General features: G+C 39.9%; 1 protein-coding gene and 1 long non-coding RNA gene across 2 annotated transcripts; both read left to right on the top strand.

The window, feature by feature from the left end:
• The first annotated feature begins 27,334 nt into the window (after window positions 1-27,334).
• On the top strand, window positions 27,335-56,504 carry SDHAF3 (succinate dehydrogenase complex assembly factor 3). Its single transcript, XM_039711865.1, has 2 exons — window positions 27,335-27,652; window positions 55,711-56,504. The coding sequence occupies exons 1-2, from the start codon at window positions 27,350-27,352 to the stop codon at window positions 55,912-55,914; spliced, it is 507 nt and encodes a 168-aa protein (XP_039567799.1). The 5' UTR covers window positions 27,335-27,349; the 3' UTR covers window positions 55,915-56,504.
• A 7,795-nt stretch (window positions 56,505-64,299) lies between these two features.
• On the top strand, window positions 64,300-95,894 carry LOC120503396. Its single transcript, XR_005627734.1, has 3 exons — window positions 64,300-64,357; window positions 95,145-95,245; window positions 95,652-95,894. It is a non-coding gene; the product is annotated as an uncharacterized LOC120503396 (long non-coding RNA).
• The last annotated feature ends 43,974 nt before the right edge of the window (window positions 95,895-139,868 follow it).

Genomic DNA, 139,868 nt, shown 5'->3' with positions numbered 1-139,868 from the left:
GGCGGCGCTGGGGCCCCGACCGAGCGAGCCCCGCGGCGGGACGGGCGCTGCGCCCCGGCCGGTGCTCGCCGGCCGCCCCGCCCCGCCCCGCTCCCGGTCGGCAGTATCCCACCGGCTGAACCCTCCGTCCCCTCTCGCTCTGCAGCGCTTTGTTTCCGGCCAACGAGAGAAATATTTCGGATGAGCCTCTCAGAGTTTTGGATAAAATCTTGCAATTGTTCGCAGAAAATCTTTCACTTTCTGGATAAAATATTCTCTCTTGGGCACCGAGTTTTTGCTGGGAAACTTTATTTGCATGGAAATTGCTGGCAAAGAATGAAAGGAAATTTTTTCCCTTCCTTAAAAAAAAAAGCCCCAAACAGCCCTCCGCAGTGGAAACACAGATTAACTCTTGTTTTACAGCATCAGAAAATGGTGATTGCCATTCAACAACTTCTGCAACTGAGGACTTTCCTCATCTTAGGCTTAGGACTTATTTACCTATGGGGGATGTTTTCAGAATGGAAAGGCAAAGGGACTGAAAGTCCTTGTATTCTCACCCAAGGCAAAAAAAAAAATCTGCTGCAAAGTAAAAATGCTTGAAATGTTCAGTATGGGCAAAAGCTATTGAGGATCCAGTGGAGAGGGCCAGTGGACTGCCCAGAAGAATGTTCACAAGACAGCGAGAAAGGGAGAAATGCAGGAGAGGATTTTGGAAAGCAGCAGTTGCAAGCAGGGAAGGAGAAATAAACCTGATGGAAAACTCAAGGAAGGTCTAACTTGCATCTAAGACTTTTTGGTCACATTTCAGTAACTTTCTGAAGAGCCTTTGGCATTGGGCACAGCTGGTTCAGGGAGAGGAAAATGAGCATGTCTCCACATAGGCATGACATGCTCTGCTTTGGAGAACTGAAGTCACTCCTAAAGGAAAGGATGTCTGTGCTCACGTGAAGGTCACCATTTGTCTTTATGGAAGGATGCACATGTGAACTTGGGATCAAAGCCTGCGTGGTCCCTCAAACGCTGGTGCAGGCACTGTTATAGTCCTCCATCCAAAAGGGTCATCCATCCAAAAGGGTAATTTCCCATCCCTGGAACAGCCTTTTCTCTTCCAGTTTCTTATGCCCAAGAATCACTGGGCCTCCAGCTAATGAAGTGAACCTGTCACTTTGGCACTTCCATGGCTGATGGATTCACTGCCAGGCTTGGCCACAGACTAGGCTCTGCTGGCCTCGCTTGTCCAGCCTGTAAATTGCACAGCACATAAAAACCATGACATACAATATTAGGAATTAGAATTTGCTTTTTAGGGCAACCTGTTACTGTCTCTTTCAGTTGCCAAGGAGCTGACAGGAGAAGAGTACACTTGCACCTATTTCCCCCAAACTGCACCAGCGTGAGTGAAGAGGGGAGATAGGGCTTCCTGTTAAGGTCAGCTGTAGCAGGCTGAGCAAAATGCAGGGGACAAGATGATGTTAAGAAATTCCTGCCTGCATCCCCCCTTCCCTCCTTTCTCAGGGCATGCCTTCCAGGGTTGCTGAGCTGTTTCTTGATGCATCACAACCTTTCCAAGGCAGGGCATTGCCTCGCAGTCCCAGCTGAGTCATGACCTGCTCCTCCAGAAAGAGAAATATTTAGTGAACTCAACCATTTTTTATGTTTTGGAGCTCTGTCCACATAAGCTCATGGAGCAGATGGGGAACTCACATTATTTTTCCATTCATGGCTCTACATGGATGTGAGGCATCTCAACAAATATGGAGATGTGCCCTGGGCTGGGCAGGATGTTTCAGGAGAAGTCTGTCCTAGTCCTTTTTTCCCATTTCCAGCCCATATGCTTCCATTGCAATGTAACACTGGCCTCTTTCTAAGGCCATGGAGGCCAGCAGAGAACCATCATCAGAAACCCCAACTTCTCCCAACGGAGTTGTTCTTCTACCTGCCTGCTCCTCAGGTAGATGGACGTTGTTATTCCAAGAACTGTAGGTGCTTCAACTGATGTAAGGCCCAAGAATCAGTGGTTTCAAAGAAAGTCAAGACACAAGCCAGGTGAAGCCCTCTCTAGATCTACAGTTTGGGTCAGCAGTGAGAGCTGCAGAATCAAGGCTCCTTGTGCAGTTGCCCGGAGTTCCCATAACAGATGTTTGAGCATGGATCTGGAGCTGCATGGGCTGAGCTGCTGCTGGAGCTGCAGCTCTGATGCAGAGCATGAGCCAGCACCACTGGAGAGCTGAATGAAAAATCTCTCTTTGCCAGAAACACTACATAAAATATTTGCTCTAGCTGCTCTTTCTGCCCAGAGGTGGTGCCACAGGGAGGGCACAGCAGACATCTGGCACGGCAGACGGTGATGGCAGTGACATACTGGGAAGGGCCTCCAAGAGCAGAGGAGGAAAGGACCTCAGCTGTGGCCGCAGGAGGGGCAGGCATGAACGACTTCAGGAAATTCAGCATCCTGGATGAGTGGGCAGCTGGGCTGGATGACTGTAATGATCTTTTCAGGCCTTAAAATTTATTACTGTAGCTTTTAGCTCTGGGTAGCCAAAGGCAGCTGCTCCTCGAGGAAGAGGGTTGATTCATCTCCAGCACAGGCATTCACTCTGCTTATTCTCTCTCGCCTGTCACATCTCCTTCAGCTGTAACTCACTTGTCAGCCTCTCAGACAGGAGCAGGGTTGTTGCTGCCTCTCTGCAGGACTTCAGATGGGAGATAAATCCCTTTGCATCCCAATGCCACAGGAATGCTTTCCTACACCTCTGACATCCCTGTTAAAAGATGACTGCTCAAAGAATTCGAGGCACAGCTCTTCAGGCCCTTTGGTGTGCTTTCAGCAGGGCAGGGCAGGGTAGGGCTGCTGGCTAAGGGGCTCAGGGAAGGCTGCCTCCGGGCCCTTGTGGATTTTAACTTACAAGTCTCAGGAATTAAGCTTGCAATTTTCCTTTTGCTCTTTTTATAATGATCTAATATGTTGTTTTCCTACAGAGGTCAGCCAAACTTTTATAATTTAGACCTTGAAGGATTTGCAGATGATGGCAGCCTTAGAAAAAAATCTCAAAAACTCCTGCTTAGCTAATGTCTGTGCAATCAGCTCAAGTCAGGCAGTGTTAGACCATACACAAATCCATGAAGAAATTAACAACAGCAATTAAACGGCAGGAGCAGTGAATATGAGAAGGGACACTGAACAAGGGACAAGGACACCTTGCAGGTTAAAGATTAAAATGGCAAATGCACGTGTCTTGTCGTATGGTTCTGTCCCTAATACTTATGCCTTACATGGTCTGCCTGGCCTTACCTATTAAGTTTATCAATATGTACTCACCAATAGTAGATATTGATAGCAGTGAAATAGATCTAGGAAATTACTTAATAACATGCATCTGTCATAAAACCCATGTTGTGTTCAGATCTTCAGCTATAGCTTTGCCTTTTTAATAATGCTTCTAAAGTAAGTATATGCTTGGCTTTCTCCATGTAAATTCAGGGTAACATTATTTTATTTAATTTCATCCCATCTCCTGCCTTAGGTTTTATGTTCTTCACTGAAACATACACTACCATAATTCAAATTTGGTCTCCTAAAAGTTCCCTATGTGGTACAGGGGGACCTTCTTCTCTTTCATCTTTCACAATCCAGTCTGCAGCTGCCAGCAGCCCTGCAGGGAAGTTGGATGTCACTGGCTGTGTTGTCAGTGCTGTCTCTTCAAGGGGCTCTGTAAGGTCACCACCATATTTATAAGCATGGAGGAAAAGACTTTTCTTTTTCTGGTATTCATTTTTTCATCTTTGAATTACATCTTTGTCCTTGAAAGAGGGCCTGCTGCAAGAAACATCAAGATGCTCCGCTTTAAGATTCATTTTACATTCCTGTGAAGATCTTAATTTATTGGAAAAATGGAGGTTATTTTCTTCTTCAGCTAAGATTTATCACAATGTTCTCTAGTCAGTGACTGAAAAATAGCTCTTGGGGCTGTATAATTTGGGCTTCTACAAGCCTGCTCATTCTTGTATTTTTAAGAAAGTGCCTTGGTTTGGGAATGAGAAATAAGGTGGTTTTCTTCAGAGACAGATTTTGAATATGCAAGCACATATTTTGAGGAAAAGTATCACCTGGGTGGATACCTACAGAAGGAAAAGAATTTTCATTAAAGATATTTAAGTGAAAATGCATTTGGATTAGAAATAATACATGTTTTACAATTTTTCTTTCTTTCAAAGACCATAAATTAATTTTTGAAAAGAAGTCCAAAAGGTTATGGTTGCTTCTGCATGACTCATACTTTTTCACGAAGACGCCTCCTTTTCCAAGTGAGATCTTTGGATCAAGCAGAAGAAAGAATGATGGAGACATGACCAAACAAGGTTGTATGGCTTACGCTGTACAGGAAATCAGAGCAAATTATTGCTGTGTTCCCCTCTGGGCTTCAGATATTTTTGTCAGTTTCATAAAAAGTTCCACTTTTTCCTCCCATGCTGCCAAACAACATCGCATCACCCTGATTTCAGAATGATTCTGCATTAGAAATGGTGTGTGTGTGATGATGCCTGGCTTTGGGACTTTTCATCACGTGAAAGAACAGCAGTTAACCCTACAGCCCTTTACAACACAGTGTGCATGGCCTCATCTTCCTTTTCCCCTGATCTCCACGGGGAACCCACCTGACACAAACCACCACCATGATCCATGTCCTGCTAAACCAAGGGAAAGGGTCTCCACTGGCTTCAGTGGGATGGAAGCTTTGTGTGCCCATGTTTCCTCTCCAGGTTCAATACCTGGAACCTCAAAGCTGTAGATTCTGCCTTACCCTACTCATTTCAGCTCTTGTGCTTGGCTCTCAGCTGTCCTCTCTCCATCCCATTTTGCTGGAGGACTCCATTGTGATAGGATGGACATAAAATCTTTTCTTCCTCTGGCACTGTTACTGTATTTAGGCAGCTGAGAAAACCTTGTCATGCTTGCTGTTGCTCTCTGCCTCAGTGAACTTGCAGTCTAGACAAGGTAGGGATAGACTGAGAAAGCCATTGCCCTTAAGCCTGTCCTCAGCCTTTCTGCTGTGTTATACAAAAGATGACAATTATCCTCTCTGGCTTTGGAAAAGAAGCTAGATAAAATGCAGAGATTATGAAGGGAAGCAGTCATATTACAACAATTCTGGGCAACGAAATAATAGTTGTGGGTGGAGTGAAAGGATGGTACAGTGTCATCCAAATGCGCACTGCTGCCAGTGTGAGTCTTTCCAGCCACAGTCAAAGGAACTGTATGCAGCCCTTTGTTTGCTTTTGCACTGTGATATAAAAGGTGAAATCTTCCATAGACTGAAGTGACCAGGATGTCATTAGTGTTATTTTACATAGGACTTCAGGGGAGATGGCTTCAGGTGTTCGTGAACAGGATTTGGACTGAAGTTCTCTATCAAATCTAGTTCTTTTTTCGGTGAAGTAATTGGTGGTGTTGCAGCTTGAATGGAGCAGAGCTCTTTACTGAGGGCTTCACATTTAATCTTTTCTCACTAGGACTTCAGGAACTAATAGAGTGTTAACAAAAGAGTGAGAATCACATTTTTCTGCACATTTTGTTTTTATAATTGTAATATTATAGTGCTGTTTACTCAACCAATATAAACCCAGTGCTCTTGGCAAATACTTACAATGTGTGTGCTCTGAACTTATTCTTTGCAGAGCAGACTTTACACGCCACAGATGAAAACGCTTCTGCCTTTATTTAAATAGGAAATAAAAGGGATTGCATTACTCTACTTCTTTGCAAGCTGAAGGAAAAAAAAGGCATTGTCCTCTTTCAGAGTTCAGATTTCATTTTCTTCAAATGAAGTTGCAGTGGTTAGATTTACAAAACCTCTATTCTTTTTCTTTTTTCCACAGATCTGCAAATTTCCTATCTTTAAAGTATTTGCACAGAGTCAAAAAGGAAACAATAGAAACACAAATCTTCAAGCTGGCATGAAAAATGGTAAGAACAAGATTTGAACACTTCTTAATACCAGTGTAGCTATGAGATTACTTTAAATTTTTTTTTCTGAAAATTCTGTACTTTATTTATGAGGGCAAATCAGAGTGTAAAGTAGAGAAGACATTTCTAAAGATTTTCTTGGACTGTTTAAAGCTACATCTGAAGACATATAGACATATAATAGAAACACATAACCAACCTACTATTGTGTTTTACACTTTGGTATTTTTGCAAACTCCTGTAATTATGTCTTTTTAGTACATTAAAACAAACATCAAGGAAATAGAAAATATTTCTTCCACAGCTGTGTTTACAACCTTAAATGTGTTTTTTTTCCCTCAACCAGGCAACCAGTCTGAGATAAGAGGTTTCCCTGCTGTGTAACACAGCATAATCAGAAGCATACACAGCACCTACCTGGAGTATTCCAACACACAAGAGTAGTAAAATTAAAGAAATAGAATGGAAAAGTCAGTAGCTTTTTCCAGTGAGACACATTTGACACAGCAATGGACATACTTTTAAAATGTACATAAGATGTTGGAGAATTTCTTTGAGTGAAATCCTGCTCATACAAGGGGGTAAAAAAAGACATTCTTGAAGAAATCAAAATTTTAATAGAAAAATTTTAAAACAGATCTCCATCCTTCCATAATGTGAATAATGATTTTCCACTTTCTTTACTACTTTGGTGAGCATATTTTACATAAATGATAGCCTAATGATCTATTCCTAGTAAAATAAAAATATTTTGTCAAAATTGAAAATACCTGTTTTTTAGTTGAAATCAGCAGCACCTTCAGAGATTTCCAGGAGAGTTTTAATCTGCCTGAATATCTGTTGAGGAATGAAAATGAAATTTTTTTACTGCCATTTCTGTAGAAGAAAAAAGTTGCAAATTCACTGCAGAAAAGTGTCATTCCCTTGAAATTATCAATGTTGCTTTCTGATTTTCAGCCATTGCTAATATGATATAACTTTTCAAAATGTTCAGACATTTCAGGTAGGATTTTATTTCACTGGAAAGTTTTATGGGTATTTTAAAAACTTGCTTTGAATCATCACTCAATAATTATTCCAAATGCCATAGGAATCAGAAATTCTGACAAAATTTTTGGGTCACGTAAAATATACATTTTTCCTAACTGAAATGAAGTATTTTATTTCAACTTCAAGTGTTGCTTTCAGTTCTTTTGTTTTGTGTAAAGGAAATTAAAGAAATTTTGTAATCACAGAATGAAACTGTATAGTAAAACATCAACATGGACTTTTCAGGCTTCCATACTATTTTGTCTTTTTTTTTTTTCTCCTTAGTATGGGCAGCTGAAGATAAAAACTTCAAAAAAATCCAGTGATGAAATATTTCTGACTAATCAAATTTACAGTTTTTGTTAAAAAAAACCCACCTTGGCTGAAAAAAAGTGATTGGAACCTCCTTTGATGTTTAAATCAAGCACTGGCCAATGAAGCATAAGAGCAGACAGACACTTAGGAAAGGAGGGTCACGATGTTGACAAGATTAGGCAATCTCCTTGGTCTTGTTTGAAGGTTCTGCCCATGGACTTCGGGCATAATCTGGTCAGTAATCTTCATTAACATGGTATTTGCAGCTAGCCTTATTTTAACCACAAAAAATCCAGGTTTCAAGTCGAGGCCAGTACCTTCAGCTTCCATTGCTGACATGAAGAAGGATTGGATGTGTCTCAAGGTGGGATCATTCTCTCCTAGGAGAGACATTATGGGACAGCAGTGGGGATGAAGCCCTGAACTTCTACCAAGAATATAGATCGCACTCAAGTTTTCAGGATAAGGTGGATGCTAATGTAAGCTAACATAACCTGTCAGGAACACTTTCCAGATCACCTGTAATATAGTCTGAATATTTAGCACTGTATGGGCATATAATCCAGGACAATCACCAAGAACCAGCAAATAAGGATGGTTTTGTTCTGTGTGCACATATTCCATGAGTGTTTGACTCTTCAAATGTTTGACTCTTCAAACTCTCATTTAAACCCATCCTCTAGCATGAGTGCCACTCCAGGTGCTATGGACAGGTAGTGAATCACAGGCACAGGTGTAGTTTGGTTTCAGGGGAATCTGAAGTCAGAATACTCTAAACAGAAGTGACACAACCCTTCTTAATAATGAAGATAATAAAAACTCAGACACCATAGTCTAAGCAAATGTCATGGCACATTCATTATCATCAGCAAATAATTTCAAAAGTGTTTTGGAGCCAGGCTGTTCCCACTGGTGCCAGGGGAACTTAACCATGGCCTTCCCCAGAAGCCAAGTCAGGTCAGCACCCAGCTTCTACAAATTCTAGCTTATCGTCATGAGCTCAGTTTAGTCATTGAATAAGGCATGGATGAGAGCGACCAGATGAAATTTTGTGTCTACTGCAGCAGATGAAGCTGGCTGCTTGCTCTTGCAGCATGTTATTTCACCATTTACTATATTCTCCACAGCACCTGGCTTTAAATAGGACTTTGAGATATGTTTAGAAATAGTTTTGGTTATGAGAGAGCTTAGCTCTCAAAGTCTGTGTCACAAACTTAATAAGGTAAATGCAAGCTATTCCTTAAACTTGGGAGGTGTGTATTTAATTCATTCAGTTCACATCCCTGGTGGGCTGGCCTTGTCCAGCATCTCAGTAGCCATACTGCTGCTCACTCACTTCCCCAACCCAGAAGAAACAGGAAGAGCAAAAAGAGCAAGAGGACTCCCAAGATGATATAAAGGCAGTTTCATTGGTGAAGAAAAGAGCAAAAAACAGCAAGCAAAGCAAAGGCAACCACCCACCACCTCCTAAGGGCAGACCAACGACCAGACAGTTGCTGAATGTGACCAGCTTGGAAACCGGCTCTGCATCCCTCCTTCTTCTGCCTCAGGTTTTATTGCTGAGCGTGATCTCACAGGGTAAGAAGGTGGAGAGCTGCAAAACACTGATCCTTCCTGAAAGGATGTGTGAATTTATAATAACTTGTAACCATTAAAAAATAGATATAGGGATAGATTTGTCCTACCTGCAATGCCTAGAGAGTCCTTTCTTTAGGATGATATTTGAGTCATGGGATGCGAGTTTCCTTAAGGACGATAACCAGATAAGAAGTATTTTGTTTTTCTTTTTCTTTCAAAAGAAAAATGTTTACTTACACAAACAATGCAATGAACCTTTCTATTCCCTTTCAAAAGAAACCTGGAGTTGTAACTAGTTAAAAACCGCTTTCTGCAACACAAAGCACTCTTCTGCTCACTGAGATATTTATAGAGGAAATTAGCACAACTTCTTCATAAATCTGCTGGATTTAAAAGTGATGTGGCTGGCAAACATGGTTTCCCTTTTTAGCTTCTTGAGCATTTCTGTCATAACAAACATTGTCCCCCAGTTGTGGCACCCTTTCCTCTCACAAATGTTTGTGTGGTGCTGGAACACACACTCATATGATTCTCTTTCATTTCTGACACCGTTATGTCATTTTATGGATTTGCACTGACAGCATTTCATTTTGACATCATTATAGCATCTCAACTTTCACACTGAGCACACCAAGAGGCTTTTGTGATGATGCTATACTAAGAACAGTTAGAATAAATAGGTTATTAATATGATTACAAATAACCTTGCTAAGGATTAATTATTATGCATGAGCATGAACACGTTTTCTTGCTTAAATTTTCAGCTGCTGCAAAATTTCATATTTTCTATCTTTTACAACTGGTCAAGAGATTCAAGTTATAGGTAAAGCTACCTTGCAACTGAAGGATGCAGAGCCTGGTGGGTTCACAGACTGGTGTTATGGTTAGCAAAAGTGGGCACTGCACTCACCAGGAGTCAGGAGCCAGTTCATCATTTTGGTTCCTTGGAAGTCAGGTGCCTGAGCTGGGCAGCAAGGTGCCCAAGTGTCCCAATTCCCACCACAGACAGCAGGAGGAACCAAAGGGGGCTTGAGCTGTCAGTGTTAGACCAGCTTCTTAAGGTGTGATGGGCTTTTGTTGGGGCCATGGTGGTACCAACTGCAGAGGGAGGCTGGAGAAATGAAAGCTGTCTCTGCCCATGGCAGGCAGTTGGAACTAGGTAATCTTTAAGGTCCCTTCTAACCTAAAACATTCTATGTTTCTGTGATTCTGTGAATTAGCATCACTGCTTTAATTAAAAAAAAAAAATTAAACTTAGCAGAGTCTAGTTCTAGCCAAAGAAGTGGAAAAAAAAAGAAACTGGAGAAAGATGCCATGGCAGAAAGCAAACAAAAAAGGAAGAACCCCTAACCTCCAACACAACTGTTCTTATGTCTCTTAGTGCGGTGTCTTAGAGATTCATGGCTGTACAAGCTAGGGTGTGCAAAGGAAACCCAAGTAACAAGTCTAAGACAGATGCCTTTCTGTGGTTAGAGGGAATCCATGGTGGCAGAGGTGCTCTTGAAGGGACATTCATGTAGGCCAGCAGTGCAGCCACCCCCGGATCAGGCATCTCCCTGGGTGCCATGGCCAGTGTCCCTGGTTCCCTGAGTTGAGAAACACCTCTCATCCAGGTAGCTGGGCTTGCAAGGTGCAGATTAAGATGCAGACGGAAATGCAGATTGAGCAGGTGGGAGCCTGAGACAAACCTTCGGGATAACAAAGGCCAGGAAGAGTCCAGGTGAATGGACACTGAGAGACACTTCAGGAGCTGGGAACTGCTGACCTTTTGGACAACAAAGGAGATGAAGACAGATGAAGGCTCCTTTGTTGAGGGTCGTCCTTGGACACCAGCTCTGGGAGTTTCTGTGTACTGTGCTGTAAATAAATGGAACTAGACATCTGAGACTCTGCTATGAGAAAACAAGAGCCAAACTGGCAAGGAAACCTGGCCTGACTGTGTGAGTGCAGTGTGGAGCGAGTCAAGCGGGGCTCCTGTCTGCACACTGGAGCTGCCTTCTCTGAAGGACCTCTGCTCCCAGCAATCCCAGTCTCTCGTCTCAGGACTGTGACTGGCAGAGGGTCTCAGAATGGATGGTCAGACTGGGATCTGGCCATCTGGGATCTAAGGGTCGTTTCCTTAACACCTGAAGCCTGCTGCAAAACCTCCCCCTGTACCTGAGTGTTCCCAGACTTGGATTTACTCTAAGCAAGAAAAGATATGCAAACTCAAGCACAATAACATTGAAAGTTGTAGGATATTTAAATAGCCGCATAATCAAATACAGCAAAATTTAGATTTATCAAAATGTACGATATTCAGAAAGTCTTCATTCATCTCCCCTCTGGAAGTGTGTTCACACAGGCTCTAATTACATCATCAACTACTATTTTTTTAATAATAAATTGGAACATTTGTGTTGGCAACGATATCCAACGCATACTTAGGAAGTGAGATAGGTCAGTATTTTTACTGTCATTTTAAAATTAGTGATCTTCTTCACTAGTGCAACTAGTTTGGTACAACAAGTAGGATCAGTCATTTCTCCATGGTCTTTTGCAGGAGTGGGAATTTTCTAGTTTCTGTAGTATGTAAATGCCTTAACAACCTTGATAATGTTTTTCCTAAGGTGAAATGAGACAGTGAATAGCATTATCTCCACTGTTTTAGATGGAAAAATGAGACAGATGAGACTTACTGGAGTCCAGATTAAAGACAGCAATTTGAACTCCCATATCCATCTCGCCACTGTCTCCACCTCTGTGAGGATATCCTCAGGCAGACAGAAAAACAAGATCTATTTTCCTCTCCTTTACATTTTATCCTTTACATTTTTCTTCTCCTTTACACCTTCACACTGCAATGATATAGTCGGTTGCTAGGAAAAAAACTGTTCACCTGAAAGAAGAAAAATTTATGGTGTGTTTTTAGTCAGCTAAATCCTCAGATAAGTGTTCCAGCAAGCCCTGGCTGCATGGGATAGGGAACAGGACTGAGAGGAATCAGATGAGGAAGTAGTGAGCTGGGAACACAACTATTTAAGGCAGTGCTGCATATTTTTTATTTGATATTTATGGATCAGCTGATGTAGATCAAAAAAATTACCAGGGGGCAGTTCTAAATGATCTTACTCAAATGAGAAATCCCAGGTAAATGTGAAAGTCTGGAGGCACAGCACTGGGAGCTCAGCAGTCTGACACTGCTCTCAGTTGAGTAGTACAAAGTTTCTTCCATGTGCTTTGGAAAGTGAGCAGCCATAGCATGTATGTCATGACTATGGAGTGCTGTGTAGGAAATGGGTGATGTTTTGTCACAACACTTTTTTTTTTTTTTGGTAAGAGACTACTTTGAAATATTAATAAAGATGAGTTCTGCACCAAGGATAGCTTTAATTGCAAGTGAATTTATCTGTAAGACAGCAGGTGAGGCTCCTGTGATCCTTAAACATGTTCTGTCACTGTACAGCCGAGAGGGCACTGTTGTAGTTCATCCAAGTGCAAGAGTTTGGTGGTCCAGATAGTCCAAGGGGTCCTCATTTACAGGACCTCTGTATGTATACCATACATCTCATATCCAAGCTTGGAAACAGCCACAGTTTCCATCCATAATTGTGGGTGACCCACAGAATCACAGAATGAACTAGGTTGGAGAAGACCTTTGAGAGGATCAAGTCCAACCTATGACCAACACTATTTCATCAATTAACCATGGCACTGAGTGCCTCGTCCAGTCTTTTTATAACAAGTCCAGGGATGGTGACTACACCACTTTCCTTGGCAGAAGATTCCAGTGCCCAATTGCTCTTTCAGTGAAGAACTTTTTCCTGAAATCTAACCTAAACTTCTCCTGGTGCAGCTTTAGACTGTGTCTTCTTGTTCTTTCCAGTGGTTGCCTGGGAGAAGAGACTGACCCCCAGCTAAGTACAGCCACCTTCCAGGGAGTTGTAGAGAGTGAGAAGGTCACCCTGAGCCTCCTTTTTTCTAGCTGCCTCAGCTGTTCTTCACAGGGCTTGTGTTCCAAGCCCCTCACCAGCCTCGTTGCCTCCTCTGGACACGCTCAAGTGTCGCAATGTCCTTCCCAAACTGAGGGGCTCAGAACTGGACACAGCACTCAAGGTGTGGCCTCACCAGTGCCAAGTTGTTGACACAAGTACAGGGGAAGAATGACCTCCCTGCTCCTGCTGGCCACACTATTCCTGTCACAGGCCAGCATGCCACTGGCCTTCTTGGGCACTGGGGCACACTGCTGGCTCATGTTCAGCTGGCTGTCAACCAGTACCCAAAAAAGCCAGGTCTCTTTCTGCCTAGCCACTCTCCAGCCACTCTGTCCACCTTGGAAGTGTTCAGGTTTAAGCTGGATGGGGCATTGAGCAATCTGATTTAGTGAAAGATGTCCCTGCCTATGGCAGGGGGTTGGATGTAATGATCTTTAAAGGACCCTCTCAACCCAATCCAGTCACCTACCTCAGAAGTCTCCCAGTCCAGGAAGAGTTTTAGATGTTTCCATGATCAAGCAAGAGGATGAGCCACTCTAAGGGAGGAACAGTTTCTCTTGTGCCATCTCAAGTTATTCCTGAGCTAGTGGAGCCTGAGTGAAATGAAGCTTGTCCTTTCAAATCCAAGTCTGTGCCTTTCAGCTGCCTCACCCCAAGACAGATGTGCACCACCAGCCTGCAGAAAACCTGATTCATGGCTTCATCCATAGCCCATTGCCAAAAAGCAAAAGATTTCCGTTGACTTCACTCAGTTTCACACTGGCCCCTGGGACTCAAAACATGCTGCAAAACACCAGTTCTCTGCTGAATCTGTCAAGGGTCTCCTGTGTTGTTAGAGCCATCAGGGTTCCTGCCAGCAGGGAATTTGGCCCTCCGTGCTATTTCCAGCATGGATGTTGCAAGATGATGGTTAAATGATTTCTCTTGAGTTCTTACTGATAAAAAATATGTCAGACTTTTTGGAAAACCCTACCTCTTGTATCACTGCCAAGTGTTTCCTTCTCTATTGCTACCAAGTTTTGACTTCAAATGGAACTTTCTAATTACATCACAAATATTATATCATGAAAATTTGGAACCTGTTAACATAGTCCAGAATAAAATAACTGAAAAATAACAGACTACAGCCTCTCTTCATTACACTCTAAAGGTCTAAAAAGTTCTGAAGTATAAATTCTCAATCCTGTCTGAGTATTGAAGAACAGATGACCTCACAGCAGAATGAGCTGGTTGCCTAAAGAAGCTGGCTAATCCATGAGACATTATTTCTATCTTCTTCTGTTGGCATCTTTTGTAATAGTTTATTAACAATGATTTGTGTCCTATTGAGTAAGCTGTGTTTGTATAACACCATTGGCACTACATTAGCTGAAGCCAAGGGTATTCTGGCTAGTTAGTCACAGCTATCAAATGCTTGGAACTTAATTTTCACTCTTTTCTGGCTAAGAATTTTTAACAAATATTTTGCTGCAGGGTAGAGAAAATCCTAAATACTCAACAGTATTGTTTGCAGGACCAGACAGGCATTTGCAGCCAGATGAATATGTTTGATGTGCTTCTGCGGTGGAAACACAATGACATCTACTGGCCGATGAAGATGGCTGTCAGAGTGTCTGCTGGAGCAAAACAGCCCAGAGTCGACTCTGCAAGGAAAGGAGATGACATTCTTCTGAGAGGCAGGATGACAAATCAGAACAACACCCACAGACATCTCAAGAAATACAATAGAGATTGAAAAACAGAAAATATAAGGTATTTTATTTATGTACCACTCGTTTATTGTTAGCTGAAAAATAAACAAACAAACAAACGCAAATCCTCTGATGGTGCAAATTGTTTCTGTTGTCCTCAGTAGTGGCTTTCAGAGTTAAAAAAGTTAAAGCAACTTACACTGGGTGTAGCCAGCTAAAATTCACCAACAAGATCCAGAATGCACAAGTGCCTCCTCTCCTCTTGAAAAAGGGATACATGTAAGCAGGACTTTCTGATACCCTAAAATGACACAGTTCTGCATGGCATTGATATTAGTCCATTTTTTCTTCTAACATGATGCAATGTCTGTAAGTCTTGTGCAGAAGACTACATCTAATTGACCCCAAATGCATGGTGCTCCAGTGGTATGGTATTTGTCTTGCAAATAGTGCTGTTAAAAGGGAGGCAATCAAAACTTGTTTGTTTCTGAAACTGTGAATGCTAACAATAGCAATGAGAAGGAATTTCTACATCTCACACTTCTTATGTTCAAAATGTGTATAATTTTGAAATCCCTTGTCTTACATCAACTCTGCTCCTATAATTTTTAGTTGTGTTGCCTCAACAAGATGATGCAGTTCAGCAGAACCAGCACCTCTGAAAATCATCATGCTTGCTTTCTAAAATGGATAGGCTGTGCAATTTACTCAGTAAGTGCCACTGGGTTGGAAATGTTATACAGCCAGTATATCAGTGCAGCATCCAGAAGAGGAACTGTGTGGAAAAGAAGGCTTTGGCTTCCATTCATGGAATCAAATCAATCCAGAACTAAGGAATATGGCATAGACTAGATCCTGTCCATGGCTGTACAGGCTTCTAGGTGGTGACAAGAAAATTGAGGCTGTCCAAAATTAATGAATATTGTGCATGGAAGTAAGGGCAGGAAATATGAGCAATGCATTAAGTGCGGTCACTGCAACCCACGGAGACTTTAATACCGTTTCACATTGGGTTTAGCAGGAGTCAAGAATGTGCTTGAACTGGAGCAGCATCTTGTATAATGTGAGTGCTCCAAAGCTCTGTACAATTTTGCATGTCACTCCCTCACTTAGATTTCATCCTTTACAGAGGAGATGAGGGAATGTGAGCAAAGGGATTTGACCCTAATGTCACAACCCTACTGCTTGACAATGGGCCTTTCACAGTGCTGTTGCAAGGAAGAAAAGAAAAAGGGAGAAGGGAGATAGCACAACACAAACAAGCAAAAAATGGTTCAGTCTGTGATTATAACGGTCTAAAAGGGTCCTCCTCATAGCAATAAAAGAGAAATCTGTGATAAAAGTAATCTGACCATCAAAATATTGCAGGAAGTTCTGACCAGACCATATACATCAGATGATTCCTTCTGTACATTGCATAGCAATGGGACAACTGTGGGCTGGATTTCCCTCCTCAAATAATTTCAGAGCGTCAGAATTGGCATTTGATTCCTGACTGGCAGCATTCAGGACACAGTACAAAACAGGAATGTGTATATCTGTGAGGCTGCTTGTTTGCATATGTCATCCTGGATTTCGGTTCTGAAAGGCTACATTCTATCAAGACAAGAAAACATAAGCAAGAACAAGGAAATGTCTGCCATATTTTTCTGATATGTGTAACTTTTATAAACAGAGCTCTTATGGGATATGAATTGTCATGTTAAACACAGTGACACCTAACAGTGAGTAAAAAATAAATCAGATGCAGATTTCTGGCTGCGGTCCTATGTCACCACACCATCCATGACTTTTGCAAGTGGTCATGTATGTTAGTGGTTTTCACACTGCAGTAACTGGGATGCAGCCTGCACGGTGTGACACTCATGTCCCTGTTCAATGCTAATATAAACCCTCTGTCTTTCATGCTGGCAGGCGGGTGCACCATGTGTCCATGGGTGCATTCCACAATAATTCTGGGTAATAATTATTCCCAGAATAATTACTAGGGAATAATTATTACCCGAATAATAACTATGACTCTGTGGAGTCCCCCTAGTTATTGTCTTCCCTCATTTGATTTTAATTTACATTTCCTATGAACGTACTCACATAGAAATATTAAAAAATATTTGTTTAGATAACAAAGGGTGAGCTTAGGTTTTTTTTTTTTTTCTTCCTTCCAAACCCCAAAAATCTGCTGACTGTCTCAACCAGCCAAGAAGATGTTCACTGGTAACCTTCACTCCCCCTCCAAAAAGCATTGAACTGCCTGGGTTATTTCTTTAAAGAGAAACTGTGATGTCAAAATGGGACCTAAAGAGAGCAACTTTAAACACAATTCTTTTAACAAACCAAAGACTCCTGGAGACATTTCTATGTTTATAATTTCCAGTGGATACAGGGGATTTTCTTGAATCCTTTTTACAAATAAACATCTTCCACTCAGTCAATCATCCCAGACAGTGCAGCCTTATGCATTACGGATTTACGGAGTAAAAATTATGACAAATTAATGACTTAAACTTGAAACAAATCAGCTAATTTTGTTTACTTTGGAAGAGTGAGAAAATACAGAGGGCCAGCTAAATACTCGAAAAATATTTATGAAATCTTAGAAAGTAAATGTGGGAGGGTTAAGCACTCTGGTTAAAAACACAGATGGAATAACGTTTGTCCTTAGGTGTGCCAGATCACTGCCATTTCCACTTAAACAAAGTTAGGAGAAGACTTTTACATAATTTTCCTCATTCCTGTCTACAATACAGACATCTGTTTGCATATGTGGATACATAAATATGTACCTTCTCCATAAACATATGTAGAGATGAACCAGAGAACTTTGCATGCACAGAACAGCAGTCTCCATCTGCACAGTACACTTCAGGAGCGAACTGCATTATTCGTTTTGTGTGCTCACTTTGAGACACCCTGGAAGTTCCTGCTTTTTGGGAGTACAGAGTCCATGCCATCCTTGGGACACTTAATCCAGACTCCAGACGTGAAGAACACTGTTTCCAGCCTTAGAGTTTCATCTGTCAAGGCTAAAGACAAAACTCCTCTAGGACATGCAAAACTGGACACAGGAACACCCTGGGTGAGGGGTGAAGCCAAGAGAGGCAGGTGAGGATGCTGATGTTGAAGCTACTCTCATTTTGCCTTGATCCCTTGTTGGTCCTGGGTAAACCTCTTCATTTTCTTCAGCAAGGAGACACCCAGTGAGGAAGGAACAACTACTAGACAGTGAATAAGCCAACTTATTGGAATGGCTGAACAACATAACCACACTAATAATTCTTAGCAGTTTTTAGTCCTCATCTCCTTTAAAATACATTTTTTTTCATCCTGTGGCAACACTCAACTGCCTTTCTCTGGTCCTGCAGTGTGGCACAATGCTGAGATTTGGCTTACCACCATCTGGAGATGAGATGGATAGAATAAAAAACTTCCACTTTGCCAAATGACCAAATACAAAGAGTTGTCTTTGACCACTTCCCATCCTTCTCCACCCTAAAAAGACCAACCAGAAAATGGAACAGGATGTATATAAAATATCCTGAAGCTTGTAAGCATCTCCTCGTAGTAGGTGTTCATATGACTTTTGAATGTTTCAGCATATCTTTAGTTCTCTTTGATTCTTCTGAGGTTATATGGGTGGTTGCTGGCAGAATTACACAAATACAGTCTTCACAGCTCAGCAATCCTTGCATCCAGATTTGGAGCTCAATGTGGGTGGCATAGGAGTAGATGCCAATAAGAAGGCTAGGACAGTGTTGTTACTTTCCAAAGCTAAATGACTCAGTACAGAGCCTTTGCAAGCAGCAATTAAAGAACCAGAAGAATGTTTTGTAACTACTAAAGAGTAAGAGGAAAACCTCATTTTTTTGTAATGATGTTTTATTTTCACTCTTTAATGAATGTTTTAATCTTGCCTTAAGATATATTTCTGTTACTGAATGTCAACTAGAGACAATCGGTATCTTTCAAGTCTTTTGCTGCTAGGGCATTTCCACCTTTGCTGTGGGAACACCTTTCAGTTCATTTTAGGGTTAAGGCTTCAGATCTTAGTAGCTGCATGTTTCTGTTGTTGAGAAAACCTCTATATGATGTATAGAAAGCATTTACTAAAATCCTCATAGACTTTAGATTGATTTGTATGGGTAATATATCTGATGATGATGACAATGATGTATTGTCCAAAAGGTTTTAAATAAAAACTGACACATTGATAGAGTGGGGAATAATACAAAGTTGTCCAAACCTCAGAGACAATATCAACTATTGGCTGAAGCACTGAATTGAGACACAGGAAAGCCTTAAGTGGTTGTACCATCTCTGACGCTGTCTTACTGAAGGCTAGGTTGTCATGAGGACTCAGTTTCTCAAGTTTCCCATATATTGAATGGTGATGGGTACACTCAGACAATCTCAGTGTACCTGGAGGCGCATTTTGATAGGCAAGTGTGCAAAGCAATTGGTGAGTGTCAAGTACACATGAACAGGACACAGTTAATATTGTGGAAAGTACTGGGAAGGGTTACCAGAAAGAAAAAAAAGGCACATATTAATAGCCTTAAAAATCTGATTGCAAAGTAAGCCAGGAAAAATGGTTTTGTAATGTTATTTCAGAAAGTTACAGCAATAAAATTATGTGTGCACTTGTGTGTGTATGTCTGTGCGTGTGTGTGTGTATTTGTGTTCATGGAAATACATATGTGAGTTTGGAGGGGCATGTGGGTGCACATATATGTACATACATTTATATAAAAACAGGTATATGCACATATAGCGTGTGCTACTTGTGTGGCATATCTATTCCTTTGCTTGTACAGCAGCACATGTATCAGACAGACAATACTCGAGAAGGAATTGAAAGTATTTACTGACAGCAAGAGAAATGATTCATATTCTAGTAGCAGAAAAGTAATTTTTGATTTTGTTTTACTTTTTCTAAACCATCACTACTGTTAAGTATTTCTCAACTTGCTGTTTACCAAAATTCAATAGTCAGTTTGGTTAGCTGAAGAATTAAGCTTAGGATCAGTCTGCAATATACACATATTTCACAGGTTTCATATCCTCAGATTTCTCTGAATTGTTTGTAAAAAAAAAAAAAGATTTGAAAATCAAGAACCAAAAATTGCTTAGCAGTTCCACAGGGAGGGAGGAATTACTCCAAATTTACACTGTGAAATGTTCCAGTTATTGTCACGACTAAGTTTTCAAGACCATCATCATATCCCAGTGGATTTCCAAGCATATGAAGTGCAGCTCTCCTGGGAAGGTTGAAAAGAAGGGGTATTATCTGAAGACCTGTTAGACCAACTGACTTCAGACCTGCATGGATAATGATGCCTCTGGCTCTGGTGAGGTGTAACAATTTCCAAAACATGTTGGAGATGCCTGTGGATTTCAGAGCACTTTGAAATCCAGGTCTTTAATGAGAAGTTTTGCTCCCAGGGCATAACTTTGAAAGCAGGGTGCAGGAAGAAAATAAATGAGTCCCAGCAAAGCCCTCTGGAAGCTGAGAAGAGTACAGTTTTGCTATATGAAGCTGAACACAGAATGGGTACAATTCCTGTTCTTTTGAAGAATTTCTGAAGTGCTGATCTCATCAAGCACATCTTTTGATGTCAGCTTAATATTTTAAATAGACACTGTACCCTGGACCTCGATGGGATTCTCCAAGTTTTCAAGATGTCACAGCAATCATATGAATTTTAGAGCTCACAGAAAAATCATCTGTCCTACAGAATGTTGTTTTCACCATAAACTCCAGGAGTACATTGCTGCACCATTAAACAGTTTGCTTTCAAGGTTCATCGTAAAGGATTTTTAAATGTACATTATCTTTATACCCTACTAATGAATATAAAAAAATTATAACTTCTATATGATGGGAAAATAAAATTAGAGAATAAACAATGCTAGGACACTTTGTAATTGCTTTATCCCATCAGTGAAAAGTCTCCAGCTTTTTTCCTTTGTAGAGATTGTGACCATCCTACTGTCTAACACATTAGACTGAAAGAGTTCAAATTTTTTTTCTCTACATTTTGGTCTGTGCTTTCTATAGCACCTGGAGCTGCTATTGCTCCATAGCATACAAGAACAAGTTATCTTTTGACATCTCAGTTTAAAAGCAAATCTCAAAGAAGTAAAAAACCAAATGCCACTTCCACAAAGCAACAAGCACTTTGTGATCACTAACTTACTTGTTTTGAGTCTAAAAATTATTCCTGTGGCCCCTTGTAAATAACTTTTGTTTTGGTTTAGGAGAAGTGAAAAGCCATTATTCACAAAGCAACAGCAATAAACTCACTATTAAAAACCATATCTCACTGAGGCGATAATTTCAATACTAAGAAGTGCTACATGTCTTTTGATCACCACTGATTCTGCCTTCAGGTGGTTTGGGGAGGGGGTGGAGGGAGGAACTGATTAACAGTGATAGTGGTGTTGGATAAAAAGGGTTTAAGGAACCTTGAGTATTTATTTAAATACTTTTAAAATATTTTTTTCATGTGGTATCCTATAGTTCTATCCTGAAATCCCAACCATTAACACAAGATGTTATATCAAGAAACCGCATAGGAAAATCCTGACTATCAAGAAATGTAATTACAAATATTACCAGATCCAGTGAATAATAAACCTTGGATGAGTAGCCATCCAGATACACCCCCAGTTTGCAGTGTGGTGCTGAGTTTCAGGGCAGGGAACACAACAAAAGAGCACAAACAGTTTCAGAGCTACGCAGTTTCATGTTGGATTTGTTTTCCTGATTGATTACAACATCAGAAACTGGATAGAGACAAGAGATGCCTATCCAAGGTTGCACATCAAAGGTGATGCCAAATGTTTTAACGTGAGGCCAGTTAAGTATTCCAGAACTTGGCCTGTTGAATTGTCCTGGACAGACTGGATGCAGTCAGAAGGCTTTTAAAGCACTAGAGACCTGAGATGGAACATGTGCTTTGCTGATAGCATATTGTTTATGCCAAAATAATGAATGATGTTGGATTATGCATGCTTCATTTTAAACAGCAGACAATGATCTGGATTTGTGAAACAATAACAATGTTATAGCAAAGCCTTGAACCTGAAAACATGTAACCACTGAGCATGGTAAAAAGAGAAATCCAAACACTCTCAAAGGCTGTCAAAATTTATGTTTGGCTTTGACTTTTGTGGCTTTGCCCTGCTTTGTGCTCTGAGGTGTGCAGCACTGCCTGGACACTTGCAGCTGCACCTCCCATGGTCAGTGCAGTCAATGCCTTTGTTTCTCTCCCAGTGGGAAGGTATGAGCTCCCAGACCAGTAAGAACCACAGGGCTCATGCTTTATTTGTGACATGTAGTCTGCTATCTATATATCTTAAAAAAGCAAGAAAGGATTTCCAATTGATCTGTGGTTACTTCGTGGAGGGAGGGAGGGAGAAAGACAAAGCACAGTCTTCTTCCCAGTCCCCTTTGGCTCAGGACTAATGCCAAAACTGAAGCAGCCACACAGAGAGCAGAGGAAACTTAAAAAAACCTTAATTAGGGAAGAAAGCAAACTAAATAATACTATCATCTGTTTACTTAGAGCTGCAATGCTGCCAGAGAAACCTCACAGCTTGCATTTGTAAGCTATGCTATTCATATAAAACATATTTAAGGAAAACAGGAGACGGGACAACAAGCTTTCTTCTAACTTCATTTAAACATGTTTATGTTGCACTTTAAATTGCTCTTGGGTTAATGTGAAGCTGGGCTAAAAGTTTGGAAGTGATGTAGCCTAGGGAATAGCTTTATTCCCTGAGTTTAGGTTTCAGGGCCTGACAACATATGATCTGGAGCTCCCAGGACCCATGAACACTACTGTTCAGAAGGGGTTCGCTTTTGCTTCCCTCCTGATGCCTTGAGGCTGGGCTATGCTTTTGGAGTCACATATATGTGGTCCTTTCTGCAGCTTTTCAGAATATTAATTTTTAAAATTTGATCATATATGCACTTGTTCTGTTTCTACCCTCTGTTAAAAGCATCAGCATAAAAATTCTGTGCTCTATTTGTGTTATTCTGGAAGGAATTTTAATGGATTTGTGGCCTTAAGTTTTACAATGACTTACTAAGTAAAACAGGAAAACAAAGCCTTACCTATGAATGGTGCACACTTCATATTATATTTGAAATACCAAAATGTGTGCTTTCAATTGTATTTATTTCAGCATCAACATTCTGCTCTTAATTCACCTACTATGTGAATTAAGAGCAGAATATTGCATCTCTTACAAAATTTGAATGCAGTTAAACAGAACAGCACATGTGGCAGATTAACCAAGTGAACTAGTACTGTATTTACCAAAAAGATTGTTCACAAGAAGACACACAGCAATTCCAAATAAATGACATTTTTCAAATTCTGTTTGAATTTTCAAAAGTAGAAGAAATGTTTTGTAATACAGGCAATCTTTTGGATGTTTTATTTGAACGTTGAAAACAACAATAGCTTAAGGATGAAAAAGATTTCCGGCTCACGGTCTGACTTGGCACCATCTATAAAAGAGAGTGTAGGATTTTCCCCCTAAAACCATCTTGCCTGCCATTACATTGAGTTTTGATGCTCTTTAATCATTCTACCCAAAATTTTAATTTTGAATCAGTTCACTGAGTAGAACTCTTTTAGAAAATTTCCACTGAATACTAGATGTTTCTGAAATGAGATTAAAGAAAACCCTCACAAGGTTAATCACAATCTTCTCTTTTTCTTTCACAACACTTCCCTGAGACATGCTGCTGCCTGTGTGCTTTGAAATCCAGTGCTGGACTAGGGAGAGGAGATGGAGGTGGGGAGATGGTGAGCAGGAGGGTCCACGTGCAAGCCTGGCACTCCTCTGGGCTGATGTTGCCTACACTTGGCTTGCTGCAAAGCTCTGCTCTCACATATTCAAGCAGAAACTTGAAGAGTTTGGTAGCTAAATACTTTGAATATTTTAACACACTTGGCATCTTTCATGTCTGCAGGAGGCAAGCAGAGCTTCCTCAGGAACTGTCAAAAATTTGTTTTGAATGATATGGATCATGTGCTTCAGATGAAAGTACAAGAAATCCTGCAATGAATGAGCAGCTCAAGCATAAGCAGAACTTCCTTTTAATGTCCAAAAGCTATCAGCATGCCAAGCATGTAATTGACTGTAGTCCAAAAACAGCTGTCTCTCCCTTCCAAAATTGTCATGTGCTATATTTATTTCATCAGAAGTGTGCTCTATTTGTTTTCATCCTACTATCAGATGCATGTGTGAGTACCTGAAGACATCCAGATGAGCTGCACCAAATTACATTTATTATGGCATCTTTTTTCCTCACTGAAATGGAGCTTTTGGAAGAAAATCATCTGTCCTGCTCTCACTGCTATGCTCTGCTGACCAGGCTGGAGCATACCAAGAACAGGCTGCATGAAGAACCCCAAGCCAGACATGGACAGGCAGCTGCCTCTGCAGCCAGCAGCAAACACGTCTGGTATCATCATCAGCTCTTCCCCAAGCCCTGGGGAAAGAGCTGGTCCAGTTTTAGCAGCATCCACGCACAGTAGGTCGCATGTCCAACTTTTGGGTGGGTTTTGAAGCAGACAGTGCCATGCTAGGACTGATTTTGCTTCTATTGAATCGTGGACAAAACTCTAGTCCACTTTGACAGAGGCAGAAGCATCCTCAGAATCTCTAAGCAGACATGGCTTTTTCTAAGTAATTTATGAAAGTATTAATTTTCTGTTTATATTTTCTACAGAGAAGGGGTAATTCAGTGTCTTTTTAGTTTATAAGGCACATTGGAAGGTGCCATAGAATGTTTAGTGGACAACCTGTGCTGTCATAACAGATCTTTGGCTTGTTTTTTGAATCTGGCTTGGTCTGGAATAGCATGAAAAAAGAAACTGTCTTGAATATATTCAAATACTTAGAGAGTTTGTTAAAAACTTAATAATTCTGAAGTGAGAGACGCAATTTTATTGTGATCTGCACAGTGCAAAAAAGAAAACATGGAACAGGGCTATACTTTTTTTTTTTTTAATAGCAGGAAATGAGACTGTACTTTAACATTAATCCACAATTTAGAGAAAAGATTGCATATTATTCTGTGGGGTATATTTTAAATATGACAATACAATTTAGCTTCATCAGAAGTACCAACAGTTCTGGAAAGAAATACCACTTCATTGCATTCTATATTTAATCATTTATTTTGATTCATAAAAAGAACTTCTCTCAGGATGCTCTTGATAATTTAAAAAATTACAGCAATTATACCAGCTCAATAAATACTTCAGCTTCATCTTCTTTAGTCAACAAAGTACTGATAAAAGGAAAAAATAAACATGGAAGTGTTCCTCCAGTCATTCTATATTTGGAATTAGGACTGTAGCAAACAACATGGTCATCCTGACAGTTTCACAGCTCAGAAGGATGGCTAAGAAACCACTTTGCATCCATGCTTTACCACAGATTTCTTGTATATCCTTGAGAAAAGGCTCACACATGCACTAGCCATGCAAATAGAGATTTAATATATTGGCTAAACCACTCCACCTGCCTTTGTCTTGACCTGGTGCAGGGTCGACACTGCCTCCCCAGATCCAAGGGTACTATGATGGAGCATGGCACAAAGACACTCTGGTATCTTTGTAGGATCCACACCAGTTCTAGCAAAACAAACACTGACCCAGTGCTCTAAAGCCCAGTCAGACACAGAATAATCCATTATGGGTTGTCTAAATCACATGTACTACAGTACAGCCTTCTATGGACACTTGAGGAAGCAGTGGTTAATTGCCTCCACCTGCCCAAAAAGGAGTGGGATGAACACTCTCCTGAGGTGCCTCTTTCTTTGATGCAAACTATGAGGTGCTCTCAGGCTGTGGAGTACCAGGAGCAGGACAGATGCCCCAGTGCCCTGCACAGAAGCAGTGCTGCCTGGAAGCAGAGGCAGGCACCAACAAGAGGCAAGCAAAGGAGTTGTGCTCATGTGTTAACTAAAATTGTATCTGGATTCCAAGTGTGGCACAGACATTTTGAGTATTGATGACTGAGAAGTCATTATATGGAAATAATACCTCTAATATTGTATCATATCTGAATGAGTTTTCATGGTGAGTCCGTTTGTGCCTGTACACAAAGAATATGGCACTCAATTGCCTCTGCTGCTTCACAACATTGCCTGATGGTGCAGAGACCTCCGAGGACTTAGGCATATAAAAATTGTTATCTTAGACTGTTATCAGCAGCTTGATGAACTTACAGCTCTATCTTCTGCTCCATGGGGAATTCACTGATAAATCCTCACTCCTCTTGCAGCACCTAGGGAAGGTACAAGGATGAGGCTCAAGAGCTGCAGCTGAAGCAGCCTGGAGATGCAGAGATGCTGCAGGAATCCTCCTGGGCAGGAACTGCCTGCCCCACAGCATGGGCAAAAATGGCTTTTGGTCTCTGTGGACAGAAAGATGAGATGTAAGAAATGTTGAAGGTCACAGATCTGCCTGAGTTGGTATTTGAGCCTGGTGAGTATCTGAGAGGCAAAGTCAGTGTCCAGCAGAGGGCTTAAGCAGGCCATGGAAGAAGAAGACTCCTAAAAACCACACAGGGTGGATGTAGCAAGGAGGAAGCTCTCAATGTGCAACATTTGTACATACTCAATGTTGAAGGTCACAGATCTGCCTGAGTTGGTATTTGAGCCTGGTGAGTATCTGAGAGGCAAAGTCAGTGTCCAGCAGAGGGCTTAAGCAGGCCATGGAACAAGAGGACTCCTAAAAACCACACAGAGTGGATGTTGCAAGGACAAAGCTCTCAATGTGCAACATGAGTACGGTGGTCAAGATATAATAAAATATTTAAATAAGTTCTCTAAATGAATGCACCCTGAGGTGATTCAGAGGAGTTACATCAATGCCAATAAGTGATACAGCAAATTGGTTTTCTAACCTCAATCCTTTTAAACTGTGAACATATTGAAAGACATATGGTAACAAAATTATTTAGGTCCAGAAATCCTCCCTTTAAACTGTGAACATATTGAAAGACATATGGTAGACAAAATGCTTTAGGTCCAGAAATCCTCCTTCAAAGAAATGTCTGCAGAAAATACAGTTTGAAAATATAGCAAGACAAATCAGTTTGAGGATCAGGCCACCTCTGCCAGGGCCCGACTGCTCACTCTGACAGCATCACCATGAGAAGGACAGGAGACCGTTGTTGAGAATAGCTGAACCTATAAGCATTTGCTTTTATTTCAGTAACTTCGTGTTATTGGTAACTTCAGTTTTCCATCAATTAAGTGCTTAGGACAATAAATAAACACAAAGAAACAGTAGTCAGTAAAACAGTCTATACTTTGCTCTTTACTCTACTGCTCTCATATAATGACTTGGGCTTTCGATGAGGCAGTACATTTTTGTCATTTCCTACTATTTTAGTAAAGCTTAATGCTCCCTGGCCCTATGGAAATGTTTCCTTTTTGTTCTGAATCATGAGTAATTTCACTGGCTGGAAGGAGCTTAACACTCACCCGCAATGAGGCAGGACTTTTGCCACAGCTGCCACTGCCTGACTCTGCTTTTTCCATTGTATCTATGACTGCTGACATTTGAAGGTTTTTCCACATGGGTGAGTTGGATGTGATGTTAAGCTGCTGAAAAAGCTTTACGGAGAGCTAGGGAGTTGGAGTTTGAGCTGTAAGGGGAAGGCAGGAGAACGCAGGAGCTCGGTAGTGACAACGTGGTGGCACAAAGTCCCACGGGGCAGTAAGGCTTCTCGCCAAGACTCCTCTCGTCTCATAGTGAAAATGCAAGAAAATCACATTTAAGTGTATGAAGCTTGGGCTTAGTGGCATAATTACATTCTTACAAGTAGTATTTGCAACCCCATTGCTTGGTATCGCTCTAAACGCCACCGTCGAGACACAGGCTCCGAGTTTGCGGGCAGCGCGGCCCCACACGGCGCGCCGAGCCCCGCGGAGGAGGCGGCGCCGCCTGTACCGCCGCATCCTGCAGCTGCACCGCGCTCTGCCGCCCGCCCTGCGCGACCTGGGCGACCGCTACGTCAAGGAGGAGTTCCGGAGGCACAAGGCGGCCGGGCCCGCCGAGGCCCAGCGCTTCCTGCGGGAATGGGAGGCAAGTGCCCGGCGGCCCGCGGGGCTGGGACGCGGCCGGGAGCGGCGGGGCCCGGCGGGGCGCAGCGCAGGCCCCGGCAAGGTCAGCGGCGCCGGGCGGCCGCAGCTGTTCCGATGTTGGGCTCGGTGGTCTCAGAGGGCTTTTCCAGCCCAGCTGATCCCCTCTCCTCGGGCAGGCTCTCCTTACAGAGCTGCAGAGTGCCCTGTAACTCCATGTCTCTAGGCAGGTTATCTTTTATGGTTCTCAGTGCCTTGCCTCAGATGTGTGTGAGCATACTTATGCACACACAGGTATATGTAACAGAGTGACCTCAGTTATGTAATTAGCTATGTATAAATATATAAATAAAAATAAACGCACAATTATCTATATGATCTATAATAATGCATTGTATAAGTCTATATAAATATTTATAACTACATACATAACTAATTGTGTGATTATAATTAGTTAAATATAGGTGTAAATAGCTTCCTTGTGACTTGCATTTCATTTCTGAGTAACATTTTTTCAGTGTTTCCTAAGGAAATAAGTCTTATGTGAACATTGCTTCTCTGCTTAATGCCCTTCCCCTGAACTTCCTGCCTGGTTTCACCGAGGAGAGAAAAGCAGATCACTCGCGAGTGGTGAGGTTGTAACAAATTCCACAAGCAGCAGAGGAAGGAGACCCATAAGGTGCTTTCCCCACGTGCCTGGACCCCAGTAGATATCATCATAATAATAGGTCCCCAAGAAGTCCACATGCAGGTAAATGTATAGGCAATTCACAGAGGAGGAGCTTCAGTTAAAGCATGAGCACAGCTGCAAGAGACAGATGTATAGACAGGCTTCCCATTAATTTTCCTTGAACTCCTGGCTTGGTAGTACTTTTGAATCTCAAAACTGTTTTCCTTTTTATGTGAGGAAATTCTGTTCTGCTTTGCAGCGGAAGGTGGTTAGCAAAGGTAGCACCCATTGCCTCCCAGTTTACCAGAAGAAGGGTAGTGGGGGAGCACTCCCCCATCCCTTCTACCTGCAGTAGCTGAAATATTGTGGGTTCAAGTAACTGGGACATCAGGAATAAGCAGGGAGAAGACTGCCTGGTATTCTCTGCAGAGGAAAGGAATAAGTGTATTTTAATTGCCTCTTGCCAACTGATAGATCCTCAAATCAGAGAAATTTGTATCAACCTCTCAAATGCCTGATGCTATTGTAATTTTCAACTGCCGTTTACTTGATACTGCTGAAATGTTTCCGCATCACTGCTTTCAGTTTTAACATGAGCTAAAGAGACAAGTTACAGGTTACTATTTTCAGTGCTAAAATCTTCCTTAAAATAGTTTTAGAAAAGGAAGGAAATGTTTACATTGAAATATCTTTAGCCATTTTTAAAGTGAAGTATACAAGTAGTGAAAATGTTTCTCAGTTCTGAAATGTTTTAAAGGTAGATTATAGGGAAAATGGTGACAAAAATTAGACTTCAAGTAACAAGCTGAATTTTGAAACCTGACATTTAGTGCTATTAGCTATGATATGTTCAAGGAAAGGAAACTAATTTAATAACTGTTTTGAGTGTATGAATATAAAGAACTTTGCAAATATGTCTGTCTTTTAACAAGATGCTGGGAGATATTAGCACATAGTTAATGTGTCTCTTCTCATCTTTAATTTTTGTTTTGTTCTGGGGTCTTTTTCTCACCCAAATAATAATTTATTTTGAGTGCTAAATTTAAATCACACTTTCACATTTTTTGGCCTGTGAGACTTGCTTTGCATCTTATGTTATGCTGTGATTCCCAGCCCCATGAAGACTTGAATGAGGTAATTGAGGAAAGTGTACTGTGAACAAATTGAGGTTAGGTAACTCCGCTAATTAGTTCATATTGGAGTCAGTCCTCTGTCCTGGTTTTGGCTAAGATAGAGTTAATTTTCTTTGTGGTGGTTTGTTCAGTGCTGTGTTTTAGATTTAGTGTGAGAATAAAGTTGGTAGTGCACTGCTGTAGCTGTTCTTACGTGTGCTTACTCTAAATCAGGTGTTTTTCAGATGCCCATGCTCTGGCAGTGAGGAGATGCACAAGAAGCTGGGAGGGAGAATGTCCAGGACATCTGACCCAAAGTGGCCAAATAGATATTCCACACCATCCAACCTGTAGTATGTTCAGTAAATAAACTGGGGGAAATTGGCCATGAGGGGTTGATCACTGCTCAGGCGTGGGCAGGGCATCAGTCAGCAGGTGGTGAGTAGTTGTATTGTGCACCACTTGCTTCTCCTCTGTTTTATTCTTTGCACCCTTCCTGGGCAGCAGGACACTCTTTTGAAATAGGCTGGAAGCTCCAGGACAGTTCTTTCAGGACACACCAGCATAGCTGTGAAGTGCTTAGGTTCTTGCCTGAGAGTCACCCAGTTAGCCACGAGTGAAGCTGAGATAATGCTGCTGTTCATGTAGCCTATACCATCACTGTACTTCTTGCCTCTAATTTTATTAAACTAAACAAAAACCAATCAAACCAAACAAAAAAAAAATCCACCTAAACAAATCACTACAACATTATTACAAACTGGTTGTTTAAATTTCCTGTTAAGTGTCTTTTTTTTTTTTTGAAAAATACATGCTTACAGCTCTGATAATAGTATTTTGGCATGTTGTGTTTCCAACTTTTTTGTTCCCACTTCGCTTGTTCATTAGGCTAAGCATATACCTTGCTGTATGCACTTTGGTGTTCTCGGTATTCAGCTCCCATCTGGAAATGTTCTTTCCTCATGCCTTCTGTTGAAGGCATCTGGTACAGAGTGGCATGATGTCTCGTGTTACAGAAAATTACTATTCTTAATTTTATGTTAAAGTAATATATTTTGATGTATATTCATCAGAGGGTAAAGATTGTGGATATGATGATTGCAGTGATGTTTCTTGAGTCTGAGTGAGGATTTCAATATGAAGTGTAATCTTAATAAGTCATCTGAAATGCTTTTTGAATGAAAATTTCCAAGGATGTCTTATTTTAACATGGAACTACTTGACTGTTGCTAAAACTCTTCAGGCTCTCTTTGGGTAGTCAGACCTTCTGGGTCTGCCTGAAGTTTATAGCCTGTGGTGTGCTTTCTTGTCCTCCAATTTGATTCATATTAGCTGAACATTTAGAAAACAGGCATATTGAGGTTGTAGCCAGGTGGGAGTCAGCCTCTTGTCCCAGGCAGCTAGTGACCTGGTGAGAGAACATAGCCTCAGGCTGTGCCATGGGAAGGTTCAGGTTGGACATCAGAAGGAATTTCTTACCAAAAATGGTTGTTAAGAACAGACTGCCCAGGGAGGTGGTGTAGTCACTGTCCCTGAAGGTGTTCAGGACATGGCTCTTAGTTCAGGATGTGGCTCTTAGTGCTGTGTTTTAGTTGACAAGTTGTGTTTGATCAAAGGTTGGAGTCCATGACCTTAGAGGTCTTTTGCAGTCTGAGTGATTCTGTGATTGTGTCTCACAAATGGAGCAAATTTCCTTTATTTCTTATGAGACATAGTGGAAAACCTGTAGGGACATTTCTAAGATCAGCTTTAAAAATAAAGGAGGGGAGACAGGAGGTAAAAAGCTCTGAAATTATATGGCTGTAGTATATGAGTGGTTCATGTTGTTTTCCTGTAAAGGAGATGAGTAGGGCCCTCATCTTGTTTAGAATGCACAGGAATTGAGGGATTTAGTATTAGAGCCAACCATGTAGATGGCTAATGAAATTTTGTAGGAAACCTAAGCTGACCTTATTTGCATTTTTGAAATAGGGAAACTATCCATTGAATGTTCTTGGAGGAGTTTTTAAGTGGGTATGACCAATAGTAGGCTGCAAGTCCATATGTGCTTATGTAAAAGTAGAAGAATATAAATATTGTGGTATTGGATTGCTAGTTTGTGTCTGGAAACCTGCTGGAAAATATTAAAGTGGGATACAAAGAAAGTAAACTTTGTTGTTCAGGAATTATGCTTGTTCAGGTAGATTCAAATTAAGCATATAAATTATTAATATCTGTTCCTATCTATTTTCTAAATATTTAATATTTTAATTAAAATAATTGGTACTCGTTTACAGGAGACCGCTGATATAATTAGATTGATACTGATTATTACCTTGGAATGGTACTGAATTAATGTTGACAGGTATGATAAGTCAATTAGTTCAGCAGTCTTCTAAATCATGGTAGCTGATGAGAATGCTTACATAAGATAAGTAATATTAAAATAGTATTGATTACTTAATTTCAGATTGCAATAGGTGCAATATTCAGCTATATAATTTCAGTAACAATTTGTTTCACATTTAAGCATTAATTTTGAAAATGACCATTTTGTACATGGCTTTTTTAAAAAGCCTGACCCTGTAGATGAGAGGGCCTGGACTGTGTCTAGGACAGGCAGAATCATTCTGCAGAATTACACATCATTTTCTCAATTTAATAGATTGAATAAATTGCCTTTGAAATTCTTTGGTTACTCTTGACCCTGAAAATCTTTTTACAAGCTTTCAAGTGAACTGTCACGTAGCCTCTCAGGAATGACTAAATTTTTGAATCAGTGTATTTGATGCAATACAAATAATTGTCATTCATCCAATTTATTTCCAGTTGCCTGCGTCACTTGCAGCATTTACTTTGCTGGGATGATTGTGGGGTGCTGTCATATCTCAGAGAATATAGTAGTTCTGATATATCTTTTTCTGCTCATCAGCAGATACACTTGCAGAACTTTTTGCTTCTTAATTTTCTGGGCAAGTATAATCTTCCCTCCCCTTCTTGATTTATTTTTAAACTACTGGCACTCAAAAATATGTTGAAATGTTGAATGGAGAATTTGAAGAGCAGATAGTCCAAGAGGGTGGAAGAGGAGATTGTGGCCAGTACTGGAGCCAGACTGAAATGGGAATGGGATGTGTGGGTTGCCTTTTGTGCTGTCTTTCAGCAAATAATGTAGATAGTATGAAACAACTGCTGGCATTCTGAATTCTGCTCTCAGTTTCAGTGAAGTACATTACATAAGAGATGTTTTCTTTGCCTGACAGAGAAATAATTTTTTTTTTAAGTAAAATATGTATTTAAGTTTTTTGCAATTTTATTACTTTTATTTAAGTGAAATAGGATTTTAGAGTGGTATTTCAGTTTAACATTACTGGATACATTGGAATTAGCTTTTAGTGATTTTTATGGCTATCTGGATGAAAACCTTCTTATTAAGAGTAAATTCCTACTGAGTCCTATGTTTTTATCCCCCACTTAGGGTGTTCACTAGTTATTAATCTGTAAGAACTAAATTGGAGTCAATTTCCTCTATTTTCTTTTGTATTTCTCAAAAGGTAGGAAGGAATTTTGCACTTTTCTGAGAGCCAGGGAGTTGTGGCTGATAAACTGAAGAGCATGTGGGATTTGGGCATGAATGGCAACATGAAATCAGGCTGCTGCTCTGACCTGGCATTCCTGGTGGCCTGCTTAGCTGTAGGATTTGAAATCTACCTCTGATGAAATTTTGCTTGGGTGCACCCATGATTTGGTGAGTGTCCTGAATTAGTGTTTAAGTGCAATTGCAAAGGTTGACCTTTTGTTGTGAATCCCTGTTGTGAAATTTCATGCAAATAACGTCTTTTTTCATATTATGCCATCAGTTTTACCCTTTCAGTGCTCTTTCAGATTTGGGTTTAGAAGCAGGAGCTGGTGTCTGCTTGTCTTCCATAGAGAATCCAGGCAGTCTGGGAGCTTTCTGAAGTGGTTAGACTTGGGGTAGCCAGGTGGATACCCACTGCCTTGTGCATGATGCACATCTGTTGCAGGAAGGGGAGTTTGTTACTTCTCACCTGGAAAGCAGCATCATTGTCTTTCAGGTTCACCTGGCTGCTGCTGAGGCCAGTGATTTCTTATTGGGTTGGTTGTTTTTTTGTGGATTTTTTTTCCTTGTGTACATGCTGGTTTTAGACCTTTAGTGTATTTTCTAAATTAAAAATTTTATAAATTGTAGCATCAGTATTCTCAATGCTTCTGTCATGTTACTATGCCAATTATCTGTGTGCTATCATATCTATGATTGCATGTAGCTAGTCAGAGGGCTGTTTTTCTAACTGCTTATGTGCTAGTTGAAGTTTTTATTTACATCTGTTTTGACACAGCAGGAAATCATATTCAAGTCATAGGGGTGACATCCAATACTTGCTTGTGCCAGTCACCTCAGGTTTAATGCAAGTATAAATACATGATGTGCAAATAGGTTTATAAATTTCAGATAGTTTCGTAGCATGCCTTGGATATTTAAAATGTGGCGTGAATTGAATCCCTGATCTGAAGTTTCTTGGCAGAGCATAGCAATTTTATTAGTTCCAGCTTAGATTGAGAAGTTTAAATTGCTGTAGAAGAGGGATGCATCTCTAATGAGTTTTAGCAGTTTATTCCTTACATTGAATAGCACTGAGAGGCCATATGTCTCAGGGTTGAAGATGCTGTAGAAGTTTTGTGAATGTCTGCTCCATGAGCAGAAACCTGCACCTTCCTAATGAGTACAGGCTAGTGACAGGCAGTGTAAGAACGGGTCTCTAAATAAGAAAAGAGCCAGACACAGTAGAAGCAGAACCAGTAATGGAGAATTTACAGAATTGTCAGTTTAAAAGGTAATTCAGGTTTCCATCTAGTGGTGGTATAAAATTCTGTCCAAGCCATGTGAGACAGCATGTGCATAGCCATGTTCCTGGCATACTATTGTACTTGTGTATATGTGTGAAACTTAGGGAATCAAAAGCCTTTATTATGTATAAATTATATATGTAGTAGCACATAATTCTCAGGACCTCCAGATTTTTTTAAAGGCAGAGCTGCAATGACCAGCAGTCTGTTATTTTGTGCATTGAGATATCCAAATACTCTTATTTGCTGTGAATTAGGCTGATTCCTCTTTTTCATTATTCCATGACAGCCATTTAAAAAAGTTTAACTTAACACAGGTTACTGAAAGCAAATAGGTTTCTTAAAAGGTTTTCTTCAAGTTGTATGTGTGCAAGTATGAGTGTTGTTAGATTTCTTGCTTTCTCTTATATGTAAACAAAACAGAAGAAAAAGGAAACAGGAACAGATGGGTATTCTGATTCTTTTGTCCCAGTGTTTTACCCCTATTTTTAGTATTTAAAGTATTCTGCAGTAGAATTTAGAAAGCCTACCAGATTAGGTTTTGAGATGAAGGTTAACAGTTATTGAAAGATGGATCAAGCAGTATGATGCTGCAAAGATGTTTATTGACAAAAGGCACAGATAGTTACATTATTTTAGCTTCTGCATAACAAAACAATTTCCAATTGTTCTGTCTACGTGTGATTTAGTACAGGCCATAATGTATATGTTTTCTTTTGCACAGCAGGCTGTTCTGTTCTTTGAGAAGGGGACATGGTTTCTGCAGTTCCTTCTTCATGTATCTTTCTCAATTTCTGCAGTTCTTTTTCCCAGCTTTTTCTCGCAGCTCTTGCTGTACAATCTTCACCAATTCAGGGGTGTTGTTCATGTCCTTTAACTCATTCTGCTCTGCAGCACGAGGTATTGAGGTCTGAACTTTGTTGCGTTTTAAGACAATGTAGTGTCTTAAATACCACATGGGTCAAACAAACAAACAAACAGAGTATGAATTGCAGTTGCAGAGTTTTGAGGATTTCTGCTTGTTTGTATTTTATTGGCACCTTCCTTCTAGCATTTGTTTGGTACTTGTGTGAATATTGTCAGCGTGTAGTGTTTTGTAAGCATGGTAGGTTTTTTTACCGCCTTGTCAGTGCATTTCCACTATCAACACTGTAAACACTGCCAACTTTCTACAAGTGCTGTCAAGTACCATATTTTGTAATTACTGCAATAATATTATGAGTGCTGTAATTGCATATACTGTATAGATATGCCTTTCTGTCCTGTGTAGACAGAAAATTGATATTTTCTGCAAGGTAAAATGGTATCTGGAGCACATTAGAATAATTGTTTAGAAACTTTTTTTTTTTCTTCTTTCAGTGTAATGTGAGGTTGCACAAATAGCGTTATGGATATTGGAGGATTTTAAAGCCCCAGATTTTTTATATATAGAGCTATACTTAGGACATACTGATGTGTACCCATTGAAGAATGAAAGGGTTTTTTACACAGTTCACTGATATTAAAGTAATTTAATTGCATATTGTTTTTTGCAAGAAGTTGAACCTCAGATTTTGACCTCATAATCTTGTATTTAGTGGCATCTTTATCACCATTCATGTTGCTTTAGCTGTCTTTTGTAATGCTGAGAGCTTTGTCTGTTTTGAGGCTGAAGCTGACTGGATGTATGTACAGCCATACATCTTCTTAGAGATATCCTGCTTTTTGTGCAGCTCACTCCTGGGAATCCATCGAGCAGAAAATTCCTGTTGAAATATATTTTGTTTCTGTGTCTCAAAGCTGCTAATTTCGAACTATATTTTTGAAGGATATAATTTAGAAAATATATTTAAACATAGTATCTGATAAAATGTTTGAACTTCTAGCTTTTGAAGGTCATTTCCAGAAGTAATGTATAGTAATTAGGTATTTCTAATGAACAATTAGAATCCCTCCTAGAAGCACAGTCACTTTGTGTTGGATTTGAGGCTTATTGAAATGTGGGGGGGGGTCGAGTCCTGTTAATGTCCTGTTTTTTATTGTTTCAGGGATATTAGTGAGAGACAGAGCAGTCTAAGATGAAAGAGAGATGCACTTTTTTCCTTACTGCAGTAACTAGGTAAATCTGTGAAATTCCTTCTAAATTGATCTTGCACCCATGTTTCAAGGCTGGCTAACACGAGACACAATGATGCATCTTCTCTTTCTCCGTGGGAATTATTGAATGGTGTAAACTTGACTTATTAAACTATTTTTATACAACTTTATTGTATTTTTTCCTTCTTGCTGAACTATTCTATTCAGTAATTTAGAGGAAATGAACATTAGGTCACTGAAACATTATTTTTTTTCTGTTCTTTTTTTTTTTTTTTTCTTCCTGAACCAGAAGAAACGTGGTGGAAGGGTTTATGTCCCCATCACTGTTGCTTCTTTGGAGATATCATGGCTGGAGGTGTTGGGTGGTGTTGAAAGTATTGATATTTGCATGGAATAAGCCAGAGAAACTGGTTTATTTGTTTTTGTGGCCATCAAATACCATTTATTTATAACCAGTTTCTTGCTTCTTATGATTGCATAGTGAAAGCATGTGGTCTTTGTAGTAGAATTTGGATTCTAATAGGCAGTCTGTATTGAGGTAAGAATTTATATTACATTAACAATCCTTGAGACTTCATCACCTTCTGACTGAAGTCTGTAATGCCCTTATGTGTACTCTCATGGCTGATTTTTGACCTGATGAATCAAAAGTGTTGTTCATAAGTTTGCAGTTTTTAAAGTGCACACATGATGGCAGCAAATACTTAGCTAGAGAAGCCTTGTTCCTATGCTGGAAAAAAGAGGCTGCTGAATTTTCTAATACAAACTAGAATTCCTAGATTCAGTTATTGTTAAATTATTTATTGAAATATATATTGAGAATTGTTAACTGACTGCTGCAAATTCCCAGAAGGGTTTTCAATTAGAAAACTTTACTGGGCTTTCCACCTGGTTTAGTCATAATATTGTCATGATATGCTTTCTGGTTTGGATTTGCATTTGTAAACAGCACTCTTGGGCACGGGGTGTGACTCTTGTGGATGGTGCTGAGCAGGGCCAGGAGTTGGACTGATCCTTGTGGGTCCCTTCCAACTTGGCATATTCTTTGATTATAAAATCCAGATCAGCCGTGGTAGTCCCCAGGAGAGTAACCCAAGAGCAGATGGAGCCTCAATATGTAGATACAAAACTCTTTTAATTTTTTTTTATAATGGATCTATTGAATTTTAAAACTATTGTATTTTTGGAAGTGTACTGTAATAGGCCAAATGGAAATGTTTTTTCCACCAAGTAAAAAGTTTTATTGTTAGTAATGTCACATTTTAGATACTGGTTCAAAGTATGTTGGTATTGCATAGTACTGTTTAGAGTAGGAAGTTTTTTTTTAAAAATGAAAATATAGTATAAAATATTGCTTATTCCTGCTTTATTCCTGGATGCCAGTGAAGCATTTAAACTGAATCTCTTTCTCTTTTTTCTGCCCATTTCAAAATGGATATGGCATATGTCAGTCATCCACCATGATATTTTAAGCCAAAAAGTTACAGATTGCCACAGTTCCAATAATAAAACCTCGTGGAAGGTGTACAAACAGTGGAAGTGGTACAAACAGGCTGCTCTAAAATTAAGGATATTTTGGTTCATGTTCAGTTACTTGTTCTGTCTATGTACTTTATTTGAAGTAGTTTAAACTTGATTTTATGCTTAGAATTAATTTTAAGGTGTTCAGCAAATCATTATATTCTCTTGTTTTGTGGGCCTTTTAAATTCAGTTTATTGTTCACAGTGAAGTACCCTGGTGAGCTATTTAACATCCATTATTACAGTGAGTCATTTTAAGAATTTATTTAAGAGATCCATGATATGAAGGGTTTTAATTAAATAACAAATATGTCTTTTGTTCTTCAGTTCAGCTGCTGATTGAGAAGTGAAAAGAAATTTCATTGGTAGCACTAGCAATGTTGTTCTGGTTCATGGGCAGTTCAGTACCATCAGTGTAACTGAAAGGATTTACACTGTTGAGAAAAACATCATCATCCTGTTGATCAAGAAAGAAGTGAGAGTTACTTTGTAAATAATGTGAACTCTGATTTGTCTTTAAAAAAAAAAAATTATTATTTGTTTTACTGGTGAATCTGATTTTTGTGGAGTCCTTGTCTACCAGCAGATGCCACTCCTCAGCAGCAGAGTGTTTCCCAGACTTCACCAAATAGGAGAAAATAATTGTGGTAGACCTTTGCTTTTAGATATAAAACAATTAAATATTTATATTGCTATAAATATGCTATAAACAATTAAATATTTATATTTTACAATGGAACTGTTTAAAGGTTTGTTTCCTGCTGATGCATTAAACCCCAAGGCTGCAAAAATGGTAGTGTGTGAGGTAAGATGCCTTTGCTCTTCAAAGTATTTTAGTTGAACAGAGGATGACCCAGAAATCCTTTAGGGCTCAGGGAGCTTCACTACAGAAGGTGTAAAGGTGTCTGTGTTGGAATTGCTGAAAATATGTAACAAGAAAGACACAGAAGCTGAAGTCTCAGTGGCTTGCAATAGGCCAAGTCCTTGTAAAACCTTTAAGCATATGGAAAAACAGATGGCCCAGTTGTAAGTGTAATAAGGAACTGAGAAGTGAAAATAGACAAGGAAATCCTGGTAAGAATATTCTGTTTGTAATTTCCAAATTTTGGAAAGACATTGTCCTGTGATTATGTGTCCTGGGACATGAATAATGACGTACTGCTATCTCTAAACTTCAGCAGCTGGTGTTTTTAGCTGCTGGTGTTTTGGATGTAGGCAAGGCCTGTCTTGGCCTCTGTAGAGCAGTAGAAGACTATTCTGATAATTGGTAAATATGGTTGGACCACCAGACCCTGGATTGAGATGATGGGTGTCACCTTTCCAGCCTTGACTCCTTCCATCTGTCTGCCAGTAATGGAAATACTCCTGATGTAGCTAACAAGTTTTTGACCTTTCACACAGAACCACCTGTGTCTGTTTTCTTTTGTTCTAAAGGGTTTTGTTTTATATTCCTGGTGAGAGAGAATATGTTAAACATATATGTGTGTGTGTGTATATATATATACACACACACACACACACACACATATATTATGCCTCCTCAACTTCAAAAATTATGCAGATTTCTTTCTTGTGGTTGATGGGAAACCTGTGAAGATCTGGGGATGCCATTTGAGCCCTGGAGAAAAATCTGTGAAAAAAGCCATCAGTGCCAGTTTTATTGCATTCCCATGTTTGTTGGGAAAGTTCTCCTTTGTGTTCTGTAGTTTGGGTTTCATCAGCTCTTCCTTGGAAATTGTGTGTTCTGCATTTTGTTTTATTCCCATCACTTTTAGGAAAAAGTGTTTCTGACTTCATTTGATGTTAGAACAAACTTGCTTCTCCTAAGGATGTTTTCTGGAGCATTGATTACTGTCAATTATCCAGTGTTAAGAAACTTAAGTGTTTCACAGACTTAATTTTCTAGATGTTAACTATTTACAGCCTTTTGGATTTCTTTTTTTCTGTATTCATAGATCTGCAGCTCTGCAGTATACATGCATGGTGTATTTCAGGGGTTTGGCACCATCTGCTTCATTGAGTGTTTAATGGCTTTGACTTGATGCAAAGCATGTTGAAATCACAGGGTGATTTCAGTGGGTTCTTCTGAAACGGGAAGTGTGCTGGATAGTCCCTCAGTAGACAGTAGCTGTGGGTGAAGTTGAAGTTCCTTTCCAGCTCTTTTACTGAAGTATGAAGGTAAAGCCATTCATGTATCAGAGTGTTTGGTTAAGAGAAAGAGTTGGAATTTTGCAGTGAGAGAACTGGAACATGTTTGCATGCAAGCAAACCTTTGTATTAATTCTGCTTGAAGCGTTCCGAATGTTGTACTTTGCCATTCAGAGCCTTTGGAGCCTTCTCAGTAATGGGGTTTTGGAAGAAGTTATCCCAATACAAAAACTGCATAGCACAAAGGACAAGACAAAACCAAGCGGTATGAAATAAGCAGTATGAATAAGCAGTATGAAATACTGCTTGGGAATAGAGATAACACCTCTTGCAGTGTTTTCTGGGGAGTGTTTGGCCACAGCATTGTCGAGCTAAAGGTGGGTCTGTACTGCTGAGCTGATGTGCTTGGGCTGCTTTGCAGCTGGCAGTGGAACAGCCCATTTCCATGCTGTTAAACTCCTGTGCTCCAGAGCAGGGTGGCTGTGTCCAAACTGCCTGCTGGTTGCAATCTGTGCCAGCTCACTGGCTGAACTTGGGAGTTGTTTTGCATAAAGATGGTTATCCTTGATCAAAACCTGTGCCAGGGACTGTGGCATCAAGCTCCCAGGGTGGGTGGTTAAGTTCTGGTACCTTCTCAAAGTATTCCCTGGCACTGCAATAAGTTGTTATTGCAGACAGAGCGCTGTCTCCTCTGCTGTCAAGTGCAAGTGCTGCTTTTGTTCTGAATTCTCTCTGTCACACATTAGCAGATTCTCAACAGCTGTTGGGTTTATCTACCTTTCTCCAAATCAAGAGTTGTCATATCTGAAATCTGTGTGGAGATTGAGCTGTCTAAGAAACAAGCTCTGAGCTCTCGAGTGCTGTTCTGCTGCTGGTCTGGTGAAACAAGAGGAGACTCCCTAGGCCATAATGAAATTGCATGTCAGAGCTGGGCACTGTGTCGGCACAGTAGCACTTGTGAATGTTCAGCTCTAGTGGAAAGTATGTTCCTGGAAGGAAAAGAAAGTGAAAAACCCACCTTTGCTGTCTTTCTAACCAGGAGGGTTTGCCAGATGTGTGTCTCATTATTCTGCATCCTAGACCTGTAATATTCAGTACCATTCTATTATTTGAATACTAGCATCTTAGAAAATTTCATTTTTGATTCAATTCAAAGAGAGTGTTCACTGCTACTTCAGAGGCCTCTGGAGAACATAGTCCAGCTGCTGTTCATGGTTGTGTTTTGTGTTTGTAAGACAAGTAAGCACACACTTTCACTTTTTCATCATTCCCTTTTACTGGCCTGCTTCTGAAATGTCATGGGCCAGGTTTACACTCTCATGGGCCACAGAGATGAGACTGAGTTTGGGAAGATTGTTTGGTGTGGTGCCTCTGAGAGGGTGTTGAAGGAAAAGCTGCATGAAGAACAAGCTGCATGAGCCAGTTGACAAGCTGTTAACTTGTTTGGGTGGTGATGGGTATAGAGGAGCTCCCGAGTTCTCTGGAAAAACTAGAGCTACTATCATCTTACACAATACCTCAAGGGCAAGTAGGCAGAAAATAAAACTTGGGTGATGCCAATTTGTGTATTAGAGGATTTCTAATTATGCTTTGTTGCCACTGAGCCTCATTTGGTGAACTGTTAAGATGTACTGCTTGTAGATTTTGATGAGATTTTTTTTGAGTGCTGTTGCATCGTGTGTATTGTGTTTCCAGTAGAAAGGAGGTTTTGTTCTTCTTTTCACTTGCATATTGTACAAGTAAAGCTTCAATGACTTCGGTATAGTGAGGAAAATTATAAATACAGTCTGTTTCTTTTCTGAAAGATAGCTGCTAATAAAGTTTTATGTTGGTTATGAAAGAATAGAATGGAAACTAGCTTTTGTGTGTGTTAGTAAAAGCTTGTATACTAAAAGAGTTTGAATAAATCAGCTGATTATTGAATAATGTCATATTATATCACTGATTTTTTAAGTGTGTGAACTTGACTGTCTTAGTGAACTTCCTGGTTGATTTAGTTATTTTGAAACAGTTGCCTTGGGGGAAGAAGAGAACTGTTTGATGTAGTATGATATCTTCAGTACTGAAACATTTGAAAAAAATCTGAAATCTGATAGTCCTCAAAACATAATGTCAGATCTTAACAATAACCTGAGATTTGTAATTTAAATATTTTTATCTTGGGAGTAGTCATTAAAATACAGCTTGGACTAATCTTGGGTTTTTAATGAATGGAGTGATAAAGCAGAGGTAGGCTGGAAGACCTTTACTGGAAAGGCCATTTTAGATCGGGTTTGTTGTGACCTCATCCACTCCTTTACACAAGTCCTTTTGGATTGTGCTGGTAGAGGATGTGCAGAAAAGATTTGACTGAAAGTATTAATTATCAAATGTTACCTGAGAAGGCTCCCAAAATTTCTTAGGTTCAAGCAAAACTAACTACAATTCTAAAAGTCAGTTGTAACCTAAGTTGTATTCACAGCTGAATGGTACTGAAGTACAGGTGCTGACTCAGCACTCTGAAGGTCCATGGTCACTGACACACATTTGTATCCTTTGTGGCACTTTTAATTGCTTGGTTTCAGTCCCAGAGTAATAGAATCTGAAGCATTTTAAATCATACTGTGTTGGGTTTTGCCTAATAATTAGTTAAGTTTATATTGAAATGTAACTGTGTAGGTGTGATGTTAGCAGTCTGTTTGTGCTTCCACAATATGTTTCATATGCTTTAGTTTAGTTTATCTGTTTTTATACAGAGACACAAGTCAACCATATAGATTGCATATGTCATTGAAATGAGGATTAATGTGCTATATAGCGTGGAATGTAACTGTGATGGAACAACTTTCATGGTAATTAGCAAGAGCTTGGAAGCCTGTGTTATACTGCTGTGAATGCTGTCTACATCATTATTAATTTTTATTGTATTGTTTTTGATGGATTGTTTGTGTACTTATTTGCACAAATGCATACTTATAATGCATGGTAACAAGTATAAGAATAAATCAAGTGTATGAGTTTGTGTGTTTTTTTTTTTTTTTGAAAATTAATGCAATGGTGTCTAAAAGACAAAAATAAAGGTTTTAGTTTTTTTTTTTTTTTTTTTTTTTAATTAATGCAATGGTGTCTAAAAGACGTAGTTCCAGTCTTTCATGGCATTAGATTGATATCTAACTGTTTCATTTGAATTTATTTAGTAGTTTAGCAGAAAGCATGCAGCAGTGTGCAGTGGATTTAATTGTGAATGTGAAATACACTTTGAATTTGTTTTATTTGGCTTTGTATTTTTTTCTTCACTTTCAGATGTTCAATTCCATTGTGTGAGATTAAATTCTCATGATTCCTTGTCTCTATAGGGAGATTAAATTCTCTCTCTCCCTTTTTGTATAACTATTTAGCATATCCCATTTGTTGATTTAAGCTTTTGGTACAGTGATGTCCCTATCACTGAGTACTTACCAAGTTACCTGCCAAAGGTTTCCTTTTTTCTGAGTAATTGAACTATTTTGTTTTCATTTGTGGTTAGGTAGCTTGTAGGAGCATTGTTGAGGGAAGATAAATTCTGAAAAACATTTGAAATAGGTATGATAATTTTGACAGCAGCTGTAGCAGAACTTTCCCAGGGAAATTCTCTACCTACCTGATGAAATAAAGCATTAGCGAGAGGGTTCTGTAAAGGAAGATGTTTTGCAAAGTTGTTATTTGTAAATTCACTGCTGTAATGTATATAGCAAAGAGTTCAGTGCAGATGAGGAAATCCGCTTTATTTTTCTCATAAATATGATACAAATGATCCCATCGCTTTTCCCCAGTGCTGTATTGTTTCAGTGTTTTTGCCCATTGAGGCATTAAAAATTCATGTTAAAGCGTTATGCCTTGACACAGAGATGTTACATTTTGTTCCAGTTTTCTAGGGCAGCGGTCACTAGGCAGGCTAGTCCTTCACTATAGCAGCAGGTACACTTCAGGCTGACTTTGCAGTAGTGCTCCTGCCTGTACAGGGTCAGAGGTCCATGGGGAGCTTGCACTGTCTAGCCCATAGGGACATTTCCCAAGCAGCCCACAAGTGGCTTTTGGAAGAAGTGTTTATTCTGGTTAACCTGTGTCTTCTGTGATAGCAGTGATGCAAGTGCTGGGATGGCAGAGGAGTCCTTGCAATCTGATGCCTTTCTATGCGTGGTCACTGCTCCATGCTGTGACCTGCAGCAAATGTGTGCTGTGCTCCCCTGCTGTCTCATGGCACAGGTGAGGGGGAGAGCTTTCCCCTACACCACTAAACAGATGTAGTGCAACTGCTCTAGGCTCCCCTCTCAACCGGTGCCTTCACAAATTACTTTTTTTCAGAGGTACATGAAACATTCTGCAGGACAGCAAATCATGCTAATAATACTTACCCACCCCTTTAAGACTGAAATAAATCCCTGCTCACAAAGACCCCATGAAGTGCCCTTCAGTGTGATCCATGAGGTTCTGCTCTGCTTTTGGGCAGATGTACACAAGACTTTCTTTTCCATATTTGTATTGGCTAGCAAGTAAAATCCATTAAGAAATATAAACAATTCAAAAATAATTCAAGTTCTTATTGTTCACATAGCATTGCATCATTTTAAATATGTCCAGAGTAATTTTAAAGCCATGTAAATATAAGCTGAGATAATTCCTTAGTGTTGAAAAGTCCTGAAACGCAAATGAAACCTCTTGAATACCTTTGGTATTCTCTGACTAGTGGGAACCATATTTATTGCATCATCAGTGGATGGCAGGCAGAGATTTTTCTAAACTTATTTTTCTAATTTAAAACCCTTCCTGATCATCAGTAGGAAAAGAACTCAGCTCTTAATCCAGTGTAAGCAAACAGTACAGTGGTTTGGCATTGATGCTAATGATTGAAGTTATCATTGTGTTAGTGTGGAGAGAGCAGCTGAGCACATGTGGGTGCACCATACCAAAATGATTAAATAGTACCACTTAGAGAAGGGGTAGTTTATCATGGGAGTTTTGGACTACAAGTACAACTAGTATGTGACATTTCCCATTTGTGCTATCTTTGCCACAGGCAGGCTGCTTCTGCTCCAAATATTAATGCTTTTTTTACCTCTAAGTGAAGACTGTGGCACTTGGCTGTAGAAGCACCTGCAAGGGTGCCAGAGCACAGAACTGAGCTCGCCTGATCTTCATGTGGTGCATCCCTATTTCTGAAAGGTTTCCCTGATATTTTCATGGCTCTGGTATTTTCACATGCTTTTTAAAGTATTGAGGTAAATTAACTTCCATGCCAGTTCAACATATGCCTGTTTGCTTGGGATCAGACAGCCTGTTTTTGCACAGAAAAAAAGGAGAGGTTCTAGGTGGGTGGGAATTTCTAGGAATATATAGGCAGTCTGGATTTTTGTTGTGAAATCTTAGAGCTTTGTTAACTGAGTGTTCACTTAAAACTGAAGTACATACATAAGATGTTTGACATACTTGATTTCCATTCCTGTATTTTTCCTCTATCCTGATTTCCCTGTCATTTGCTAATTGAAAGCAAGCCCCCTTTAATAGCTGGAAAACCTCTGGCAATAGCAGGAAAAAAAAATAGAACAAGATATAGGTGAGTTGCTTTTGAAGTATCTGTTGTATAGAGATTACAGGAGAACGTGTTGAGGCTTGAGTTTGATATGTATTTGATCTCCCCAAGAACAGTACAGAATATTTGATGGATATTTTTTCAGAAGTACTTTCAGATTAGCTGTCTCTACAGTACTTTATTGAATTGAAAAGTTGTTTAGCAGATGACTGAATTTTCCTTTTTCATTTTCTGCTTAATCCCTCCAGTCTTTGATGGTGTGGCCATCACTTGCTGTATTGTGACAGACACTAAAAATCCTCTTAAATGCCAGAGCTGTTGGATAAACGGATAGTGACTTGCAGGTGATTGCAGAAGGTTTTTGGTATCTCAGATTGGAGGGCTCTCATGTAGCCAATGAAGATTCATGCTCCCTTTTAGCAGCTCTTGGCTGTACTGACGACACATTTGTTCTCTTCAGTTAACTTCTGTGGCTAGTTCTGAAGTAATTAAGAAATTATATAAAAATCTGCAAGTTAAAAACCATTGGTAAGATACATAAATTTGTAGGCTTTAGAGGTTTTTTACCTTAAGAAACTGCTGAAAAAATAAGCCCAGGTTTAGAATGAGGACTTTTAGTTTCTCTGAGCATCTTTGTCTGCAGTTGCACCAGAGGACTCTCTGGCTACATACATTAAGGAACTTTTTGTTGTAATTTTGAGAGCAATAAAACTAAAGATGAAGGAAATGCTGTGATTTATTCTGTTGCTTGGAGGATGTGGAAGACTTTCTAAACAATGTATGTTATTAATATCATTTGACAGATGCAGATGTATGTGTGTACAAAGCATTTGTCTGGTCTAAGACTTGAATGCCATTTAACATATTTTGCTGCAGCAACAAGAACTTAAAGAAATTGCACTGGCTCTAGCACAGAGAGTAATAAGTTAACCTTTTTTGCCTTTTATTAAGTACTGTGAAGTAGATGTTAATTGCAGTACAAGCTTTCTTTCCATAGAGTGAATTTACAAATATAAACCAGTGTGTTTGTTGTTATAAGGAAGATGTCAATTACATCAATTTGCATTTCTTTTCATAGAGATGTCCTATTGCTGCTGTTTAAAAGTGAGAAGGACTGAATTGCAGCTAGATGATTGTGGCTAAATAGACTGATTTATTTTTACAGAGTAGAACTTCCAGAAGTTCTAGACTAAATGTTATACTTAGATAAGTAACACCCTTATAAGAATTCACCTGTGTTTGCCACTGGCCGTATTTTTTTCATTTTTTAAATCATGAGTCTGCCTGTGTGTAGGCTTTCTTTTATTGATGGCCAGTCTCCTCAGCAGTGCTCTGGGAAGAGCACACCTCAGAATGTTTGTGTCTTGTTGAAAAAGCAGGTAGATAAAATTTCCATGACTCCTTGTTTGTCTGTTTTAAATGCCTCTACAGGCACTGAGGTAGGGCTTGTCTCTGTCCCCTGTTACTGGAGGGACCATGGTAATACTGGCCAAAGAAATCAGCCTCTGATTCAGTGCTTTCTGACACCAAATTTGCTTTGCTAAATTAGTATTTCATGTATTGTGTTGGAACAGGTAACATTGACTATGTTCATTTAAAACTGGACTATGTTCATTTCTGTCTATTTGTCCCGAGGGGTGAATGTGACTTCTACACTAATGACCTTTTTTATGTTTTTAAAATATTGCCCATGACTTTTTAGTTAATTCATTCAAGCACATATTTCTTCTACAGGACCATTAAAGTAAAAAATTCAGTGCACCCTCAGCAGCAGGGTTATTTGTGGTGCCATGGAAATCAATACAAAATGCCTATTAGTGGATTAATTTTTTGTTTATACTTGAGGTTTTCTTTGTTGCTGTATTAATTTAAGGTTTTATTTCTAATGAGCATGTAGAAATGTGTACAATGGACAAATAAGAATACCAAATTTCTTTTGGATATATATGTATACTTCAAATGCATCATTAGGTATAAATTGAATAGAAGAACGTGCAGGGAAATCTTTGAAATGTAATCATCTAGGATATATAATCTTTTGCATGTTCTTAGTATCTAGCAGTCTGGCAACTAATGTGGTTGTCTTGGAAACAGGCCTTATTTTCCTTTTGTGAATATCTAGATGTGAAATCATCTTCCTTAAAATATATATAAATAATACTTCTGAAAGAAATAACTGCAGATTTAAGATGCTTGTCCTCTTTTTAAAGAATTGATACAGAAGCCTGTAAGTGATGTTTGCATTGTGAGCTTTAATTATAGTTGTGTGCTTTTGTTGATAAAACACTCTTTAGTGGTTTTTTGGGTAAAATGCCTGTACTTAGTGTTGATATTTGTCTGGGAATTATCTGCAGTGAAACACTTTGCCAAGATTTCCTAGCTTAATGTTTAAATAGAAATATTACAGTGTAACTGATGCATTAGAAATGAAATCCCTAAAACCTATACTGATACTGTGATACTGTGATACTGTGACTGATACTGTGACTTCCAGTCTTTCCCTTGCCTTGTTTTAAATTAACAGCATGTGTTAAATCCTTGGGTATTCCGTGAGATTATAGCATAATATTTGCCAGATAAAACATTGCTTTTTTATTAGCCAGAGAGCTGCCTGGCTATGCACGCCATAAAATGTCAAAGTAAAATAGAAACTGAGTCAAGAAATGGTCATCTTTCAAATTATTGGGTTTTTCTTAGGATTTGTATGAAAATTGGAAATAATGTTCTTGAAATTTAATTTTTCTGGTCTGTAGCTTATTTGTCCTTATTTGTCAGCAGTCTGATAGTTTGGTATTAGTAACAGTGTATTTTCATCCTGATTTTTACAGATGAAGGTCCAGAGAGAATAATTGTCCATGTTTTGTTCTTAAATTGTTAAGTTTAATACGTTTTCTAATGGAGGTTTTAATATATTTCTCTTCCAAGTATTTTTGCCTCCAATACCAATTTAAAAGGCTTTAAAATTCAGATATGTACATCAGAGAAGAATTTTTTTAAACCTCTCATAAAATAATTTTTTTTTCAGTAAAACTCACACTTTGAATGATACAACCTGTCCCTGGATAGAGAACCATGGCAAGGTCTTGTTTAACCATTGGATCCCAGTTGCATGACCACTTCTTTCCTCCTACCTCCCATTTCTTCCTCCTGCTTCACTTCTTGTGATGCACCCACATTTCAGATTGATCTCTTTTTTCCAGAATTTAATTGACCATTTTATTTTTGCTTAAATGTTCAGCTGTGTTCCAAATTTTGTAACTTCCTTATTCCCTAGAATAAGATCAGGCTTTCTTTGTAAGGCCTGAGATGAAGGTTATTGAATTAAGTAGAGAGAATCTTAAAGATTTAAAGACTATGGTTGGTACCAGATGATGCAAAAAGCTTTTTGTGACCTGTATTTTGCTTCCGATGTACAATAGTGGCATAAGTATTCTGCACTCAGAAAGAAAGAAATAATCACAGCTTGTTTTTCCACAAATGGTACTGGGTTCCATTTTGGATGCAATAGCATTTATATATGCTTACCTTGATGGCCAGGCCATAAACTTCCCACCTCAGATTATGATCTCATAAATCTTACATTAAAAAAGGACATTAAAATAACATGTTATTTAAGCTACAAAGAAAGCTGATTTAGTCCTTGAGCTTTTTTCATATTCCTCTAAATAAATGTCATTTCTTCGAGTTTAACAATATTAGTTAACTGTGTTCAGAAAAAGCAGTCCATTTTATACCTTCCTGATCAAATAATAATTCTTCATGCTGATTACTAAGTATTACATAATTATATTCCCTGGCTCCATTTTAGCTGAACCTTTTTTCATTCTTTGCTCCCAAACTGCAAACAAGCAAGCAACTGAAAAAAACCCCAAACCCAACCAAACCTCTTATGGTAACAATTCTGTATAGTTACAGTATGTGCATCATTGTGTAAACGTGATCAGTTCCCTGAAACTGATTGATAATCACATACTAGCATCCTTCTTGAATATCCTGGGAAAACCTGATATTGTTAAAAGTTCTTATGGCTGTTCCTTTCAGATTAACTTTTAGTCAACTTTGATGTTTTCTTGTTCCTGTTCTTTATGATACAGAGATGTTGTCCTGGAGAAATCTGTTTTACCTCTGTGCATTGTAAGACATAGTCTTTCATCCCCAGAAATGAAATTATGCATAATTCAAAGTTAGTTCTAAAGATAAAGAGGAAGTACAGTTTTTTCCTCTCATGTGTTTCACTTCAGGATGTTGCCAAGTCTGATATCAGCAGCATTAGGAAAAGATAAAACAAACTTCAGGGGAAGGATTGCAGAGTCATTCAAGGAGAAATGGTATTTTTGTTGCCTTTTGTAATTAAAAAAGCACGAAACAAAATAATGAATAATGAACATTTTCCTTTTACCATAAGCAAGGAAGTTGATTAGATAGTCATTTCCAGCTACAGACAGAGAGATTTGTAGTAGCTTTCTCAGTGGTGGGAAGCACATCTCTGGAGGACAATTATCCAGTCATCACAGCATGTTTAAGACAGAAATTTCTGTCTCCAGTGCCCAGCACAAAGACAAGCCACATCTCTAGCTTCACTTAGGCATGTGATATTTCGGTGTAGGCAGTTCAATTGCAAGTGCATGACTTGGCTTGAAATGATCTCTGCACGTCTTTCCATCTAATAATGGACTGAAATACAAAATAGCTTGTCCAAGCTTCACTTTACACAGCTTGTTTTGGAGCTTGTCATGAATTACAGTAGCATGTTGCTATTTCTTTCTTGTATGTGCTTGGTGTGTTGTTACGCAAATGGTGGATGCTGAGGTGATTCAAATGCCACAAGAAAAAGTTGCTTTTTCACTTTCTGTCAAGACTTGCAGTAGGAGCTGGACATCTTTATTCCCTATAGGTTCTCTGCTGTGCTAGGTACTTCAGAGTGAAAATCTTGATTCTTCATTCTGTTGACCTTTTCCCAGCAATTACTGTTTTAATTATTCACATAAGAAACTCTTCTAATGCTGCCATATGTCAGTAATTGGTATCATTCAAATACCATTTGATAGGTATTTTCAAAAGCAGAGGGAAGGTTTACTCAGAACTCTTTGTAGTATATTGATTTTTCTTTTTTCATGTGTTAATGGTGTGACAAAACCAAAACCTTTACAAAACCAAAAGTGATTTGATACTTAAATTTTGAAATTGACAATACTTTGCTCCTGTTAGAGGATGTGGAACATTACATAGGTGTTTATTCACATCAGTTAATTAATTTGTCAGTAATTGTATTTTATGCAATTTTAAAAATGTTTAGGGCTATTTTTAATAGTCTTGTGTAATATAGATATTTGTTGTGGGTTAATGCGTATGTGAGTGCATGAAAATGTTCACTGAGCTTAAATGTGGTGGAATTTTCCTGAGTTTGTTACTGCATTTCTAACTATACTTCTGGCTTCAGGTAAAATATATGAAGAAGGTACTCTGGATTTTCATGGGGTGTAGCCCCCATTTAAAAATCACATCTGTAATACTGTATCTTTTTCTGATTCTCAGTTTAACATCAAAACAGTTTTACAGTAAAAAATATAGTAAGTAATTTGCAGAATTCTATCTGAATGAATATGAAATAATTAATTCAACATATCTCTGCACAAGAATAAGAGCAGGGTGCTCCTTGCTGTGCTGTTCATTCACAGCTGTTTCTTCATGCTGCCACCCTTCGCAGCATGTGTTTGATTTTGCTCTGAGTAGCAGCAGAAACACTTGAAATGCTGCAATTTGAAATTACCTTCCAGGGAGAGATGACAGTGGCCTGTCAGGCCATGCTGCCTTTTCTCTCTCTCTCTCTCTCTTGTTTTTTTTTTTTTTAACGTCAACCTGAATAAAATAAATTTAAAATAAACTGATAGCATTTTTCTACTGCCTGACTGTGCCCTCTTTAACACATCTCAGAGTAGCATTTTCTGATCTGGCCACAGTAACATTTTTTTATCAGTGCTGTCATTAATTTGGCTGCAAGTGGAGATAGCCTTTTTGGAATGGATGAATACTTCAGCTTCATGCTTCAACTGCTTAAAGGAGATAAAAATTTTAGAACTTTTTTAAAGAGAAAATCTGACTAGAAAGTGAATTGTACAGGTAGTTAATGTGAACAGACATCTCTTACTGAGATTTTTGGAGCAGTTGTCTAAAATGCGGCATTGTACATGTTTAGGAGGATGCCAGAGAAAATAAAAATTAGATTGTTGTGCTTTCCAGTGAAAATGAACAAATGGGCTCTTAGCTCATTTAATTTTATAATTAAATAATAAATGTTTATCAGCACTTTGTATTAGCATATGAGATAAATGTGTGTATTGGCATATGAGATAAATGTGGACTATATCTGGTAGGAGTCTGTATATCTGGCAGTCAGGGAAGTAGGGCTTTTGGTTGTGTGTTTTTTGCTTTTATTTTTCTATTTAATCCTTTCTCAACTTGGAAAACAAGATGGCTGACACTCTTTCTGTAGTGTGTGGTATTTTAAACCTCAAATGTCACCCATCCCCTTGCCTTTTTTATGAATTTGTGCATTCTATGAATGTCTGTGAGTCAGGGAACAGAGGGGAACTCTGTATTTGCTTCAGTTAGTGAATTGAAACAAAAAGCCCCTAAGGTTATTGATTATAGCAAATACCTAAATACCTGGGTTTTTGGATAAATAATTTGGAGGTTCAGGCATTTACCTATAGAGGATTTTAAGAGGGCCTGATGCTTGGGTTCAGCATGCATGTGATCTGAGGCAGAACCATGACCTGTGTGTGAGGAGTGCATCAGACCTTTCGGGGAGGGATCTGCCCCACACTGGTGGTACAGAGGGGTTTGGGCTGTCTCTGTGGTTGCACACACTGATGGCAGTGCAGTGACATGGCCACTCTGCACCTTGGGCTGTTCCTTGGGCCGTCTTTAAGGTGAGCAGGGTCTCTGTGATATGGATGGGCAGCAGGCTGGGAATAATAAATAATAATAATTAATACCAAATTAGTAATAATAATTAATACAGAATAAATCAGCCATCTTCTGATGGTAAATAGTCAGGAGAGGTGGTTGTAACTTGATTCCGATCCTCTGTTTCTGGTGGCAGCTGCATACAAGGCGGAAGGGCTGTTGCCATTGAGCAAGTGGTTTGGGTTTTGCTTGCTTTTTTCATGTAAAAGCCCAGAAAGTTTAGAGCTGGTACAGGCAGAGGATCATTGTAGTAAGAGCTCCTTCCAAAGAAACAATTTACCAACCTGAAAACCACCAGAGGGAAGAGTTCCTGTGTCCCTCTGCCATCCCTCTGTATGTTGAGCTTGGCTCTGTGAGGCTGCAGGAATACTTCTGTCCCATTTTTTGTCTTCTGTCTCTGTTTTTGTGAGCACGGTGTGACCCATAATTAAAATAAGATGCCCTTGAAAAATCTGCTAAGGATTTGTGTCATGATTGACAACAAAGGAGTTTTGTTATATTTGGAAGATGCAGTTAAATATAACATAAAATGAAAGGCAGAAGTGAAGTCATTTTCCTTGTTTGAGGAAGCTAAGCAAGAGTTGAGGTGGTTTCAGTTCTGCTGGTAAGGAAGATGACACTGGAAAATAGTTAAATTCTGAATTTATTAAGTTCTAATGAAAACTAGACCTTATATGACTGTATGGCTCCTTATTACCTGACAGTGACTGTGATCATTGTATTTTATGATTAAAGTTATATTATTGAAAGAGCAAATGTTAGCTTCTCCACCCCTTTTTTTTTCATTATGCTTTTAAACCTGTTACAAACTTCGGAGTTCAGCACATTAAGTTCATGTGCTGTTAGGAAAATGGCACATTTTCTAGATAGAAACTGAATCTTAAATTACTGTGTACCATCAAATTATGCAGTACCTCTCCACAAATCACTGATCACATAATAATAGTATTAATTTCTGAGGAAACAGTAATGTATTAAACAGTTAAATATTCCAGGCTTTGTTTGTTCCTTATCTGGTAACACCGGCAGAAAAAATGAGATATGCCACATAGTTCATCTTATTTTCAGCATTTCTGTAAAGGCTGAAACATATTTTATTTGATGCATCACTGACTTTTGGTAAAATGAGGTGAGAAAGCTCCATTTTCTATCAGGAGCCAACCAGAGCCCAGTATGTTTCCACTGTCCAGTATTGAATTTCTGTTCACATTGCAGATCGATGTGAAACTGCAACCACTGAGGCTTTGTGGCATGTACAAAACATTCCTTCATCTAGAAAATTAGTGGGGAAAAAGAGCCAGCAGTGATGTCCAGATCAGGAGCCCACTGAGTGCTGTGAAGCAGAACGCCAGGTGTAAGGAATAGGGCGTGTACAGTCCATGACCATATGTCTGGGTGCAGAGCACCTGTGAGAGTGGGAATTGCAGCTTTATTGAGGACCACCACTTCTGAGATCTGGGTTCTGTAATGCTTGAGATGAGATACTGTGGTGTTAGACCAAAAAAAAAAATTGCAGACTGTTTGCCAGTAATTAATTTGATATTTTTGGAAAACACTGAACAGTTTGTGAATTTGTAACTGTTTCTTAAATGGACTTGAGTTATTTCTAGGTACCAGAGCTCATGCCTGCAGCAATGGCTGCATGCTGCTCCCAGGTTGTTGTTATTAGCAGTGGGGAGGGCTTTGCTCGCTCTGTGGGACCTGCACTGCTGGGACACTGCATGGAGGGGTTCTTGAGGTTTGAGGTTTGTATGTTCAGACATCTCTTGATAAGATGTGAAGAGTATTGCATTGCTTGCTTTCAGTATTGTTTCTGAATTATGTGCTGTGAATGTTGTTTGGTATAATGAAAGTGATGTGGGGTTGGTTTGTTTGTTTGAGTGGGTTTTTTGGTTGTTGTTTTGGTATTTTTTTATGTGGGTGTGTTAGTTTTTGTTGGTGATAAGATGTGAAGAGTATTGCATTGCTTGCTTTCAGTATTGTTTCTGAATTATGTGTTAGTTTTTGTTGGTGTGTTTTTGGTTTTTTTTTTTTTTTTTTTCTCTAGTCCAGAGTCATTACTGACTGGATTGTTTTGTGCAGAAATGAGAAGATAGAATAAAGTAGAATGAGGTGGAATGGTTGATGTGTAACTGCCGGTGTGTTACTGGTCTGCTGGGTAGCTTCAGAGATCACATTTGTCTATCTGTCTCGATAAGAAATGCTGTAAATTGCAAAGTTGAAGATTAACCCATTACAATTTTTTATCTTATCATTACAATGTGATTGTTCAATCATCGGGAAAAAACCTATTTAGTTTCTTTTAAACCCTGCAGCAGCTCTACCATGAGGCAATACCACTGAGGTGTAGGTTTACCATGGGAATTAACTGTGGTGTCACTGTTTCTGAATGCCTGTTTAATTTAAAAACAGGAGAGGTGATGTTGGGAAGAACCTTGAAGAATAAGTTTGATTCAGAGTCTGTACAAATAAAAATTTACTTTTGTTTGCCCCAGTTTGTTTTAGTTGTCCATTTTCTTTAAATAGCCATGACTTAAGCTTTGCAACAGGGCTGGTAAGATCCTGCTGACTTCAGTGAGGCTTGACATGGTCCATTAACAATCTAATGTATTTATGTTAGTAAATGGTGTCATTTTGAAATTTATCACAGGCTCATGAATATCTTTCTTTCTTCTTGTCCACTTCTCTGGAATTATTAGACATACAGTTGAAGTAGTGGCGTTAGTTACCTTGCTGGTAATTGGATTAACAATTCAGTATGCAGTGCCAAAGTTTCTTTTAGCTGAAAATTTGGAATAATGCTTTTCTGGATGTATCAGTTTATGAAGTGTATCCTATTGATATCCTGCTATATAGGAAAGATTATTTTAATATTTATATTAGATCTATAATTAAATTTTGTTTTGTTTTCAAGAGTAGTATATGATAGGGAATTAATCTGTACATATATGCATTTTAAACTAGCTACAGAAAATGACTGTAGATATTAGAAATGCTTGAGTAAGTTTTCTTTCTTATAAAAAGTGTTAATTTTTTTAGTCATTTTTTGTTGATTAATAGCCTGTTGTAGGAGATTGTGTAAGAGTATGCTGTTACAATATAATGCTATTTAAAAAGTAGACCTGAATCTTGCTTTTGTCAGTTTTGTGACCATTATATTTCTTTCTCATTAGAACTATGCAGCACTGATCCAGCAACAAATTAAAGAGGACAAACAAAACTTGAGAGAAAAGGCTGTATATGGAATTCAGCTCACAGAAGAAAAACTTAATGACTTCCGTGATGAACAGATTGGGCAGCTGAAGGAACTGATGGACGAGGCTACCAAACCTCAAAAAAAAATCACCATTTCTAAAGACTCAGAATACAAAACCTAAAAGAGTAAAATAATTATTTTAATGCATATGGAAGCATTTTGAAACTGCTTTTTCGAGTTGTACTTGAATGTGGTTTCTGTGAGATAATGGATGCTGCTGATGCTATAACTTGTCTGAAGTGGATGTGTTTGGCTTTCTGTGCAAGAACCAAATGGAAAAATGGAATAATCACACTTTAATGTTAATTGCATTATTTTTTCTTCTTTTTGTTTTTTCTTCCTAATGGATATTGAAGACTGAAAGAATTTGGGGAGAGTAAATTGACATTTTTAAAATATGGAGTTGTTAGTTTTGGGGTTATTTTGTAATCTTGGCACCTACGGGGCAAAACATCTTTCTGTTTGCTTATCATCCTCTTCCTTAATGGAAAAGATGCTATTAACATTTGTTTTCTGGTGAGGATTCAGTAGACAAAGGAATGGTACTAGAGTGGGTTTGTTTTCAGGGGAAGAAATGAGTGGTATTAGAAAAGCATACTGCTGGTGAAATTGGAAGTTGGTTTTTGTCTTGAGCTTTATTGTGAAATGGTCTTTAAAATAAAAGATGTAGCTCATTATTAAATTTACCTTGAATCACTCTTATGCAGAAAATTCTGTGTTTTTTTCAAAGCTAAATTCACATTATTGTTAGTATCTAAAATTTTTAAAAACCTTTCATGAGTTGGTTGTGCTGTAGTTTAAATTCAAAGGTTCTTGAAAAACTTGGGATCCTATATTATGCAATATTTTGTACAGACCAGAATTGGTAAATTACTCAATCACAGAAATTATCCTGTTGATAATACTGTATGACCAATATTCGTAATTAGAAATAATTAAGTCTTCAGTAAGATAACGTGTGCTTGTTGTAACATATGCTTGTTGTGTGCATGTTGGAACTAAAAGGAAAGGGGGTTTTATCTGTTAAGAAAAACAGATAAAACCTTTTGCCATTTTGTGCAAAAGACAGCTTTAATTTCATCTTCCAAACCTAGTTTTATATTATTAGTTTTGTTCTATTTCTGGATCTTTCTCTGTCTGTTACTCACAGCACGTTTAAGACAACAAAATTTCTTTGCTCTTGGGGAATAACAGCTTTGACAAGGAAGCACATTTCCATCTGTCTCAATTTGTAACAACATGCTGTTTGCCAAAGCTGCACTCCAGGATCCTAACGGAGTGGGGAGCAGCCTCTTTCTTTCTCCTGTACCTCTCTTCCCAGTTCTTTGATGAGATTGTAGGCTGCAGGTTGCTCATTTCTATTAAAAGTTCCCTTGCAGGATTGCTGTATGAGGAACGTGTGGTTGCTTTGCTGCATCTTCCTCTGGCACCCACCGCCTTTGTTGTGTGTGCAGCAGGAACATGCTGTAGCCTCAGGCACCCAGTGCAAACAGGATTGGAGGGCAGAGATGACATCCAGGCTGCAGGGTTGTTCACAGGTACTGGTTCTGGTGCTTCAGGGGCATGGTTGGAGAGGATGGCAGCTCCCTCCTGGCCTGCTCCATACCTACGATGCCCCAGCATCAAAGTGGGAAGCAAATGGCATGTGCATACAGGAAGCTTGAAAATTGTCTCTGATACTGCCATTTGCACATTCCTGAAGTCTTGTTCTTTTTACAGTTTAAAGGCTGTAAAAATCTTATCCAGCTCTGGAGTTTAGGGCATAAAGATTTATTCTGTTGCACTTCTGTCAAATGTAATCAGTACTTCCATCACTAAATCTATTTGGTTTTCATACCAAAAGTAGTTTTTGGGTGTTGACAACAGAGTTTGTTTCCAGCCCTTGATTGGTAGTAGACCTGTGCCTGCTTTCCAGTCAATATCCAAGTTGCTTCCAATTTATTTCAAATATTGCAGTTTAAAGCACCATTATTGTTATCAATGCATTTAATGGAACTTGTTAGTTCAATGAAGCTAGGTAAAATACTTGTTCTGCATCTGTCTACTCATGTATGCATCTAGATTTTTAGAGGCTAAATTAGTTAATAATGAAAAATTACTATTTGGTATGAAAAACTTCAGCTTATAATGAGACCTAAAGGGAGTTGGAGGTGAGGGTAAACATCTTTACTTCCACAATCCCTTTGCTAGTGAATCCAACAATTTTTTTCTTTCATTCCCAACAGTAGTTTGTATTTGGTACAATATTTGAATTCTTGTTTAAAACAGCTCTCACAAAAGCCAAAATTTTGTTACAGGAATGAAGCATCTTTCAAGACTGCTGACTTTAAGACAGCAGTGCTAACAGTAAGGTGTTCTCTGGTCTTACTGGGCTTATGTGAGTGGTGGGGCCACACAGAAGCTTCATGATGCCAACACTGCCATGCACGAATAAAACTGTTTGACTTACAGGTGTGGTTAATGACAGTTGAGGAAAACAATGAGTTGGAGGGAAGTGAAGTTTTAAGTAGCTGGAAAAGGCACGAGTTGAAGTCTTATCAACAAGTAAAGAATTTTCAGTAATCTCTCTCATTAAAAACTACCTGTTTTGATATGCAAAGTTACACATCTTAAAAAGAACAAATAAAATATCTTTCTTTCAGTTTTTTGTTACGCCTATGATTTGGGTTTATGCCTTTTTAAACTGACTGCCTGGCAGGAGATATTAGGACATATTTATTTCTTAAAAGTAAATTAATAATGTAACATCTTGAAGGTAGGATTTATGAAGAAGTTTTATTCCTTAACTATTTGGACTTTTAATATTTTTGAATTATTAGTGGACATTCTATTTCTTCTTGAATATGTATTTGTGAGACACAACGCACGGATGAGTCAGTGGCCAAATTTTCATTGGCTTCTAGGTAAAAATATTGGACAATTAATGAAAGAAACATGATTTCCCTGCCTGTCATAATCTATTTTATCTTCTACTTTCTGTAGCTAAAGTAATAGCAGAGGGAAGGCTGAATCTTCCAGCAGACTGATTTACCCAAGTGGGACCACAGAGGATCTATGTAGCTTTGATGTAGTGTGAAAGCTGAATCACTGAAAAACAGCTCACATTCTAGGGCAAAATAAGTCTCTGTGTGTTATCCTGCTTAACTGTTGATTTTCATACCTCTTGGAAGAATTTCAGGGTAAATCCGTCCTGTTAGATGGCGTAGATGCAGGAGGGTATAGATGCAGCAGCTCAGGTGTTACTGGGCTTGTTTGATAAACAGGAGTGCCTGATCCATCTCCTACTGCTGTCCTGGTGCTGGACCAGGCTGGGTGTGCCCACCTCATAGTGAGCAATGGTTGTACGAGTTTGAAAACAAACCAGTGGGAGATTCCAAGGCAGAACTACAGTTTAATAGGAAAATTAAAATAAAGGCAATAGTACAGAAACACTGGCTTAAACTGACAGTCAGAATACAACCTGATACCCTGTGTGTCAGGGTGGTGGGAACAGTCTGATGAAATGGTGGCTACAGTCCTGTTGGAGTGATGGATGTGTCTTTGCAAAATGGTGATCCTGTAGAACAATCTGGTCTTTATCTCTTGAGGTCCAGGAGTGGGTATCGTGCTCTTGTTCACTGGGAATCCAGTGGTAGTGCCACTGTGGTGTTCCAAGCCTCAGATTATATCCAGGTAGGAATGTCTGGTTCCTCCCCTGGGTGGGACATCTCACAGTGGGATGCTATAATTTTATGAGTCATGCAGATATAATTTTATGAGTCATGAGACTGGACGGCCCATTAGCAGAGATAGCCCCCCAGAGGGAGTTATCAGGGATGAGTCATGGAAAAGTTAAAGAATACTGCCCCACCTATTTTAGCAGTTTATGAAGATGGTAATGGAATGCATACTTTTGGTTACATCTCACATTGTAATCTAAGACAATGGTGTGTGGAGGGGTCTTCCCTGTGGAGCCATCTTCTATTTGCTGGGTGCCCCAACAAAGGTGAGGAAAGGAAGGAATCTGACTCCATGTTCTTAGAAGGCTAATTTATTATTTTATGCTATTACATTATATTAAGGAATGCTATACTAAAACTATACTAAAGAATACCAAAAGGATACAGACAGAAATCTAGAAAGATACTAATGAAAAACTTGTGACTCCTTTCAGAGTCCTGACACAGCTTGACAGTGATTGGTCATTAAGTTAAAACAATTCGCATGAAACCCATGAAACAACCACCTGTTGGTAAACAATGTCCAAACACATTCCACAGCAGCAAAACACAGGAGAAGCAAATAAAATAATTATTGTTTTCATTTTTCTCTGAGGCTTCTCAGCTTCCCAGGAGAAAAATCCTGGGCAAGGAGATTTTTCCAGAAAATATGATGGTAACAGAGCCACATCAGGAATTTGGCTTCAAAGACTGACACAAATTAAAAAGTGTTAGAAGTGATAACATTTGCACTTGTAAATGATCTGGTTTTATTCATAGAGGTTATGCACCACCTGCTGCAAAACCACTGGTTTTGGTAGGAGCTGTTTCAGTGGCCACAGCTCTGCTCTGGGAACAGCTTTGACAATGCTGAGTCCTTCCAGCTTTTCCAATGCTCTGTCTACCAGGTAGGCTACATGTAGATCACAGAACCAAATTTTATTTAGATGCAACCTTTACGTATGTATATACAAAGTATTCTTTGTTCATTGAAGTTGAGAGCTATAAGTGAGTGCATAAATTCAGTGCATAAGAACTAAATGGTTTTGCTACTTTTAACAGTGTGTTATGAGGAAATGTCAGGTATTTCAACAAGCTCATTTACAGGATACATGATCCTGCACAACTGATATGTGTGTCTGGGGAGTTCAGTGTTTAATCTCCGTAACCATTTCAAAGCTAGTACTTGAAGTATAAACAAGGAAGAATCCTTTTTTTAATAAAATGAAGTTTAGTTACTGAGTATTTATCAACTTGTTTTAAGTGCTTATTACGACTGTAAAGTCCTTAATAAGTTGTTTGTTGAAACACCATCACTTGGAACACAACTTCTATCAGTGATGAGCGTTCTGGTTTATGCCAGTTACGTTCCTTGAGGGTTGAAGTGAAATTTGTGTTAAACAAATGAGCACATTTACCAGTTTTCCCCCCCAAAGGTTCCTATTTCTGGTTTGGGCTGGAGAAAACACAAGTACAGAATCTGAAACAATGATATGTGTTTATCCTGTGAGATTAATAGCAAAACAAATAAAACATGCAGAGGAATCTGATGTCAGATGGAAATTCCCCTGTTGGGGTTGTATCAAAGGCAGAATTTCACTTTGCTTTGCTGTGGTGGAATAATGTACAGAATCTGTAGCACAGAAAGCCTGCCAGAGCAGACTACTTGAGTACATATTAAAAATATTATGCTGTTATCAATGAAGCCAACTTTGATTATAATCCAGTAAATTAAAATAAATTTTCAAAGCTGAAAAAAAACCTCTAGTTAATCAAATAGTTAAAACTGATTTGAGAACTCCATCCTATTCAATTTATAATGTGAGCACATACTACTAAGTAGTGGGAAAATGGACTTGTCCTAAGTATGATGGTAAGCTTAAGATGGTCTTGTACAGTGCTCCCAGAACTTACACTCAGGTACAGTAAAAAGGAAAATGCATTTGTGGCTTTTCTTTACAAATTATGAAACTGAACTACACTGCTTTGTTTTTTCCTTCTGAGTTAAATTACACCATTCCTGTCCAGTTCAGCTGTTCCAAATTAACATTGTCAGTTGAAAGATCAGCTTGGAAAAGAAATTAAGGGCATTTTTATGTGCAGTAAGGTTTGTTTAGGTGCATCTGTATTTCAGCCTGCTTTTGTCCTTCCAGTCACAAAATCACTTCAGTTGGAAGTGACTCACAAGGATCATCAAGTCCAACTCCCCATACAGGACAGCCACAAAAATCACACCATGTGCCCAAGAGTGTTGTTCAAATGCTTGTTGAACTCTGTCAGGCTTTGTGCTGTGACCACTTCCCTGCAGAGCCTGTTCCAGTGCCCAGCCACCTTCTGAGTGAAGATCCTTTTTCTAATACCCAGCCTAAACCTCCCTGGAACAGTTTCATGCCAATCCCTTAGGTCCTCTCACTGGTCACCAGAGAGAGTGGCCAGCACAGCACCAGTCATGCTGTTGGTTGCTGATTTCACTTGGGGGAACTTAGCTCAGACTGAGAGAGGGGAAATCAACACCTCTCCACAAACAACTCGGATGCCTAATGGTGTGTCACAGACACGTTGCTGTGGTGTGGACAGGAGTGTGGCACACACATCTGCACATCCCGCAGTAGTGGAATGGTCAGAGGAAGACCAGCACTGCTTAGTGTTAACATTTTCCCTTCTCCATTGCTTTCTTTGTTGTAGGCAGTTTGTGTTACAGCAGTGTACTTTACTGCATACAAGTCCTACAGAGGTAAATCCAGTACTTCCTACCTGCCCTTCCCAAGCCCCTGCCTCACACCCCAGATCTCAGGAAAGCTTTTGGGTCTAATTTGGCCTATGTTACTCGCCCCAGTTGCCTGCTTTTAAAACTGCAATGAACAAGTAAGTTAGAAAATATTTTAACCTCATCCCACTCTCCCAAGCATCAGGTGAGACTATAGGATTGGAATTGTAAAACCGTAAAATTGTAAAATTCTCATTGTTGCTATGGAGACTGGAGTTTATGCAGCAGTGACTTGTTCTGTTTTCTCTCTCCTTTATCTTAGGCCAAAAAAACCCAAACAAACAACAAAACAAAGAGAAAAGGAACATGAAAATATCACGGACAAAACCTCTGGGACATGAGATTACAATTTGAATGACCTCTCAGCAGTATTGCAAAGAAAAACAAAGCTGACAGGAATAAGGAAGAAAAGGTCTTTGTGGGTCAAGACAGTTTCTTTCGGCAGAAAAGGAACTAGGAGGAAGTTAGAAAAGGAGCTAGGATCACAGTGAACATAAGAGCAACCACTGGTTGCTGATTCTTTGGAGGATCCAGTGTTCCCTATCCAGAGCCACTGCTCCAGCCCTGCAGTTCATGAAGCCTGGTCATGGTCTGATGCTAAGAGACCAACGTAACACTTTTAAACAGTGAAACATACCCACATTTTATCTGCAATATGCATCTTTCAACAACAGGGATATGGAACCTGGGACTTTACCTCCTCCTAAAAGGCTGTGGATGTGGTCTTCCCTTGCTGGTCCATCACCTGAAGGAAAATCTGCTGTAGCAACTGTATGGCAGCATAGTAAGGAATGAACATGTACCTGTTCCTTGAGAGCACGTGATCAGTAAGAGAGAGAACTGGCAAGGGGATCTGGGGAACTGTTTTAATTCAAGAGTGTCTTCAAGTGCTAAGTGCAAGTTAGGAAACTGATTCTAGCTTGAAGACAGCTCTTGCCTGGTTGGACTTGATGATCTTGGAGGTCTTTTCTAACCTTAATGATTCTATGATTCTGTTCTTTATTTTGCTTAGTTTAATTAATTTCTTGATTCCCGTAAGAACTACTTGATGAGTTAAAATTTGGAGCTATTTTTTTTCAAGTTCAGAAATAAATACAGAAACTTAACATCAGTATAAAAAGTTCCTATAAGTAACTAAGACATGAGAAATTTGAAAATGCCTGGGCTATATTCCACAAAACAATGAAAAAGGCTTAGAAAATGAATAATGTTATTAATCACTCCTGAACAAAATATGTGTAATGAGATACCTGTGAAGCTCTTCATATCACATAAACCTTATGTATGCTTTATAATCACTTCTGGGTCTCATCTTTATCACAAAACCCCTTCTATTATAACTAACTGATCACTGTGTAATTAGTGATGGAATAGTAATTTATAAGAACAAAAGTTTGTTCCCTGCACAAAGGTAGCTGGGGAAAAGCAATAAACATGAAATATCAATATGGAATTAAATAGCTGTTTTCCAGTAGCTGCAATCCTTAACAGCTTGTTCCTGTAGCATGGATGTTTCAGAAATATGAAGCATGATATCGAGCCATGATTAGGTTAAGCCATACCCTGTCTTTCATTTGGCTACCCTCTAAATCAGGTAAACACTGGGTGTCACATCCTATGGTGTATTTGTGCTGGTGGGAGCCAGGGAATGTCCTCCTATGGACATTCCCCACGGTCCCCACTCCTGCCTCCTTCCCAGGCAGTGTGACCAGCTTCAGGGGACACAGGGCTGCCACCTTCATCCTCTGATGGGCTCTTCTGACACAGCCCAGCAAACCTGACATTATGCTGCCCATTGCTCTCCGCAGGCTGAGTTTTGGACTGCAAAGTCCACACTTCTTCCCTGTGTAACACACCAGCAAAGCATCCGTGGGCTGAGGTGGTGTGCCCACAGCGAACCTTTACCTTCCCTTGTGGGGAAACAAAATGGAAGAAACTGAAAATTGGATCAAACCAAATCTGGTCCCAGCTCCGTTTGTTCTTACTGTGTTTTTTCCAGTCCCAAGGAGGCATTTCTTGACCAGAACTGTTTGCTTTTCAGCTGAGAAAATTGAAAGCCTGGCTGGGAAAAAGGACTTCTTATCTCTTCCCCTTTGCAGGTAAGAAAGTCTGCTCGAGGTTTGCAAACTTGGCTAAGATTATTGAAATGGATGCTATTTTACTGAAACATCAGAAGCTTTGGGGAGCTCAGGACCCACTGCAATGGCCTCTGTGCAAATGAACAGAACTTCTGTTGTCACTCCAAGGGATCTGTGTGGATTTCCTGAATTAAATGTAACATACCACAGAGAGGATTAGGAGAGAACCTTTGCACCATCTGTCGTGGACTGCAAGTGAGCCTTTCTAGAAATTTCTGAGATGCTTTGGTGTGGACAGGCTGCTTAGATGTGTTTTTTAGCCGCAGGTCACTGCATAGCACCTGGAACACCATTTTTTAAGAGTATGGCCTTCAAATTCCATGTCTTTAAATAAAAAGTGGACTTTTATATAAACATTTGCAATAGGCTCCAAAACAGGCTGCTTGTTGTATTTTTATTTTTAGAAATGATTCTCACTTCCTGTGCTGAGTACCAAGTATGCAGCAACATCTGCTGCATAAAAACCACATCTGCTCAGCAGGGGGAGAGGGGGCAGCCACAGAGGTCATTTTTGGAGGGTGTGGTGAGGGATGGGGGTGAGCAGATGTGAGAGGCTGTGGAGGGTGTGAAGCAGCTCTTGGTACAGCTGCTCTCTGAGCCTCATGCATACCACTGCCCTGCCCTGTGCCATCCCTGGTCAGCCTCACTCAACGTGGAGAAGAAGGCTTCCCAAGCCCCAGAAATGTCTCAGCCATAAATATGAAGGGTTTTTTCTACTCTTTCTGACATTCTGCCCAGATTGCATGCTGTGAAAATTCAGAGCTGTCATGGAGACTTGACATGCTGGTAAGCACCATGTCTGAGCAAGATTTTTAGTGTATTTTCTTCCCAACAGGTGGGACAGGCAGATCCTCCTAGACTTTGGACCATTCCTAGGCCTTTGGTGTGCACCGTGCTTCCATGGTGCTTGGGAGCAGCCTATTAAACAATTTATAGTACTTGGCATATCTCTATGAAATATTTATAGAGGCACTATATTCCAGTGAATTTTATTGCTGGCTCATGCAATTCAGATGATAAAAATGCCCTTTCTAATCCTCAGAAAATAAATCCATCAGCACTGTAGGAATAAGATTTACACATGGCAGTGTCACTGACTAACTGGAATCCAGAGCAAGGACATGCACCATTCCTCCAGTAAGCCCCAGATACAGGGGAGAGGGTGGCAAGGTTCACCTGTGTCCATGGAGCCAGGCTCCTGCTGCTTGTGTTAGAGAAGGAGATTTGTCAGCATCTTGGCCTGAGAACCAGCCTGAGTTTCCAGTCAGAGCAGCACAGATTGTGATTAAGGAGCAGCATTGCTCATTGCTCACCCTCACAGAGCTGGTGTAGAAAATACCTAAGGCTGCAGACAAATTCACAGTCTCAGGTCCTCTGCTGGGAGATAGAAATTACAATGATCCATAATCTCTGTCTAGAGGCATGAACAGTATTTCATTTGGTTAAGGGGAACCTTCCCATTCCCTGAGCACATGCATAAATACTGGTGCAGAATAAAACTCACCATGAATGAGTTTTCATCAAAAGCAGAAGTGAGTGATGAAATTGTGTTCAGTATAATGGTGATTTTCCACTGCAGGACAGACTCCAAGGTATGCAAGACAGAAAAGCTTGAATAAAGTCTTCCTTTTCCATGGGGATTTTATTCTAGTTCTTTCTTTGTCCTCCTTTTTTTTCCTTCTTAAAAGTAACTTGTCTCACCAGAGTCTCTGGCCCTGGCAGCCCCATCCCACAAGAAAAGGAGGCGATGGCAGGTCAGTCTCCTTCCTGCTGCTCAGCCCTGCTCCCAGGACACAGCTCTGGGGCACAGCTGACTTTGGGGAGACACTAGAGTAAGAGAGACAGGAGCCAAGAGTAGCAAGATTTGTTTTATATTTTCTCCTTTTTTTCCCCAGAGTTTTTTTAATTTCAGAGTAAAAGTGGAATAAGGGATTAGATAAAGAAGTACTGAATCCAAGAGGGCTTGGATTAGTGGCAATGAAGATAAAAATGGCTGGAAAAGTAAAACGCATACTTTGTCACAGGACTTCCACGCCCACTTTGAGGACAGCAGGCTGCTAGATCCAGCAGAGACCATGATACTCCAGGCCACTGAGTTATCAGGGAGCAAAGCTGTCTTTTGGCAGGAAAGCCTCCTTCTGTGTTTCCATTGTTCTGCTTTGGAGTGTAGGTTCAGCCTTGGTGAAACCACTCAATGGCAGAACTGGTTTTCTGCATCTCAAACTTGCAGTCTGGGAAACATCACCATTTCTGCCTCTCCATACTCATCTGAGTTTTCTCAGCTGTTAGCAGGATGAACTCCTAAGTGATATTTCTGGTAAGAAGGCTGTTTAGAAACATACGTGCAATAATTTCAGGACCATCCTTATTTTAATGTAGCCTTGTATGAGTTTGTCTTCAAATCCTTTGGATGGCTAATTCCTCGTTGCACATGATGATTCATCATGAAAATAATAATCACTTTACTGGCTGCATAGCGTTTAATCTTTCAGCAAATAAAGAAGTGATTGAAACTTGTTCTTATCACACCAGAACAAGTTTGTTCAGAAGAAGAAAATAATTATGTTATTTTTGTACAAATTGGTATAATGAGCTGTCTCTGTGCTATTATCTCTGAGCATTAACTGGCTCTATTATGCAGGATAATACTCTGAATAATTATTACTTATCCGCGTGTACATACACTGAATAATAAAATAATTAGACCTTTTAAAACAGAGGATAGAAAAGATTCCATTTACTGTAATTCTGACTTTCTGATTATAAGGTTGGAATAAAAAATGTGATATTTTATCAGTGTGTCAAGCCACTAAATGCTGGATTTGTAGAAATCAGTGCAGGCTTTTGCGTAAGTCAGTCTAGACTGAGCAGAGATTTACATAAGGATGTGAAGGATCTGGGCTGTTGAAATCCAGGGATGGATGAAGCTGCTGAGTACAGCAAGCTCTTTGTAAGAGCATTGCTCCTGCTGTGTGCAATGGTGCTTTAGTGCAGAGCCTGTCCCATGGGAGCCTGCACATCTGGAGAGCAGGAGGAGACACACACAGTCTGCACATCTGGAGAGCAGGAGGAGCTGGGCTCCTGCAGCTGTGGAGGCTCATCTCTTCTCTGGCTGGGGGCTGCTCCTTTCCCTCCCAGCTGGCCAAATTCTTCATGAGGTAGAGTGAGCACAGTCTGCCTGGCAGCTCAGGCTGTTGTTTTGTGCAGAGCTGACCCAGCCAATGCATCTCAAAAAAGTTGTCTGAGCTTTTGGGCAGTATGAGCAGACTGGATTCTCCTGAATTAATGCACTTCTTTGGAATATTACATAGGGAGCTGTCACATGCTCAGACTACCAGAGCCTCTCCTCTGTCTGATGGGGCAGATTCTGCTTCACGTGTGTGCTGGGAAGACAAAAGTGATTATGTTAAAAATGGTGGTGTCTTACTGTACAAAAACATAAAATGCTCCAGCCCTGGGTGTTATTTTTTTGGGTTTTTTTTTTTTTTTTGGGCATATCTGAAAGACACATGTCCTTCAGAAATGGAATCATAGAATCATAGAGTAGTTTAGGTTGGAAAAGACCTTAAAGACCGTGTCTGTAAGTACCACATCTGTACATCCATTAAATACCCACAGGGATGGTGACTCCACCACTTCCCTGGTCAGGCTGTTCCAGTGTTTAACACTTTCCCTGAAGAAATTTTTCATAATATCTCATCTAAATCTCTCTTGGCAGAACCTGAGGCCATTTCCTCTCATCCTGTTGCTTGTTACTTGAGAGAAGAGATTGACCTCCATCTCACTACAACCTTCTTTGAAATTGTTGTAGAGAGCAACAAGGTGTCCCCAAGGACATCCCTGCTCTCCCCAGGAGAGGGATGGGGAGCCTGGATGCAAGCCCTGATGGCTGCCAGAAGGGAGCAGGATCTTTAGGCAGACCTCTCCTGCCCCAAAAGGCTCTTCAGAGCCAGGAGACAATCAAACATACACTGAGGGATTAGCTTTTAATGTGATTGCAAAAGCAGACAGATCCCAGGGATAATCAAAACCTTCTTTTTGTACTGGTCTAAATGAAATGAAATTAATGGGAGATGGCTGCTGCAGAGCACAGTGTTGAAATGTTATGGTGGGGAGATGCGTGGTGCTTTGAGCTTCACATTTTTGGATGCTGCTTGTTATTTTCCAAAGTTGCATTTCTGTCTATCATGCACCCAATTCTCTTGCCTTCTCTCACAGTGCATGAGCAGGCTGGCCTTGCCAGGCTGGTTGTGTGCTCATTCTTGGCCTGGGATTCAATTTGCTTCATTTGCCATCTCAAGAGCATGACCTTCTGACTGGCACAGTGATCCTGAGGAATGCCAGCGGGTGTTAACCATTTCCTCATGGCTAACTATTTAAGGGGAATTTTCTTGGCTGCTTGTTTCTTCAGGACACCTCAGGAATAACTGAACTGTGTCAGATAATGAAGAGAAACCAATTCATCTCCTACTCTCTTGCAAATCCCAGACATTGGGTTAATCACAAAAATGATTAGGAATTCGAAACAGACTGGTGGAACATTTTAATTCTGTTTGTTGAGAGCTGTAAACATAATTGATTTACATTTCTCTGCAATAAGTTAATTTGAGAGAGAGTGCTCCCATTGTGAATAATATCAGATTCAAGGCTGTATGGCTTACAAATCTCAGTGGCTCCACTGGAGAAAATACAGATCACTCCTTGCTGCAAAGGATGAAAAGGATAAAGACTAATGACTGGTAAATGTTGGCTTCCTGTAAACAGAAAATTACCAAATCTGATAAATGCAATACATTAGCACAGTTACACAAGAAGGAACATGCTCTCCATTATCCCTGATAAGTTAATGGATCAGTGCTGAAATTCAAAAAAAGAAATTAAAGAGAATCTTTGGATGCAAAGTCTCCAATATCCAGAGTAGTTTTGAATTAAAAAAAAAAAAATGTTTCCTGGAAATACTACAATTAACTGAAGGTATGATGTATGAGACATTTTTCCATCACAAAATGTAGATTGGCTGGAGATGAAGATCCCTACAGATATCCCTACAGATGAAGATCCCTACATCCCTTGAGATAGAATCCTTTGCTGTAATTGTGGTGAGTCAGACAGAGGGAGAGAGTGGGCTGAACATGGAAATGCAGCAGACCCAGATTCAAGGTCCTGCTGATGCTGCAAATGTTAATCTTAACTGGTTTGTCTAAAGACTATCTAATGTGTATTTTTTTTCCAGCTTTTCTCTTTCCAGGAAAAAACTTTGTATTTTCTGTATGCAATCAGACCTTAGGAGATTTTTTTTTTTGTCTGAGTGAAAGACAATTCTTATATCCTGGAGAGGTCTGTGGTCCTCCTAAGCAGGCAGGAGAAACACAGACAGTGTGAAAAATTCCTTGCATACTATTGTTACCTCTTGTTTCTACAACAAAGTGAAACAATTCAGAAATTAGAAAGGCTCAGTATTCACTTTAATCAAAAAGTCACTAAAAATTCCACAACTAGTAAAAAAAACAAAACAAAACCCAAGCCCTGCAACAAATGGAGACAAAAGCGGCTCAGTATTCACTTTAATCAAAAAGTCACTAAAAATTCCACAACTAGTAAAGAAAAAAACAAAACCCAAGCCCTGCCACAAATGGAGACAAAAGTCCCCTTACCAGCATGATGAAGGTAATTGGATGAAAAGAGCAAGAAAGAAGGCCTTAGTCACAGTGAAACAAAATTTAGTTAAATAATGCCTTAAAGCATTTCAGTAAATATTAGTAACTGCCAATATGGAAAAAGTTTCCTTCTGACACAGCCTAATCATAGTGACAGGCAAAATAATTCCCCTTCTTGGTGTGATTAATGCAGGTCAAGGTTTGCTGTGTGTTTTTGCAAGCATGGCTTGCATTAATCACACAGATGTAGCAAGTGCCTCTGCCCTTGCCAACACTCATTTTCACAGCTCCTTGCTGCTGGCACAGCTTCCTCCAGCAAGGGCTGGAGCACTGAGCCTTGCTCACCTGTCCAGGTGAACTCCTTCAGAGCAGGATGCTTGGGCTCCCAAGCCTGTCTGGTTAGAGAAGAAACTTTGTTGTCACCTCTTGGTAAAACATATGAGGAAGGCTCTTTTCAGCAGCAAAATTTGAAAATATTTGTAATGTTTGATACCAGCTTCTTGCAGGTAGTGCTTCAAAACCAGCTCTATACAGAGTTCTATTTGAACTCTGAAAAGGTTAGGATTACTAGGGATATATAACATATGCATGTTATGTATCCCTAGTAATCTTAACCCTTTTAGAGTTCAAATTTACATCCAAGTCCCTTTGCTAGCAACTGAACTAAAAAAAAAAAGAAATAAAATTATAAGATTATCATGGAGGTGCAATTAACTATCACTGTAAACCTGAGTCTTTCTGGTCTCTGAAAAGAAAGAAAATAATAATTTTCAAATGGATCTAAAAATTCTGCTGCCACACTAGAAAACACAGGCTGGATATTTTCTGCCCCATCCAGTGAATTTTAGCGATGTCATTGTGGATGCTACTGTGCTGTCAGGATGTGAAGGACAGAAGGTACTGGGACAGGTGCCTCAAGAGTGGGCAAGTGTCTTACCTCCTTCTCCTCTGCCAAAGCTCCAGTGAGAAGGATGCTAAGATTTCCAAATGTCAGTCTTTCCAGACATAGAAAACACCATTTACTTAGGTCAGGGATCCTGGCCAAGACACCCAGAAACACCCAAATGTGGGCTGTCATGAGAGGTGAATGAATATTAGAAGTCTGCTGGGAAATGCAGTTAACATTAATGAAGTGCTAACATTTTGTTAATTTACAAAAGGAGCAGAAGAGGACCTTGTGCTGTGAAATTGACACAAACACCCAAAGATATACCTAAAGTCAGTAGTGTCTGACTATTAATCACAGAGTTAAATGGGGTGCAGGTTTTAGTGGCAAGGACTTGTTCAATATTGTCCTGAGACAGACACAGAGCCTATCCTTTCCCATTTCTTAGCAATTTCCTCTGATTTGTTTTGAAACCTGAGTTTCTCAGAGAGATAAGAATGCTTGTCTCAAACTATTATAGATTTCCAGGATCCAGTCTGGCTCAAATTAGCTAGAGGAGGTTCTCCATAGGTGCAGGCATAAGTGGGTTATATTTCATCCTGTTTTTCTTGCTGTGAGCTTAATGGCACGTGGTCTTTATGAAACATTCCCTGGTCTTTAAAAGCATGGTGTTTTCCCTATTTCAATTTCATTTTGCAAATCTGCTTTATTCATGAAATGTATGACAATGGCACATATGTTCTGAATAGGTCCCTGGTAACCTCTATTTAAGATGAGGAACACAGATTTGACCTAATTTCCATTGTGAAACCTTGTTATACTCTTGAAAAACACGATCCTGATTTTGAAATGATTGCCTCACTTAGAAACAGGTTTACAGTTCTTTGCTTTGTTTTACAGCCCCAAGCTCCCCTTGTTATTTCATATATGAGCAAGCTTTTGTTGCACCTGCTGGCTCTTGGAGCACACTGCACAGGAAGATGCTGGCTCAAGGATGCTGGTTTGCATCCTTGTCTGCACTGGAGTGCGGCAGAAGTGTCCTGGTTCATGGATGGGCTCACTAAACCTCACGTTGCCTTCCCTGGGAATAAGCAGATTCATCTTGCTACAGAGATGGGTCCAGAACAACTCATTCATCAGTGCTTTCTGATGGGACAATATTTCATTGACAGAAAAGAAAAACATTTTTTAAATGGTCCTTCACAAGATGAGCTGTTGCCCCAGGCTATTTGTCATAGTGATTCATTGCAATTTCATTTCTTTTGGGAAGTGTTCTCACTGCTGCTCTAGGCCACTGTGTACCCATATCTGTCAGCTTGGGTGGAGTGACTTGCTCTGTGGGGAACTTGGTGTTGGTAGGATCCTGAGATGTATAAAAATGTGGAATTATTGATTAATTTCCTCCCCAAATTTCACATTAATTTCTCAGACAGGTGAATGCACGTGTTGTGCTTTGTTAATCAGTTTCTTATAAATATTCAAGTTTCTCATGGCTGAAACCACTGTGTTGATTCATGCTTGGTTCAAGAGCAGCTCTGAAGGATGCTGGCTGTCATAACACTAAGAATTTCAACATATGCCTCAGAAATTCTGGAAATCTGTTAGTAGCTGTCATATTTGTGGTTACTCTAGCTCTTTAATATCCATTGGCATATGTCCTCGCTAAACCAGCTGTAAATCCCACAAAGAATTTGGAAAAAAAAAGATTAAATACCTGTCCTGTCCTCTTCTCTATTCTTTCATCATTAAATTACGCTGTGTAAACTCAGCCTTGAAGATCAGCTTGCACAGAGAGGTGCTGGGGGACAGCCGTGTCGTGGGACTGAAGGTGTGCCAGAGAAGCTGCTGGCAGCGCCAGCGCGAGCACCCAGAGCTTGGAGGGAGCCTTGCACAGACAGAAGAAGCCCCATGTCCAAGCTCACCATGTCACTGCTTCTGTGGCTCAGCCAGCTCACGGGGGGGGCTCCCACAAAACACAGAGTTCCGTGGATTAATGTGGCTTGGGTGTATGTGGGAATGCCCAAGCACTTCCCCTGCAAGGGGAGAATTTAACGCTGTCATTATTGTCACACCTAGTGGCCATAGAGGTCCCAAGAGGGCTGTGCAACTCAGGTTCCAGGCACAGGTCCCTCTCCTGGTAGTCTGGTGGAAAGCAGGATCAGAGTGACTCACACATGGTGTGGTCAGAGTCCTTGTGACACTGCTGGTGTGCTTTTCTTCTCCTTGACCTGACACACCAAGGCTGCAAGCTTGCCACACTGCATTTTGTAGCTGTGGGTATCAGTGGGTGAAAGGGGGAAGTCTACTGGGCATTCAGGGTGATGCAGATGCAGTGAGGTGAGAGATCCTGTGGTGTACCTGGGTCTGGAGAAAAGGGGTATCATTACTCTAAAATCAGTACCATGAATAAAGATGAAAGATAAATGTACACAGAGGAACTTGTTCATAGCAGAGTCTGATACTGAGGGACCTCTCTGTCAGCAAGGAATTCCTTCTTTATATCTAGTGTAAACCATCTCTCTTTCAGTTTGAAGCCATTCCCTCTTGTCCCATCACTACATGCCCTTGCAAAAGTCCGTCTCCAGCTTTTTTATAAGCCATCTTTAAGCACTGGAATGTTCCCCAAAACCTTCTCTTCTCCAGGCTGAACATCTCCAGCTCTCTGAGTCTCCTTGACAGGAGATCAGCCGTGTGATCAACCTGGTGGCCTCCCCTGGACTCCTTCCAACATGTCCATGTCTTTCTGGTTCGGGCAGCCCCAGGTCTGGGTGCAGTACTCCAGGTGGGGTCTCATAAGAGCAGAGTAGAGGGGCAGGTTTGTGAAAAGTCCAAGTGCAGAAGCAGAGCACAGGCTAAAGGCTGCTGGTTTGCAGAGGAGAATCGTGCAGGTTGTGAACTGGGGGTATTTGAAGCCTTATGGAAATAACTTCATACTTTCCCAAGCATCAAAGATTATTATGTAGGGTTTAACAATGAGGGAGAAAGGAAGTTAAAAAGAGCTAAAGGACAGACCCACCCACTATTTTAAAGGTAACACAAAACTCTTTACAGTGTTCATTACATAGTCAGGTTTGACATTTCTGATGTGGTGTTCTGATGAGCAGGACTGGGCTGAAATGAACGAGTCAGGTCTGATTTGGACTGTGGTAGAACCAGGGTTTAGCTCAGTTTTCCCCATCTCTTTTAACTTGTTCCTGAATTTTGCACTTTAAATGTTTTCTGATTTGTTATAGAATAGTTTATAAGCATTCTGCTGAAGAATCTGACGTTTATTGCAAAATTCCTGTGTTTTTCACAAAAAAAAAAGCATAAAGCCAACTGAACTTGCACAAAAAGCCTTCAAAAATGGTAACTCCCCTGTTAATGAAGCTCCTAAGGAAGTGAAGCTGCACAAAAGAGTGAGGTTGCTGATGGTAGTGGAGATACTCATGGTTTTTCTGCCATTGCTTGTGGCTTGAAAATACTGCAGTTACTGTAATGTGGATTTATGGAATTGTATGAGGCTTGCCTGGTGGGAACAACTTACTGAGCTACCAGGCAAGTTTGGGTCTCCCCTTATAATCCAGATATACAAGGATTTTGGAAGGAATGCTATTATTGTGGTGGAATGCTTCTTTTTTTAAGAAATAGCATCATAGAAACATTCAGATAATTTATTTCTGCTCCCTCTTTTTCTGACCACAATTACTTCAGTGCAAACTTTGGTTACCAGGATTTAACAACGCCATGTAGCAGGAGGTGTAAAAATCCCAGCCTAGAGAAACAAAGGCAGAAGGAGCCTTGAAGTGATTTTGGTTTCTGTACTCATCTCCTGTGGCTGGAAAAGTGGGGCCCAGAAAAAGGATACTGGATTTTGGCCATGACTTATTTCTTTCAATCTTCACTCAGGGTGGATCAGCCTTTCACTGGAGGGATACCAGTTGTGGACACTCTGGTTTATATTCTTACATCATGGCAAGGAATATACAAAAAAATATGTGGAGTGGTTATGTAATCACTTCACTTGGATATGCCAGTACACTGATTTTATAGTATCTTCCTAATTATCCTCAAGATCATATATACTTCTTTTTTTTTGTTTATTTATTTTTAATTTTTTTTTTAAATAAGGATATCGTTTCTTGGGATTTTTATTGAAAATATGTGGAGTGGTTATGTAATCACTTCACTTGGATATGCCAGTACACTGATTTTATAGTATCTTCCTAATTATCCTCAAGATCATATATACTTCTTTTTTTTTGTTTATTTATTTTTAATTTTTTTTAAAATAAGGATATCGCTTCTTGGGATTTTTATTATTACAGTGAGCTTTTACTGCCAGGAGATTTTAGTTTGGTGATACATCCCTCTTATCAAGTGTACTATGGCAGCAGTTCTATCCAGACCTCCTACACAGTGAGCCACAGCCACTGGTGAAAGAAAAGAGTGTTTCAGTATATTTAGTGTTACTTTGAGATAGTGTCTTGGGGTGGATGCTGTTAATGTGGTCCACAGCCTTTACACATATAAATTTGTGTTCTGGATTTCATCTGATTCTGGGGAGACAGTCGCTATCACTGAGTATCAGAGTTCCATCAGACTTAAAACTACAATTCTTCATATTTTCAAGCTTCCCAAGCAAGGTACTACTTCATCTACTCAACTTAACACATACGCACATTCAACTTTCTAGTACTTTGTATTTTAAATAATTTAACAACATAAATTTCACTTTGACTTTTAGAAAGAATATTCCTAGGCATGTTTGGATCTGTAATTTTGGCTATCAAACCCCAGAACAAAGGGGAAGAGGTTTTCTGCAGAAGAATTTTTACATATCTATCCATACTATATATTCCAGAGATTTCACAGCTGCATAACTTCCAAGGGGAAAAGGGAGACCTCAAATCACCAAATTTAAGATCACAGAGGACATTTATATTCTCCTATGAAATGTGCAGGGGAACCACAGTTCCTGTGTGTGCTTTAATAAGACTCCGTTTGTACTACAGTTACCTATTGTACCAATTTTCTGTCTTTAAGTTTGAGTGCTGCTCAAGTATAGAGTTTGCATTATTTTCAACATAAAAGTTATAAAACTCCCTGCAATTCTTAATATGAAATTGACTCTTACAATCCTTTGAAAAATAGTGTTTGACAAAGCACATATTGTTTCTACATATTTTACAATGTGTCAAAAGGAAAATGTCCCTTGCCACTTAAAGAAAAGTCTGTCATTTTTCTCCCTACAAGATGATCAAATAATTCACCACATCTATGATCACAAGAAATGTACATTGTAAAGGGGAGAATCTGTCTGGAAAAAAACAAGAGTTAATGTGAGCCAACAGCCCACCTCACACCTCTGCAGCAAAGGCAATTCTCTGGGGGACTTGAGGACTCTGCCTTTAGAGTTTGAAAATACCTGGTATATTATCAGAGAAGTATTTTTGGTACATTTCTTCTATGACATGCTGGGAAAGTCAATTAGCCCTACTGGTTGATCAGTGCAGTGCCAGCTCATGTGTTTAATTCATGCTGGGTGTAGAGAAGGTGTCGCTACAGCAGTTAGAAGATTAATCTGCCTTAAACTTAAATGCAGTAGAAATATCACCCTGAGAGCACAGACAAGCCAAAGCAAGGTCTGGAAGAGATGCCAGCTGAGGCCAGGATTGCATCCTCAGGGAATTTCTTGGACCCACAGGCTGAGAGGCCCCCACAGCTGCTGTGGTGCCCACATGGTGGGGCATGAGCCCCTTCCCCCATGGCTGCAGCACCCACAGTGATGCCCAGGGATGGAGCTGTCCCAGTCCTGGACAGGGAGGTGGGATGAGCACTGGGCTTCCAGAGAGGCTCCATAGCTCCTGGTCCCCAGAGAGCCCCAACACCCAAAGTCTGTTCAGTCTTGTACATCTCATTTTCTGCATTTTTTTCTTGCCTTTAAAAAGAAATCGTTGTAGAGCAGCTATGATTCATGAGTAGATATTTATAAATTCATGTGGGTAAATATTTGGTTCTCTTCAGCTCTGTGGAAAACAATTAGATGATGAACAGATTGTGACTAAGTACAATTAATAGTGCCAGAGTGTGCCTTCACAGGGGAATAAATACAACAATTAGTGTCTTATTTTATCAATTGTATAGGTTTGTTTCTAATTATAATGGCATTCACAGAGCAGGCTAATACAATACATCAGCTGAATAGAAAACACTACTCATCTCAAATACCAGGACTGTGTAACTTGGGAAGAATAAAACTTACTACAAAGCAGAAACTTTTTCTGGACTGATGTAAGCTCAGAGGCCATCTCTGTTTTTTAGAAAATTGAGGACAGTTGATCGAGGGTACTTGGGATCCAAGCCTGAGCTCCAACCCAAACACCGATAACCACGAGCTCGAGTGACTGGGCTGTGCTGGGAGTCAGGAGGTGCACAACAGAGCCCTGCACCCTAGGATGCACTGCAGGGCTTTCCCACTGCCGCTGGCTGTGCCTTTTCCTGCTGTGCCACAGGAGGGAGATCAGCTTCCTCTGGGCTGTCTGTCAGAGCAGGTGCTGGGAGTCAGGGACAGCAGGTTAGGATGCAGGAAAGGAAAGCTGCTGTGTTAGCTGCTGCAGGTGCTCAGTGTCCTCAGGTGCCCCTGTGAGGTGCAGAGCACCAGACACCCAGGTAGAGAATGCCTTACAGCTGCAATGGGCTCCATTTGGCTAAGTGCTATATCTAATTTTAAATTGCAACATCACACTTCATATGGCAGAGCTTCTGTTGACTGCAGCTGCTCAGCTCTGGTGAGCCTGAGCAGATAAATTTTGGAGTGAGAGAAGGGATATCCTTGTCATGTACAGTCTCTAGTCAAATCCCATGGGAAAAGTTGTCTCAGTTCTCAGAAGGGCAAACCAGCTGTCAGGAATGACCATATTGTTTTCATTACAATTTCTGCCCTCCTTCTGCCTGTAAAAATGTTGCAACCTTTTAGATGAAATGGCCAGCTAAGATTCTGATGGCTGATGCCAGACTGTTGCAATGGAGGGCTCTGCAGGGCTCTGGATAACCTCTAAGGCAGGGTCCCACCTGCTACATCAATTGGTATGGAGAGGAACTTTGGTGGATAATCGGTCACATGTTGGTCACATAATCCCATGTTAGCTCTTGATGTCAGTAAATTTCCTTGCATTATTGGAAATAAGGGCTGTCTTGGTTCCTTTTTTATGGAGACAGAAAACGTGGTAATTTCTGATTCTCCATGGCTCTCTGGCACTGTCAGCAGCACACGTTGTTGCATTACTCAGTCTCAAATCGATCCCTTCTTTAATTGCTCTTGCACTTTCCTGTGCATTGTTATAGCACTTAAGAATTACTTCAAAGGTGCTATTGTTTTTCTAAAACGTATCTTATTGTTAAAAAGATCTGAGGTGTTCTATGCAAATGCTGCCATTCATCTTTTACTTTTAGCTGGATTGTTTTGAGCAAGGTTAGCTAGAACTTTAATAACTTAGCTACTGTTCACGTGTAGATAAAACCAAAATTTTAGGGGACAGCAGGTGATTTAATTGAAGAGCATAGCAACAAACAGACCACCAGCAGCAAAGGCAGTGTCCCTGCCACATGTCCTGCCAGCTGCCTTGGGATGGTGTTGTGAGGGAAGGATGTGCCATTGGCAAAGGAATACAAGTCATGTGCCCTGTCTGTACTCACTCAACATACTCACATCTGGAATACAGAAAGGGATCTAAAGGGACCTAAACCCCCTCCTACCCTTGCTCTTGCCCTGAAACCAGCCTCTTGTGGGGATATAGGGCAAAACCAAGGCAGAATTACATGGGCCTGATGCTCTCCATTTGCCTCTCTCTCACACGTGGTGATGATTCATCTCTTCTCAGAGACTGAAAGTTGAAGGAACACAGACTCAGAAAAAATACCAGGTGTGATGTGAGACAATAGCAGAAAACTTAAAACAAAGAAAGAAAGTTCCAGAACTTCCACCAGAAGTAGAAAAAATATATGTATACATTTATATGTATTTATGTGTATTTTCTATATACTGTAATGATTCAATGTGCAGCACCCAGTAATGACTTATTTTTGGACGTAACAAAAACCCACCTTGAATTGTATTAAAGTCTATTGTACCAAAAGTGATATTCAGACTGAAAGCTGTTGCTCAACCAGAAAGGACCTTCTGTAATTTAAATTAGTCTCAATATGCTTGAAAAAGCATATAAAAAGACTCACATTATTTTCTTAAAGGCACACAAAACTTCAGCTGATTTAGTTTAAGAAATGCAAACTTTTTTCTAAGGCTAATTTTCATGGAGGCAGGCTTCTGTAACTCTCTTCCTTCCTCCAAATAAACTTTTACAAATCTTCAGATTGGCTATTTGCCTCTGTATTTTCTGAAATCATTATTCATGTCTTCCTTATGAAGACTTACAGAAGTTTTAAAGCAGTGCATTGCTGGAACATAAATTGATAGAAGGCTTTAAACTTGAGATGAAATCTTAATAAATGGCTAAGTTCTTTTATTTGCTACAATAAAGCCATTTTCAGCTGCTTTCTTGAGGTTGTATGCATACTACCAATGCTCTCATCTTAAACTTTTTTGTCTGTATCACCTTGGAAGAGAATTGCTTCAGCTCTTGTTTACCAGAATTTTCTTTTAATCTCCTTAGATTGTCTTCCCTCTCATTGATTCTAGTGTGTTGATTAGATTTATAATGACTATAACTAGTGAACAGACTCAGATCAGACTTAATGTTTGCAGAAAGCACAAACCAATCCAGAAGACTGTCACAAGCTGGTGTTCTTATCTCCTCCTGCTGGCCCCCAGAACAAAACACAAGCAATCCTTCTCTTCACTTTAAGCAAAGCAATTCATCAGTAAACCGCAAGCAGATTCTTTATTAAACTTCATCCACAAAAGGGAACAAGCCCCCACAGTTTTCATTCTGTCTGGCCTCCTCAAAGATCAATGTGGTAGTTGCACATTTCCATCGGCTCAGATAGTAGTAGAGCTAATTCACACTAGTAGAGACATAAAAACGAAAATAAAATAAGGACAGATGAATTCTGAATTTTTTCCTGAGCCTTTTTTTTTGCTGGTATAACCCTACACCAAACACAGTGAATGCTTTGCCTATCTATAACAGCAATTCCCATCAGCACCTGGTGAACAGGTCTTTCTTCTGCCAGAGGTGATTTTGTGCTGTTGACCCAATGTAGCTAGACATGAAATTTTTAGTTGCAGTATTTTGCCTTCCCAGGGACTATAGAAGTGAGCACTATAAACCCATTAGCTTTTGCTGAACTGCTCTCTTCTATTGTCAAACGGACTTGGGCACCCAAGATCGGTTCTACTCCCCCACAAACAACTATTATGCCAACATAAATTCATTTGACTTCACTGAAGCTCCTGCCCTCACACAGCAGAGAGAGATCAGACTGGACCAACTGTCTTTAGCAATGTTTTTCTCTGTTGCTGGATAGATAGCATGTCCAAACTTTAATTTAATAAAATGAATGTATCTAGCATAAACCAGATGGACTAAGGTTTGTTGAAAAAATGGTTAGGTTATTTTTAAGGACACTGATTCACGGTCTTCCAGAAAATAATATCATTTAACAGATCTATTCTTGTTGAATAAGCAGTAGAGAAACTGAGAAGGTCAATTTACCTAATGTTGTTTTTGTTTTAGAGGTTATTTTGCTGGGTATGGAGATACATTATGCAAAAAGTGAACCTTTTATTACTTTTTTTTAGAATCACAGAATCATGTAGATTGGATGGGACGCCATCTTCTCTAAGCCTCTGCTCCTAGCAAGATCAAGGTTAGGGTGTTCAGTCTGTCCTCAGGTGCTTACAAGGATGAAGATTCCACAACTTCTGGACACCTGTTCCTTCTCTTGACCACTGTTGTGGTGAAACCTTTTGTCTTGAATGAAGTTGGCCTTTCCCTTTCTTCAGTTTGAGCTTGTTTCCTCTTTTACTGTGCAGGTCTGAGAACAGTACAAATTCATCTTCTGTATGATTTCCCCTTAAACAGCTGAAGAGAGCAGCAAAATCTCTATTTAGAATTCCCTTTTGAAGCAGACTCGGATCTCTCAGTGTTTATGTGTGTGTCCCAGGATGGTTTGGTGGTTTGGGTGGCCATAAATCCCAGGCACATGGTGTGATTCTTGGTGTGTCCTGTGCAGGGCCAGGAGTTGGATTCAAGGAATGGGGCTCTTCCAACTCTGCATGTCCTGTGATTCTTTCTCCAATATGTCAATGTCTTTTACCATGGATCACCAAACTGCTTAATTGTTTAAAAGAATTTTCTCTTTTTTAATTTTATTGCCCCCCACCCCAGCCCACATTTCTGAAAATTATGAATTAAAACCAAGTGCTGCATTTCTAAAGCTCTTCCAGCCACTAGCTACAGACAGCCACTACTCTGCTGCAACTGAGATGATGCTTCTGGAGCTTTAGGGGCTCTGAACCTAAGTGTATTGGGATTTTGTGGCAAGGTTTTTGTAGTGAGGGGGCTACAGGGCTGGCTTCTGTGAGAACTTCCCACAAGCTTCCCCCATGTTCAACAGAGCCAATCCCTGGAAGCTCCAGATGGACTTTCTGCTGACCAAAGCCAAGCCCATCAGTGATGGTAATAATGCCTGGTGATAACATATTTCAGAAAGAAAAACATTATTTCACAGAGGTAACTGTGGTCAGAGAAGAGTGGAGTGATAACATGTGAGAGGAACAGCCCTGTTGACACCAAGGTTAGCGTCAGGAGGCAGAGGAGGTGCTCCAGGTGCTGGAGCTGAGATTCCCCTGTATCCTGTGGCAAAGACCTTGGTGAGGCAGCTGCACCCCTGCAGCCCATGGAGACCCATGCTGGAGCTGATATCCAGTGCTGGAGCAGGCTCTTGGCAGGGACATGGAGACCTATGGAGGCAGGAGCCTGCAGACCCATGGACAGAGAAGCCATGGTAGGACTCTCTTCTCCCTCCTTGCTGGGATGCAGGGAGGTTGTCCCCAGTTCATGAGACCAAAGGAGAATTTTTTTGTCTTGCTAGTTACTGGTGCATCCTGTCCGGTGTTCTTGGCCAGGCTCTCAGGGGCTGGGACTTGGCTCATTCATGGGATTCCTCTTTAAAGGCTCCTCTTAGGAGCATCTCCAGCATTACACAGATCTCTGGGGCTGTGCAAGCCCACACTTGGATTTTGGCAATACAAGCCAGGGCAGACGAGGAGAGGCTGGGATGTTTTGGGACACCCCAGCTTTAGCCCACATCACGTCGCTTTGGCTTTGGCTTATAAGCCTGGCTGTGAGCAAAAATACTTCTGGCAATTAGGATTAGGAAGGCAAAATGAGGTCTTCCCACAGCAGCGAGCTTCCCAAAGCAGCTGCTGCATGGATGTTATTCTGTTCCTTGCCTATTATTAATATTCATCTTGCTTTTCAGATCTAATATTGATTAAACCTTCAGAGGTAAACAAATGAGGCAGCTTCCTTACAGTAAAAGCTAGAGAAAGGCAAGATTGGCATCCCAATTGGCATCTGTATGCTGTTTGCCTCTGTTTGAATATGATCTCTGAGCACTGGCAACATTATTCGAATCTAATAACCAAGCTATTTTAGAGTCGTGATATTCTAACAGTTCCATCCATCTCGAAGACAGGCATTTCGAAGGACTCCATTTGGTGGGTTGGCAAAGCTGCATCTGTACAGAATAAGAAGACTGCAGATATGACATATTACATTATCTCTTTTTCTCTGCTAAGGCAGTTTCAGTCCATCATATGAAAATTGTATACGTGAGCGAAGACCAAGGCACTAGATTAATAGAAATTATTTCAATCATAACACTGCCCCTATCAGGTAACTAGCACATTTACACAGGTATTTTTCATCTCTCATCATTTTGTCTTTTTTTTCCCAGCAAAGTGCCAAACCCTGCAGGCTTTGCTTGGCATCACAGGCATTCTGCAATGAAAAACTAAAGAAAGACAAGCCAACACAAAATGAGAGCTGTAATATTCACAGCAGGAAAGAACTAAAGAATATGTTCAGCTTTCCTCAATATTAGTTCAGCTACAGCAGGTGTGTTTTAGTCCCATGGTCCTGATCCCTCCTTCTTTACTCAGACAGCTTTATTGTTTTTGTGAACTGGAATCTTGAACTCCATCTGCTCTACTCAGCAGTAGAGACACATAGTAATAAAAGTGAGAGGGTGAAATGCCTGCCATGCGGGAGTGCTGCGTTTTGTGTCAGCCTGATCAAAAGCAAACTCCTTCTCTAAAACATATCTTAATTACTTATTAAATTACTTTAAAGGGCTTTTGTGAAACAAAAACTGACAGAGGAGTATCAGCTTTTAGAAGCACTTAGAAACCCATGCACTGCATAAATGCTTTCAACACATATACATACACATATATGTATACACATATATGTATAGACAGATAGATAGATAGATATAAATAGAGCTTTGAATATCACCATTTTTCCCACTCTAGGATCCTCACTATAAGAAAATCCAGATTTTGCCCACAAGACATTCAGGTATTATGGAGAGAGTTCTGCAAAAAGATTTGGGCAGCTGCACAAGTTGACCTTCTCTTTCATGGTGCTTCAGTGGCTTGAGTCCTTGCATCCTCTCTGAGGCAGAGCACCAGGCTAGGTCCCATTCCCAGTGGAGCACTGTGCTGGGAGGGATGCAGGCTGCAAGCCAGGGAGCATGGATGGCTTTTCCACAAAGTGCAGTCACCACCATGGGCAGTGCACAGCAGAGCTGATGGCAGAAGAGTTTGCAGAAAGAGTGTTGTGCTCAGGTGATTGAAAGTTTTATCATGATGTGTCCAAATGGCTTTAAGTTACGTTGGCATCCTTAGCTGGTGTTCTCTGTGTGATTTGCTGTATAACTGGAATAGAAGATGTGTCCAAATGGCTTTAAGTTACGTTGGCATCCTTAGCTGGTGATTTGCTGTATAACTGGAATAGAGCTGTGTTATAGAATTGATCTAAATACTTGTTCCAAAGCATCTTCTAGGGATGTCTCAGAAAACAGAGCAGAAAGCCTGGCTCAAAGTGTTCTGAGCAGGTCACTGCATCAGTCCCTCCTACATGAGCAAGGAGATATGGCTAAATAATCCTCCATGTTTCAGTTTAGAAAGAAAATAAAAATAAATAGGAAAGAGGCAAGAAACAATCCTTTCTAACAGAAGAGGATGACTGTTTATGTTTGTTTTCATTAAGCACTCTATTAACCAAAAATGGAAATTCAGATAGGTTAAACTGCAAATTCAGCTGGTATTTCTCACGTTGTGTCATCTAGAAAGAAAGAACTAAAAGTACAAAAAGGTAGACAAACCCAAAGTGTTTTGAATTATGTTAAAAACAAAAACAAAAAAAAGGAAGTTATTTACTTTGTACTTAATGAAGCAATCACTGGAAAAGAAAAAGCTTCTTTGGCTAATGTCTCAGCTGGGATTCTTGTAAGTGGCATTATCCCTCTTCAACCTCGCTGTTGTTTGTTTTAGAACTTTTTGATTAACAAAAAATGCATCTTTCATAAAGAAAGACACCATCTCTATGCTGGTAATATATTTTGCCATGCACTGTATAACACTCCCCTGTTGTTAATAATAAAAATTGGTACAGATTATAAGGTCAACAATGCATATCCTTTTACTGTAAAAGGTAATGGTTTCATCTCTTGCAGGGAGCGCTCTGTGTGGGACACAGAGTCTTTGGCACTCTTTGGAGCAAATTTAAGTTGTACAATAAGATAAAATACCAGTTTGGCCAGGACTTTTACATCACTTTTAGATGCTGTGGCTCACAAAGAGGCAAACAGTAATGTTGAAGTGAAAGCAGTGTTTTGGAAAAATGTTTTCTTCACAAGTCAGTAAAACTTTCAATTTCAGACCTATTTAAGTTTTAAATGTGTTTCTGAATTAATATAAAATTATACATTAAAATATGAGCAGAAGTGCTATAAAAGTCAGAGCATTTATTTAATCATTGTCAAATAAGGCCATTTGATTTTTTTTCTTCCTAATATATCTAAATTAAATTTGAAAATTCCACCTTAAAATTGAAAAAAATCAGTTTGAGGTTGAACAAACTGTTTCTTCAATCTAGACATGCATTATAGAGAAAGGGAGGAAGCTGCCTCTTACAAGACATAAAAATAAATTATTCATGCAGCCTAAATATGATGTATCTATTATTTAATATCACCCTGTTGTTTCAGTTTCACATTACTCACACAACAAAAATGCAGAAAAAACCAAATTCCTTGAAGGACAATATAAGTTCATCACATTTGATCTCATAACTAATGTAATTGTCTAATAAACTGGTGTGCCATAGATCTGTAAAGGAGGGTATGAGTAATTAGAAGTGCCGTGTGATAAATCAGGAGAGTTCTTCCCTGCAGTCCTGAAGAAGCAGCACTTTAGACTTGGTGAAGCTGTGAGCTGCTCTCACTGATACTCCTGCTGTCAGTCCAAGACAGTTCTGTTGACAGGTGGCATTGATTTTTCTAAAATGCCAGCAGGCTGACTCCTGAGTGCTTTGGCTTTGTTCTCCCACAAAATGCAACCCACAGAACAGGTCAGGAGAAGGCACTCCAAAACTGAGGAATGTGATGAGTGCTGAGGGAGTTTTGCTCTAGGGAAAATTCCTCAGAACTTGCAGAAGAGGCAGTGCTTGTGGGGAGAAGCTCAAAAAGATAATAAACTGTTTCTATTCTGATTTCTATAGAGAGTCAAAAGAAAGAGAAATTTTAAGTAAAGGTCTGCTGAGATTTGCTCTCCTCTGACTTACAAATTGGAGAGAACAACCTGTATCCTTCTCAGAACCTGGTTCCCAGTGGAAATACGTACTAATAGAAGAGTAATGGGTTGTCGTGTTCCCTGCCAATCTCTGTCTTTAATCCATAGATTTCTCATTATCTCACTCTCTTCTCTTTCCACCATTGCATTCAATCCACTGCAAGTACTTTCCTGCCTGGAAGCCAGGCATACATGGAGCAGAAATGCCTTGACTACATATTTTATGAGGGTCCTTAATCACACGTGTGGAAAATGTTTATTTTATAAGTGCAGAATTGTCCCCTGGGGATGTTTTGCTGCACAAATGAGCCTAATGAGCATTAGAAGAGCAGTTTTGTTCTGGAAAGTGGTAGGTTTATTCTTCCTTAATTTTTTAATTACAACCCCTGACCTGAATGACTAGCATGAAACTGTAAACAGATCAGGATTGCAAGCAACATGCCTTTTTAATCAGTGCCACTGAGGGGAATATAGCAATGTGTATCCCTCATGCTGCTCAGGGGTGACGCAGGGTGAACAATCGCTCTGCTGAGTGTCAACACTGACCTTCTGCTGCTCCCCTGGGAGTCCCTGTCTGCTCTGCTCTTTGCCAAGGCTCACATGCATCTCCCTGACACAAATCCCGTGTAATAGGGACACTGCAATGGGGTACGTGTAAATAAATGGATTTTGCCTCCCCGAGGAAGGGAGCATCACACAGACACATATCCAGACACAGCTCACGGGTTTCTCATCAGGTGAGATCTGTGATCAGTTGTCAGCACAGATATACAGAGATAGGAAAAGATAAAACTACAAAATGTGTTCTTGTGGTTGTACTTAACAAGGAAAACTCATCTCATCAGGCTGTGCCCATTGCCAAAGGTAGTGACTGGTCCTTCCTTATCTGTTTTCCTTCCTGTTATTCCCTCTAACTGATCACAGGAATAGTATCTTATACCACCATAAAAGACTATATAGTTATTTCATCCTGCTCTTTAAGGTTACTTGATTAGTAAGGCTATAGCATACTTTACTTTTTGCTGGATGATACAAAAAACTGATCAGCACCCAAAAAATTTCGATTTTTCTCCTCAGACCTGTAAGTCATTTCTGAGCAGACAGATGGGTTGCACCCACAGGTACCAATAGGGTGACTCCCCTGAAACATCCCCAAATCTCCTGGCAAGCATCAGCGCTGGCAGATTGATTCCTTTGTCCAGGCACCACTGTCCTTTTCGCTTGAGATCTCAGAGCAAATATCAGGCTGCTTTTCATCACTAATCTCTTGAAAAGATCCCTACAGCTTTATATTACTGCTCCTGCTTATGCTGAGAGCATGTCAGCAATGGCCATGCCTTCATATATGGATCTATTATCTGGTATATGTACCTATATCTGTTTTCTGTATATCTATTTTCATCACTCAAAAAAAAATTAAGGGAGAAGAATTTTTTTTTTTAAAGTTAGTCTTGGTTTTCATGTTACATTTTTTTAAATAGAAATATAGCAAGTGAACCTGAAGCATTAAAAAACGGGAGCCCAAATAACCTCTGATTATGTATGCATGTAAATCTATGTGTATCTCCATTTTATATGTAGGTACGTACACAGGGATAGAATCATCTATTTGGAGCTGTTGTCCTTTTGCATTTTTTGTGCTAAGGATGTGGAAATGCTGAGACAAAAGTGAGGAAGTGAGTGTGTTCAGATGGGGGCCAGAGGCTTGGCTTTCAAAGCAATTGAATCTCTTCTGTCAGTGAAAGCACAGCAGCAGTCAGAGCCCATGACAGAACACGAGTACACATATTCTGCAAAAACAGTCATTATCCAGAAAACATCAGATTTCTGCAGAGTAAATCCATAAAAAAAGAGTTCTGAAAATGGAAAGGGGGATCCAAACATAATTCTGATTTTTCTGGTGTCTTGAGAGTCCTTTTTACTGTGTATTTCAGAAAACAGCCCATTTTATCCTAGTAGGAGAGTATGTTACCTGGTGCTGACTTAGCTCAGTGCTGTTTGCAGAATAGATGCCTTTTTGTTTGGCAGTCACTGAGTATACAGAGAACACAGAGAATGGTTTAAATTGTGCCAGCTGTTAACAACACAAGAGTAATGTATCTGCTTTTTGTCCTAGCAGAACAAACCCCTAACCCCCAGTGGTTCAAGGGGCTCTTACTTTCTCTTTTACTTCTGTCCCATTTCCTTTCATAATCAAAACATCACTACATTAGATGTCATAGGTGAAAAAAGTCTGAATTTTTCAGGAAAAAAAAAGCTTAGTTTTCAAACTAAATTAACTTTACAGAAGATTGTGGAAGGGTGGTTGCTGTCTTGCTAAATCTATGTACACATCCCCTTCACAGAAGGGAAGTGCATCGTATGTCCATAAAATTTGTTTGTAGTTATTATATTCTTAACTAATATAGAGTAAGGAAAGCACGTGTTTTCCCTGAGGGAAAAAAAAAAAGAAATCTAGTTTTCACAACATGAAAGAGCTCCTTTTTTTTGGTCAGAGGCCATAGCTTATAACAGCTCAATCACCTTTTACTGTGCAGTTCTCTGGCATGTGGGTCCAGCTGGGCCCCAATATGCAGGAAGGTGGTGACTCTTAATATCAGAGACATTACAGCTGGAATACTATAGGCTGTACATATTAAGAAGAAAGAGCAGATAGTTTTTGGAGAACATTTGCTCCCTCAGCAGTACTTTTTGTGTCTTTTCATTTCTAATACTTGAAAATCCTCATAGAAATGTATTAAGAGTTCCATGTCATAAGTGCCTGTTATCTTGCTTATACTTAAATGATAGTAGGAACTTCCAGTATTTCTAACACCTTCCCTGCTGTGAAGCAGTTAATTTTGACATTTTGTTGAAGATGTGTCAACGCCTTTGATGACTTTTTATTTAGTGGAGCAGTGGCATTACTTCCCTACGTAGTACCAAAAAGTGTGAATCTCAGGATGAGACACATTTAACACAGCAGGAACTCTTGATGGGATACTGGTTGGAAAACATTTTAACATTTTCTCTATCATCTTGTGACTTAATTGTGTGGCAAATGCACACTCAGTCTGTAACTTTGTTCCACTGTAGTGTGTTTTGAGAAGACCCATTATGAAAATGCCTTTCAAGTTATAAAAGATTGAAACAGTCTTGTCTTCTCCCAGCTAGTGAGATCAGTAGATCTCTACCTGGCTATTTAAAGTGGTTTTGTGTTTCAGAGATTTGCATGTCCAGCTTCTTTGGTGGCTTCTTTTAGAGCCTTTTCCAGAAAAAAGCTGTGGTTTGGAGGAGGGGTTTGCAAAGAGCTCATGTCTGCCATGTGCTGTGTTTTTAGTGGGCAGAAAGGAACACTATAAATTACACTTTTTCACAACTACTAGGGGCTTATACCTAACATGTGTGCCAGTTGACCTTGCTATTTAAAGTGGTTTTGTGTTTCAGAGATTTGCATGTCCAGCTTCTTTGGTGGCTGGACTAACTACTAGGGGCTTATACCTAACATATGTGCCAGTTGTTGTTCTTCCAAGGTTGCCTGAGGTTGATTCAAATTCAGTGTTCACTCTGTATTCAGTATTCTGTTATGTTTCAATGAAAAATATTTGTATCAGCAGTGGGAAAAATAATAACAAACCCTGAAACTTCAGCTACTAGGTGTGTGCTTCAGTGTTCTCACTGAAACACTTAAAGGACATTCAGAACAATATTTGCATTTGTACATATCAAAGGATGGACAACCACTGTTGCCATGAAACTGTCTGCTATCCTGCAGGAATCCCTTCAGAAAGGAGCTCCAGAGCAAGATTTGAAAGCCAAGAGTTCTGTACAGTGAGTCTTCTTTTGACTTTGGTCTGAACTACAGGCTGATCACCAGACAGTGTACCAGAAAAGGGACGAGTGGCCAAGGGGAGAGTTGGAGGAAAAACAATGAAGAACACGATGAAAGCTATGCTAATGTCTTCTCTGTCTTTCTTAATATGGGCTGGGAGCTACATTAAACAAAAAAGAAAAAACACAGAATTGCAGAATCACAGAAATTCTGAGTTGGAAGGGACCCCCAAGAATAATTGAGTCCAACTCCTGGTCTAATAAACTTTACTGGGACTCCGATAGGTCCCTTAGGTGAATGAATAGGGAGCAGCCCACAAAACAGTGTGACTAGGATGCATCTTCCCAATTACACTGAAATTCAGGAAATTTTAACACAGTACTAACAGACTGAAATCTCCTAATGATGATACACCGTAAAGATTGGCATAGAATCAGATCCATTTCTGTGTTTGTGGATATCTGTTGGAACAGATATACAGATACTGTTGTTACAACAATTTTGTTTGCTGTTACTATTTCCATGTAAAAATGGAAGCATTTATCCTATTTCATCTTTGAGTGAATCTGAGCATCTCATAACCTTCAGTCCTGGTACACTGAAGACTTTATCACAAGGAGCAGATCTCTAAACAGCATTCAAGGACACGGATTGGGGTCAATAAGATGCTTTTCTGCTTAATAACTTGCTTAACCTACTTTTCATGTTATGCTTCTCTGATGAGCTACTGCATTCCTTCAATGACACCCTTCTGCCTGTATCTGTTTTCCAGAGCTCACCCATGTTTCATTTCTAGCCATTGTATTCATTTGGAGCAGCTGGATGCTAGGCACTGCAGCGTGCTCTGCTTGTGAATGGCAGGGCAGGCACTGAACGCTCGAACACTGCTCCGAGCAAACACAATGAGTTTTTAGATGGTTTGGGCATTTTGGCTCTAAGATGTGTATTTAATAAAAAGCTGCACAGGACCGAGTTTATATCTTTTCCATTATTAATGTCCACTAGAGGAATACTGCCTGAAGAAGGCTTATTGCACAAACAATTTGCCCCTGGTATGCACAGCATTTGGAAGTCCCTCAAGCGACAGAGGAAAATGCAAGTAAAGTCTTGGCTTTAAGCTCTTATTTTTGTTTGTTCATACTGAAGTAACGTGTGGTGGGATAAGTTGCTTTGTTCCTAAACAACAGTTTTAAGGCGGAAAATTTATTTATTTATTTATTTATTTATTTGTTTGTTTATTATTTTAATTTTATTTTGGGATTGCTGGTTTGGTCATTATTTTTTCCTTTTCTTGTATTTTTTTGTTGTTTTGAGAGACACAGATCTCCTTGAGTTGAGAATCAAAGAGATTAATGGCTGAAAAAGATAACCCCAAGTAGTGAAAAGTATATGTTAATACTCCAGTTTCACAAATGTCAATGGCAGCGGCCTGCCCAGGGCCATGCAGAGTAGGCTGAGGCAGGAGCAGCTCTTGGTGTTAGATTCCAGGCAAGTCCTCGCAAGGCATATGCTGGTTATTGTCAGTTTGATGGGCCACATTGCCATCTGGGGCTGTCTCCCCAGGATAAAATCTTGCAAATCCTGCTGTCAAAGAGGATTATCAAGGTGTGTCTCTCACTACTTCTTCTTCTGTGTTTATTCATGCACAGAATGCAGGTTTTCTTCAAAACTTGGTGTTTGTGCTCCAAGGAAGCAAGAAGAAAACAAGGCTGTGTGTGCTTCGCAGAAAAACCTCTGAAACTGGAAAGGAAGCTCACCCTACAGTGCACCAAAGCTGTTTCCATGCATGGTGATACATCCATTTTCTCTTGCACAGGACATGGAGTCTTGTCTCTACAGACAATGCAACGTCTCTGGCACATGGGTTAGCAAGAGCATTTGCAATTCAAGCTAAAATCTCTAAAGTGTGTTCCTTAAGGATAGAGTGCATTGTTGCTTCATTAAGTTATTAAGAGTTGTGAACTATTATTTAGTTTCTAAATAATTGTGAAACTTCCACAAACCAGAAAGGTCACATTTCCTGCAGCTCCCATTAATTTCTTTTCAAAGTGTTCACATTCTGCAGGTCTGAAATCCATGTAATTTTCAATTATATATTTCGGGAGTCTAAGTTTAGGTGTTAATTTCAATCTCATACTGCACAAAAGACAAATCTATCCCTCAAAATCCCTGGCTGGCAGTCAGATGATTCCTCTTCCTCTAAAGTAATTTTCTTACACAGTGTTAGAAAAGGTCCTTCTCTTCTGACCAAAGTTCTATAAAAAGGGCAAGCTCAAATGTAAGGCACTTCTTTCTCTTATATCAAAGTCAATGAGACAAGAGAAGATATCATTCATCAGTGTTCTGGGTGAAAGAAGATTGTCTTTGCTAGTTTGAGCTTGGGCATCTTGAAACCTCTGGAAGAAATTCCAATTTATATATTGTACCTTCTGCACATATGAAGAAGCATGCAAGCTACTAAAAGTAATTCAGAAAATATTGTTAGCAAGTCCACAGAAGCTGTTATTAGCAGGATCTTGTACAGGCAGTGTGGATATAAGATTTCAGCTTAGTTTCTGGGCCTCAAAATCCTTTACAAGCACTAATCTCTTAATCAGTATTTCCAACAACATTATCTGCCCAATACATTAATATGGCTTTATCTTACTCTGAAAGACTTTTGTAAAGAAATATCAGGTCTCAGTCTTGTCTATTCAAGCTTTGGCAGCAACAAACTGCTAATATTATTAGTACATTCTTATAAATTTTAATAAAGTGACCAACCTGTGTTCTCTGTATAGCACATGAAATTACAGATGAAACTGGATTAATTCTGGTCTGGTGTTACCATCTGCTGCATTGAAAACTTAAATTTCCATAAGCAGTCCAGCTCTTCTTATTCAGTAAACACTGAGTATTTTTAAGACCTGGCATTTAAGTAACACAATCCTCTAATCAGGCACTCATGGGAAGACATAGAAGGTTCAAAGTTTCCAGGAAGCTTTATATCTGACCCAGAGATCATCTCAGATTGTTATTTCAAGACAAGATGCTGAAACTTTCCACACATCTGGTGCAATTTGGTCATTTTTGTTTACTACCTCAATCAGACATACTATTCCATTAATTCATGTAGATTCTCCAGATATCAAGTCACTGAATAGGAGCAAAGCATTTTATTAATTATAGCTATGTGACACTTTTTGTTGATGCAGTGGCTGGTCAAAAGATATAAAAAAGTGCAAAATCATCAAGGACTGAATACAAACCCCGTGATTTTCAAAAATAACTGAAGATTCAACTAAAATAATATTGATTACCTGTAGCAAAAGAAAATACATTTCTTGTTAGTTAATCTTCGTGAGTAGCAGAGCCTAGGGGAGAGAAGCATTGCCCACAGCAGAATGTAATTAAGTTAAGGACCACTAAAGCAAATTAGATATGCAGGGGATCATCCAAAAAATGCTGATCAATGTCACTCTAGAACATTCCTCTACTGTCTTTGAAAGGTCATGATCATCAGGGCAGGGTTCTGATGATAAGGAGAAGGCAAATGTAACATCCATTTTCAAGTAGGTCCTAAAAGGGATTTATAGGCCAGTCAGCTTGACCTCAGGCCCTTGAGAGGTGAGTCCAGGCACAGGACAGACAAGAAGATAATTTGGACATCAAACATTGATTTACCAAGGACATATCATCCCTGACCAATCTAATTGCCTTGGGCTCTGGATGAGGGTAGAGTAGTGGATGCTGTTTATCTTCACCTCTAGAACATTTTGGACACGGTTTTCCACAATATGACCAAGGCCAAGCTGGTGAAATAAGGCCTGGATAAGTGAATGAATAATTCAGTGGAAAATTGGTAGGACTGCCAGTCTCAAAGGGTGGTGTTCAGCAGGCAGATTAGTGACTAGTGGCATCTTTCAGGGAGAGACACCTGGGCTGCAGTGGTTTAGGATATTTACTGGTGGTTTGGATGAGAGCATGGAGAGTGATCTCAGCAACTCAGTGGGCAAGCTGCCCCAGGGAAGCTTTGTGCCTGGCAGCAGGAACGCAGCTACACACCGGGCTGTCTTGGCAAAAGCATGGTCAGCAGGTGCAGGAAAGTGGATCTTCCTCTCTCCTCCACCCAGTGAGACCACACTTGGAGCACTGGGTGCAGACTAGGGCTCCCCACTAAGAGAAAGACATTGCCACACTGGAGAGAGTCAAGTGAAAGACACCAGGACAGGGGAAGGGCTACAGTCCATGAAGGGTAAGGAGAAGTGGGGAAGCTCCCAGCCTTTGTAAAGGCTTGCTGCTTTTCAGCTGCCCTCTTGGAAAAGACATGGAAGAGGGACCAGTCTCTTCCCAGAGGTGCATGTGACAGAGCCAGGAGCAGCAGATTCATGTTGCAGCAAGGGTAGTTCTAGTTAGGAAAGTGTTTTTCCAGTAGGAAAAATTAAAAATTGCTGTGAGGGTGGTCACACACTGGAACAGGTGCCCAGAGACACATCTGAGCAGGCATGGAGGTATCTGAGCATGCTTGGAGGTATCTTGCCTGGACACTGCCCTGAACAATCTGATCAAACTCTAAATTTGACAGAAGGGCAGAAGGTTTTGAGCAGAAGGTTGGACCAGGTAATCTTCAGAGATTCCTCTCAAAGGACAGCATTCTGGATTTTACATGCAGCAGCTCCTCAGGTATCCTTCAGGTGTCTAGACAGGCAACACTGAGTGGAGTCATCAAAAGAAGGCTCTTGGCCAGGCTTGAAAAGTAGGACACAATAGTGATCATGTGGATGATTATGTTTAGATTTATTGTAAATACTGTATCTAAATATTGTTAGAGATCAAAACTCTATCATATATGACAATAGATTATAGTATAATAGGCAATGATCCCTCCTGTTGGGTCAACAAGCTTCAGTGAGATCTCCTTGCTTTCTAAACTTCTCAGAGAAGTCTAGGTGTGGCTAGGTTCACTTAGCCTCAGATTTAGTCTACAGCCTATGCCAAAAGGGTTATAATGTAAGTAGGTTTGGCTAGAAGCATACAGGATTACAATCTTCAACCTTGCAGAATTCACAATTGCAAAGAACCTATGTAGCTACTTTAGGATTTTATCTCCATATTTGATTGGATTGATTAATTTTGCACTTCTGCTTAGCCATTCAAAAGTGAGTGTTCCCTGTCTTCAATCTGGATGTATCCTGCAACTTCCTAAGAACAGTCTGCCCAGATGTCCCAGTCTCCAGCACTAGTCTGTAGCCTTGGGCATGCTGGTGTGCACCGGGGTCAGTCACGAGCATTTCAGCTCCCCCATCTCTGGAACATGTTAATTATGTGAGCATTCAGGCAGCTCATCCTGCAATACCACTAGAGTTCTTACCTTAGGACAAAAACTTTGTCCATAAGAGACTGTGGAAAGGGAGGGGGGTGTGTATGTTTATGTGAGGGGATGTGTGTGTTTGTGTGTGGGTGTGGGTGTGTGTGTGATGCACCTGACTATCTACTCTGCAGAGCTCAGGGTCTCTCCTGTAACCAGATGGTGCCACATGCTTCAGAGGCAGGAGGGAAGCAGTGACAAAGGCAGGGCTTGAGCAGAGATTTCATCTTCCCTCCTTTTTTCCTAGGGGAAGCAACCCTGAAGAAGGATGGAAAATCAAATTGGAGCTGCTTAGCCAAGCATCAGAGCTCAGGAGAGGGATGGAGAGGCCTGGCATAGGTGGAATGGGTGAGTGGGTAGGGGAGCAGGAGGCAGGGAGGGCAGCCTGGCAACTGGCCTGGATCTCAGCAGCTGCTGTAGGAGAGCTGGGCACAGCTGGCTCCAGAAGAGCCCTGTGGATAGTTGGAGTTGCTCACACCTAGTGCATAATGCATGCAGACCACCCCGAATGAATTGTCACAGTTACACAGCAGCAGGGATTTTAATTCTTTTGGGCTATCTAATACTGCAGTTTGAAAGCCAAAAAAGTTTAGGCTTCTTTTCAAAAGCATTTCACAAGGCCAAAAGACTGAGAACACATACCGCTGAAAATTATTATGGACATTTCCATGGCTGGTTGGGTGAATCTGTGGGAGTTACTTGTCCATTACTTCCTCTCATACTTTGTGTTTATATTCTGGGTTTCTTCCACCAGGTATTTGTCCAACTGCTGTGATGTTTCCAGGTTAACCTTACTGAGAAAGAAAACTTCTCCTCTTCTTCACCATCACCATCACTGCAAGGATGCATGGGCCCTTTGGACCTGAGAATCTGAAGACCTGGTGTCTGGTCCTAGCCTGTCACTGCTGACTGGGGTGATTATATCTTGTGCAAAACACATGTCAGAGATTTCTGCCTGCAGTGCTGACCTGTACTGAATAGAGAAAATAAAGACGAAGGCAAGAGTATGTCAGGTGGAAGCATTTCTCTGTGCATGTGGGGACATTACTGGGGGCTGGGGACAAGTCACCCTGTGTAAAAAGTGATGTGGAGATGTGCAGTGGTGCTTGCCTCTGACTGTCCAGAGCGACAGCTCCTGTAAGAGCCTGGATGGAGTGACCTCCTGTAAGAGCAGTGGCATGAGACAGGAACAGCCCCTGGCATGCTTCTGTGGAACTTAGATAAAATCAAATAATAGGACTTTTTGGGAGACATGGGAAGGGAGTGGGGGAAGTGTGCTCCTTGTTTGGGATGCTAGATAGCTTGGTAAAACAGCAGGGACAATAAGAATTGCTAGAAAACACAAAGGGATAAAGTTTCTGGCAGATGCTTCTTCCTCTGCTTGCCATGGAGTTAGTTTATTATTAATACTTTGGGCCTTTCTGTTCAATTAAACATTAACTAGAGCTCAAGGCATGCAGCCTCTAAGCATGCACGCAAAGCAGGAGCCTTGCAGAGTCAGAGGGCAGAGCTGCTGCTGAGGGTAGGGCCACAGAGGGCAGAGATGCTCTAAGGAATAATGCAGCCTCATCCCTTTGGAAACAGCATCCAGACTGATGGGGATGGATGTCAGCATGGTAGATGTTCTTAACCCCTAAGATAACTAAAACTGAGGAATCTGTGGACAATTTCCTAGGGAAATTGCCAGCATTCCAGAACATGGCATTAAAAGATGATCTCAAAATCCTTATAAGTGTGCTGAAACAAAAACACTCTTCTGCAGAGAAATAGTATTTTTAGAAAACAATTCCTACACTAAAAAGAAATTGTTATTTTTACAAAGAGATGCTTCATATTGTGGATGTCTGAAAGTCTAGATACTATTTCTGAAGTATGTCTGAAAAGCTGTCAAATAAAATTTGAAGAAATTGGATCCAGTGACTGACCTTTGGTGAAAGGCAATGAAGGAATATCAGGTGCCTGAAACAGACACAGAATTTTCCTGATGAAAATACATATTTGCATGTAAAAAACACTACAAATGTTTATTAAGCATAAACACCTTTGATTACTCGGCAAATAAGCAGTATCAATATCTAGACAGATCATACACACATTCTTTAAAGTACTAAAAGCACAGGGGAAATACAAAAAAGCCTTAAGGCTATGTGTCTGCATGGCTGTGTAAAGAAACAAAAGCCATGTAAAAATAAAGAAGGATCTGTGCAGAGGAACCAAATCCTAGAGAAAAGAGAAAATGTATACCCTTCTGCTTTATTTAACTTTCAGACAGAAACTCAGGGGCTCACAGAGATACATCCATAATTCACAACTCATGAGGATAGTTCAGGAAAGTTTTTGTCTGTTCCTTGAGCAGGAAATGCAATGATGCCAGTATGGGTTTACAAATAAGTTGATCAGAGCCACTTCCTGACTTCCAGTCTGTTTTACATGAACATAGTTTTTACAACTTTCTGAAGAATATTGGCTCTTTTGAGAGACTCTGTTCTGCGATTTTGTATTCTACTCAAAGCAATTCTTGAATGAATAGATTAAAGCAGCAGCACTGGAAGGCTGCTCAGAAAAAGCCCTTGAACATATCTTTCTGTTTACTTTTGCTATTGTTAGATGATAATATTTAATTTTTTCCAATATCTGTACAAGTTATTTTTACTATGTTTGCATTAAACACCTTTAGTGTTAGCTGCGGTTAGTATTTTACTATAGTCTGGGCTGCCTGAATGATCAGTGGAGAAGGAAGAAAATAGCACTGTAAAAAGTGCAGAAACAACTTATAGGTTAATGATGCAACGCTAGACAAAAAAATTCAAAATGAGCATGCTTAATATTTTTCTGGCCAAAATTTATTTTAGCTGGACCAACATGAAAAATCAATCTTGGCAGAAATACCCAAGGTCAAAGGTTCCCCAATTTAAAGGCAGACATTGCGTGACTGAAAATTGTATTCATCTTTTGTCTATGCAATGCTACCTCTGCTGTCCTTAAGCAAAACAAAAACTAGGTAAATAAACAGAATTTTGAGAGGCTAATTCTATCTCAGGGAGGACTTTTTTATCTCTTAATGAAGTAGTTCATTATTTCTCACTAGCAAAATCCCTTAAGACTTCATATGAGAAATACACATCCAATACTCATAACTCTCAGAGTGTGCATGATACATACAGGCTAGGAAACTTGCTTTGCCTCTTTATCATTTGCAGTCAAGGGTCAATTTTTCTTCTTAAAAAAAAAAAAAGGAGGTAAAAGAGAATGGAAAGAAAAAAATTCAAGAAGATGAAAGTAATAATTTTTTTTGCCAGCTTTTCCCCTTTTTCTGTCTTTACAAAATTGAAGGTTTACAGCTATTCCTATTCTCCAGTGGCATTCATTGGGACAGATTTCAATACTTGTTATGGTAAAAACAGTCAAAGAGGGATTGGGCCATATTCAGAGGAAAAAAAAAGAACTACTGTGGACACATAGACAAATCCAAAAATCAAACGTCTTAAATATAGTTTCACATTAAAAGACCTGAGATTTTTCAATATATTAATTGCATTTGATTTCCTTACTTTTACCATAAAGTTTATCCCTGAGGTTCACAGTCAACCATTAGTATTCTATTTGTTAATCAAGTGTAAACAACCTGAGGTTTCATGTGTCTCCTTTTTCTGATCTAACAGTGAAACATGTTCTTTGCCTAAGATAACAGCTGCTAAAATACTGGTAATTCCACATTGTGAGAGACTGTTCAGACAGGTTTCCCACCATGATCCAACTCTTCCCTAGTAACAAAATCAAATTCTAGAATTGAAGTGATTATGAGAGTCAAAATCCTCTGCAATCGGAGTGATGTGTAGATTACACAATAAAACATTTACTTGGTTTCTTTCTCTGGCAGCCTTCAAGTGTTCCTCAAAACCCATCATTTGGACAAACATTGGGGTTGCTTTGTTTGGCTTTTTGTGGTTTTTTTTGACAGATCCCCTTCTAGATGACTGTTGGCCAAGCCACTTAGAGCAAGCAGGAGTGATCCCACTGAAGGGCCACAGAGATAACTAAGGGACTGGTGCCTCTCTCCTGTGAGGAGAGGCTCACAGCCTGCAGAAGAGATGGCTCAGAGGGATCTTATCAGTGATTATAAATGTCTGATAAGAGGGTGCAAGGAAGATGAAGCTGTGGTGCTCAGTGACAGGCCAAGAAGGGAACAAACTGAAATTTCATTTACACCTAAACCCCCTCCTTTTTCCCTGTAATAAGGCTGGGTGAAGATCTCCTTTCTTGGAGATACACAAAACCCTACTAGATACAGGTCTGAGAAATCTTCTACAGCCAGCACTGCTTTGACTCAAACATCTTGGGATGACATTATAAAGTTTGCAGTGATCTCAAACAGCAAGAAAATGCAACAAATCTCAAACTTAATTTCCTCTAGGTACACAGCATGTTGTCCAAACTTTGCCAGACATGGAGGGGAAGACTTAGGAGGAGCAGCAGGGGTCAATTAATTTGTTCAGCCTGGAAGAGACTGAGGGGAAACCTCATGGCAGTTACAACTTCCTCCTGAGGGGAAGAACAGGGGCAGACACTGATCTCTTCTCTGTGGTGACCAGTGACACGATTTGAGGAAATGGCATGAGGCTGAGTTTTAGGCATATCAGGGAAAGGTTCTTCACCAAAGGGACAGGGTTCATCTGGAACAGACTCTCCAGGGAAGTAGTCACAGCACCAAGTCTGAGAGAGTTCAAGAAGCATCTGGACAATGCTCTCTGGCACTTAGTGTGACTCCTGGACCTGTGCAGGGCCAGGAGTTGGACTCCATGGTCCTTGCGAGTCCCTTCCAATTCAGCATATTTTATTATTCTCTGATACCATGATTCTATGAAATATGAACATAAAGAGCACCTATGATAATAGAGTGAAGGTTTAGTTAACCCAATGGCCAAAAATTATGTGCAGAGAACAGTACAACAGCATAACAATTTTGCAGTACTTCCACTGTATACGGAAATATTTCTGCTTTTCCAGAATACCAATTTGAACAGTTCAGTAACCTCTTATTTTGTATTTAAGAGAAGTCCCCAGATTTCTCTTCAACTAACTTTTCTGGTTGCCACTTCAGTGCCAGTCAACATTTAGCCCTTCTATGGCTGGGGGTCCCACAAGTTAACCAAGCATGGTGGGTGAAACCACCCACCTCTGGGAATCAGAGCACTTGTAGCAGTATTATGAGAGTTGGTAACCCAGTGATTGCTGAGCTGAGATTCTTTCTTAGCCACAGGAAATCAATATGAATGTCAATGCACTCTTTCTTGTGATGTATTACGGTTTTGTCTTCTGTTACCTGTGTCTTGTTTGTTTCCATTCTCTATTCTTCCTTATACCAGTCCTCTTTTGAGTTTGTTGGGCTTTGTGTTCCACCTTTTCTTTTGATTCCTCCTTCTGTTTTTACAATAAAAACAATGTCTTTAAATAATAGCAGCTACGGAATTATAATTTTCAGTTCACGTGACCAAAATGTAATTAAAAATCAAACAGAGTATGACTCATCAAAACATTTGGCATTTTTTGCTTTTCTTTTGCTTTTGTTATTTAATCGATTTATTCTGAAAGGACCTCAAATCTTGTAGCCTCTCATTGAATGGGAACTTCCCAGTAGCAACAAGTTGTAAGCAAGAATGTAAGCAAGACTTTATTTACAAATTGGAGGAAATAAGGAAGAAAATATGAGGAAATGAAGACAAATAATGATCATACAGTTACTTGTCATTGTTACCATAGAATTTTTTCATCTAAACCATATTAAGCTTTGTCTAGCACATACATCTGGCTGCCTTCAGCTGACATTCATTCAGTCTCTCATGCAGCGTGATTTGGTACTGCTTCTCTGGTAGCCAGCCTGACATAATACTGCATGGCAGTCTTTCACTTTGTGGCTATTTGGATGCATCTCCAAAAACCCAGATTGACTGAATTGGAATAAAAATTATCCTGATGTAGACAAAAAAAACAGTGGCCAATGACTGTATATTATCATTACAGAATTTAATGTGCACAATACTATCAAGAAATAACTAGCTATTGACATTCTTTATTTCTCTAGACAGAAAATGCCAGAACTAACCCCACAGATATGATCTGCTGCTCTTATATGCCAGTCAGAGGAATTAGAACTGATGAGTTTACTGCAGATTTCTATTAATATAATGAAAAAGTGATTCCAACCCTACTAACTGCAGTGGGAGGAAGACTCCTGTGAGACCTGAAGGGCTTATAACATCTGAACACATTGCTTAGATATTTGGGTTTGGTTCTTTGTGGCAATTATATACACATACTGAGGCTCACGTTTTGAGATGTCTTTATGGAGGTGGAAAGTATGATGATTTTAAACAGTATGGACTAACTAACTATCCCAATGAGATTTGGTCAGACAGGTGAAGTAATTCAGGAAGGCTGGGTTAGAGCTTGATGACAGCCCCTCACAGTTTGAAGGGCCCAGTCGAGGAGGGGGTAGGTGCAAAGCACCTCCAAACCAAAGAGCACTGGGATCTCAAGCAACAAGGAGATGAAATCACATGAAATCACACCATCTTAGTCAGCAGCACCTATTGTGCCTGACTTTTGTCCCTGAATGTGAGGCTAGGCTCACCAAGTCCCATGTACAATTATACAGACCAAAATAAATGCCTTAGAGTTGTGGAGGACCCCTACAGGGGGACCTGACTTGACCCCTACGGACACAAACTGTTCCCCAAAAAGAGCTGCTGTCCTGTTGCTTTATCACTGACTATCCTCATGGGCTGCATTTCCTTCTAAAGTGCCCTTACTATATCTACCCTGCTCCCTCCATTCTCACCTTTCTCTCTGCAGAGACAAAGAGGCTGAGCTAGCTGTGCTTGAGAGATTGCTGAGGCTAAAATCAAAGTAGCCACTTTCATGCACTTTCATTAAATGATGAATGCGAATCTCATTTGCCACCTTAGTTTTCTGTTATTTGACTTTTGTTTATGTATGTATAGCTGAGCAGCTCAATTTCCATTCAAGAGGCGTGTTTTTACCTCATCTTTGAAAAAGAAAACCACTGATCAAGTCACCAACTTGGACTTACTAAACAGAGGCTGTAACAGATTGTGAAAGTAGCAGGCCCCTGTGAGTAAAACCTACAGAAACACAGCAAAACTTTGCAGTTGCAGCCTAGAAGGAAAACACATACCCTCTGCTTTGGAAGGATGGGGACATCAAAACCTCAGCAGTTCCAGTGGGCGTAATGACACACCCCAGGGGATTATCCGTGTGACTTGACACCTAGAGGAAATGCTGGATAATTGCCACCCACAGTTTTGAAACGATGGATGACTAACAAACTCAACTGCCACTCAAGGAGACAGTTTAGTGGGAAGGATGATTCATATGAGAACATTATCACTTTTTCTTTTTCTTCTTTTTTTGTTTTTTGGCCTACCGACGAAGGTAGTGAAAAAACAGGCAAAATACTCAGTAGTAGCTGAGAAAACCATGAGTTACAAAAGGTCATCCCAGTCTCTTGGTGGCTGCGGATTGTCTGTACTTTTACTGGAAAGCACAGAGGCTTTTTGAGTCCTCAGGTGAGAGTAATAAGAGCCCAGTGCAAACATAGTGACTGATGTGACTCCTTGGTGGCTGGTATTTTGCTTGGTTTTGCAAGGACCCATATGATTTTAAGGCATCCATGTGCTTACCACTGTGTAACTATCCCACATGGTGGAGTGTGCCCAAGTCACAACTCCTTGTGTCTAGCCAGCGTGGTATTATTTGGAAGAAGCTGCTTTTGTGGTAAATATGCAACAACCTACGCCGACCACCCTAGCTAAAACTGGAGTAAATGACTTATCTTGGTTTTGAAAAGCCTTCAAACTGCCTTCAAGAGGCCCCAGCAAAGGACCACCAGTGTGGCTGTTGATACAGGCAGCCCCCTGCTTAATCTTTTCCAGTAGTACTGTCAATTCACATCAGCAACCCAAAGGAACCCCAGTCGTGCTCTTGATTTAAAACTTTGAAGTTTCATGCCTGTCACATGTAGTGTTCTATTCAATTTTGGCTTTGCCAGCATTTCTAAACATTGGGGTTGAAAGCTGGAAACCAATATCCACATTGAGATGCTGAAGTAAATTACAATCTCCACTCCTGGGACGAGTTTCAAAAATCAGGCCATTTCAATCATAAGAGGTAGGAAAATTTCCCCTAACTTTAACAATCTATAAGTGCAGTGCCTAATCTCAGCTAATTATCCCGGGTAGGAGGAGTTGGCTCCCAACATGCCCATTTCTGCCTTGACTATAAAGAGAGCTTGCATGACAAATTACATCAACCACCTGTCCTGTAGCAGAGAAAAATCCCACACCTTCCTTGTAGGCATGGGGAGGCTTGGGGGATACATTTTAAAATGTTGACTGCTGCATTCACCTGCTGCTAGGCAATAATGGGAAATAATGTATTTTAAGCCATTTTCAATGATGTATCACGTTGAAACAACAATATTCCCTCTGGTTTGTGATCACAGCCATAGGATTAGCTGTATCTTTGTCCCCCTCTGTAATACCATTTTCAAGTAAGAACCTCCCCTCCTAGCAATGCAGCTTCAAAAATGGCTCCTGTGCTAGAACATGCAGACAAGTCTTATACTCATAAAACACTTTTTTTAGGAGCCACAGGCAATAAAAAATCCTCGAAGACATGTAATATAAGGAGTATATCCCAAAGGCTCTAAGAGTCAACAAGAAATATTAAAATGGGAAAGGGCCTACATGACTTTTTGTTTTACTGAACTCATATTATCTCCTTATAATTTGTGCAGGTCCCGTTTCTTCCAATTATTGTCAGTCATAGTGATGCCTAAGGATTTTTTCTTTTATATATGTATTTAATATACTCATAGTTTTGTAGACTGTTACTACATAGCTATGTAGCTTCTAGTACTTTTCCTGCCCTTTCTCTCACATTTTAGAACAATAAGCTAACCCTTCATAACACATGCTTGAAATTCTGTTTAGTCTAATTTTCAATCATGGAGTTTTGACAATGACATTTTGTTTTCCACCAGAACTTAAGTGACATAAAAAGAAATAGGCCAAAAAAGTCCCTGAACCAACTCCAAGGGGCTAGCCCAAGGGTGGCTTACTGGGGCAACTGATCTCCTATTGGAGGTACCTGCTAGATATGCTAATTAATTAACCTTCTAAAAATTGTAGAAATTCTGTATCATATGGGTACAGAGCTATGTTGTGCAACTGAAAGCTTTCATTAGAGTGTTGCTTTTTAGATTATCATTCTTAATACCATCTGGAAAGTGTTGTGTTTTTATTCCAGGTGACAATGGGGACAGAGTTCTGCCAATTTTTTTGCAGATTCTCTGCCCACCATCTGCTGGTCTCCAGGACAGAGGTTTTCTCAGTATCTATGGTGGTGTTAGGTTTATGGTTGAACTTCATTATCTTAAGGGTCTTTTCCAACCTAAATGATTCTATGATCCTCTCCTCTTGCTTTGATCTATACATCAGCAGGAATTTACGTTAAGAATAATATTTCAGAGGCCTGTGAGATCAGCTAAACATCAAACTTCAGAGTGTTTGTAAAACTACTTAAGAGTGACCGAATTTTTACATGCCTTTATTACACAACAGATGAAGAGGAAAAAACTTCATCATATCATAAAACAACTACAGATACCTCCTACAGTTTTTATTACACTTTTCCTAGTTCCTGATCCCAAATTCCCATATTTACTACTCTTCCTTCAAGTGAAATATTTGGTCATCTCAGAATTCAAAGAGAGGATGTGATTAGAATGGATGTCTGAGAGCTTAATTTCTTCTGAATTTCAATTATCACTGATGGACAGCCAGATGCACACAATCTGTTACTGAATATAAACAATCTATTAATTTCCCTCTCCCAAAATTATTTGCATCACACTCAGAAACAATAAATCAACTTTTCAAACAGAAAAGTGGATGTCCTAAATAGATGTTTTAATTTTAATTTTGACTACAACTACTGAAGAACTACAAGAAATCAGTCAGCACTATCAAATATAAAGTATCCGATTCTGTATTTTTATAAAGCAGAGAAGATTTCTCATTAAGGCAAATTTGCATAAATTGCTTGCTGGGCAGATTGATCTTCACTACTGATTATGGAAATAAAGATTCTCTGCAGTTAAGATATTCTGTTGTCAGTTTAATAAAGCCATTCAATTAATAGTTAAATCCACATTCTCAGATTGTATCCATGTAAAAAATGGATAAAGAAATGTTTGATATTTAAACATGAATATTTAAATGTTGCATTTATTCAAAACTTGAAGTTAAGATTTGGCATCCCTAGTTTGAAACTAGATATAATAAAAATATTATTATTATTTTTATACCCAGTGCATTGAAGCTTATTTCCATGAGTTTTAAACCATAACATTTCATCCTTGAATGCTTTTTATTTTATACTATTTTTTTCTCATTATACACCTGCAAGAATCATTCAAATACATTTATAAATTTGTAGTTAGCCCCTTCCATTTCCAGTGCAGCATATGCGAATCCTACCCAACTGTTTGGCCGGGCAATATGTTTAAATTCTGGATGATGTAATATGGCAATTGCACAACAGGGAGTCAAGGTAGCATTCCTGTCAGGATTAGGAGAGATGAGGGAGGAATGAGACACTTACAAAAGACTGTCCTCAGCTTGGGGTTTGTGGTTGTTTCTGTCTATTTTAAATCTTTCAGTCTTGAAATACAGTAAAGGAAATAGGCAGCACAGCTTAGGTAGAAAAGGCTCTTTTAACTGTACGGCATCTAAGCTTGAAAGATCCTTGGCATTCAGAGAGTGTAGTGCTCTTGAACCAAAGTGTAATTCAAGGGTAATTTGAATGTTTATCTTGTCTAAGTTTAATTCCATTAATGCAAGTCGTATACATTTTTTAGCATATCACAGAAAATATTTCAATATCTGAGAAGTTTCTGGTGCCATTTTTTTCAGTGATTGAAATAAAATTATCAGCTGAACAGACCATTTGCCAGGTCATTTCCACAGTATGTTGTCATTCTTAATACAAAGTAGAAAGAATTCTATTGTTTCCAGCATCTACAGACTTGTAAGAGTAACGGGTTGAGATTAGTGATTTGGCTCAAAAGCAGAGCACTTTCATTAGGAAGGGGCCATTAGCCAGCCTGCATTTGCCTATTAAAATCAAACCATCCTTACTGTCCTCTGTTGTCACACCACCAATGATCTGCTTTAACCCGGGTGCACTCAGTGCCAGTTGCTGACACCATTAACCTGCTGCTGCCTGTGCCATCCCCTGACAGTGGCAGCATGGGAAAAACCAGCATTGTGTCTGAATCCTTATAAATTGTGGCTTGTGGAAGTTCAGGCATTTGGGCACTCTTCAGCAAGCATCTGGATAAGTTCTGGTGTTTCACAATAGCAGAACCCCTTGGGTACTCAGCAAGCCTTTCCAGATGCTCTAGAGAGGAGAGGTTCTAGATTGTTTTCTCAAGTGAGCACAGATGTCTTCCCTTCCTCTTGCCCCTGGGTTCTGGTAGTGCTGGAACACATAGAAATATGCATATAAACCAAGGACATATGGTTGTCTGGTGCAGGCTGCAGGAAGTAGTTTGGCTTCTCTTGAAGTCAAATTAAAGTGAACAGGAAGATGCAGGCTCTACCCCTGGTAGCAGTAACTCTACTTTAGCTCCTTTGAGATGTATCCAATGATATTAGCTAATACTAACCTGCTGGGTTGAATCTCTCCCAGAGCTGCAGTCAAGAAATATATATTTGCTGCAGCAGAAACAGAACAAAACAATTACAAGAAATATGTTTTAAAAAACTGAAGCAGTGAAAGCACAGAGAGCACAAAAGAAAACTTAGAATTTTTTCAACCTGCAATATCAGCCTAAAATATGGAGAACCCATGGGGAGCTGACCTTCACCCAACCTGGGAAAAAGGACCCCATAGTGGTGGGATGGCTTTGAGAAAAGCAGTGCTTGACACCGCCCATGATGGGGTGGTGCAGGGACTCTCTCTGATGAAGCCCCCTTCTCATTTGGGACCCAGGTAGCCCTCTAGGGTGGTCAAGGGCAAGGTCTTTTCCCATCCCAGGGTGTGGAGGGCACTGACATGGGCAGCTTGAACTGAACACCACTCCCCTTGCACATGGGAAATCAAACCATGGAAGTGCTCTCTGTTCAATATGAAAATCAGATAGAGCTCTGGGAGAAGGTAATCATACATCATGTACTGCCTGCATTTGTGGTCTGAAGATAATAAAGTTTTTTTTCTTGTTGTACTGTTCAGAACAGCTTCTTAGAGATTATTTCTGTGCTCTGGGAACCAGCTGGGTGATGCACTGTGATGGCATGGCATGGGTGGAAGTAGGTACACAGACAAGCACACAGTGCTAGGATGGAGGAGTCACATGGCACCAACTGTGCCATGATGTGCTATTTTTCTGAGTGCACTCTGCATGGAGCAGAAACACGGTTGTCCAGCGAAAGACACCATCAGAGAGAAATTTCAGATATAATTTGTTAGGGTTTGAGAATCTATCCATTAAGTTTGGAATCTGAATGTACTATGCCCCCTGCGATTTTTTGATGTTTCCTAAATTGCTTTCAGGCACTTTTCCTGCTAGTTATTGTATTTCCCAGACTGAATTATATTACACTGATCACTGATTACTTGGGGTTTTTCTCTCTCTCAGGAAAAATCATTCTTTGAACAGTTACAACATGTAAAAATGAAGGTGAAGTGAAATGGTACATTTTTTTACTCACTGTATAATTTAAAAACAACAGCTGTGGATCGTGTTAAAATAAATTAGTAGGTGACTTCCAGAAATCTTTTCAAGTGAAGAACAATGCAGGTCAGTGTGACTTTTTCACTTCATTCTGGGCTTATGTCTTTGCTTTAATGTAGGTAAAGTTTGTGAAACTCTGATTCCTACAAGTTTTGATCAAAATTCTCAGTTCTGATTTGGTTTGACAAGTTTTCTTTTGACGCGCAAAAGATAAGAAAGTATAGGGATCACAAACTTTCATTTAGTATTTTAATTGCTGAGTCTATATTTGGCAGAGTCTCCACCCTAATGGAACCTAATGGTACTGTAATTGCTCAGTGGTGTCAGGGAGAATCGATTCCTGATTATGTTCAGGAATAGCACTTTCATGTCTCCTCTGAATTGAAACACAGAGACAGTGAAGAAGTATGCCACAAAACACCTCTTAATCAGCCTTGATGATAAACAGTGGCACTAATGCCTTGATAATAACTTTTGTCTTTTTTGCAACAAATATTTTCTTTATATTTTAGCACATTTGATTAAACTGCTCTCTGGAGCCTGAGAAGCAATCTTATGTTTCTATAAGAGTAATTAGCCTGCATATAACATAAAAAATTATGTGTGTTTGAGAAATTCTTATCTTTATTACAGCATACATAAATTGTGTCTTACTATAGTTTGCTTTCAAGCAGAGTAATTGCCTATGAAACCAGCTGCTCTAAATTATACCTGTCCTTTCTAGAGGAATTGCCCCTCAGGAGATGCACTGATTTGCACCACAGCTGAGGAGAGCAGTGAGTGTTAAAGCTCAGACATACCAAGAGAAGACCTCTGATCAAGAAAACTCTACAGCATTGTTTGCACAGAGTCATGCATTTGGTGCCTTGCCTGGGGGCCTTGTGCCCAACCAAAACATCCTCAAATTCAGTCAGAAAAGGGTTCAAGCCTCTGAAAGCAGCCTGAAAACTGCACTATGTAGCACTAGTGGTGCCCTTGGTGTAGCACTGATATGTTGTAAACCAGTCTCACTGATTGCTGGGACATGCAGGTTCACGTGGGAAAGTCTCACTGGCTTCCTTCTCCCAGGTATCAGGTCCTTTCCTGAAGAAGTGCAGTGTGCGGCGTTGCTCTAGAGCTCTGAACTGACTGACTGACTGAGATGAGCTGCACTCCTGATCATGCAGGTTCACGTGGGAAAGTCTCACTGGCTTCCTTCTCCCAGGTATCAGGTCCTTTCCTGAAGAAATGCAGTGTGCGGTGTTGCTCTAGAGCTCTGAACTGACTCGAGATGAGCTGCACTCCTGACTTGGGAGCTGACTCACACTGCTGTGCCTGGCCTCCAGGAAAGCCAGCCACCCCACAGGTCAGCCAGACAAGGCTGAGGTGCAAGTGGAGGGAGCAAAGTGAAGACATCAGTCTGCTGTGCAAACACTTGACTGGGAATAAAAGGATACGAGGCCACACTGAAGCTGGCCTTTGCAGTTCAGAACAGAGGGTGCTGGTGGGGTTCCTGTGGCTGTAGAAGTCAGTGGAAATGTTTCAACAAGCTGCAACACAAAGTCTGCACAGCTTTGAATGCCTCAACAAAATGTAGAGCTGACATATTAGTCAAAAAGTGGTAGATGGAAAGGAGAACTGCTAGTGTCCCTTGAGCTGCTGTTAGCAAAACACCCTCTCGGAAAAATCAGGTGTCCAGGGGCAGCTGGTGGCAACCTGGAAACCTTCTGGTCCTGCAGTCTGTGAGAATCACATACTTGGGCTTGACACTTCTTTACAGTTACTGTTCATCTTTAAAAAAAAAGTATTAACCAACACCTGAAATTAGAGGTAAGAAGGGAAAAAAGTAGGCAGAAATCTAGTTTTCTCTTTCTAGTTTTTCTCTTTACAAGCCAGAAACCAGACATCTAAAAACAAGGTCAGTTCCTCATATGAGTGTACTAGTCCTTGGAAGCAGCTGAGACTCTGGAAGTAATTTTGAAAGGCAAAGCTGGCATTTCACATGTGCAGTTCCTACATTCTTTCTCTTGATGACATGTCTTCAGAAAAGGGAGATAAAAAACAGAAAAGAATAAAAAATCCTGTGTGAAATGCTCCATGTCTCACACTCCTGAATTGATCTAAAGATATATTTGTTCTTTTTGATAAGACAAATAACTGAGATCAGGTGTCCCCAGTTTTCAATGAAACAGAGCTGATCATATCCTCCAAGCTGAAGTTATCACTTCTCATGAAGCCAAAGACATATTCCAGGGTGATGATCTGCAGGTCTTTTAGCACTCCCAGTTGGAATCCTGCTGTTTGACTTCCTGTTGAATTATCTTTATTGTCTTATCTTTTCCAAATGCAGCTTTTTGTTCTCTCATAAGATGCTATCTGCAAATCATCAGAATTCCATGCTTCTTTGGTAATTAGCTGCTGTTTGATCAGAGGCCAAGAAATAAAAAGGTAAGCCATATTTTAAAGTGAAAAGATAAGGTTAAGGTGCAATTACAGATAAACACTAGAGACAGTTCTCAGCTTCCCATGGTGGGTCCAGCTTCAGTGCTAGTAGACATTTTCAACCTACACTGACTGAGAATCTGCTCCCTAAGCTGTGGCTGAAAGGATGTGTGGCAATACAAGGGAGCTATTTTTCCCCCCTGGGTTGAAAATCACTAAAACTATCATTCCTATGGTCTCTGAAAAGATCTAGAAGAGGACATGACCCTGTGGAATTAATTGGCTACCTGACATGAAAATGCTCTATCCCCTCTATCCCCTGCCCCTGGCTACCCTGTCACTGGTTGATATCCCTCCTCCTGTGCCTCTGGATATTTAGTCCTGATGCAGTCCAGGTTATCAGAATTGCAACACCATGTCCACCATCTGACCTATTAGGTCTGACTTTGCTCAAAGCAAAGGAAGATCTTCATATAAACGAGGTAAATGGGATTAGTCCTGTGGAGTGATTTGCAGTCAAACACTTTGATCTAAGTGGAGAAACGGATGTCTCTACATTCATAGGATTCTGGGAGTTAGTTTCATGTGCCAGTAGGCTTTATTGAATTTCAGGGGCTAAATTTAGTCTTGGCCCAAATGGAAGTACAGTTACTTCAAAGAGTTAAGGGAGAACTTTTCATTTAAAATTAGGTCTCTAGCTGGTAGAAGAGAATTAGGATAGATCAGTACTGGTTCTTATACCTTGTAGTATTCAGTGCATTTTCATTTATCACTATTACAAATAGTCATATACTCCAGATGAGGGGATAAAGACAAACTGAAGATAAATTATGTTCTTAAATTCACTTATGCTGATATGTACATCTACAGAGGCATTTGTGCATGCTTATTCTACTCATTAATTACAAGTATTAATATAAAACATGATAATAAACTTTGCATTTATTCTGATCCTATCATCCACATTCAGATGGAGAAGGAACTCCTCTGTAAAGTTCCCCAGGAATTGATGAATTGAAAGAACTCCAGTCCACCCACCTGGAATCAAATGTAGGAGATCTGGGAATTACTCTGCAGATGGTGATTGAGAGTGAGAGCCATGGCCTTTTATATTTCCTTTTATGATATTTAATGAGAACACCAAGACTGAGACAGGTAAGGTCTTCCTGACTGAGTTTCTCCTTCTTAGGGCTGTGTGAAAAGTCCTTCCACTATCTCAGCAGATTTCTAGTATGTGGGGTTTTTTTGAAATGGAGGAAAAGTCATTGTTACATCCTTAGACCACAGCGTTTTCATTGTGGAAACAGTTCTTCCCTCTTTGTATAGTGCCTCTGACTACCTGTAAGAACTGTCTCCTCTAACACCAGTTAAAGCTGCTGGAGGTTTTTGCTCACAGAACACAGATCCTTCTCACAGCAGTCCCATGTGGGGGACTGTACCTGCAGCAGCTACTCCTGAAGAAAAGGAAAGTGTACTCTCCCTCTACTTGACACCCACTCTATCCTACTCCAATGTTGCTCTACACTTCAGCTATTATCTTAATTCTGAACAAATTCTTAGCTTGAAAAACATGTCAGACCTGCTTCTCTTTGGTTTTGCTTTTGTTTTCTCTCTCTCTCTTTTTTTTTTTTTTTTGCCAAATTTTATCTGTGTATGTGAATCTGTCTATGAGAACAGTAACAAAGCACTTTCCCATTACACTTACATACACTTTGTTTCTCACCACTGGGAAAAAAAGTGAATATTTGCAAACATGTCTGCAGGTGATCTGAGTCTGACTGGTTCATAGCCAGCGGGCAAGGGTTACTGCAATCCTTTTTACAGACCTTGTCTTCAGAGAGTGCATTGTAAAGCACCTGAGTTGTCAAGACAAGAATAACCTCCTGTTTTTTAAAATCTCAGCTAGATATGGAATGATTAAGAAAGAAATAGGATGTTGTATATACTGCAAAGCTTCTCCTCTTTGTACAGAAATTGTAATGTTTGAACAACTGCACCATTTTTTTCAATGGCTTTGAGTTACAAAGAGCTGTCAGTGTGCAGGCAGCACCTCAGTGGATGCACTGTTGTCATTTACAAGACAGGCATTATAAATATTCAGCAAATACTCTTTTGCTCTTCTACATCTGTATTTCTACAAGCATCAAAACTTTCTCTGGCATGAGTAATGTGACTCCTCTCTGTGGCCTTGGTTAATTCTGATAATTTAACAAGTTAAAGCACTGTTTTGCAATTACTGTTGAGTAAAGATTTTAAGTCTGGACCTATGTTTCAATCAGTAAAGAAGTTCAAAAGCACACACATATTTTACACGAACTTGAGCATTTCTTTAGGACTTGCATATGGAAATTGTCAATATGGAAACCACTTCTGTAGTGAATATTTGTTAAAAGGAGACCAACAAGACTTGCTCCATTGATGGTAGTTGTCCTTAAAATTTGCACCATTTGAAGAGAGCTTCTGTCTAAAAAAGAATATTAATTAACATACCCTTTGCAATGATGTTGCTAAGTGTTAGTTTCTGATAATTTAACAAGTTAAAGCACTGTTTTGCAATTACTGTTGAGTAAAGATTTTAAGTCTGGACCTATGTTTCAATCAGTAAAGAAGTTCAAAAGCACACACACCAATTTGAGTATGGTTAATATTTCTTTAGGACTTGCATATGGAAATTGTCAATATGGTAAGTCTGGACCTATGTTTCAATCAGTAAAGAAGTTCAAAAGCACACACATATTTTACACGAACTTGAGCATGGTTAATATTTCTTTAGGACTTGCATATGGAAGTTGTCAAGGATACCAAACCACTTCTGTAGTGAATATTTGTTAAAAGGAGACCAACAAGACTTGCTCCATTGATGGTAGTTGTCCTTAAAATTTGCACCATTTGAAGAGAGCTTCTGTCTAAAAAAGAATATTAATTAACATACCCTTTGCAATGATGTTGCTAAGTGTTAGTCTTTATGAAAGTTCCTTGACGTTTATCTTGGGAAAGTATCAAAAAGAGCAAATCTAGTATGTGTGAGAAAATGTGTCGGTTACTTTCTTAAATCTCTGATGTTGATTATAAATGGCAGCTGAACAATTCCTGGACAAGTAATCAAATATGTATTTATGAAACTTCTTAAAATACTGTTTGCCTAATTTTAAGTATATATGAAAGCCCCTTTAATCACAAACCAGCAACTCTTCCTCCTTGACTGTACAAAATGCCTCCAGGTACATTGTTGGATTTTCTCTGTATAGATTATTTAGTGTGATTCCTGGTATAAGAAGTTGTACTGCAAGTCCCAAAGTAGAGCTGGATGGAAATCTGATCATTAATTTCATAATGATGCAATGATTTGGAATATTTCCCTTCCAAAAAAGCAATTAAGAAATGAAATTTACTGCAGTGAAATGAAGAGCTGAACAAACAGTAGTGAAGACTAAACCAAATCCTTCCTTTGAAAGGACAGAAAAAAAAATGAATTCCAACTTTGATTTATATCCTGCACTACAAAATCATAGAATGTGAGTGCATAAAATGGTCTGCTATATTAAACAATACACTTAACTTTTTTAGAATGTTCAACTTCTTTATGTTCTGGACAGAATTCTTGAAAAATTCAACCTGTTTAGGCAAAAAATGATTAGCTTTCTTCAAAAGATATTTTTCCAGAAGAAAATCTAGATTTTTAGTCAGTCAATTTAAAGTTCTGTTCCAAAACATATAGTCTAGGAGGAAAAAAAATCTTCTTTTAAAAATCCCATTCATTAAAAATTTACCTATTATTTAGCAAGCTGTTACACTGTTTTTTGTTTTTTGTGTTTTTTTTCTGTGATAAGTAATTTACATTGTTTCTATTATTATTTTATCTAAGTTAGATATCTCAGGCTTTTTTATTTCAAGCCAAGTTTTCTGGCAGAAAGAGTCAGGAGGAGACAGCAGAAGAAGCCATAATATTTGTATAGTTGCCTTGTGGATGCCATTATTACTATTGATATGTGCCATATTATTATTTTTATTATTAATGATGTTAATAATAACAATACCCATAACAACAGCAATGAAATGTATCTGGACATTTGGCCAATTCAATCTACTCCTTATAAAGTGATTTTTAAATAATGAGATTAACAAAAGAAGCCTTTAGAAGACCACCTGTTTCTTTCCGACCTTATCCAGACCTCTTGACTCATCAAAATGGATCTGGAAATATTATCAGAATGCACTCCCTGGCACAATTTGCAATCAAACCTGAATGTAACATCACCATTAATCAGGAACTTTCTGATGATAACATAGCATTTCTGGGTTTGAGAAGGCTGTGGGAGATAGAAAAAAATATTTTGCAGTTAATATTTTGAACATCTATGATATCCATATTTTAGTAAATGACTTGGGAAAAAGGGTTTTTTATCAATAACCATTTTCTCAGATGACATCTTATTTTTAAGACTGGATCAATATGGTTAATTTTACTAAAATAACATAAAAATGCAATGGTTTTATTACAAATAAGGAAAAAATGCTTAAGAAAATCCATTGGGCTCATTGGTTTAATATTTGATTTTAAATGAACCTTCACTCCTTAATTTTTTTCAATTTTTTTTCCAAAGAGAAAGATGGAAAGTCTAAACATAGAAGAAATAGCTATTTTACAGTTTTCAGATTTATCTTCTTCTTAAAGAAAAAAACCAAACCACCAAGCAGAAATCTTTTTTAAAATAAAACATGTTTATCCAGATGAGCAAGTAATTACACCCAAGAATCTCAAAAAGCAGTGTCAAAATATTCATTACAGTAGACAAACAGTGAAACACAGACTCCTACAAGGAAAAATATTCACAAAGGTCTTGCAGTATTTGTTTGCCAGAATGAGAAATACACACTGTACTTTAGTTTAATTGCTCTCAGAACACGCATTTTCAGCTGTAATGTATATTTGATTTAAGAATTAATAAGTGTATGTGAGATTAGGAAAAAATTAAAGTCTTTCATCAATAACAATGGAAGTTAATGAATCAAACCTAGCTTTGGTGCATGTAAAGGCCCTGTTATGATTAGTGAAATAATCTGTTATAAACATACATTTTCAGTGCATTTGGCTTTTCATTCCTCAAAGGCATCTCATTTTTTCAGGCATTTTGCACAGGCTTAGGAGAAGCTGCATCTTTTACAAGAGCTTAATAATTAAACAAACAAAAAAAGCCCAATGCTTTTAGCATTCAGTGCAGAAATAGACTATGAACAAGCAAAACCCTGATAGCCATTTGATGAAATAATATTCTCCCTTGTTCTGGATCCCAGTCACATAATGAACTACAGTGGAGGTGGTCTGGTCCCCTTGCTGAGTCACTGCCTTTCCTTGCCTGGAGCTTGCCTGGAGCTCAGACATTCACCTCTGGATTCTGTCTTAAGTCACAAGGCAGAATGAGAAGAGCTGCTTTGTGAGGCTGTGATGCTGGATGGGGTTTGGGAATCATCAAGAGCCTGCAGTGCACGAAGTCAGGACCACAGCACGGGCTTCCCCTGCCCGAGCGCTGCGAGGTTTGCAACCTCCCTTTAACTACTCACCAGGAGAGCCTTTTCCTGGGGGGACTAATGATCTAATGAACTTTTTTCAGTCATCAGATAGTTCATCTGCAGACAGGCTGGTGGGAATCTTGCCACGCTTTTGTTACAGGGGCTTAGTGTAAGTTTAATGGCAAAAATGTTCATTGCCTGTGGAGATCAGCCAGGGCAGCACCTCTTTGTGCTCCAGGACCTGTGCCATCCCAGCTGCCAGCCAGCTAGCCTGGCACCATTCCCAGAAGAGACTGCTGGAGAAACTCCTGGCAGAAAGTGAGTCAAGGACAGAGGGATTTTCTGACATGCAAGAATTGGGGTTGAGAGAAAGACTGACAATCTTTTGAGCAGTTTCGTGACATAGTTATTTGCTACAATTTAACTGTTACGTCACAGCATTCAGCTGAAACTAATGTGCATAAATCTTGAAACAAACAGAAAAAAGGCTTTTCTTAGAACATCTTTGATAAAGTTTGAATTCTTTGCCATGTTAGAATTATGTAGGAAGTTTAACTTTCGGTAAGTGAAAAAAATCAAACATTTTCAGCACTGAAGCATTAAAAAGAGAATCTGGAAAGATGTATAATACCAGCAGTAGTAAGGGGATTAATCTCCAGGTGACATTCTCCTTCTTATCCTCATTTATTGCCTCATTGCCTATGCCACCAGTAAATTTTGCCCATTGTACAAGATCCTAATATCCATGTTATTATGGTCTGACACACAGGAGTAGAATAACACAAGAGAGAAGAGACCTCACAAGCCTTATTGCTGGTTCTTAACCTTTTGCTTTCTGTTACTGGAAAAGTACTTTCAAACAGACAAAACACATGCTACTTTTCCCTCTGTGGTTCAGTTCCTTCCTCCCTAGTATTTCCAGCACACATGACCTATCATAACATTTTTTCTTCTTTGGACTTTCTTTGGTATCTAAAAGGCCTCTGTGACCATCTCCTCTCTGTGGCCAAGACAAAGTTCACAGTGATTTATGGGAAAGAAAGACAGATGAACATAAAGAGCTGGGCTCTGAAAGAGCAAGCAGACAAGAGGTCTTGCTTGAAGCCACATCTCATGAGCACTTCAACCCTTCTGTGGCACCAGAAACACAGGCAAGTGCTCTAACAGCCTTTAGAAATTACTTGCCGAGGTATAACAACTTGTTGTGATGACTATCTAGTCCTCTGAATCCTGAAAAATTATGGTCAGTGGGAGACCACCCTTGCTTCTTCCGCTCTGAACATGATGGTGTCATCATGGCTTTTCCTCCTACTCAGTTTGAATTGTGCTCAGCTGCAGCAGAAAGTGGACAGAGGGAAATGGCTGTCAGCCTTGATGCTCAAAGCCATGCCACCTGCCCACCATCTTCCCACTCCACTGTGATTTATCACTTACTTTCCTTGTAAGTCCAAATTTTCTATTATTTTACCATAGTTTCTACTTGTCTGTGAGATTGAGTCTGTTCTTTTGAAAAGAATAAATCCATGAATGGCTTTATTTCAGCTGTCACAGCTTTTATTGTGAAATATAAATAAAAAGTTCCAGAAGAGTACTTTTTCCCTGCTTTATAATGTGAGACAAAGATGGAGTGAAACAGATCTCACCCACTGGAAGGCAGAGCCCACACACTCATAATGATTCATTAAATAATCCATCATACTTCTCTGAGAGAGTCTATGGCCTTTCAGCCACTCAAGTGCATATCCACCTCTCACCTGCTTGGTTGGGAGCTAAATGTCTCCTTCATAGATTCATGGAACACTTTGGGCTGGAAAGGATGCTGGAGGTTACCTGAGCAACTCCAGTTTGCAGCCCAAAGAGAGCTTTTGCAGGGCTGATAGCAGAGGATCATAAATTCTTCTGAAGTAAAGCAGACTGTCAACCCCACTGGAGATCATATTGACCATGGGAGCAAGTTGCACTCCTGATATTAAAGAAACACAAAGACAATACTAAAGAAAACATCAGGAAAGAATGACAACAGGAAGCCAAATTGCTGTATACTAATCAAAGTAGTGATTTGAGTGCCAGGCAGAAAGAGAGACTTCTTCCCCTGGCCTTTGAAGTTCATAAAGATGTTGTTTATGCAGCTGAAACTCAAATATAATAAACTCATGATCCTCTGAGTTACCCCACCTCCAGGCCTGTCTGCTGCCAAATGCATCACCATCATTTTCATCACTGGATGCGACTGTCACCTGCTCCTACCATCTCAGCCTTCTCCACAAAAAGAACTAGTGCTTATTTCTTGTACAGAGGTTACTGCCTTCACCAAGAGCTGAATACCTCATTCAGAGCCAGGATGAGAGACTCAGAAAAGGTTAAAGCTGGTAGATTCAATATCATCTGTTTCAACTTGGTGAAGATCCTACTGGAGGATCCAACTCTCAACTGTCCCATGGACAGTGGGACACTGCTTTATTAGAGCCAGTGCAGCTGAAAAGACCATTGCAAAACCCCCCAACCCCAGATCAAGGGGACAAAAAATCCTTAAAGCCAGATACTTACTATAGAGCAAAACAAATATTTATTCAGTTTGAGTGACCTGGGTTTGCTCCAGCAATAAAGTGAGCCACAGACACTTCACATCTTTAAACAGCCTGAACATTAATTGTACATTGTAATTGTCTGTTTCAGCAGACACAGCCATCATGCTGACATCTCTTCAATTTTCTTTTACAAGGCTACAATTAAACTCCCTGTCTTCCTGAGCTGGGCAGCATTTAGGGGTCTTGCAAGGACAGATGTCAAGGTTTAACCCCACCAGCAGGATCGTGAGAAAATTGGAAGAGCATAAGATGGAAAACTTGTGAGTTGAGATAAAGAGTTTAATACGGAAAGGCAAAACCCACTGAAACAAAGAAAAACAAGGAATTCACTGCTTTCCATGAGCAGACAAACATTCAGCCATCTCCAGGAGAGCAGGGCCCCATCACACTTAGTGGCTACTTGGGAAGACAAATGCCATCACTCCAAAACTGCCCTACTTCTTCCTTTTGCCCTCCCTGCCCCATATTTATATACACTGCATGATGTCACATGGTCTGGAATGTTCCTTTGGTCAGCTGGGGTCACCAGTCCTGTCTGTGCCTCCTCCCAGCCTCCCATGGAGTCCCATTCCCCTCACCAGCATGACAGTATGAAAAGTAGAAAGGGCCTTGGCTCTGTGCAAGTCCTGCTCAGCAAGAACAAAATTGTCCCTGCACTATCATCACTGTGTCCAGGACAAATCCAAACCACAGCCACTGTGAAGAAAGTCAACTGTACCCCAGCCAAAACCAGCACAACAGGGAAAAACAAGATTAATTGATTTCCTTATCCACATCCATGTTGTTCCTCCGTGCCAGCTTATTTGAATGCAACTTTATGCAGAAGATAATGTCACTGACAGAATTACAGATAAATTTCCTGCTTTGACCCAACTGCCATTTGAGTGCCAAGCAGAAACACCGACTTCTTCCCCTGGCTTTTGAAGCTCATAAAGATGTTGTTTATGCAGCTGAAACTTATGGAGACTATCAGTGTTTCAGCAGTGAATTTATTTAGGAGAACAAAACAGTGTTTCTACCCAAGTTGCGCAGGTTTCATATATCCATACTGTACAGTAGATATTCCCACACAGCGCTGTGGACTCCTGCAGCAGCAGATTCCTGCTGCTAAGCCATTCCACCAGCAACCCCACTGCAACTGATGGAGGATGTGTAACAACTCACCCTCTGGTTGCTCTGTTGGTGCTGATGTTTACTTTTGCTTCAGGACTATCAACTTTGGATCCACAGGCTCTTCTCATGCTCAGTTGACAGACACTCTGTCCCCCCGTTTCTTTTATTTGGAGAATGCAAGTGGCTTTTAAGCAGTATTTTAAGATTACAAACTCACAGCTGGGAACAGACTTGGGTTTTGCAGGGACAAAGTAGCAAGTAAGTGGCTACACGAGATAGAAGGAATAAAAGAATGGTGAATAGGGGAAACAGTTTGTCAAAATCTTGTTTTCCAAAGCTGCTTACTGAAACAATTCAGCTTGTCTGGATTTTCTTCTCTTCCTCCAAACCACTTGTTGGTTTTAAACTCAGTTCTTTTTACTTTTCTATCAAGGCAAAGGTGTGCAGGATCACAGAATATCCTGAGTTAGAAGGGACCCACAAGGATCATCAAATCTAACTCCTGGCTGAACTCTGTTGCAAGTGGGTGAGAGCTCTCAGGAGAACCCCAATAACTCTTGATACCTTACTGCCTCTTGCTGCCTCTGGCTCACTGTCCCATGGGAATGAAGATCAGGAGAAGACCTAAGAGAAGAAGGAAAAAAAGGAAATGCACTGATTAAATTCAGAATCTGACCTGACACCAGTTAAAATCCAAGCACAGAGGTTAAGTGGGAATTTTTCAATCTTCTTTCAAGTATGTCATCAAAACAGCACAGGATGGAATGCTGAAAATAAAAAGAAAACTACCTGCAGGCTTTTAATAGAGTGAAATATTTACAACAGCACATCACTTTTGAATGCTGACACAAAAAAAGCTCTTGAAAATGTCTGTCAGGGAGAATAATTTAGAAATCTGGAATCACAGGCAGTGTCACACAGTCTGAACATTGTTGGGCTGTAAAGTACTGTTCATAGCTGAGAAAGTGAGGTGCATTTGTACTGAACATGTTGACAGCTTTGTGGGTGGATGCTCTTAAAGGTATTTGTGCCTTTGTAGAAGATGTCCAGAACCCCAGCAGGCAAGGAAGTTACCAAACATGTATGACTGGAGAAACCAGGTTCTGCTGCAGGGGAAGAGGGGAGAGGGAAGAAGGAACTGAAGACAACAAAGGATGCTGTTTGCCAGGTGAGGACCTTCCCTCCAGGGGGTGCACTGGCACCCAGGGGAGAAAGGCAGCCATGTGGGACATGGTTTGGATGCTGTGGTCACAGATGGTGGTGCTGGTATGTGTGAATTTGCCTGAGGATAGTGGGATTATGGCCAGGTGAAAAGCCCATGGGTGGATATTCCTGTGTAGGGCAAAATCAGCACAGGTTTTGCCAGAAGCCATTAGTGGTTCTTTTAGTAATTGTCTAAGAAATGACGATAGATCAATTTTTCACATTTTATCCACACACTGTTAAAAAAAAAAAAAGACAGAAAATAAATCTTCTTATTTCCTACTTAGAAAATAAATTTTGTATGTAATTGACTTTTGGAGCATAAAATATTTGCTGTTTCATTCGTGTAGGGCAAAATCAGCACAGGTTTTGCCAGAAGCCATTAGTGGTTCTTTTAGTAATTGTCTAAGAAATGACGATAGATCAATTTTTCCCATTTTATCCACACACTGTTAAAAAAAAAAAAAGACAGAAAATAAATCTTCTTATTTCCTACTTAGAAAATAAATTTTGTATGTAATTGACTTTTGGAGCATAAAATATTTGCTGTTTCACCAGCAAAACTTCATGCAACCCCAAATACAAAAACATGCTAAAGCATGCTGAAAACATGATATGTGTCCTTCTTCCATAAGGAAACAATAATTATTAGCTCATATGTACCTGATTGATGCAAACTAACAGTGGTAAAAGTAGTAGCTATTTAAGCAAGCAGATAGATTTTCCAGAGTCTTCCTAGTTTCTGAAGTAAGCATTGACTCAGAGTAGAAATACCTGATAAAACCTGTCTCTTATCCATGCAGCCAGTTACTCCAACCCTCCCAGCTGCACGGGGTCCCTGGCTCTGGGATCAGTGCTCTGGGATCAGTGCTCCAGGGTGTTCCTACACCAGCCAAAAAGGCTGCCCAGGCCCCTCCACACTCAACAGACTTTGTGGTTACAGCAAAACTTCAGCAAAATGAACCTTTTTAATGTGAAACATCCCGTATCTGAAGAGGTGACATCTGAATATCCCAAGTTCCACTACTCTCTGCTCCTTATGAACACTCCTTATGGATCCCATTTAGAGAAGCTTAAGGCTCCCTATTAGCAAATAGGGAGAACCATTTGCAGAGTTGTCCCATGCTCTTAGAAACAGAGCTGGAGCTTCATTGCTCACCCAGACCCTCTTCATTACCCTGGATTTTCTTGACTGATGCATCAATGTTAAATACATGCAGAGTTGTCCCATGCTCTTAGAAACAGAGCTGGAGCTTCATTGCTCACCCAGACCCTCTTCATTACCCTGGATTTTCTTGACTGATGCATCAATGTTAAAGTATTTGAGGAATAATTTATATTTTTGAAGTCCAAGGAAAGACTGATTTTGATGGCTTTTGTTCAAGTTCAGTTATTTACTCACCTGCCAAGTCTGTTGTTGCTCTTTTATAAGATGTCTATTAGCATTAAAAATATTTTTGAAATACTCATAAACCTTTTCTGGCAATTATGTTGCCTTCACAATGTATCAATATGGCAGCGTGAGAGCAGGGGAACTTTTACTTTCATGGTGATTGATTTTCTACTTTATAAAAATCCAGTGAACTTAGTTCCACTTATTTTATGTGTAAACAAGCAAATGATTCAAAAATAATTAAGAAACAGTTGTTCTGTTTATTCAAAGCTACCTTATATGAGTTTTCATAACTAAATTTAAATGTGATTTGTCTTGCTTAGAATATTAACCTGCTCCACAGCTATGAACAGGATAAATAGTTTTGGGTATATTTAATTTGAACTACTGAGCACCTTTTCTCCCATATGGGGACAAACAGTTTCACTGGCACAGAAGTTTAATCTGAAGGGCTTGTGGTCTGACACTGAGCCTCCAGATATCTGCAGTGAAGTACCACAGCAGAAACTGGAAACAGGACATCACTTTGAAAATGCGCAATGACTGACCCCACTGTTTTGGCACACAGGCTGTTACCTGAATAAGTAAAGTCTCAAGGAGCAGCCTGCATTCTCACTCCACAACTAGGACTTCTGGGAACACGAGCTCACTGAGCTGCTCCATCATTCCTTCAATGGCACACGTCTCTCTCCACCCTGGGAAGGCTGCATGGGGCTGCAGATGGTGCTGGAACACTGTCACTGGTTGAGGGGGTTACCTTACACCCTCCCAGCTGTAGGGAATGCTCAGCCAGACTTGAGCATTGGAAGGAGTGGAAAGTCCCACCAAGTGTAAGCCACGGGCAGTATGGGCAGTCAGCAGTAAAGACAACATAAACACTGAGGAGAAGCCAAAGCTGCTGCTGCATGGATGAGGCTGTCACCTCATCACAGAGCTGTCAGGGGAATGACACATAAACCATCATGCTGGCTGATGAACAGGAGGCCCCTTATTTAAGGGAAATCCATCATTCCATCCACCCATGTGCAAAACAATACTGCTGGCTGAAAATGTGCCAAGTTTAGGGGCTTGTACAACTCTTCCGTGGCAGAGGGAGAAATCCCTGGGAAGGAGAGGGCTTAGGTGAAAGGTTTGATTATGCCTACTAATGAAATAACCAACTTTCTCATTGATGTAATTACACAAACCAGGTCATAAACTGTGGAAGACGCTTCCTTGGATGGTGACTCAAAGGTCCAACTCTTGCAGCACCTGCAGGCTCAGTAAACAGTGGAGCCATCATTACTGTGCTTCCAGGATGGAACCAAGGCCACTGTTCTGATGGCCTGACAGGACAGAGCTCCTGGCTCCTGACATTGCTGCCTCAGAAAGCTCAGTCCCCATGGCTGGAGCTGGCTCAGAGAAGAGAACAGTCAATCCTGAGCCACCCTGACACACCCCACAGACCCTCCAGGGTAGTTATAACCCCTGTAGTGTCTCTGCCCAGTGCTAGGTGCTCCCAAGCAATGTCTGAGGTCAGAGTTCTGCCTATCTTCTGCACCCCAGACATGTGCACATGCTGTGCTTGTTTAAGGTATGGGACCTCATCCTCTGCCTTTGAGGCAGATGCAGCTTTCTGTGTGATGCAGCACCTGGACCAGCAGACCTTTTCATCAGGGATACCAATCAAAATCACAGTCTAATCATAAATAAGCAAAGGCTATTTTTTGACCTTAATTCCAGTCCACAACTTCTCCAAGTTCCTGGGCTGAAGGAAGCACAGTGCCAAACTCAGTTAGTATAAAAACAAGTGTGCCTCTGCTTTTTCCTCTATTTCTATAACAACCTTAGCCAGCACTTTGCATCTGAAATCTGCTATCTACTGGATAGGGTTTCTGAGATTTCAAAGCCTTAGGACATTCTGAGTAAAGCCTAATGTAAACTGCAGCATGATTTTCAGAAAAAAATAATCTCATTTGACTAAAGAAATTTCCTGGAGACTGCTACTCTCCTAGGAGGTCACTGCAAAGGTGAGCTACCCTCAGTGATGAGAACTCCATTTAGTCTCACTTTTGCTCCTAGCTGTCAGCTCCTACATCTTTGTACACTGTTTTGAAACACTGAGAAAAAGCTTTCCTTAGCCATGCTGCAGAAACTGCAAATGAAACCCTTTTCAGTCTTATAATTTTTTTTTCTATGCTATTTATTAGCATGTTTTAAACAGGGGCTGCTGAATCTAATACAGCTGCAAGCTTATTTTCCTTAAACTGTTTTGCAGAAGCATGCATAGACACCATAATTTTCCTGGGGGAGCTACAGGGAGATCACTATCCATTCCTTAACATTTTGATTTATCTTAAAAGATACCTATTCATGCCTTTTTGGTTCTGCTTCTTCATTTGAATTTCCTTATACTCAAAAGAGCTATCTGTACATAGAAAATATTTCCCTTCTGCTTTTTCATTCCATTATAAATAATAAATGACATTCACTTAAACTGACTGATTTTATACTTAATTTTTTCTTCATAATTTTCTTTAAAACACTCTCACCTGAAGGAGAATCTTTACCTTATGCATATCAGTGCTTGTAACATGTCAAATGAAGGGTTAACAATTTGGCACTCCCTTATCAGGAGCTCTGTCCCATAAAAAACAGATAAACAGATGGATTTTCTACTTTTACTGCTAGAAAAACATAATTCTTTTTAACCAGTCTCAGAGCACCTTAAGCTTCCATTGATGCATTTATGATTTTTCTTTCCCCCAGAATAGAAAACCAAAGTAAATAAAAGCCAAACCCTTGAGAAAGCCTGCTCACTAAAGAGCCCTCTCCCCTGCAGAAACTGCTCTCTTCCATCCCCAGCCAGCAAGGTCACTGAGGGCTGCTCTTACTTCAGAATTGTATTTTGTTAGTTCCACCAGGAGAAAATATCCTGAAATGATTAAAAATATGGTGCTATGCTGTATTGAAGGAAACAGGGGGGACAAGAAGCAGAGGAATTTTGCTGGCAGCATTGCAGAACTTGTATGGAAATAAAGGAAAATGAGTTCTGACTTACAGTTCAAATTGTTACAATTTTTCTTATGGAAACCTCACACTGCAAAGTATAAAAAAGTATACTAAATTCTAGAAAAATCATATAGCACTAAGACAATTTTTAATTTTATCTGCTATTTAGTTCAGTCAATTTTACAACATGACAAATAGATTCTGTTTCTTAATATTGTTTAATATTCCAGCTTCACCTTGATACACAAACTCTCTGCTTAATTTAAATAAGGGCAGACATTGCAGCATTTGATTATGCATTTGACTTCCTTTATTACCTGAGCAGGCCATGCTAATCTCTGTGCTTGCAGAAATTCCAATCTTTTTCTTAATTATGTGTTGCAAATAATTTTTAAGGGGCATAACTGGAAAGAAATATTCAAAATTTTCATTTGATTAAAAGTTGCATGTTGGCAAAGTACATAATAGATTTAATCAGGAAAGGCCTGACATTTAAAATAGAGCTTATACTAGATTATTTTTCTGAACTCATATTAAAATAAGCCCCAAATACTATTGTAATGCTTTTCCCTCTATACTGAGCACGATTATTACAGAAAAATGTTTTTCATATTAAGAAAAGATGATTCACCTAAGCTTTCTGCCTTATATTCCAAGTTTCAACCTCATTTTATGACAAAAAATTCTGATCATATATTCTAGGCAAAAAAAAAAGGCACACTCACTGTTCTCTATTTCTTCAAAATGCATTTTACTAGAGGTAGAAATACTGTGTGTAACAGAATACAACTGAGTAGGAGACAGAGTGGTTAAACAGATAAGTAACAGCTAGAGAATAATTTTGTGTTTGTATCAACTTTTATTCCTTTAAGCATCCATGGTTACAGGTATTTCTCTTCTTTCTCTGGGGATGATGCTCCAGAACTGTGAGGAAATGTTCTTCCTTGATAGTTTGCATGGTTATTTGATTAATTTTCCTTCCTGCAGCACTGATGCCAGCACAGTGCTGTGATAGTGGGCTCCCAGGCAGGGCTCAGCATGAACTCTGCTCAGCTTCCTTGGCCAGTGCTCACCCATTAGGAGTGACTGGGACTCTTTGGGGCACTTCTGATGTTTTCCTGCAGGTCTCTCCATGACAGGAACTGGGGACAGATAGGCCAGTGAACAGTGCCCTGGGTGAATTTGCTGGGCTGTGATGCACTGCCTGTGCACAGCAGATGTGGTCAGTGCATCAAGATCTCCATCTAATTGGATCTGTTTTTTCAGAACATCAGTTTTTCTATTGATCTTGGAAGTCTTCATTGCCATAACATTTTAACATGGCCTTTTAAAGCTTTTTAGCAATGAAATTTCCTGTACAAATAATCTTAGCAGAGACCATTCATTCTGCCACTGCTGGGGAAGGCAGCAGAGTCCTCCTCTGATTACATTTTCTTGATGGAAATGCAGAGACAATAATTCTGAGGAAGATGTGGTCTGACTCACTGTGGGGTTTTCTGATGAACTCATACAGGCTATCATTTGGGGATGCTGTTAATTGATTTTTTTTTTCAATAGGACACAAAACCTCAAGTTTTTTTTCTCACAGATTTTACTAAGAGATAAGGAGTCACTTCAAGCATATAGAGGAACAGGTTTGCTGCTTTGTTTTGGAATCTTTCATGTAAGGCATCTCTGAGAAGCTCTGGTAGACCCACCCAGTCTTCTGCTCTTTCTAGAAGCTGGATCCTGCATGTGACACAGCAGGGAATGATGCAGGCAGGGTGGGAAAGCTCCCTCCACTGCTCACAGCTGCCATCATTACAGGTGGCTGTGCTCTGTAACCACATCTAATGGAGAGACAGAGTAGTGACAGTCCCCTTAGTGGCACCCAAGGCACATCTAGAGCAACAACACACTGAAATATGTGGTCTTCAGGCATTTACCTCCCCAGCCACTAGTAGTTGTTTCACAGGGCTCAATACTCTGCAGAACTAAGTCCTATAGAGTGAAGACTTTATAGAAGAAAAAAGTTACAACTCCAGGAACCCTTTTTATGTATCCTCCAAGCTGAGCCTAGCCAGGGTGCAGAAATGAGATCTACAGCTATTATCTCTTGGTTTCATCCTTGTTTCTGACGCCCAGAATGCCTGCTATCACTATCAAGGAAACAAAAAGAAATGAACCAAAATTCTCTGGAACTCACAAGTTTTAAGCAGTGACAGACATCTAAATCAACTCCTGAGAACTTTGAATTTCCCACTAGATGTCAATGAGAGGAAGCACTGAGAAAAAAATCACAGATGTTCAAGTCTATTATAAGATGCAATATAGAAAATTCCCATTCCAGTTCAAACTTCACATTATAATAGCCACCAAAAAATACTACTTTATTGAACGGACTTGCTGTATGTTCATAGGACAGTGTTGACATAAAAGGTAGCCACCTTTTATGAGATGTCTGAAATAATTTGTCACATTGGAAAACTCAGAATTAAGTATTTATGCTCTTAAAGAAGGGTGCACTTAGAAGAAATCAAATCAAAATTTTAAAACTCTTTTGCTCTGTTTCTTTTTCTTTTCACGATGTGTGTGTGTGAATTCTTTTAGTTTTTAACAGTGAATTGGGACCATATGTTAGCTATAAGATACCTCATATCAAAGAGGTCTGATAGTCATTCAGGAAATCATGGCAGCATTAATTTTATAATAAACTCAGTACATTGCACAGCTTAGCAAACAGGCAACAGATCTTTAGGAGCACAACAACTGCAGGGATTCTAATTAATTAATTAATATAAAAATGAATAGAAGAATCCCTTATGAATATATCTTTTCTCTACAGTCACTTCCTGTTTTGCCAGCACTTTTCTTCTGCAAAATGTATTTGTTTTGACAGCACCATTAAGCAAGCTTGTGAATTAATTCCAGCACTAAAAATAAATAACACGCTTGTCCAAAGGTAGGCTGTAGCCTTCCAGAAGGCTTAATTCACATTTGATTTCATTAAGAGTCATAGATACATCCATCAGTTGATACTTTAGGTATCTGATGTCGTATAAATTTTTAATCTCAGAAATATTTGACTGAAACATCTAAGTTTTGCATATGTGTGTGTGCACATGCACCTGAAAACACATAAATCACATGCTTCAAGTCTCTCTATTTCATAGAAGTGAGCAGAATGCCTCCTGAGTCACAAGCAGTAGGACCAGAGGAAATGGCTTCAAGTCGCATCATCCCTGGTTTAGATTGGATATTAGGAAAAATGTCTTCAGTCAAAGAGCTGTCAAGCACTGGAACAGGCTGCTCAGGAGAGTTGAGTCATCATCTGTGGAGGTATTTAAAAGATGTGTAGATATGACATTTAGGGACATGATTTAATGGTTAACAATTAGATTTAATGATCTTAGAGGTCTTTTCCAACCTAAACTATTCAGTGATCCTATGATACATTCTACATTAAGTAATGGTGTTATAGCAGTGCTTGGTCTCTCAAAATGTGTAAGAAAAATGCAAAAACTGCCAGAGAAAAACCAAAAGAATTTGAATAGAGGATGCTGCAAATCATCCAGGTATGTGCGTGATCAGGGCAGACTGACTTGCACAGGGGGCTCTGGTAATATGTGCCCAGGGGTTGAACATAAAGATAAAGGAATGACATCACACTGTTGGATCATTGCAATTTTAAGATTGGTTGAACTTTGATGCATTTAAGGTGCTTACTGATAAAATTATGAAATTTTATGTTTAGTCACTTTTTTCTTACATGACAGCTATTAATGGATATATCCAGTTCCTTTCCCTCCAAAGAACTGGCATTTTTATATGTCTGAAGATCTGCCTTCTAGAACTGTTGATAAAGCAGTTTCTAAAGTGTAGCTTAATCTTTTCACCTGCAGCAAGTCAGATATGTCTTTTAGAAGAAATCAATGACTCTAATTCACATCCACTGAGAAATATGATGGGCAAGAGGTACACAGACTCTGTGCAGAGCCACGAGCAATGCAGAAGTGTAAAACTCATGTTTTATGTTCTTTCTCAGCCTCAAAATCCACCTTTACACCTCCTTGTGGCCTTCAGCAGTTGTTTCCACACCAGTATTAGAGGGATTAGACAGATGAGGACTTTAGGAGATCTGAACTTAAATATACCTGTCATGGATACAGAGGAGCAAAAGAGAAATACTCATTCCAGCCAACAAACAGGAAAAATTACACAGAGAAATCATTCTCTAGGTACACAATGATTATGGAGAAAGGTTTCTGTGCACAATGTCAAAACTATCCAAAATTATTGAAAGAAGGGATTATGCAGTGCTCTCTGCCTATTGACTGAAACATTTACTTCAAATGCACAGCAGAAGAATGTGCAACACTTGAAACAGAAACATGAGGATTACCTCTGAATTTTAATAAACTACAGGTGCACATAAAAGTTTGATGTCAAGCAAAGCTCAGTCATCTCAGCCTGAGAGGATCAACCGCTTTGTCTCCTGGGCATGAAAGTGAGGTGGTACTCCCCTTGTCTTGTTTTGCTTTGGGTTCTCTAACATCTCCTTTCTAGATTCCTTTATGTTTTGCCTATCTTATATAGGAAGAAGAATGCTTCACATTCAGGCTAATCATAAAACCCCCCCTCATGATTCTGTAATTTGAAAAGCTGATGTCACTGATTTTGCTGATGCCATGTCTCCCTCACACACCCAGTCATGTGGCAAGGGTGTTCATACTGAAAACTTGTTCTGCAGGGAAAAAAAACCTTAATTCAAATCACATGTGATTTTACACAGATAATTCTAAATGATTACTCTTGACCAAAACTATAGGTACCATCCTGTGATCTGCTGATCCCTTGTTAATTCAATTTAGCTCTGGTCATTCTTATTCATAGGTGTTGTATTTGGGAATATAACTAATGATTAATGTCACGAATTCACTTGATGGATTGCTGTTTTGTGGAAAGCAATTTTCTGTCAAAAGGCAATAAATTATATTCTTGATGCCCTATAATAATTAAAAGTTTGAAGGAGCTGATAACAGGGATTGCAGTAATTAAATCACAGTCATAAACAAATGAGAAATTAAACCAAATAATTTCCGCACCATCTGCGCTATAATTACAAGTTTATCTACAAAACCAAATTTGCTTGTCTTTGGGTAAAAGCAGACTCAGGTTTTTGATTTTTTTACTTAGCACAGCAAATTTGTGTCAGAGATGTGTCTTTTTGAGAAATAACGGAGAATCTCAAGCATAGATTTCTTGGGGATTTCCTAAAGACTGCCTTCTCTCTTCTTCCCCCTAAATCGTGCCCAATCCATCACAAGTTCTGTGTCATCTGACACAGGAAAATCTGGGAAAACACAGAGCAGCTCCCTGCCCTCTCCATTACTACACCTGCATGTTTCTGCAGGGCAGAGGCAGACACACACTCCTTTGGTCAATGGTCTGGACAGCAGTGACAATTCAGTCACACAGCAGAGCTGACCTTACACCCCCGGATCACATGCCCAGACTGGCAGTGTCTGTTTTAAAGCTACATCTGCTGTGCAGGTAAAAGTGTGGCTAAATGCAGCAGCCCCTTGGAGTTGAGAAGGGAAGTGGGTGGAGAGATCCCTCCAAAGCCTTTGGATGAGGATGGAGAGGTGAGGTACAACATCCTGAACAGCCCCAGAAACACAGGGAGAGCAGCAGTGCAGGCCAGCTCATGGTGAATGTGGCAGCCCAGGCTGCAGTTTCACTCCTGCTTCGCACTGCCCCAGGATGAACAAATTTCAGTCTCTTCAGTGGGGATAACACACAGCTGGGGTTCCTTAGGCACCCTGGGGGCTGTGAGCTCTCTCTCAGTGCTGAAGTTCAGCGCTTGCTGCACAGGGAGGAGCTGCTTGTTCCTTAGGCACCCTGGGGGCTGTGAGCTCTCTCTCAGTGCTGAATTTCTCTGCAGTGCTGCACAGGGAGGAGCTGCTCCCCAGCCCCTCCGAGCCCCAGGGCCATGGCTGAAATTCAGCCACCCCTGTGCCAGGGTAGGCTGGGTCAGCAGGAGCTCCAGCCCACTCCAGCCCACTCAGACCTGCTCACACAAGCCAAGCCCAGGCACAGAAATACATTTCCTATCTTGAGAAATAAACACAAACTCAAGAAGTCTTCATGTGTAGGAAAGTTCAGGAGCCTCAAGTCTCTTTAAAAACTTCTCAGAATCATAGGATGGTTAGGGTTGGAGGGAACCACAGTGAGTCATCTGGTCTAACCTCCCTGCTCAAGATGGGGTCATCCTACAACATATTGCCTGCAACAGAATTGTGACCAGATGGCACTAAGTTCACTAGCAGCAATATTTTTTTTCTTTAAAAAAGTGTGTGTTGTGTTTAATTGAAACACTGTCTTAAGCAGAATAAGTATAGCATCATTAAATGTTTTGTAATCAATGAAAAAATGATGCAGCTTGAATTTTAATTTTCTCTTTCAGGTCAAGAAATGGGAAAATGCAATTCTTTGTTCAAGTCCTAAGCCAAAGTTTTTAATCTTTAATTTGAGGAGGAACTCCTCAAATGGGGGAGTCCGTTCCACAACTATGTTTTGCTAATATTGCAACACATCTGTACTGATGCTTTTTAGTTCACATCTCATCTTTAATTTTCTAAAATAATATAAAGATATTCAAATACAGAAAATAACATGAGTACCCCTCATGAATGGCAAGACTTTAGACAAGCTTCTGTGTTTACCAGTAAAAGTACCTCGTTAAGCATGTTTACTGTTCTCATTTAACTTGCAGCATAAGTAGCTGACTCACTGTTGAAATTATTACCAGAAAACCCAGTAAAGCCTCCAGGAAACTCCACTAGAACAATATCACAGGTCCAGAAAGGCAATGACTTTTATTATATGAGGTGCATTGACCCCAGCCAGTAGTTAAGCTTAAGCTGATCACTCACTTCTTTGTGGGATAAGGGAGAATCAGAAAAGTAAGGCAAGAAAAACTCATAGGTCAAGATGAGGATAATTTAAAATGAGGGAAAGAGGAAAAGAACAGTCAAGTGATGCAAAGGCAATCACTCAATACCTGCCACAAGCAGACAGCCCTCCTGGTCTCTGAGCAATAACTTCTTTGGAAAGACAAAACCCCAGTTTTGCTGCTGCCCATGATGTTATAGGGCATCCAATATCCCTTACATGGTCTGGAATATCATTTTGGCCACCTGAGATCCACTGTTCTGGCTGTGTCTTTTCCCAGCTGCCTGCCCACCCTCAGTCCTTAACTTACTGGGGGGGGCAGAGTCAGAAAATCTCTTTGCAAGCACTGGTGTGACACCAGCACTCCTTTGGGGATGGATCTGATCCACAGCACTGTAGGGGCTGCTGTGAAGGTTAATCCATCCCAGTCAGACCTAGCACAAACTGCAGTGCAGTCACTTTTCTGGTTTCCCTCACCAGCTTGATGTGTGCACATACTGGCTCAGTCTCAGCACTGCAGGAACTCCTGCAATGGCTCATTCACTCCCATTCAAAACACCTGAAACAGATGCTGGGGCAACTTGAGAAGCATGGTATAAAATCCTCTCTCTTCCTAGCTGGGCTGGGCATGCTAGGCAGGCTATGTCAGCCACCATGGGAACAAGCAGAGTTTGGTTTTATGTGGTAGAAAAGTTGGGTGGGAGAGAGATTTTGATTAAAGAGGAAGGGATTATGTCTGTGGTATGGTGTGGCTGTGGTTCTGATGGCTGAGGGTAGGTGTTAGAATTGTGAGAGCACACCTTGGTGTAGAAGCCCTTTTAAATTCTGAACCTTTAGGCAGAACACTCAGCCCTGTCTGTTCCTCATTTCCCAACCAAAACATTTCTCTCTAGAATTAAAGAAACTAACCAGTCTTGAATTAAACCTTGTTTACATATAACCGTCCAGCCCCTACTTCAAGCAGGCTTAGATCCAGGCTGCCAGGAGGAGAGCAGGACTCTAGGAAGCACAGCTGTCCCTTGGCCAGACATAAAACAATGCTGTGTTTTGGTGGCTTTAGCTGTGCCCACGCTGCTGTGGCTGGCAGACTTGTCCCTCTGCACCTCCCATTAACACTTTGTCCCTGGGTATATCAGAGGTCTCTGTGCCCAGCATGGATCTCTTCTGAGACATCTCTTTCTGTAGCATTTGCACTTACCTCTGTCCTCTCTGGAAACTCCAGCCTGAACAATGTTTCTGGCCATCTGGGGATCACAGTTCTCACTTTGAGCTTCTAAATCCATGAAAGAAGGCAGCCCAGCCTGGAGATGGAGAGACTGGAACAAACATATTTTGTGTAATGAAAAAGCTGAGAAAAATGAGGAAGGGTCAGAGTATCTTGACAGATGCTAACAAAATGGTTTTTTCTTCCTATTTATTTTTCTTTCTTTAATTCTTAGCAGAGGCTGTTGTTATTCAATAGTAAGAAGGCCACTGACTCATTAAATGGAGCCACTGCTCAATTTGAATTCTCTGGACTATGAGAAGTTACTTCTTGTCCATGCAAGATCATTGATAATTTTCCTCACCTCTGTGCAGCAGAAGACAAACCCAAAGACAGGCAATACTCTAAGACAGTGTACTCCAACCTCCTCTAAAGTTTGTGCCCCTGCAAATTCTTGGTGTACTAGATAATTGACCAGACAGCTAACTATTGGTAAATGGTTTGAAAGCGGAGAGCTCACAGGTTATCGTTGGATCATCACCCTCCATCCATGCTGCAATGCTTTCATGTAGAAGATGCACACACAGATAGAAGCAGTTTGGTGTTTAATTTTCTGGGTAATAATTCCTGTGAGTCTGCCTGGGCTGTTCTGCTGTCCTGTGATTACCTTGCCCTAAAGTACCAGCAGCAGGGCCATGCAGGGTTCAGCTGGAGCCTGTTCTGTGCATCTCTCACATTTGACATGAGAATGTGTCCACATAAGGAGGATGTCAAATGAACCTCCCCGTGAAACAGAGTGACTCTGTCAGTGAGCAGAAATTGCTCTCCCTCCCTCCCAGAGGAACCAACAATATCTCTGAGCCAGGGGAATGCAAAGGATTTATGTTTTGAGCTGCTTCCTCCAACTCGGACACAATGCTAGTGAAGAAAGGCCAAAAGGTTACATCCAGATAAAACCAGAGTGGCTGACAAAGATCTGTGCAGCTGATCTTGAGTTCAATTAATATATTCTGGAGCACAGTTTCTTTGTCACAGGGATGTCCTTTCTGCTCTGTTTGAAACTGGGGAGAAACTGAAAGTTAGCAGAAGATAATACAAAGCTATTCTGCAGCATATACCTTTGTGTTTCAGAAACATTCTTCATAGAGAAGAACAGATTTTTCTGCCTTTCAACATCATTCCTTAAAAACAGTTTTGTTAGTGTTTCTTTCGTTACCAAGAAGACAGCACAGGCTGATGTACAATCTTTGTGAAGGGATACGGTCATGGATATTTAATAGATGAAGCACAGACTGAGTTACCAAAGATCATTATGCACACACTTTCTACTTTTTTTTTCAACTAACAGCCTCATCGTTTGTATTAGGTGGCCCAAAAGTCAATGCTACCATCCTTTTTATCACCTCATTGCCCTTGAGGTGTTAGTATAGAGGCTGGATGGTCTTAATCCATGCCAGTTGAAATGAAGAGATTTGCTTTAGTTTCTTCCTTGAGACACTGAAGAGTTGCTGTGTCCTTGCCAAAGCGTGATGGACCTGAGTTCTTCCCACTCAGACACTGACTAGTAACCGTGTCCACATGACCAATCCCATCAAACTCAGCAGGATTATTCCCTTTGGCAATTACCCACCACACCAGCACCATTGCTGAAACATAGCTGAATACTCTTTTTTCAAAGCTATTTCCATTTTCTGAATGCAAAATAACTCAAATTATTTAGTGCATTACAAATCTTCACTGTACAGAGTAGTTGTCAGTGCTTTCAGAAAACTTGTTTCATATAATTTTGTAAACATGATTAAAATAATTTAAAATTTCATTTCATTCATTTCATTTAACATTAATATCTCCAATGTAATTTCAATCTTGAAGCAATATTCATTTTATTGTATGGATTAAACATGCAAGAAATTCATTGCTTTGCATATAATACTTGACTTCACTTAGGTTTCCCATGGGGAATTTTACTGCATGCATCAGCAATTGTGTGTTTAAGACAATGAAAACAAATTATTTCTGTAATCTTTAGTGGAGTTTCACATATTTTTGAGCTGTACAAGTGGTTTGCTTTATTCCAGTTCAAGTACTCCTGACTTTCACCACCAACAACCCCAAGTCTGGCTTCTGTCTCAATGAGCCAGTAGGAAGCAAAGATGGGGGATGATGATGAAACCAAGGATCTCTCTGGATTCACACAGGCAGATCCTCACATACTCTTTTTTTTTTTTTTGTTCAAATAGGCATGACTGTCTCTTGATGGGTTTAATCTACAAATAAGTGCAGAATAGAGCAAGAAACAGGCTGTCAAATCACACCAGGCCTGGGGAATCTCCTATGGCATTATAAGTGCAGAATAGAGCAAGAAACAGGCTGTCAAATCACACCAGGCCTGGGGAATGGCATTCGATGCCTTAGGCAGAGCTGCTGCCCACTGTGCTCTGCCCTGCAGAGCCTGTCTTCCCTTCAGCCATGCCACAGCTCCCCAGTGTTATGGGACAGAAGGCTGCATGTGGAGAGAGCAAACAGCTTGGGCACAGGCCTGTCCATGGAAAAGAGGGATGCAGTTCCTGGACCTGCTCTTTTCTTCTCAGAAGAGCAAAACAAAATCTGTCCAAAGGTAAAGGTTCCTCATTTGCAAGTTCCATCCTGTTTCCTGCTCCCTGTCTAGGCTCATCACAGCCTCAATCTGTAATGTTGTGAAGGTTAATGGAGGTTGTATAATGTACCCAAAGTGTCTCCTAAAATTGCAAAAAACTAGGAAGAATTGCAAGCCTAATCCCTTGCTACTATATCTTCTGCTGCTGAAGGGTGATAGGAAGGAGCCATTTTAATTTTTTTAGGTATTGCTCCTTTCTTTGGCTGTCCATAAATCACATTTCTTCTGTTCCCTGACATGTCTTGCATATAGTGGAATTACTTTCAACTGCCTTAGATAAGTTTTTTAAAATCTGATTATTGCAGAACAAAGACCATCAGAAAAAGCACCTAAGGGTCGTCTTCTAACCCCCACTCTGTTTCTGACATTGGGACCATGCTTTACCCTTGTTACAGTCAGTCATTGCTCTTACTTTCACTTAGCATGAAAGGCAATTCTTAAAAGCATTCATTTTTATTCCTCAAAATTAAAATGTGGAACCTGCCATGTTTCTTACAGTGGAGATAACATTAAAGTATAAAAATTGCCCCGTGACCTTTGGATCATTTTCTCTTAAATCATTTTATCCTGGTAGCTGTTTCTCCTAAAATGTTCACAGTGCTTGGAAAAGAAAACCAAGAGAGCTAATTGTATGCCAAGAAAGCTTCATAATTACTTATTTCAGCCAATAAAATAATTGATCCAATTTGGCAAGAGCTTCATACTCTAAATTTTCACCCAGAATGGGTGATTAAGTGGTGTGCTTTCCCCTGGACATGTTGAATTCCAGCTACAGCCAGGAAATTGGGCTGCCTTAGCTAGTTAGCACCTATAGAAAATACCTCTTACTGCTCAAAAATGCTGTATATTTTTGCACTGATGACAGCACTGCTGTGAGAAATAGAAGTGAAGGACACTGGAGAAATTATCCCAGCTGTGCCACTAGCTGAGAGCTGCTCAGCCCTCTGTGGGATTTGCAGAACATATGAGGGGTTTAGAGGTTTCAGTGGCACTGGGAAGTCTGCACAGGTGTCTGTGCTGGTTGCTGCTTTCTCTTGGAGTAGGAGAAAGGAGATCAATGAGTTTGCAAAGATGCTCAGCCCATGCCTCGTCCATGGCAGGGAGCCCTCTCCTTCCTGGACCTGCTGCCCTTGGGGCTGGGAATATGAGCAGCCCCAGGCCAGTCAAAGCCAGCCAGGAGGGACAGTGGGAGAAAGTGGAAGTTTCAGGAAACAATCTCTTGTAAAAGGAGACCAAAAGCAGCCTTCTCCCATGCAATCCCAACCAAGCCTGGAGGATCTGGGCTAGGGTTTCACCTGGAACAGAGCCTAAACTCGCTATCTGGAGATGGACAGGGCTGGTCAGAGGTGCTGGAGCAGCCAGGCTGATTTGCTGCAGACCAAGCAGAGCTCTGGCAATGCCACACGAGACTTCCCAACAGCTTCTGCTCCGAAACACCTCACCTCTGCTGGGACTGGCTGTGCAAAAATCTAACTAAAAAAGGCACATCTCTCCTGCAGCAGCTTGATTTAGCATTGAACAGCTCTGCAGAGTATTAAGCTAATTTAAGTCTGGCTTTATAATATTTTCAAAATACCTTTGTGCATAGTTTCAAGGAACTTCCAAATTCAGTGTTAATGACACACAGAGACCCAGACGAGGTTTGGCAGGCTGGTGCAAATACAGTTTCTGAATCTCCCATTAACAAAATAAAAGTCAAGACCATATTTCTCTCTGGTGAAGTAGCAGAGTGAGTGGCTACTATGGCTGTTAGTCTCCATTAGCTGTGCTTGTACTATTTCAAAGGGAGCAGTAATATTCCTTTTCCTTTAGGTTCACCAGTGCTTGTGTTGCAAAAGGGCTTTATTATCTCTGGTAAATTATTTCCTCTCGTTAATGAAGCTAGAGACAGGGAAAGACAAAAGATGAGAAAAATAGGAATCAAAGCAGTGCTACTGTGTGCTGCAATTAGAGAGAGAAGAGGCTCATATGTCTGCTGAGAGCACTGGAATTACAGCCACTGACACTAGCAAACCACGGGGACACCATCAATGAATCCTGCTCATAAAGTAGTTTTGGACTCTACCTTGTTTCTTCTTCTGCATCCAAATAATAACAGGCCAGAAGCTGGTAAAAATCTAGCACAGATGTCCTTGGCAATCTAATGATGAAGGTACACCTGACAGGCCCAACATAAGGGCTTGTAGTTTTGGTGATGTATCATAGCTAATATAGGCAGGGATAATGCCACTTGGGTTCAGACTGCTCAATTTGGAAAGTCTTCCTTCCTTCCTTCCTTCCTTACTTCCTTCCTTCCTTCCTTCCTTCCTCCCTCCCTCCCTCCCTCCCTCCCAGCAGTCACTATTTGAAGCACACACTCAGCTCAGAGATAAAGCAATGCCACACCTGTCCCACAGTCAGTTAATGCTCTGCCTTTGCTCCTAACTGCTGCTGGGAAAGGGGAAACATGAATCTTCCTCTCCAATTGAACATGCTGAACAATAAGTACCAGGGCTTGGAAGCAGGATGGGGGTTCCTCGAAGCAAGGTGAAATATTGTGTTCCCATGATGGCTGCAGCAATTCAATCTGGGTTTGAAGGTAATGAAAGCGCTTCACTCATTTAATCAGATACTGATCGATGGCTGTAATATACTGTGTCAACAATTTCTACGAGGGAATAAAGGTCCACTGAAATAAATCAGACTCCAGCAGACACAGTTAGAAGTAAAAATTACATCAATATACTAGATGTTTGATTCTGGAGCTGTGCCAGAATTGTCCATCATTCATTTTCAGTACTGCTAAATATTTTGTTTCTCAAACCCAGTACCATGCATGTGCAAAAGGTAGTAACATCTCATTTTCCTCCCATGTTGTAATTGTACTTACTTAAAACCCCTTAAGATGGCCTTGTTTTCTGTGCTAGAAGCACAAAAGATTAAACACAAACTCTTTTCTTTTAGGAGTAAAATTCCAGTGTGTTTCAATTGCATTCAATAATGTGAGTTGAGTTCTTGGCTCTATCATATCTTTTAAGGGTAAGCCATTTTCCATTTATACCTTCTGTTGTCTACCAAGCAAGTTTGTGTAACTAAGTCAGCCTTCTGTTTCATCACTTGTCTACATGAGGAACTTTTTACATGAAGCTGCACGTGTGGACACATCTAGCATACTGCAGTTCAGTTCTTTTGCTCTTGAGGATTACTGCAACATAGATTGCTATAAATAGCAATACCCTGACAGTTTGGAATGCAAATTTAGTGAGAAATGAAGTAAATAGTAACACGAATCTAGCTCTGCACTTGTGTTGTGGAGCAAATAATTTTATAAAAAGTTTACATTTTTCAGATAATTTATGAAATTACTGAAAATAAATTTATTAAAATAATTATAATTTATTATAAGAATTATAATTTATAAAATAATAAAAGAATTATAGAATCATAGAATCATAGAGTAGTTTGGGTTAGACGGAACATCTAGTTCAAGCCTCCTGCCATGAGAAATAAGCACTCATTTTTTAGTTCTATAAAGGGTAGGCAGCTACTTCAAAATAGAGTTCTTTTCAATAATGCTTTTAAGGAGATAAACTTTTATCAATAAGCATAAGTAATTGTATTTCATAAATAAGTTCTTTTAGCTCTGTGAGCTTATAATTATTTTCTAAATGTATCAATTGAGATATTAACTATAAAACTTAAGCTTTACTTTGTAATATTTGGATATGCTCATCTTGTATTTAAGCTAAGGCAGCTGAAGTTTGGAGCACACAAAAGTCCTCTCCCTGAGCTTGGTGAATCAAACTAGATGAGAATCTCAGTGGAAGAACTAAGTAGCTCCTTTAATCTTAACTTCATTCAAAAACCTTCTTAACAAAACCACAAATTCCTGCATTTCAGAATATCTCAACCATCTGTGAGCTACAATACAATGGTATTGTGAAAACTTTAGTTCTTGCATTACTCAAAAAATTGTTTTGGTTTCATTATTATTCTGCAGCTAAAGAGAAGAGTTAACAGGAAAATAGCAACCAGTTGTCAACAGCACATTTGACTGATTTCTTCTGTGTAAAAACATAAGGAATGTAAAATACAGGGGTGAATCTTGTATCCAATTAGTTATGAGATAAAGTAGTCACTAGGAGGCAGAGAAACAGCTCTG

This window comes from Passer montanus, unplaced genomic scaffold (assembly GCF_014805655.1).
Source record: "Passer montanus isolate IOZ18808 unplaced genomic scaffold, ASM1480565v1 scaffold10, whole genome shotgun sequence".
NCBI lineage: Eukaryota > Metazoa > Chordata > Aves > Passeriformes > Passeridae > Passer > Passer montanus.
Note: the sequence above shows the minus strand (reverse complement) of the source record. Positions and strands in the feature narration are given on the sequence as shown.

Bases quoted from the DNA above. Each gene is read 5' to 3' on its own strand.
- SDHAF3 (XM_039711865.1), top strand. From the start codon at position 27,350: ATGAAGCTTGGGCTTAGTGGCATAATTACATTCTTACAAGTAGTATTT. The intron at 27,653-55,710 runs GCAAGTGCCCGG...CTTTCTCATTAG, and splicing joins GCTTCCTGCGGGAATGGGAG to AACTATGCAGCACTGATCCA.